This window comes from Microtus pennsylvanicus, chromosome 4 (genome assembly GCF_037038515.1).
Source record: "Microtus pennsylvanicus isolate mMicPen1 chromosome 4, mMicPen1.hap1, whole genome shotgun sequence".
NCBI lineage: Eukaryota > Metazoa > Chordata > Mammalia > Rodentia > Cricetidae > Microtus > Microtus pennsylvanicus.
In genome coordinates this window covers 106606274-106747884 of record NC_134582.1, presented here as the reverse complement: position 1 = coordinate 106747884, position 141611 = coordinate 106606274, and the positions used below count along the sequence as shown (strand labels likewise).

Below are 141611 nucleotides of genomic sequence, written 5' to 3'. Positions count from 1 at the left end.
GGAAATCATGAATAAGCCTCCCTGACCATTATTATTAGCTATTGCTGGTGGCCTGTAAGTTGTAAGGAAAAAAAAAGAATCTTAGAAACTTCGAAGGAGAATTTAGTAATGTCTGTTGGAGTTAAGTATGTATGTATGTGTCCTTCATACTCTGAAAAAAGAAGAAAATATGTAAATATGTAAATGTTTCTTTGGGGTGACTTTTTTGTTTTTGTTTTGCTTTTCTTTGTTTTTCCTTTTAGCAGCATAGTTTGTAATTCAAACGACCAAAAGCAATCAGATGCACAGCAAATTGCAATACAGCATTCTGTTTGGTGGGAAAACAGGTACCTTAGCACAAAATTAGGCTAGATCACGATTTTTTAAATCCTTTATATTCACCATGTCATTTCATTTTCTGTTTTTCAGGACAGGGTTTCTCTGTGTAATCGTGGCTGTCCTGGAACTTTCTTGCTCTGTAGACAGGCTGGCCTCAAACTAAAGACATGCACCTGCCTCTGCCTCCCGGTTGCTGGGATTCAAGGTGTGTGCCTATACTCTAGATCACAAGATACGTGTGCTCAGTGACATCAAGAAATTGCCCAAGTTTACACAACTAATAAATAGAAACTCCTTTAAAAAAACAGTCTCCAGATTCAGAATATACTGATTAAGTGATGGGTGTCTCCAAGATCCAAGACAGTATAAAGCAGGTAGTCGCACTGGGTGCCTGTGTATGTTTGTAGGGATGTAAACCGTTCTGGAAGTGATAGAGGGTGCTTCTGGCAAGAAAGGAAGGGGAAAGGCCCTTTGCAGCCACCTACCTCCCAGGCATCGGTTTGAGACTTGGGAATTATCACTGTGTCTGCTTCCCCTAAAACAAACAGCTTGGTTAAAAGTTGATAATACTCTTTAAGTAGATGTGGGCACTTCTTTTGCTAAGAATGGAGACCTCCAGTAAGGAGGCAATCCTGTTTTACAACCAAGACTGAAGCCAGGATAGAAGGAAGTGAGATTTAATGGAAGATGTGGTAAAAGGGGAGGAATAATATCCCCTTAAGGAGATAGGTACCACTGACAGCCCTCCCTCGAAAGGCTCACTGGATAAACCAGTCTGTCCATTGGAGTTCTAGCCTTCCCTTTCCTGGCAGGAATCAAAATCCCAGCTCTCCTTGCCCTGACACTGGGAGTATTCTGTCTCTTTAGTGAGATCCTCCACCTCACCCCTTCGGACTTGCACTGGTGAGCCTTTCCACTGTCTTTGCTTTGTCTCCCCTACCTCTACCTTCTCCTAGAGGTGCCTACTGTGGTGTTCACTGTCTCAAAAGTCAATAAAATTTCCTAGAGTTTCTTTCTGGGTCAACTTAAAAATTCTTTTATATGTGAGATCAAGAACCTGCACAGGGAACCCTAAGTTCCCTCCTGACATAACAACACTAAATAAATTGTTTTCTTCTCCTTCCCCACCCCCTCTTTTTGAGACAGTTTTTTGTAATGTAGCTTGCATTCTTGGGAGCAGAGCTGTCTATCACAGAAGCAAGGGCCTAAAACCCGACCTTATCATTTCGACTATCTGTCATAGTGATGTTTCCCTTCAGCATCCATTTTCACAAGCAATATGTAACAATCCAATATACCAAGCAGACTTAGGATGCTTATGTCTGAGAAATGCATCAGTGATACCAAAACCTACAAGAAATAATAGTGAAGAAGCTGGAGAGACTCAGCAGGTAAGAGCACCTGCTACTTTTCACAAGGGCCCGCCTTTGGTTTCCAGCACCCATGTCAGGGTGTCTGTAAGTCCAGCTCCGGGGTATCCATTCAGCACCCACTTCTTCTGACCTATGGCACACATTCACTCAGATACACACAAAATAAAATGGAAAATCCAATAATCATGTGTACCAAGGTGGCTTTATTAGGATGTTGTATCTGAGGAATATAAGGAAAATTCTAAAACCTAAAAGAAATTCTAGTGGAAAAGACTGATTACTAAGGAACATTGTCATAATTCTGTAATATGAGTATAACTTGACTCAGCCATAGTGAATACCTGAATACACTGTAGATTCTGTTTCTTTATAAAAAAAAATCTGAAGTTTGGGAGGTGGAGAGGTGGGTCAATGGTTAAGACCACTGACTGTTCTTCCAGAGGACCCACATTCAATTCCCAGCACCTACATGGCAGTTAGCAACTGTCTGTAACTCCAAAATATGATGCCCTTACACAGACCTACATGTGAGCAAAACACCAATGCGAACAAAATGAAAATAAGTTGCTAAATAAAATATGAGCCCATCTTAAAAAACAAAAATGAAAAAAAAACTTGGGATTTTAAGTGTGTTGACTACACGCATGCACATGTATCTAGTTAAACTTGTTAGAATTTCTACTTTATGTCATTTTACATTTGGAATCATGATTTTTTTTAAAATCTGAAAACCATCAAAGAGCCTAGAGAGAGTTGAAATAATGTGTATTTTATTTTCACAAATACTATAACCAAATTCTAACTCTTTGCCCTTCATATCTGAAGGAGGAAATAGGAAAAAAATTTAAATTTAAAAACAAAAATACATTTGAGGATATACAACATTGAATTCCTCTATAGTATTCCCTAAAATTCACTCAACAGAACTTGGAAATTTTAGCCCAGTTCAGAGTCTCAAGTGTATTGACCTGGCATCTCGGTGTTTGTATGGAAGAAATTATGGCCTTAAAATTTCAGGTGTGTAGAAACTGGCGCAGAAAAGAAGAGACAAGGAAACCTGCAGGTGTGGCTAAGCAGATGACTCTAACCCGAAATGAGGCAGAAGTTACAACTTTCAGACCCTTGGTGACAAAGGACAAATTCCTGAAGATTCAAGGCCACAGAGGGAGTCGCCCAGGTACACAGACAAAAGTCACTTTGACCACTATGCGGTCGTGGACAAATCAAATGGAACGTGTTGCTTTAGCTGCAGTGTCGGGGTAGAGAGCGACCCTGTTTTCAGGAAGCTTTATGATTCAAATAGACAACTTCTACAACAGGAAAATAAGTAGATAGTAGAGATTACGGTGAACTAAACATTTCAGGAAAAGAACTAAATTGGAACTACCCTACCGAGGGGTGACACCCCTCCCAGAAGCCATAGGTGTCTGAAAATAAAAACCCAAGCCATACATGGGGTACATCTACTTGAGTTGTCAGTCAGAGGTGTACCAGAGACTGTTCATCCACAAAATAATTAATTAATTAAATTTAAAAATTGCAGTTATTGCTTTTGATTGCCCACCGCAACTTCATGGTAACACACCTGACTTGTATCTTGTCACAAATATCATGGGGGAAAACCAACCATTTTCTGATTGGATTTAAGGCTGGCTCCACAAGAAGAAAAACATCACATGCCTCGTCCCTTAAATCGGGCCAAGAACCCATCATTAGGGAGCTCAGCGGCCCCAGGAGAGAACCTAAAATTATTAATTTTAACAATATTATTCGGTAATAACACAGGGTTAAGATGCCCTCTAAATTCTAACTTCCTAGATTAGTGCAGCTCTCAGACCTCATCAGAGAAGTTTCTTTGTGCGGTGGATGGGGTTAACACAGAAACTCAACGACTTGTCAAAACACGAAGACTACATGCCAGGGAAGTGCTCAGCCCCAGAAAGGACATCTCTCTTGCACACATAACTAGGACTCAAGGACCACCAGTGAGGAGGGGCAGGAAGTAACGGTTTGGCCATTTTAAAACAAACACACAAAAAGAATACTACAGGGTGTATATTGAGATATTTTCTTAGGCCAAATCATAATCCTATGCTTAATTAAAAAAAAACCTTCATTCCACTCTTGCAGACCCAGGGTCCACAATATTGAAACAGGCTTCAACTGGGGAGCTATGTAACAAATTATTAAATAATCCCATCAGGAGTCTATAGCTTCTGAAGTTCAATGATCCACGAAGGGGACGGGCAGGAGTGAGAGGGTGGTGGATCAGTGCTATCTGGCAACACAGAGTGAATATTTAGATATAATTACTGTGTGGGGCTTTCTTCTGGTTACTATTACATGTCAATCCAAAACTTGATGATTTAAATCCAGCATGTATCATAATCCTGGATTATCTTGTATCATAATCTGAGATTAGCATGTATCATAACCCTGGATTTTCTTGTATCATAATTCCGGACAACTTTGTATCATAATCCCGGATTCTGGGGTCAGTGATTAGGACAGAACACAGCTGGAATCTGGGAGATTTGCAGAAAGAGGCTTGAGATTTGCCCACGCACATCTGGCGACTGGTGTGGACAGTGTACTCCGATGCTCAGAAGGACAACCCACCGCTACAAAGACCTCCTACAGAGAGTCACATCTGCCATCTGATAGCTCACATTTGGAAAAATGAGTTCCCAAGACATCCAGTTTGCAGGTGTGAAGCTTCATGTCAGAATAAAATGTCATGTGTCCTGCCCTGCATGAGAGGATGCTTCAGTGGAAGGCACAGGCGACCAAGGATTTCACTGTCGAACAGGATTCCCCACAACACTTGACAAAACGTCCACCAATGATGGAAGGGCCTCGGGATCATTCTGCGTAGCAGAATTGTCCTTGACACTGCAGAACTTCAGCCTCTTTGACCTTCTTGCATAAAATGTCGATTTTATGCTCCCAAGACACAAAACACCTGCCTCCAGAGGGCAGTAGAGCTTCATTGAAAATGACCTTTAACATCTGCAGTCCGCGGTATCTCAGGGATGTATTGTCAACACCTGCCTCGAGAGGGCAGTAGAGCTTCATTGAAAATGACACTTAACCTCTGCAGTCAGAGGTAACTCAGGGATGAGTTGTTTCCCCAGGAAAATCTCTCAGTAGGACAAGGAAGCTGCTGGCCCCGGGGTGTAATGGTTAGTGGTCGAGCTTTGGATCCAGAGATCTGAGTTCATGTCTTGGTGGGATCATTTAGGTTTTCATTATTGAGTACTGTTATTTCTGGAAACTTACTTACCCCCTACACTCGCCCACCACACACTTTCACAAGCAGCGTTAGTTTTATCTGTTCATAGAAATGCGAGCTCACACGTCCAAGCAGGCCCACAGTCAGAGATAAACACTGCAGGGAGCCTCCTCGATTGCTGGAAACCTTGCCTTGGTGCTGAGTGAGGAAGGGCACATTCCCGGTGTCTCCTTGTTCCTGGAAAAGAATACTCATGTGCACTTTAAAGAAATGCCTATTTCCCCCCTGTTTTAGAAAGAATGTTCACATTATTTCCCCTGGGACTAGAGAACAGTATCTGAGTATTGATAACTATCTAATGAGAAAGCAACACACTCTGAGAAAAATACGCGCTCTCCTCCCAGACTCTACACTGTAAGGCGCAGACGGATCAGCAGTTGGTGGGCAGGCCACTGTGTCCAGCCACCGCTGCAGGTTTCTAGGGCTGTCTCCCGGATTTCAGTTAGGGAGAGCTCCGTGGTGACGATTGTTCGTCACTTTCAGAAACAAGCCACGCCCACTCCCTGAGGCCCCCTCCCTCCCTGCAGCTGAAGATCGCCATGAATGTGCCACAACCCAAAGTCTTATTTAAAACTTAATGAGATCTCTTTGTTTTTTATGAGCCTATTGCAGGACTGCGTGGTTCCGTAGTGGGAACCCTGTAGACTGCAGCATCCTGATACAATGTCAAAGACTGGACCCAGCTTACAGGTCTTTCCCCGAGTTTGTTTTAATCGTCGTTCTCATCGAGAACTCCTTCCATTCCCCAAATATTAACTCTGGCCTCCCAGTCTTTCTCAGTGGGATCTGTACCAGTTTCCCTTTATCTGGGCTTGGGACTTTGAGGCAGTGTGAGAAGGGGGAACAGATGGGATGTAGTATTGATATTTTGTATTTTTAGATATAATCCACATACTATAAAATTTGCCTTTAAAAACATAATTTAGTGGGGGGTTTTTTTTGAAAGTTGTGCTTAGGGACACAATTTGATTCTAGAATATTTTAATCACCTCTTATAGAGACCCTGAATCTTTTGGCAACCACTCCCCAATTATACTTATATCAAAGTCTAATTCTTGTCTCTTAGCTCGTCTTTCCCTGAGTGGCTCGCAGCAGGAGGCTAAGACCACCTCTGGATGTATATGATTTTGCCTGTCTGCTTTGATCACCCTAAGATTGCTGATGTCTGGTTGGTTGGAAGTCATTCTGCTTCTTTCTTCCCAGTTTCCTTTGCCCCTTGCCTTCGCCTCTCCGCAAGTGCAGGTCCACTCACAGAACACATGTTGGAAGATCTCCACAGATAGGAAGGTCTCCCTGGAGGTGAATTCCAACCACGACTGTGTCAAAGGTGGAACTGAGGCTCCATACTTTCCTAGTTTTGTTTCAAGACTCACCTGTGGGAAGAAAGGCTCCTCTCAGCCCCCACAACCCATCCCCCGCCCCCTCGCCCCCACTCCCATTCTTGGGCACCTTCCTGGAAGTCCACTTTTCGCTGTAGAAGGCTCTACCCTGGCAGGAGCCAAACCTCTGGAAGACACTAACCATCTATGATTAAAATGAAGTTTGTGGGGGTGTTTGAGGTTTTTAGCCATGCACCCAGTCAGCAAGGGCGGAGGACACCTGTTTCCTTCTTCGAGGTACAGGACAGGGCCTCTGAACTAGCTCTTCCCCTTCTGGTCAGTAAGTTTCCCTGTGTGCTTGCTCTCAGCAGGAGTTTGAGGGTGGTCCTGGAGACAGCAGCAGTTCAAACTCTGAGGACCCCAGGGAGGCTGCTGAGGTCCCAGACGCCAGATCCAACGGTGGTACACTTTTGATCACCTACCCCGCAGCATCAAGGATACTTACTGGCTTTGAACTGAATTAGTGTGTTCCCTCTGGCTGGTTACGTCCAAAGAAGGGTTCAGAGCTTTTCCCATGAGTCTGAATCCCACCCGTCTTTTCTTAAAGATCTTTTCCTTTGTCTCCAACAGGGCTTAGCAGTTGCCTTGAAGGAAAAACCAAAACGGAACCCAGCTGATCTCAGTTTCATTTGTTTGCTGAGGAGCGCGTTATCCACTAGAGGTGGCAAAATGCTGGGAGCTTGCCTCAGTGACCTGGGAGGCCAGGCCGTCCCTAAATCAGGGAAATTCAGAATCTGTTCAAGCCCTTGTCGCTAGATAGGCATCTACACCTCAGCTTCTCAGAGCAAAGCTGGTCAAATGCTGGGAGATATGCTGAAAGGCGGACTTCAGACAACGCAACTGGCCTCTCTAAATGCCTGCGTTAACTGAAGACCAGCCACATGCTTCATCTTTGCCCACCGCAACAAGCGCCGATTCAGAACCAGTATCCAACAGCCCCTAGAAAGCACGATTGTTTCTTCCACTATAAACAGTTACCCTAGTTAAAGGGATATAGGTCCCTCTGAGGAAGGATGGGAGAAAGGCTAACAGTAAAGCTGTCATTAGATATTTTAGCAAGAGCCCATCAGGGAGACCCAGCATTTTCTTCGTTTAGGGAATTCTGGGTCTGCAAACTGCGGAGAACCAGAGCTTATTTCTGTAAGAACAAAAGTACAAAGGTTCAGCTAGTCCTCTTAGAATGTTAAAAACTCAGGCAAGCCAATAATGGCGGCTAGGTATCCCTCGCTTTGGAAACCTGTGGGAGGACTGTGGTTGAAAATCACGCACAGGCGACTGCCTGTGGCAAAACGTGAAGATGGAGCCGCTATGTCGGATGCTTGAGAGCTGAACCAGAAGCGAGACCAGCCCGAGCTACGGGGGAGGGCTTGTTGCAAAATAAGTAAATAAACACAAAATAAATAACACTCTTATTTATGGGTTAGGTGTGCTTCAAAATTACTAGAGGGCACACGAACGCATAATAACTACACCTAGCCCTACTGGGAGTGGGGTTCGAACCCACGCAGGCATTCGCCCATTGGATCTTAAGTCCAACGCCTTAACCACTCGGCCATCCCAGTGCCAAGGTAGTTTTCAGCTAAACATATTTCTCTACTAAAATCGATACACCTGTGTTTAATTGTTTTTAATGTAGACTTTTGTTGGAACAGGATGACTGACGGCGAATTTTTTTACTGTGCCTTAAGAAATCGCTCTTCAGGGTTAGGGGAAGGGTTAGGGGAAGGGGAGGGAAATAGGAGGAGGCGAGGAGGTGGAAATTTTTAATAAAAATTTTAATAATAAAAAAAAAGAAATCGCTCTTCATGATCACCTCTAACATTCTAGAAAAATCTTTATTTTTCCTTAATTTCCAAAGAAAAGTCACTGGTGGCGGGGAAGAGTCAGGAAACCTCCTGCCCCACAGGCTTGGGGTTACGGGATTGTACACCAAGGTTGACCTCAGAGTCACAGAGATCTCCCTACCTTTGCCACTCTAATAATGCTGGCACAAGAATGCGCCAGCAGGCCTTAATCAAACCCAGGGCTTGAGCAAGCTAGGCAAGGCGTATGTTGGGTGGTCTAAAATTTGAGGTTTTACTGCCTCCAGATGCTAGGATTGTAGGTGTGTCACTATGACGACGGTGTCGGTCGTTGTTTGCTGGCTTGTTTGTTTGTTTGTTTTCGTGATGCATTTGCTTTGTGTTGGGGGGGCAGTCGCTTTCATCTTAAATAGCCGGAAATTCAAATTTGGAAGGATGTTCTTTGAAGATTCCTTACCCAAGGAACTGAACTCAAGAAATCTCATCTGTTGATGTTGTTTGGATCACGTCACCCTAGTACCAAGTCCCAGTAAAGGAGGCTGAGAGCATTTCCCATGTGACACTGAGAAAACTGTAGGGTCCGATGGGCAGAGATGAAACGGATAACATAAGGGCGATCCCCTCATGTTTCAGTAACTGAAAAAATAAAGTCTGAGTTTGGACAAGGAATTATGAGGGTCAAATTTGAACCAAACTAAGACCACCCCTCTCATGCCTTCTCCATAACCCCAAGTTCCCAAAACGAGTTGAACTTCACCCTGGGTATGACTAATGAGGGTAATGTCACATGATTAATGACAGCTACTAACCACACGCCTTAACCACGCTTGATGTATTTTTAACTACTTGAATCTTCAATTCTGTACTTCCCGTTCAATCAAACGTCAGCTACCGCAAGACCCTCTGACAAGGAAGGCTGTGCCCCATTTGTGGTTTTCCCTATATAAACCCTAACCTGTAAATGCTTAGGGCGGCTCTCCTCCACTCATTGCTGGACAGTGGACTAAGCCCAGACCTGCAATCAATAAACCCCTTTGTGTTTGCATCAGATAACGGCTCTGTGGTGGTCTTGTTTGGGGGGTCTCATGACACGAGCACAACAGAATTTTATAATATACTGTATTATCGTAGACCATAGCTTGTGGAGCCTATGTTATAGCTGGTTAAAGTACCTTTCTGGTAAATGGAAGAACCGGGGTTTGTGTGCCAATACCACATTTTCCTTTCTCTGCAGGTTTTAGGTTTTAGACAAATTCTTACCACCAGAGGTAACTGAGATTTGTGCCTAATGAAACAGCTTGGCCATCAGTTTTCATGGCTGAGACACTTAGAAGCGGTAATGATCAGGACTAGCTAGTAACCCTCGAGAGCGACTGGGGTATAGTACAGAGGGCGGAGGTGAATTTGCCTTTGGCTCACAAGAAATTATCAGCATTTATGCCGGAGACCTCCCACCTAGAGAATGAAAAATGATTAGTGAAGAAACACAGAACCAAGCAACCCAAACAAACAAAAGATAGACGGCAAAGAGAAAACTAAAACGTCTCAGATTGTCTCTTAGATAAGAAATTAAAAGGGTGGGGGAAAAGAGGTGAACCCTGTAATAAACTTTTAAAAATCCTATTTAGTGAATGTGTGCATGCGTGTGTTTGTATGTGTATGTGTGTGAAAGTGTACAATAGCACGCAGGCAGCAGTCAAAGCACAGTGGGGCTATTTGTTTTCATTTGAAGAGTGTCTTTTTTTTTTTGCATTTTGCAAACGCCTCCTCTCACTCATCCATAATATTGCTGCACTAGCTGCCAGGCAGATGGGAACACAGCCTCGCTTATCTTTGAACTTAAATCTTTCTTCTTTCCTTTGACAGGGTTTCATTCTGCAGTTCTGGTGGCCTAGAAATTACATGTGGACCAGAACTCAGAGCAATTAAAGTGTGTGCGACTTCCTTGTCGGATTTGTGAGACTGTGTCTCCTCGGCTGACACCACAACAGAAAACTAATGAGTGTTTTGTTTATCGAAACAGACAACAGAATGCAAAGATGGAAACATTGTGGTCAGCATTTGGGTTGCACAGGGTAGGTGGCTAAGGACCGTACAGAGTGGGCTGAGCACCTCTAGGACCTCCAACCATCTAGACCTTTCTGTCCTGGTTCCTCTGCTTCTGACAGGTCCCAACACTTCCTCTCACTACCTGGAAGTTGATCGATCATTTTATTCTATATTAATATAAATACACATTTTCTATGTGTCATAAAAAACACAACTTATATTATTGAGTATAGTACACATTTGGTTGTAGATCTTATCCTCATCCTAACATACAATGCAACACCAGCTATCCGTGTGCTGAAGGCCCATTTCCAGCGCACGTCTGAGTAGCAGACACGCAGCGCTAGTGGGAAACATGATTCCTTGCTCTACCAGACTTTCTGCTAAAGAGGGAGGGTCTCCACAGACGGAGTTTCTTTGGGGTTTTGTTTATTTGTTTTATCCTGTACACCAGAATGACCTTGAACTCAAAGAGATCTACCAGCCTCTGGGATTAAAGGCCTGTGCCACCACGGCCCAGCCTGGATTGTCTTTTCAAAGAGAAACTCATTCAAGAAAGAAAAATGAAAATTTAAATTAGGCTCATCCTCCTCTAGAAATTATAAAGCTATCCACACCCCTACAGCTTCACCCTAATGAACTGATCTTTGTCATCTGATTAGTGAGAAACAAAACCAATACGAAGTAAAAACGTGCATATCGATATAAGCTAGATAACTTACGGCAGTTGTGACCCAGCCCACAGAAGAAGCAAGAGGTGACTGCCTCGCTAAATAAGGTACCGAGCCACATGGCTAACATAGACAAGAATAATGGGCTAATATAAGTTATATGAATTAATAAAAAGTCTAAGCTACTAGGCCAATCAGTAGCAAAAAAAAAAAAAGATAGACAACTCACAAAACTTACAATTAGCCCATTGGAGTCAATGGCATATTTGCAATTTACAGACTAACAGCTCAATTCCTAGCAAGAGCTGACAACATTTCAATTCTAGTTTAATACCAACCAGACAATGTCTCAGCCCAAAAGCTGTCCGTCGTGGAAGGCAGGGCCTCTTCTGTATGTGTTGGGAAGATGGGGAGAGGGGGTTACTGCTTCTGTTCTATTCGACTCTGCAATTAATTGGATGAAACCCACTTCCATTCAGAAGGATCATCTCCTTTGCCCTGCGTAAATGTTAAATTTGTCTAAGGAGGAAAAGCCATGGTGATGTTTGGCCAACTATGTGGATATCTAGCTCATTGTCCTGCTAAGAAGACATATAATACTAACATACAAGAGTTTGCTGAAGAAAAAAAAAAAACACAAGATTTAAAAATAAGAAGAGGGCTGGAGAGATGCTTACTGATGCTCTTGGTCCCACATTTAATTCCCAGACCCCACATGGTGACACACACTGTTTGTCACTACAGTCTCTGGGGACATGATGCCCTCTTTTGACCATTTGAGCTCTTGCAGCACATGGTTCACATACGGACACCGAGGGACACAGACATACAGAAGTAAAACAGATATTGTAAAGAAGAAAAGCCAGTGGTGGCTCATGCCAGCAGCATTGGGGACACTGAGGCAGGACGTCAAGGCTACACAGCAAAACCCTGCTACCCCCTCCACAAAGGGGGAAAAATCTAGACGGAGGAGGAAGATATATATTTTCCTAACACAAGGCAAGAAAGCAATGGAATTTTGTTCATGTTTTCAATTAGTTTTGCACTCGAAATCCATTCCCGTGGTTCCACAGTGCAGCGTTTGCCCCTTCTTTTATCTCCTCAGTTTTGCTTACCACGCTTTCCACTTGTTTTGGTTCGGGATGGTGGTGCTTAGTTTTGTTTAGTTTTAAGTCAGGGTCTTGTTAGATACTCCAGGCTGGCCTCTAACTCTCAGCAATCCTCCTGCCTTGGCCTCTCCTGTGTTGGAATTCCGGGCATGCAGCAGCACATTTGGCTCGCCCTCAACCCTCTGTACCGGGTATTATGTGACTGGCCTCAGGAAAGCTAATCAAGAGCACACGCAGGCGGATCTCTGTGAATCTGAGGCTGATCTACAAGGGCTAGTTCCAGGACAAGCTCTAAAATAAAAAATAAATAAATAAATAAATAGCTAGAGAAACCCTGTCTCGAAAAACCAATTAAAAAAAAAAAAAGAAAACACACACACACACACACACACACACACATAGGATAATCTGCCAGCTGAGCTGCATCCTAAACCAAGAAGAAATTCGGGGGAAGAAAGAAATTTTGTCCTATTCTAACATAACAGTTCCAGGGCAGAACTCAAGAGCTCCTTACTTGGGATAGGCTCCTACTAACCCATAGCCCACAGTGTATTCATTTGGAGTCTGTATGTTTGGTGGTGAATCAGAAGTCCTCTGAAGATGGTCACCCCTGGTAAAAAAAAAAAAAAAAGTTGACCGTGTCTTTTGTTTCTGCTTTTCAGTTTTCTGTTTGAGACAAGGCCTCCGGTAGGTCAGGCAGCCTGACTTTCTAACTCTCTGCCTTCACCGACCTTGTGCTGGGATTGCAGGCATTCGCTCCAGGGCTGGGTTCTATGTGGTGCTAGGGATGGAGCTTCTTGCGAGTCTTCTACCAACTGAACTTGTAGCCCAGGCTGTCCATAAGCTCACAGTGGTCCTCCTATCTCAGCATCTCAAAAGCTTACATCACAGGCCTGAGCCACCATGCCTGGTTTATGTTATTGTCTTTGTTGAGCTCCCAGACTCCAAATTACTAGCCCTTCTTCCAATATCTGTATCAGGTACCTCCCTGCTGGGAAGTCCCCTAACATCTCTGGATTGACTCAAAAGGTAATCCTTAGAATATCTCCAAAGATGTTCCTCTTCCTGGTCTCCATCAGCCATTCTAATTTGTCTGTCCCTCCCCAAAGCCTAGCTATTTTTCTAGAAAGTTGATACCATGTTTCCAAAATCCTACCTAGGTAAAGTTTTCCCAGACTGCTCCATGTCAAAGTTTCTGTATCATCCAGCGTCCTTAACTCATTCAGCAGACAAATATCTTCAATACAGCCTATGTTGCTACAACGAATGCATTTTTCCAAGTATCTCATGCCTGTCATCATAGGAGTGTGTCTTCTAATGAGGTTACCCAGTGTCTGGAGCTGGTTCAGGCCTATCTGATAATCCATCATCCCAGGGAAATTTATCCTCTCAGACTCAAATATTTGGGTATTTTTTCCTATGATAAAACACCATGACTAAAAGCAACTTGGGGGAGGAAAGGGTTTGTTCCCATCATGGTTGAGAAAAGTCAGATCTGGAACTAAAAGAAAAACTCATAGAGGAATTCTGTTTTCTGGCTCACTTCAATTCTTCATACTCAGCCAACTTTCTTACAGACTAGGGCCACCTGGCCACCGGGACCTCAATATTTGGAGCTGTTAAGGAGGATAGAGTTTTAGAACCACGAAGAACAGACCTAGCAAGGTCGAGGTCCAATGGAAGTGAGGAAAGGCCAAGTGCCCATAATTAGGGCTGTGAAGGACTTAGAAGCTTAAATACATCAGGAGGAAATTGCAGCTAATGAAGGACCTCAGGGAGCAGGTTTACCAGTTGCTAGGATACCCAAGGGCCACTGATCAAAAGCACAAAATTGGTGTGGTGAAAACACACGTGATGTCTCCAAGACAAGTTTCAGACAAACTATTAGAAAGAAGTGCAGGAAGATTTCTGAACCAAATGCAGTAGTACAAAATCTACAGCTTATGCTGGCCCGTACGGGGATCGAACCCGCGACCTTGGCGTTATTAGCACCACGCTCTAACCAACTGAGCTAACCGGCCACGGCTGAGAGTGTTTTCTTCTTTCTTACCTACAAAGATCACAAACAGCATCTTTTTTTTTTTTTTTCCTTGATGTTTGGGAATCAAAATAAGTGATAGTACTGATTTGTTTGTTCCAGATTTGGCCTCAAGGAGTCCTGTATCATCCAAAGAAACGCTTAGGATCCTTTGTTTTTGCTTTCCCTTAAACCAGATAAACCGAGTCTCCTAACGGGTTTTCTTCCCTGTGCTTCTGCAGCGCCTACAGATGCGACTCACACCCGCAACCACACACCCTCATATGCGGTTCCGAGGCAGCGATGTTTGAAACGAGATTTCCTTTGACTTCAGCCTTTGTCAACGGGAGGTCGTTGCTTTAGTCCAGATTTTAGAGAAATCATTTAAGGGAAAGTTCTTTTTTGGTTGTGACTGGTGTTTCTGATCTTTTTCATTTCCAAGCCAATTTCCAGGGTTGTTGAACCTTACTAATGTATGACATTCTATTCAAATAATACATAACTACATGACTTCTCAGCTCTGGCTCCGTGGCTTAGCCGGTTAAAGCGCCTGTCTAGTAAACAGGAGATCCTGGGTTCAAATCCCAGCGGGGCCTTTTTCTTCCTTTTCCTTTGGACCTTTATTAATCCCACCGAATATTCTTGTTGATTGACTTGTGGTCAATCACATCCTATGAAGTGGAGCACAATCCAGCCTTTTAAACTCTTCTGAGAAACTGAACGCGCATTGGAAGTTGGAGATGTGAAATGAAGCAATTCAGGAAAAGCTTTCGAGTAATTCCTGAGGACAGGACAGAATTTTTTTCTGAGATCATGGGACTAGAGATGCATAGTCGGTCTAGACTAGCTGAAGCTTGTTCCTTTTCACTACACACTGAGAAGTAATGATAATTTATGAACTTTAAACACGTGGAGAGTGACGACGCACGCCTGCAATTCTAGTATTTCGGACTTTGAAAGTGAAAGGTCAGGTTTCTGATACATAACACGGCCTTACTTTTTCTTTCTTTCTTTTTTTAAATGATAATTAGTAACAAAACATAAGTATTTAACACCTGACAACTGATTATAGGTAATTGAAAAAAATCATTCTGAACTTGATGTCTTTAGATTTTTTCGTAGAATAGCTGAAAAAGACACCGAACCCTGAAAAATTAAGACAATCCATGTTTTATTTTCTGTTTCTTTTCCTACTTTTTATATTCTAAGGTATATTTTAAGATTATGTTAGATTCTGTAAAAGCCTAATCTCCCTTCCTTAATAAGGTTCATAGAATTCTATAAGCAGAGAATTGGATTTCATGAAGGTTCTTCCCCTGCCTGCCTGTAAAGAATGGTCTAATGAGTGACTAGTGGGGTTTTGTTTCTTTGCTTGCTTGCTTTTTTGAGCTGAACATGAAATACTATGCAGTGTGATAGATTGACAGTGTAAAGGACCCCTTAGGTTGGAAAAATACTTCAGAGACAGAAAGCTTGCGTGCTTGCCCAAAGCCCTATGTTAGACTGCCCTTACTACAAAACTAAATAAAGTAAACATGAAAATAACCACACTGCAGAAAGTGGTTTCCAAACACAGTGTTGTCCAGACCAGCTACAGTCCAGTGTTCTTTTGGTCAGCTATAGTGTTTTCTTTTATGTCTAACATGGAGGCCAAGTCTACAGTTCCACTTAAGGAACTCGGGCAGAGAGAATAAATACGAAGAATAAATCTGGGAAGAGAAGATCAAGGAATGAGAAAGAGGAGGAGAGGAAGACTTCAGGGGCCAGCCACCTAGGTACATGGCAAGCCACAGAGAAAGAAGTAAAGAAAGACATACAGAAATAGAGTAAAATAAAAGTTCAGAGACGAAAGGTTAATGGGATAATTTAAATTAAGGGAAGCTGGTCAAGAAACAAGCCAAGCTAAGGCTGGGCATTCGTAAGAAATAATAAGCCTCTGTGTGTATTTATTTGGGATCTGGGTGGCAACCACCCCAAAGAGTAAAGAGTAAAAAAATAACCAACTACATTACAATAATGCAATAACCAACCAACTGCCATTGTCACTTATAATCAATCACTCCTGACTTACAGCTGCAGTAACTAAGGAGTGATTGATTACACATTGATAATTACCCTGCCCAAGGTCAGAGAGATTGTAGAATTTGGAGCCCATGTTTGCATCAATGCGCGTAAGCCAGACGTTTTGGGTTCCTGGAGAACGAAGGGTCTATGATGGGACCTGGTAGTAAGAGGATGAAAGTGAATGAAGGTGACTACAAAGACACAGGCAGAGAAACCCAGAATCCAGAGACTCTAAGAAGGAAGCCAAGTCTAGTGTCAAGGGCCTGTAATATCAGATACTCAGGCGACTGAGGCAGAAGGATTCTAAATTCAAGGCTACCCAGAGGGCTGGGGAAATAGTATAGTGGTAAGTGCTTTCCTATCATACAGGATACCCTAGGCAAGAATATAGGGACCAGAGTAACTAAAGTGAGCTCACATAAACATTGTGCGCCCTTGAGGAAATAGGGAAGGCCTATTTCAAGATAAATTTCAAAATGTTTAGGCTATATAGTTATTGTGTGTTAATACTGCCTCTGGTTTACCACAGCAGTTACTTCCCAAAAATGTTACTTACAGATGGATTGAAAGAGTATTTGAGTCAGGGGTGGTGGTGCAGGTCTTTAATCCCAACACTCTGGAAGCAGAGGTGGTGACTGAGTTAGAGTCCAGGCTGGTCTACAGAGAAGATTCCAGGACACCCAGAGCTACACAGAGAAACCCTGTCTCAAAAAAACAAAAAGAAAAAAAATATTGGGAATGTGGCAGTGTGGTCTAGATATGTATACCACATTACAAGTCTATTGGAGATCCTAAGTGATTTCCTTTTGTGGCATTTGGAGCAAAAGCAGTATATACTACTGAGGGAGGTTGTGTCCTGACATAAACAAGCTTTCACCTAGCAAGAGTTAAATATTTTACAACTGGGACTGGAGCAATGGCAGTATATACTACTGAGGGAGGTTGTGTCCTGACATAAACAAGCTTTCACCTAGCAAGAGTTAAATATTTTACAACTGGGACTGGAGCAATGGCTCAGCCATAAAGAGTACCCAGGTTCAGTACCCAGGTTCAGTTCCCAGCATTCACATAGTGGCTCAAAACCACCCATAACTCCAGTTCCAGGGAAGCCAGCACCCTCTTCTGACATCTGTTGGCTCTGCATACATACGGTGCATCACTATACTCATGCACATAAAATAAATACTGTTTTATGAGTTCTAATTGGTCTTAATAATAAAAACCCAGAGCCAGATATCAGAGTAAACACTGAAAGATGAGAGAGACAAAGGAGCAAGCTACAGCCAACTCTTACCTTCATGACTCCTCAGCCGAAAAAAGCTGCACTCCTGTCTCCTGCCTTATATTCCTCTCTTTGCCTAGCCATATCACTTCCTGTCTGTCTGCACAGATCTCCAGACCTCTATGGTTAAGTAGTGGTAAGCTCTGCTCTCTGATCTTCAGGCAAGCTTTATTTGTTAGAACACAAACAAAATACCACCACAAAATACATCTAATAAAAATGAATTTTTAAAAATATTTTTTATTCTCATTTTAGCTTCTTTTCCTTTTTTGTTTTTAAATAATTTTTTTTCATTTCAGTTTCTTAACACTTCTCCAGAAGAGGCATTAAGAAAGTCTAGCAGGGCAAGTGTGGTGGTACCTACCTTTAGTCCCAAACACTAAGAGGCAGAGGCAGGTGGATCTCTGAGTTTGAGGCCAGCCTGGTCTACAGAGAAAGTTCCAATACAGCTAGCACAGAAAAAGCCAATCTTGAAAAGCCGAAAAGAAAAAGAGAAAAACCAGCCTAGCAGTGAAATATAAACTTATTTCAAGAGTAGCTGGTGAGTATTTTTTTAATATTGAAGTATTAAATTTCTTAGTTCAGTGAAACTGTAACAAATGCTAACATTATTACAGAAGAACAGAAAAAAAAATTAGGATGAAGAAAAAAAAATCAACGTCCAGGTGAAAGAGTTAAATATGGACATGAGCAACATAGACACCTACAAAAACTAAAAGTTCACGACTGCTCCTAGGACTCAAGAAACTGCTGTGGGGTATCTCTCTGTACACTGTGAATATGTGTTGTTCCATTGGCTGATAAATAAAGCTGCTTTGGCCTTGGGCAAGGCAGGGTAGAGTCAGGTGGGAAATCTAAGCTGAGACACAGGAGAAGAAGGGTAGAGTCTGGGCGATGGCAGCCACTGAGGAAGCAAGACATAAAGAAAATGAGATAATGCCGTGGTCACATGGCGGCACATAGATTAGTAGAAATTGGTTAGTTTATGTGTTAAGAGCTAGTTAGCAAAAGCCTGAGCTAGCAGCCGAACGTTTATAAGTAATTTTAAGCCTCTGAGTGATTATTTGGAAATGTTTGTGGGACAGAGCAGGACAGAGAAGAGCATCCATCTGCAAGAAACTCCTGAACTCCAAAAGCAACTGTCAAAGAAAAGGAAAGGATGGAAACGTCCCTGATGCCGGCATTCCAGGAAAGGGGAGAGAAGCAGCAGCGAGAATGCAGACTGCCTCCCTCCTGAAAACAAAGGGAAGGGCTCTGACGGATGGCACTAAAGACAAAGCATGAAAAATCTCCGAAGAAAGCAGAAGTAAACTGGGCATGGTGGTTTAGGCCTTTGATCCTAACACTCAGGAGTCAGAAGCACGCAGATCTCTGTAAGTTCCAGGACAGTCAAGGCTGCCTCAATAAAAAGCCAAGAGGTGTAGCATTAAGATTGGGATTAGACAACGCAAAAATGTTTTGACTATTTTACAACCACAGCTCTTTAAAGGAGATTTCTTATTTTTCTAGAAAGAGAATTCTTCTCCGTAGAAGAAAAGGATAAAATAAAAAGTAGCCATCTCTTAACAGCAAAAGGGAAGCATAAGAAAAAAACATTAAAGAGAGATATAAAGTGAGAGAAAGGTTACAGCATTGAGAATATTGTCCAAGTAAGTACCCTGTCATAAGCAAGCTTACAACATTCCAGGATTGCAGGACTTGAGGGACTGACCTCAAACTTATAGAATATTGAAGGCTGGCCTTTAACTCCTAATTGTTCTGCCCCACCTCCCCAGTGCTATAACTGCAGGCACATGCCTCCTACCTATTAAGAGACCCTGTTTCCACAGCCATTAACTTCCCTCTCTACTCTCCCATCCTCCCCCCAAAAGTATGATCATTAATATCATGACAAACGTTTAAAATATATGTGTATTAATCTTATAAATCTTATACCTTAAGAAAAGCTGTTAAAGAGCCAATATAAAACCAAAGGTTTAGGAGATTAGTAGCAATAAAATAGTCCTCACACTTTTGTTTTTCTTCTGTCCCATACTAGGTGGCTCTTCTGACATAAGAGATTGGGATTTCACTTTAATAAGCGTGCTTGGGTTTAGGGAAGGAGAGCCACACTCCAACTCCAAGCCAGCTTTAATCTTTGATTGAACTAGACCTACAAAAAGACCATTTGTATCATATGTCTGTAGAGAACAGCAGAAACAAACATTTGGGAAGATTTATAAAAGTCTATCCTGTTGGAAATGTGCTATACCAATAAGCCAATTTACTCTTCTTCTGAGACATTGTTTTCTGGATGATTTGTCCTTTTTCTTCAGATGTCTCATCTGTCCAGTGGTCTTCAGATTCCTTAGCTGGATGTCTTTGTTCTCCTGAAAAAGGAAACAAAACTCTTTCCCAACCCTAATTTTGGGGAGATTCTCTCTCTTTTGGCAAGTTATAGCTCCTCAAATTAAAAGCATTTTAGTTTTATAGCATTTGTTAGTTTTATAGGTTACTTTAGACTAAACAGCAATGCTATTTGATGAAATATCATCTCTTCTAAAAAAATCTCTTGTTCAAATAAAATCCTTCTCAATTTTGATAGTATCCATAGTTTTTCTTCTCCCATGAAAACAAAATCAAAACCTGTTCCCCAACATGTTATCCAGTGCTTCTCGACAGCTGTTGTTTCTTTCTCATTACCATTTAGAAAACTCAAAGTTAATAAAGCATTATGCAATCTAGTTCTGGGAGTATTTATCATTCCTTTCTGCTTATTTAACATATTCTTTAGACTTTGATTTGATCTTTCTATATCTGCCTGCCCTATAGGATTGTGTGGAATACCTATAATATGCTTTATATTATAATAAGCAAAAAACTGTTTCATTTTCTTTGAGACATATGCTGGAGAATCATCTGTCTTTATTTGTACAGATACACCCATGATGGCCATAACTTCTAGCAAATGTGTGATTACCGAATCAGCCTTTTCCAAACACAAAGCAGATGCCCATTAAAAATCTGAATAGGTATCAATGATGTGGTATACATATTTTAGTTTTCCAAATTCTACAATGGAACATATCCATCTTTCAGATTTTATTTCTTTGAGTACCCTTTGGTGTAGTAATAGGAGCGGCGGGGCTGCATCCCCAGCACCCCGGCTGCCTGGCTAGCTTATGCCCGAAATAACAACACACAAACTGTATTCATTTAATCACTGCTTGGCCCATTTCTATCTAGCCTCTTCTAGGCTAATTCTCACATATTAATTTAGCCCATTTCTAATCATCTGTGTAGCGCCCCTAGGTGCGCTTACCGGGAAGATTCTAGCCTATGTCCATCCTGGGTCGGAGCTTCATCGCGTGCGTCTGCCTGGGAGCTGGGAGCATGGCGTCTCTCTGAGGCCTCTGCCCCCGAGAGGAGAGCTGTGGAGTCTGAGATCACTCCCTCTTCCTCCCAGGGTTCTGTTCTGTTTACTCCTCCCACCTATCTTCTAACCAATGAGGGCCAAGCAGTTTCTTTTTATTTAACCAATGACCTTCCTCCATCATTTCCCCTTTTTTGGTTTAAACAACAACAACAAAAAAAGGCTTTAACTTTAACATAGCAAAATTACATATAACAAAACGGTTATCAAGTAAAAATTACAATAATCTTTATCATAACTAAGGAAAACTATAACTATAACTAACTATTCTTAACTCCATCAAAGACTCCAGAAAGATACAATATTACCTAAGCAAACAAAAAGTAAGCAACTTTTAAAACTCTAGAAATGACAGAGACATCTCACTGCCTGGACAGTCACCCAAATTTTCTCTGTACTGTTGGGGCATCCATCTTCGGCCTACAGGCCCATAGTTTCCAGCAGACATTTCCACAAAGCAGGAAATTTCAAAGTCAGTTCTGTTGCATCCTGCAGAATGTCTTGCAGACTCCTTCATGAATCAGGAACCCCGAAAGATCATCTCACCTTTAGGCAAGTTCAGTAGTCCTCTCTCTGCGGGTTCTCTGTTTCCAGTTTATGCAATAATCCAGGCAAGAGCAGTTTCTTGCCCAAATGGCTATCAAACTCCATAAGGATCCTCTTCGATGCCCATCTTCTTCTTGAAGTAGATTGGTGCTGCCAGGAGCAGAGTGTCTCATTGTCATGAAAAGTCCTAAGTTATTAAAACATTTAAAATGCCATATTCTATAATCTTTGAAAAATATGAAGAATGCCTATCTAAAATATATCTATGCAAATCTAGAAAATCTTAACTAACATAACTACAAGCTTGACTATTATGATTATCTATTAACAATCTATATTTCTAATTATACATTACATTTTTAAATGAACTACACAATCACAGTATCTTAATCAATAGCAGAAATATGCATATACATATAACAAAATTGACCTTAAATCTCTATCAATAAAGCAAAATCTATACTAATACAAATTATTCATATCTATATCATATCCCCCTTTAAATGTTAAAGAACTTTTATAAACCATATTTGGGAACATGGGCGCAGTTTTTTCTCTCCAAACTGCTTCCTGATGAATGGGGGCATTGTTAATTAGGTCTTTCATGGTATAACCTGTGTGCTAGTTTCATCTCAGTTGGCAGTTGAGCGAAGCAATTTTCTGAAGGTGTTCACACCAACCCTTCAGGAGGGCGTGGTCCATCATACCAAATCGAAATAGAAGAAATGAACAGGGTCTCATCCTCTATAAAAACAAAATAAGAAACTCCTTTCCAAAGCATCATGTCCTTAGATCCAAATTTCAAAGTCAAGGCATCAAAATATCTATGTTGGCTCTCTTTCTCTTCCGGTCGTAGGCGCTTCGGGAGCCGCCGATTACCGTCCAGCCATGGCCAAGTCCAAGAACCACACCACACACAACCAGTCCCGGAAATGGCACAGAAACGGCATCAAGAAAACCCGGTCACAAAGATACGAATCTCTCAAGGGGGTTGACCCCAAGTTCCTGAGGAACATGCGCTTTGCCAAGAAGCACAACAAGAAAGGCCTGAAGAAGATGCAGGCAAATAATGCAAAGGCCATGAGCGCACGTGCAGAGGCCATCAAGGCCCTGGTGAAGCCCCAGGTGGTGAAGCCCAAGGTGCCAAAGGGCCCCACCCGCAAACTCACCCGTCTGGCTTTAATTGCTCACCCCAAGCTTGGGAAGCAGATTCGAAGCTATGTGGCCAGGGGTCGTAGGCTCCAAAAAACAAAGCCCAAGGTTCAAGCCAAGGCAGAGGCCTCAGCTACAGCTCAGGCTCCCAAAGGTGCCCAGGCCCCTGTGAAGGCCCAATAAAAAAGGTCGCAGTCTGCCAGTGTGAAGACAAATGGACTGGTGTGAACACCTACACAGTATTTGCAGATGTTCAGGACCTTATGCTGTTTTTACAAATAAACTTGAGGCAAGTTCTGTTAAAAAAAATCTATGTTGGATTAGTTCAGCAGCATTTATAAATAAATATCTTTTAGCATCTGTTGCTCCTTCCTCAGCATTTAAATAATTTAAAGAGAGCATAATAGCATATAGTATCAAAATTCTCTGTGTATTTTCCATCTTTGTGCAGCTTTGTTTTAACCTCTATTTTGTTTATTTTTACTTTTAACTCTTTGCTTTTTGAGACAGGTTCTCTGTATCTTTGACCTGAAGTAACTCTGTAGACCAGGCTGTCCTTGAACTCTCAGAGATCTGCCTGTCTCTGCCTCCCAGGCATTGGGATTAAAGGTGTACACTACGACACCTTGAACTCACAGAGAACTGTTTGTCTCTGCCTTCTAGGCACTGGGATTAAAGGTGTGTGCTACCACACCTTGAAGTCACAAAGGTCAATCTCCCTCTGCCTTCCAAGTGTTGGGATTAAAGGTGTGTACTACCACACACAACAACTCTCTTCCTTTTTTTTTTGATTTTTACTTTAAGAATTTTAGCTTTTAGTCTGCTTATATTTTTAACACGCTGTAAATCATTTAAAAATTTTCTTTGTCTTTGACGCTCTCTTTACTGTATCTCTCTCTGTTTTTCTGACCACATGAGTCTTTAATTTACCAAGCAATCTCAGTAGGACTAAAGCCGTGGCTTTGATGGCTGGATCAAGCCCATTCCTTAGTTTTCCAGCCTCATGGCTGAGGTAATGGCTGTAGCCGTGTTTACTGCCACAACTCTATGGCATTTCAAGGTCTCTGCCAGCAAGTGAGCTTCAGCAGCCTGTGCTTGCAAACCGCACAAACCGCCTGCGTAAAAGAGTCAGAGTTTGCCCTGGCAGGACAGCCCAGAAAACCGGCATTTTTAAACGGCGCAGCTTTTTTCCTCCTACAGCTGAAAACTGAAAAGCATGCATTCAGCTTTTCGTCAACACCATTTAAGTGTTTCGTGGCAGGACCCCTTAATGAGCTGCAGAGTTTTGCAGCTAAAGCTGAGTCAGGAAGCTTCTCTTAGATGAGAGCGCTTGCTTGCCTTCAGCAAGCAGAGTGCCACAAATGCTTTAAAGCCAGAGTTCACGCTGGCAGCACAGCCCCAAGAAGCTGCGCTTTAAAATGACACAGCGTTTTTTCTGCTGCTATTGCCGAATCAGGTAATCTCTCTACAGCACACCACCAACAAATAGCAAAAATCTGTGTTAAACTCTCTCTTCCTTATTTTTAAGCCTTCTCAGGTTTTTTAAGTGGGTTTAGTCCATCACGTCGGGTGCCATTTGTAGTAATAGGAGCGGTGGAGCTGCGTCCCCAGCACCCCGGCTGCCTGGCTAGCTTATGCCCGAAATAACAACACACAAACTGTATTCATTTAATCACTGCTTGGCCCATTTCTATCTAGCCTCTTCTAGGCTAATTCTCACATATTAATTTAGCCCATTTCTAATCATCTGTGTAGCGCCCCTAGGTGCGCTTACCGGGAAGATTCTAGCCTATGTCCATCCTGGGTCGGAGCTTCATCGCGTGCGTCTGCCTGGGAGCTGGGAGCATGGCGTCTCTCTGAGGCCTCTGCCCCCGAGAGGAGAGCTGTGGAGTCTGAGATCACTCCCTCTTCCTCCCAGCGTTCTGTTCTGTTTACTCCTCCCACCTATCTTCTAACCAATGAGGGCCAAGCAGTTTCTTTTTATTTAACCAATGACCTTCCTCCATCACTTTGGGTTACTTCCTGCAGGCAGTGGTGTTTGGTTGTATAAAGAACAAGTAAGACATTTCCTTATAATTTTATTGGCTTATTGCCACATGATGGAGAAGTCTTTTTTAAAAAAAAAAAACCTTTGCTATTGATATGATGATTTTTATGAAATTCTGAGGCCTTCAGCACATTTCCAATCAATGATTGATTAATTTTTGTATTACTTTGTGCTAGAAGACCTGGCAGACCCATATGGGATCAGATCTATGTTATGTATATGGGATAATGCCTATTCCTGATTATATCATATAACTCAATTAAATAATAAAATCAATTCTGTATCATCTGGTATAAATTTAGTGGTTTCAATATGGAAGACAACTCTTTCTCCATATTGCAAATCAGCAACTATATTGAGAGTTTCTTTAAAATTCTTAGTACCATGAGAATAACATATAATTCTGATTTTTGGATAGAATCATAAGGGCTTTGATACACTTTACTTAAATTTTCTGATTTGTAACCTGCTTTCCTGATTTATTTGCATCAGTATCAAATGTAGGGGCTCCAGTTATTGGAGTGTCCCACACAATGTGAGGCAGTATTTAGTTAGTTCTCTTTATATGTTGAATTCTCTTGCTTTGGGGATAGTTGTTATTAATCTCTCCAAAAAAATTACTATAACATCTTTGTCAGGTTTCACTTTCTTCCCATAATTTGTCATTTTCATTATTATTAAAAGATACTATAATTTCTGCTGAGTCTATTCCTGCTAATTAAAAAGTCTCAATTTTCCTTTCAAAATTAACTCAGAGACTTTTTCCATATAAGTTTTTAATTTATTACTCAGTTTTTGTGGTAAAAAGATCCATTCTCCATTCTAAATTAGTATCTTCCCTGTGCATTAAATTTCCTGTAGGGAATAGTTGGAGGATAATATGACCAGAATTCAGTTAAGATTCGGATCCACATGATCCACATGTGCATTTTGTAATTTCTCTTAAAGTCAATTCTCTCTCAGCTTCAGCTGATACTTCCCTGGGACTATCTAAGTCCTTGTCACCATCTAAAGTTTTATTTAAATTAATTAGTTCATCAGTTTTTATCCCAATAGTGGGCCATAACTGAGAAATGTCTAGTAGCAATCTTTGGAAGACATTAATAGTCTGCAATTGATCGCTCCTAATTTGTACCTTTTGGGGTCTAATTTTTTGTTAAACTTATTTTATAGCCTAAATAATCAATAGAATCTCCTCGTTGTATTTTTTTCAGGAGCAATTTGTAATCAACAAGAAAAATTTTTCTTTACTTCTCTAAACCTTCTTTCTAAAGTATCTACATTTGAATCCAGTAGCACAGTGTTATCAATGTAATGGCAAACTATAGATTCAGGAAATTGTTTATATATTATTTCCAGTAGCTGACTTACAAAATATTGGCATATGATAAGACTATATAACGTTCCCCATGAGAGAATCTTCCTTTGATATCTCTTAGCAGACTGGTAATTATTATAAGTAGACACTGTAAAGGCAAATTTTTCTTTTTCTTGTAAAGGTATAGTGAAGAAACAATCTTTTAAATCAATAATTATAAGAGGTCATCCTTTAGACAATAGACAGGTCAAAGGAATGCCAGACTGTAGGGAGCCCATTAGCTGAATCACCTTGTTAACAGCTCTTAGATCTGTTACCATTCTCCATCTTCCAGATTTATTTTTAACAACAAATACAGGAGAATTCCAATGGCTGATTGATTCTTCAATATGCAGAACATCTAGTTGCTCCTGTACCCACTGTTCTAAAGCCTACAGTTTCTCTATTGTTAAAGGCCATTGCTTAACCCATATGGACTTGTCTGTCAACCATTTTAAAGGTGGGGTTGTTTGTAGTAATAAGGGGCGGCGAGGCTGCATCCCCAACACCCCAGCCGCCTGCCCGGCTAGTTTATGCCCCGAAATAATTACACGGACACTGTATTCTTTTAAACACTGCTTTGGCTCATTTCTACCTAGCATCTTCTAGGCTAACTCTCCCACCTGGACTAGCCCATTTCTTATCATCTGTATAGCACCGGTCTTACCAGGAAGATTCTAGCCTAAGTCCATCCTGGGTCGGAGCTTCATAGCGTGCGTCTTCCCTGGAGCAGGTAGCATGGCGTCTCTCTCTGAGGTGTCTGCTCCTGAGAGGAGAGCTGCGGAGTCTGACCTCACTTCCTCTTCCTCCCGGCATTCTGTTCTGTTTACTCCTCCCACCTATCTCCTAACCAATGAGAGCCAAGCAGCTTCTTTTATTTTAAAGAAAAAAAAAGGTGTCTTTGAAATATCAGCAGTTGTTTTGGCCTGTTCTTGTACAATCTGAATGGTCGGTGGCTGTCCTTTATAATATCTTGTAATATTTTTTCCAGAAATATATGTTAATTTATGGTTTGTTTCTAAGATTGAGAGAATGTTAATCTTAGTATTCCATTGCTGTAACAAATCATGTCTGTCCCCACAAATTCATTGCTATGTTAGCCACATATGGTTTTAATATTCCTCTCTGTCCTTCTAGCCTTATTCATTCAACCCATCTCATGCTCTGTTTTACCTAAAATAAAGTTCTGATTCCTAAAAACTGAACATTTACACCCTGAAGAGGCCAAATAGGATGGCCAGACTCTGGTGAAATTGTTACATCCACACCCGTGTCATTCAGAACTTCAATGATGATGTCAATTATTTGTATTTTTAATTTTAGTCTTTGTTCATTCATAGAAGTTTGCCAAAATACTTGCTTTATGGTTTCTCCTGCAATTTTTGTTCTCTCTTCTTCAGTTGTTCTACTACACAGAGCAGTAGGTTCCTTACAAAAGGCATTAGGTTCTTTAATTGCTTTGGGAAGGAGTTTCTTCTACGATGGCACAAAATAACTGAACCAGATTTGGCATAGGGACCTGCAAGAGGCCCCTCATAGAGTTTTCTGATGGCAAAGGATTACCATGAATAGCTCTCACTGACCTGCATTCATTAGTCCAATGCCTACCTTTGCCATACCTTTCACATAATCCAGAAAGAAGGGACATCCTGAATGAATTATTTAAAAAAAAAAAAACATTGTTTCTAGGAACATTGTGTCTATAATCCCTTTTCAGATGATCTTGTTTGGCACAATTATAACATTTGACATTTTGATATTTTCTCAAACCTCTGGAAATCACCTCTCCTATCCATGCATCATCATGGTCATGAGATTCAATATTAATTGTATCTCGGGTCCATTCCTCCAAAGGTTCTGATCTTGTCTTTAGCAGCCTAATAATCCTTCTGCATAGAGAACTGGCATTTTCAAAAGCCAAATATTCAATTATTATTTGTCTAGCTTCTGAATTTGGTATCATTCTATTTACTGCTGAAGTCGGTAAGAAATCTATAAAGGCTTTCCTTGGACTCTGAATAACTTTAGTAAATGACTCAGTTTTCTTTCCTATTTCTCCAATTTTGTCCCAAGCATTCAAAGCTGCTGTGCAGCATAAATCCAGGGTGTGGACATATACAGCTTGCCTTTCTATAGTAGCATATTCTCCTTCTCCAAGAATTTGATCTTGGGAGATTACCCTACCTCTAATTTCACTCCATTTTTAATAATCTTAGCTTCTTCTCTGAACCAGGGAGGTACACCATTGTAACTGTTGAAATTGGCTCTCCATTAAATTCTCCTGCTCTGGATTTGAATATCTCTGTGATCTGTTTTATTATATTCTTCTAAGGCCTGTATTTTAGCACTCAGATTAACCAACATTTTTAGTGATAAGACAAAAATGATAAAGCTAATACTGTTTACAATTGACATTACATAAATCCCATCTAAATTAGATATCCTCTAATTTAGTCATTCCATTTTCAAACTGTCTTGCATATTATCATACAAAGACTCAAAACCCTCCATTATAATCTTTTTTCCCCATTGTTTTAATGTGGAAAAAAAAACCTCTCTTTTAACTAATTCCTCCCTTTAAGAATTCCCAATTGTCTTGCCAAATCTACTGACGATATTGATGAAGATGTGAGGCGGATTGCTGCTGTGTAGAACAGTAAAAGCCTGACTGGATTTCAAGGCAGCTACCTAGTTTGGCAGCAGCCCAAGAAGGGGGTTCAGGGAGAGCCCACAACTGACAGGAGAGAGTATAGGGAGAGAGAGCTAGAGAGAGGATTGTTTGAAAAATACATGGGGGATTGTTTGGGAAAAGTACATGTGTTGGGGGGCTGCAGAATGCTACAACAGAAAAATTCCCAAGTTTCTCAGAGGCTTGGGGAAAAAAGAAAAGAAAGCCTAGCCACATGGGCTAGAGCTCCACGTGCAGCTCCAGCCTGTATCGGGGGCTTTTTGTGAGTTTTGTACCCCAAACGTTGGGCGCCAAATGTAGCACAAATGATAAAAACCCAGAGACAGATATTGGGGTTCAAGCTGAAGGTCAGAAAAGCAAAACAGCCAGTCACTAGAGAAGTCTTATCTCTACCAAGGCTAGGCGACTGCAGACTGAACCCTGTTTCCTCCTGTTTTATATTCCCCTTTATTGCTGGGATTAAAGGCATGTGACTCTCTAGTACTGGGATTAAAGGTACAAACCACCACCACCTGGATCTGTTTCTGCATTGACCTTGTGCATCCCATGGTGGCCTTGAACTCATAGAGATCCATCTGCCTCTGTCTCCCAAATCCTGGGATTAAAGTGTGTGATACTTCTGCATGACCTCTGGTGGCATCGTTTTACCCTCTGATCTTCAGGCAAGCTTTATCTGCTTTATCTGCTTGCTGTAGGAGAGAGTGTACTCTAAGGAGTGACTGTCAAGTGGAACTGAGTCTCATCTCTAGCTCACACTACAGAGCAAATGGTATATGTTCATTTTTAAATGAATAAGTCTTCCTACGTTAGGTTGGTAATGACTGGATGGTTAAGGCATAGGACTTTGAGTCCAAAGGGGCTCCCCATGCAGGTTCAGCTTCAAATTCTGTTTGCAGCTACATTTTCCTGTTTGATTTCTGCAAACTATTCAGTGGTCTGGTGGTGGGATGAGCACCCTACCCTGACAAACCCTCTACAACCTGAAATCATCCAGGGAGCACCCAGAAGTTGAATTCTATTTTATATTTAAGTGTCCTTAGTTATTTCTTTGCATTATAATACTACTTTACAATGCATTTATCCATGGTGATTAATTATACTTTTGACGTGTTTGGGCACAAGGGAAAGATTAGCTAAACTAAAGAAACAGCTCAAAACTGGGCACAGAAAAGAGGATAAGCCCAAATCTGAAGAAATGAATCTCTTTATAGCATAACTAACATCTCAGAGATAAAAGTGGTCTTTATGAAAATAGGAAGGGACTGCCCCCAGGGTGGAAGAAGTCTAAAAAGAAGGAAACACAAAATATGGCATATTTTATTTCATATGCAGAATCTATATGTAAATGTTCACATATGTGTGCATATTAGTGAATCAAAGCAGGAAGCCTCTCTGTGAGGAAGGACATCATTGAAGGAGAAAGAATAGCAATGGGCAAGGTACAATGATATGTGTTTTTAAAAAGTCATTACTTTATGAGTTAACAAATTAATTTTAAAAATTATAATTGCTTCCAATAGAGAATTTTGTGTGGAAATATGTAGGCAAATAAATCATGATCTCCTAATTGCATGTTGGGCTCCCACCCTGTAACCCTGATATGGCTCTGATTGTGTTAGTGCCTAGATATATAATCAATCATTTTTTCTAGTTGCTAAGTACAGCAAAGTCCTGGACTGACACTTAAAGGAACTTGGGGTGCAGGTCAGCTGCGCGATGAGTAGGATTTCTGACTCCGAATCGGGAGATTCCTGGCTGGGCTTCTAGCTGCTTCTGTTAGCTTGTTTGTTTCTTTTCTGTATGCTTTCGTTCAAATTCATGTAGAAACAGTTCTTAGCATTCAAGCGTCTAAACATCCATTATCTGTCAAGTTGTTTTCTGTGTCTGGAAGCTACTTCCGAAGCAGTTAAGCAAACTTATTCTGAGAACTTTTCTTTCTGATTTCTAGCTCTTCCTAATTCAAGGAGTCAGAAGAAATGCTTTACAACCAAAGAAAGGCTTGAAAGCAGAAAAAGACAAAGACAGGGGCGGGGGCGGGTTCGGGGAGTAAGACAGTAACAAAAGGTATAGAATCTGAAAAGAATTTGGAGGGAGGAAGAGAATCGGCAAGGGAGGGAACCCGTGAGAACAAGTGGGAGAATTATATCAAAGTATAATGATATCTGTATGAAAATGTCACAAGAAAACTTACTTCATTGCATACTAACTTAAAAAACAATACAAATTACGTTAAATAAACACCCTAAAGGAGCGGCCGGGTAGCGGGTCAGAAATGCCAGCGTTAGGGAGGAAGAGGCAGAGCGACCGCTAGTTTCAAGGCGCGATCTCAACAACCAAGTAACTAAGGGGACATCTCCCTGGGGATTGCTGATACAAGCCGGGCTGTGAGGTCGCGGGACACTGGCGGTTTGGCCTCAGTGGAGCCGGCTAAACTCGGTTTGGCCGCCGACCTAGTCGACCGAGCAGTTCCGCCTCCTTGACCCTCAGCTCCGCGATGCTTACATAGAGTTGGGCACAGGCTAAACACAAGAGCAACCCAGGGAGGGAGAGGGGTAGGCAAGGCGAAGAAGCGCGAAAAGCAAGCCTCAGAATGCGCACCTAAATAGAGACTTTTTTTCTGCTTCAGGCGGAATGGAGAAAGATGCTGGAGGCTGAGGTTACGGTCAAATGGGAGGAATTTTCTGAAGTTATACCAAGAGCATTTTAGATTGTGGACGGACTTCCCATCTTCCCTCTCACACAGAGCTTGGAGATTACTCATGTCCCAGAGATTACGCGAAGGAATCTAAGAGCTGCCTCCAGGTGACAGTGCCTGTGGCTCCGTGTTCCGGTCACTGCTCAGGTGCAGACTAGGGAACATAAAGATCTCTTAGTGGGCCCAGCGCTAAGAACCAACATAAAAGCGGCCATTCGCACCTCACAATGCAGTCGAGAGCAGATATTAATTAACTCTTGCAGGGTCTGGCTAGATGAGGCTGTGCAAGCGACACCTAACACCAGAGAAAGAGCCGGGCACAGGGGAGTCCTAGGCTGCTGCTGCAAGGAACCCTTGATTCTGCACCTCGGCTGGGTCTTTGTACAGCAAACGCATGGCTGAGTCTAAGGTTCAGCGGCCTCTGCTGTCCAGAGGACCCCACAGGACCCTGCAGACCACATCAACCCAACCTGCTATCTAGAGCTACCAAGATCCTTTCCGAAAGCTGCCTGGAAGCCTCACCTGGGCGGGTGAGTTACCCCAGCAAAAATGAAAAAGGTAAGTCCTGCTGAGAGGCTGAATCAGGAGGATCAAAGACAGACTTTGCTTTGGATACCCAGCCAGTTCAAGACCAGTCCCAGCTAAGTGAGACCCTGTCTTAAAAATTAAAAGTTTAAAATACATACGAGAGAGAATTTTGTACCTCCTCCTAATTCCCTCTAGGATTAACACCAGGATTTCGTACGTAGCTCAATCTAGGAAGGCTTCAAGCTACCTGTTGGTTTCCTTCGACAAATGTTAAACTTTGGATTATGAGCTGCGGGAATCCTGAAACTCAGATGTGAGAGGATTCAAAAGTTTCTCATACTGGCCCGTACGGGGATCGAACCCGCGACCTTGGCGTTATTAGCACCACGCTCTAACCAACTGAGCTAACCGGCCACGTATCTCTGTGGGAGGAAAATTACATGAGGAGGTTTTGCATTTGTGGATTTTTTAAAACAAAAAAACCCATCTTTTTAAAAGAAACTTTTAAAGTTATATTCTTCGTATATTTAAGCAAGAGAATCTGGGATACTTCAGCATCAAATTCAAACCAAAAGTTTTAACAGTTGATGCTCTGTTCCTGAAAAGGTGCTCAGGACCCGATGTTTCACTCCCGAAGTCTAGCAGTCACTGGCCTGCAAATTGAAAACCTCTCAATCATTTGTTACTAAGTTGACTCAAAGCAAATACTCAGTGCCCCGTGGGGTTGAGGAATGGATTCTCTAAAGAATCACACACATTAGCGTCTAGGTAGAAAACCGGGTGTGGCTTTCCATCTCGGTACGAGGAGGCCCAGGGAACCCTGGTGGTGCTAGAGACGGAACTCAGAACCTAACATATGGGGCCACTACACTCCCTTCCCTGAATCTTATACATCCATTTAATAGTACCTACTTTCACACAAATAGGGTACTGTATTTTTTCCTTCTTATTTTCCTTCGGGGAATTACTGGAAACTGGGGAAGAATTTAGCTTCGTGGACGTAAGAAGATTTTCAAAAGCCTTTATCCATTATAGCAGTAAAATTCACATAATGGGGTCAGTCGTTCAGTCTTACCAAAGTAACAATGTCAAACACAACTTGTTTGTGAAAAACAAGTACTTGCCGAAACCCGGGATTGAACCAGGGACCTTTAGATCTTCAGTCTAACGCTCTCCCAACTGAGCTATTTCGGCTTGTTTTATAAAGTCTGACCAGCCATATCATGGTTTCAGAGGGTTCCCCGAAGAAACATTATGGACAAAAAAGAAGGAAAGAAAGAGTTCGAGAAAGGAAAGAGTCAAAGCTGGAATCAGGAAGATTGCAAAGTCTGAAGACCTAAGCCAGCGAGTTTAGCAGGTAAGAAGGCAGTAAACAAGTCAAGAAAACGAGTAAAGGGCTCCAGACAACAGAATTGCAGGTGTGAAGGTCTGGATACCAAGCCCAAACTCAATGAGAACAAATGCCAGAAGGTAAAGTCTCAAGAGCTAGCTGATGGCCAGGTGGCACTTCTACTCGGGAAAGAAATGCGCGCCCCGTCTGCAGAAAACATCATCAGTCTTTTATACAAATGTTGTTGGACAAGTAAGAAGCAAGCAAGCGGATTACAGGGGCCAATGAAAAGCAGTTAGCTTGCGCTAAATCACAAAATTGTTTAAAGTTTTCAATAACAGACAGGTTCCAGGTGTGACCTAGTTTTAGCAACTTTCCTGAACAGATGTTATCACCTTGCTGTTACTGCGTCTTCCTTACAGCACACTGAACCTGTACGGTTTACCGATTTAAGTTTTTCTTTTGGAGATGTTTTTCTCCTAGGTCACATCACGAGGAGCTCAAGATACTTCAATTTCCCCCTTTAGCAAGGTACATTCTGGGATGGCAAACAAAGCATTTTGCATCTCAGTGTCTGGAGCATCTGACTACAGACATGCGGGGGGGGGGGGGGGTCGCGGGTAAGACCAAGTGCCAGTTCCCGGTCTACAGCCCCGCCGAAAGTCCCTTCAGTTCTTAACCAGTTTTGCCTGGCTTGATTCTGACTAGGCGAGGTGCAAGATGTCCGCATCCCAACACCTCTGGGCAGTCTCCAGTCTAGCCCCCAACATTTCTGGATCAAACTTTTGTTTCCCCTGTCTGTGTCTCTCCAGTCTAACCAGTTCTCTCTCCTTGTCCCTCTGTCTGTCTCCTCTCTTTGAAACAGAATTTTCCTGTTGTCTGTACTTCCTTTTACGCACGTTCCATTACAAAAATCGTGTTTGCTGAAAACATATCTTCTGCTCACTTAAAGAATAATTATGGAAAGAAGCTCGAAAAGGGGGACCAGCGGGAAACAGGTAACGGGAAGGGGGGGGAGTGAAAGACGGGGGAGGGGGTGTTAGTTGGGAAGGGCGTCGGGGCTCAGTTCAGAAGGAGATGGAAAGAAGGAAAAAATAATACTAAGATTGTTGAAAAAAACCACTGGGATCATATTATTTTATGTTTACCTAGAATTAAATTCAGTGCATGTGTGTGCGTGCGTGTGTGTGTGCGTGCGTGCGTGCGTGTGTGTGTGTGTGTGTTTTTAAATGAAGTTACAACAGACGAGTGATAAGAATTCTGCCAAGAGCCATAAATTATCGGTCAGGGAAATCCAGGAAGACTCCCCAAACGGGCGAGGCTAGGTTGCCTTCCGGAGGTTAAAGATTAGTGCCTGTTGCCGAAGCCATCCCACAGTTTAGGACTCAGGATTCTACCCTCTGACCGGAAAGCCTCCCCTTGACGACTAGCTTCACACTGCTGGGAGGTGCTATGTAAGCTGCCAAGGGAGGAGATGGATCGACAGTCCTTCCCAGCTGTGGGACCTATATTTTGGCTGTAACCAACGGTCGGGCTTAAGACCCACGCAACTCCTGGAAACTTTTGCCTAGTACTGTCAACACGGCTAGTGGGGTCATTGATTTCCTAAACCAGTGTGATTCCTTAGTGCGTTCTTAATGCTTACACCCACAGGTAAGTGTAACTCAGCCCCCCTCATCAAAGACAGACAGAAACCGTTACAGCAGCCACAGTCAAAATGCAAAGAACTGGCTACGACGTGCCCAACCCCAAGAAATGCATTTATAGCACATAACCCCTACGCCAAAGATACAGGGAAGTTGTGGAGAGGGAGCCGAAATATGACAAGAGTCAGAGGACCTGGAAGTTTGCTGAGGTCTAGACTGTGACAGGGAAACTACATCCATGGATTCTCAACAGTTGACTGCCTAGACAAGACCTGAACAATGACAACACCAGTTGACATGCTGACATGGATGGGGGAAATCCTCCTGGGCTCTCCTCCTCGATGAAAGACTGTAAGGAATTAAAGACGGATGAGAGAAATAGACTTCGTCTTCCCCACGGATGAACCCCTAATTGGTTATCTAATACCAAGTTGTCACTCCTAAAAACATAAAACATATTAGCAACAACACTAAATGAATTCCATAGGCTGCATTTATATATTTATTCGTGTGAGTGAGCATGTGCAAAACAATAATAATTAAAGAGAAAGAGGTCATGAATTCGAAAGGGAGCTGGGACAAAAGAGGATTCAGAAAAAAGAGGGGAAGGGGAAACTGATGTAATTATATCTTAATTTTTAAAATACATTTTAACATCAGGTGTTGGTGGCGCATACTTTTAATTGCAGCACTTGGGAGGCAAAGCCAGGCGAATCTCGGAGTTTGAGGACAGTCTACAGAGCGTGTCCTAGAGAAATCCTGTCTTCAAAAAACAACCAAATAAATAAATAAAAACTGTTTAAAAATAGATAGAAAAAAATACTTGAAAAGTTAGAAAAAGGAGTAACCTATCCGCTTTCAAAAGTGTGATAAAAGGAAGGGAGAGAGACAGTGGTAATCATGGTTCCCAAGGAAAAGATCCATGGTTGGCGATTCAAAGCTTCCTGATGCTCGGAGGAGAATCTTCCCAGATTTTAGGACATCGTCTAAGATCATCTAGTTGGGCACCCAAAGACCTCATTCCCATTTAATTTTCTTGTTCTACTGAGAATAAGTACAGAGCAAACCAGGTGGTGATGAATGCCTTTAATGCCAACACTTGGCAGGCAGAGGCAGGCAGATCTCTGAGTTTAAGGCCAGCCTGGTCTACAGAGTAAGTTCAAGCCAGAGCCACACAGAGAAACCCTGTCAAAAAAAAAAATTACAGAGTAAAAACCCTGAATAAATGTACCATTTAATGAATTTTACAAGTTTATATCCCCATATTGTTGTGAAATGTTAATTTAAGATGTGTGGTTTATCTGGGAGCTGGGTGGCAGGTCAGTCCCTCAAAAGAGGCAAAGAACACAGACTAAAACACTACCAACAACACTGTAGGACTGTCGGTGACTTCAATCTCTCAGTTCATACCCTCCACCAGGTGGCCACAGTCTGGAACCTTTTCACCATCTGTAGCGGCTGTTTTAATTTAATAACCAGATAGATAGATAGATAGATAGATAGATAGATAGATAGATAGATAGATGATAGATAGATAGAGAGATAGAGAGAGAGATAGAGAGAGAGATAGAGAGAGAGATAGAGAGATAGTCAAATATAATCTGCACTCTTTTGTGTCTGGCTATTTTCAACAGTAATATATCTGAGATCTGTGTTATTTAGTTTGTTGGTTTGTTTGTGTTGTTGTTCATTTTGTGGGTGTTTTTTCTTTGTTTGAGACGGGGCTTAAGGTTGCCTAAGTCTAGCCTTGTAAGTGGAAGAGAAGGACCCTGAACTCCCAATCCTCCTTCCTTTCCTAAAGCTCCAATTATAGGCTTGTCTATGTCTATGACTGTAAAAAGAGACTGTCTAAGTGAGGTGTGGTGGCTCAGGCCTGTGATGAACAACAGCAATCGTGTTCCTTCTCACCACCGTCACTTTCCAGGTCTGCAATGTAGCAAGCTTTGTTGTCAGCTGCAGGCTCACAAATAACGACAGAGACTTATTGTTATTCTTTCGGTCCCTGCCCTGGCCACGCCCACTCCTTTTAACCTCTGACCTAGCCCGCCATTGCTCTCTCTCCCTGTCTCCCTGTGTTCTCCCCCGTGTACACACGGGGCTCTGCCTCTCTCCTCCTCTTTCTCCCTTCTTCTCTTTCTTCTCTCTCTCTCTCTCTCTCTCTCTCTCTCTCTCTCTCTCTCTCTCTCCCTCCCTCCCTCCCTCCCCCTTTTTAATAAACATTTATGGCTATTTTCTGTGTTTATATGTCTGACCCGCCGCGTGCGTGCCCTCCCGCTGGTGAGAAGCGTGGCGGGGGGAACCCCCAGGGATATTTTTTAAGAATAAGACTTATCACTTATGAAAGCTCAGCCTTAGCTTAGGCTTGGCCCACTAGCTCTTATGACTGAAATTAACCCAGTTATATTAATCTAGGCTTTGTCTCATGGTGTTTCACCTTTTATTCATTCTGTACTCCCACCACATCTCATTGGGGGATTCCCTGTACCTCCTCCTACTTCCTCTCTCTGCACCAGGAAGTTCCACCTATACCTCCTGCCTATTGGTTGTTCAGCTCTTTATTACCCCAATCGCAGCAATACATTTTCTCACAGTGTACAAATAGCCCACAACACTGCTACAATGACCATCTCTACAATGGCTGTGATCTGGAGATGACCTAGCTTCGACACCATCTTAATCTTCCTGTTTCAACTACTAAACTACTAAAATATAGGCATGAGCCACTATTCCCAACTAACTTTTTAAAAATTATTTTTAAAGTTAGCATATAAACTGTTTATTTTTATACTTTGATACCATCCACCTACTTTCCCTACTCCCTCCCCAGTCTTCGCTGTGTTACCTCTCAAAGAAACCCGGGACAAGTTTCACTCAGTACTTCACAGTGCTTCTGACCCCTCCACCCTAAACCTCTCCCTCTCAGGGCTGGACTTCAGCTTCCCTTCCCCCAGCCTGATCCCTACATAGCTCAGCCATTTTGGCTACACAGGGTCTCTTGGCTACCTTCCTTGGCCAGGGGTTCCTCTCTTCCTCTCCCAACCCTGACCTTCTCCTCTGTTCAGGGACAGCTGGCTCCATTTTCTTTTTAGTTAAACAATGTTAAATTTTAATCACATACTTAGTTAGAGGTCAACTGGTCCTTCCTCAATAACCTTGTAAATTACACATTGTAAAGTGTTTCCTTTATTCTGAGAACTAACTGACCACAAGATGCCTCATGGTATATTAACTGTCCGATCATAAACCCACTATAACATAGTCCTTTTCCATGATCATAATAATACTGCAATGTTCCACTTTTAATCACTCGATCATTGGTACAAAGAGACGACCCTGCCTTTAATCTAGGCTGATTTCATCCTCCTACTATGGAGACTGAAAACATTGTCCTGCCGCTATTCAGTTTTCGCTTTTCAACATCTCAGTTGTTAATGCCTGGTTTTCAACACCATAACACTCTCATGGTCTGGTTCAGTCTGCCAGCCATGTTCAGCCTGGTCTCTCCCGCCTGCCTGCTTTCTCCCTTAGAAAAAAATAAAAATAAAATAAAATAAAAAAACCTCCATACTTTAAGAGTAGCCATGTCCTCCTTTTATTTCATCTTTTCATGTGATCACTCCCTTGCTGGACCCCCTACGCCCCTTTCTACATTGAGCTGACATATATTCCATTACTCTCTGCTTTCTCTCCCCTCAGAATAACTGTAGTTTCCCCACTGAAGCCATGAGGTGCCTTGCTACAAGCTTTTGGCCAAATCTGCGATACTGTAAGAATTGCCACAGCACAGTCGCAGCCTGGGTTCAGGTCCTGAGGCAGGGAAGGGGCATCAGCATGAAACAAATGAATTGTTCTACCACCAGATGAGCTTCACACAAGTGGCAAGCCCCAAATAGGTCCAGTCGTCTTTATTTATACATCAAAACCAAGCATGTTTTTCTACACGAACAAACATATTTTTCCCATCCTCCACTGTTAACCTCTGGCAAAAAGAAATATGTCAAATATGTTTTCTCCCAACTTTTACATCAAAACATCTTTAAACAAAAAAAAAACAATACTTATCATCTTGCTAGCTTGGCCACATATTGAGCCAGGTGTGACTGTCTTTATAAAACTAAAAGGCGATTGACATAGACACGCATTTTCAAGAGCAACAATCGCGTTCAAAACACATTTACGGAAATAGGGGTGATCTGCCTCCTATCCCATGAGCATGGAATCACAACAGCTCCCAGGGTCTGCAGTGACAGCTGGCACCCCAGAGAAGAAACCTGAGAAGCTTCAGCTCCCAAAGAGTTTTAGGGGAAGATATTCGAGAAAAAATGGGGTTTTCAGGAATGATCACATCTGACCAATGCATGATTGACAAAATGATACTGAAACCACCAAGAGAATCATCACTCGTTATAAGAGAGAAGAGAGTGTACAAGCCACGCTGGCCCCAAAGTCTACTGGTCCTTGCCGAGTGAGACTATTCCTGTGAGCCCTATCTGGAGACCCGGCAGACAGCACTCACATACTGGTCCGAAACTAGGTCGCACAACTCCCAAGAGAAGGCTTGTTTTTCTGGCCACTTTACTTCTACATGGCCTCTTTGCATACCATTTGATCAGTGCCTTTAACATATGTGTACTAGGCTTTTAAAACTTTTTTTGTTTTTGAGACAGGCTTCACAATATAGCCCAGGGTGGCCTAGAATGAGCGGTATACAACATTTTTTTTCTTTTTTGGTGTTTTGAGATAGGATTTCTCTGTTTAACAGTTTGGCTGTCCTGGAACTTGCTGTATGGACCAAGCTGGCTGTCCTGGATCTCGCTTTGTAGATCCTCCCAAGTGCTGGGATTAAAGGTGTGTACCAGTGCTGCCCAGCCCACACTAAACGTTTTAAAAGTATCTTTCTGCCCTACTTAGTTTCTTGTTGTTGTTTTGGTTTTGGCCATTGGCGGTGCCAGGGGAGCAGAGAGTGGCAACTAAAGCTCCAGGTGTCGGCCCACCAGAAGGAAACTCTGATGCACCAACCTCATTTTGGCAAAGACACAAGCTGCAGACCCTGGAATGTCTTTTGCTTCTGCTGTGTCTTTACATGTTTGCTGAAATTCTTTTTCTCTGGTATCTAGCACAGTGTGAGTGGATGTGGGGAGATCTCCACTGCCTGTAATATAGTGTGTTTATCTCTTGGGAATACAGAAGAATCTTGGGGTGACTCCCCAAGCAGCTAGATGTCTCGAATTTCATTTCTTAGTTTTGGAAGTGGCTTGCACTGTGCTTCCTGTTTGCTCAAGTAATATTATACTCTTCTGGTATAACCCTTTGATGGGGTTAGACTAGGTAGTTATAGTTGTAGATTTCCTTAGTTATGACAGAAGGTGAATTAGGTACAAAGCTTTAAATTCATCAATATAGGATAAATAATGGAGTATTTTCCCCAAATATGCCAAATACAAATGGACTAAATATTATAAATGTAACTCTTACCTGATAGTTGTTCTCATTATGTTAGAGTTAAAACCTTTCCTTTTTTTTTTAGACCAAAAGGGGGAAATGTTATGGAATAATATTTTTGAACACTGTGAAGATGTGTCACTCATTTTGGTTTATTAAAGACCTGAATGGCCAATAGCTAGGCAAGATTTCCAGGATGCTGGGAGGAAGAAGGGTAGGGTCATGAGGAGACACCAGGGACAAAGAACAGGCAGCATAGTGTCATCGAATAATGTAAAAGAATATAGATTAAACGATGTGGGTTAATTTAAGTTATAAGAATTAGTTAGAAACCAGCATGTTCTATCAGCCAAGCTATCCTAATAAATGAGAAGATTCCATGTGGTAATCTGAGATCTGGCTGTTGGGACAAAAAGATCCACCTACAATCCATTTCCATCACGTGGGGAAGATATGCTGATAGGAAGCGGCTGCTCGCATCATTTGCATATCAGAGAGCAACGAATGCTTGTGCTGGGCTGGCTTTTTTATGCAATCTGGGATCCCATTTCATACATTGGTTCTGCCCACATTTCGAGTGGGTCTACCCACTTCCGTTAATCTAATCCAGAAATTTCTTCACAGATATCCTCTAAAGACTTGTTTCCCAGGTGATCCTAGCTCCTGAAAGTTGATGATCAAGATTAACCATCTTGGCTTTCTATTGGGTCTTAGTGGAACCTGACCACTCAGCTGTGGGCTACCATGGTAACATGCAGCCTGAGCTCCTATATGGATGGGGCACCATCTGACTGATCAAGACACAAAGGCAGATGTGCACGGCCACACTCCATCATCCAACTGCAGTGTTCTGGGTGTTACCAGGTCCCAAATGCACTTGTGGTTCCCTTAAAGAAGAAAGCAAAGCACACACAGGGTCACTGATGCAGTGACCTTTCCTCTCATCACCTGCGCTTGTGACTTCACAGGAAGTGCTTCATAACCAGCTGATGGAGGAAGCGAAGTCTCAGGCTTGCACCTCCATCTATAATACACAGAATCCAGACTCTCTGGGAATTGCACTTGTCCACTTCAATCAAGGGAAAGGAAGTCTTCTGTCCTTACTGAAATAGATGTAAATGTATATACAAACTTTCCTTCAGTTGCCTGTAATTCTTCTGCCAATATTAGCATCTATGGACTTAGGGAGCATCTGTTTGCTGTCTTGTCATTCCAAACCTCCTGCTCTGCTCAGAGAATTGTCTTTTCACTGAAATAATTTGGCAGCTGGCCCACAGTTGTCAGTTTTCTGGGCTTAACCATTCCCCACCATCCTGAAGCAGATGACTGGACAGGGTGACACCAGCTAGGAGTCAGTTCTTTTCAGGGCTGGGACAAGACTTTCTAGGTGGCAATGTGTGCTCTGGGTCAGCATCTGGTATATGGTGCTATTTTACCCACAACTAGTGAAAGACCTGGATAAATCCAGACACCTCTAGCAGAAAAAGTAGAGCCAAAAATCTAAGCAGGAAGAGAAGAGCCAAAAATCTAGGTTAGCTGGTTCAGTGACTCTGTTTTAGGAACTAGCTGAAGATAAAGTTAGATTATAATCTTGAGAATAATCTTGAAAAACAGGGAGTTATACCTTTGTGATTATCACTGGTATTTTCGGAATTTTCCAAGGACGCCCTCCCCACCTCCTTTAAATTACTGGGTTGTGTTTTTTTTCCCTCAAATACCCTTTCTCCCAGCTACTGGGGTCAAACTTTCTACCCCTGCGTGGGAAATGAGTTTCGGCCCCAGTGCACTGGTCCCTGTCCTATCAATAAACCTCGTGTGATTGCAGCAAGGACGGTCTCTCGTGAGTTTTTGGGGAGTCGTGTTATCCCGAGACTTGAGTGAAAGTCTTCCCACTCCAGAGGTCTTTCACTAGGATTTTGAGTTCCAGAATGACAGATAAAAATAAAAGGGGCATCATTCACCATGACTCCTAATGACCCTCTTGCAGAGGTGGGGTTCCAGTTCCCACAACTGTATGTTCTTCTGGCTTGCAGTGTTAGCTTTAATGGAGAAAAGCTTTCCTTAAAAGATGTTATAATGATCCCATTCGCCTCTCCATTGAATCTCTAAGTCAACAGACCAAGAAGGCAGTTGGTCTGACTACACTGATTTCCCCACCACCAAAAGGAACTTGAACTATTATTACTCTACTGAAGGGTAAGGAGGACAAGAGATCCTTGGGGCTATCAACCTTAGTATTACTGTGCTTTGTGATTATGATTGATGAGCAGACTAATTAGGAAAATGAAATTAAAGAACTGTTATTATAAAAACTATTGGGTAAAAGCCCAAGGGTCACAGAGAGCAATAGAGGAAGACAGTTACAAAAAGTGGCTATGATCACATAGATGATGAGCTAGTAAAAATGGTTGTGGTTGGAGAGGTGGCTCAGCAGTTGGCTATACTCTTCCAGAGGACACGGTTTCAATTTCCAGTAACCATAAAGAGGCTTACAACCATCTATAACTGCGTTTCTAGGTGATCTGACACCTCTTCTAGCCTGGAAGGGTACCACGTAAGCATATGGTACACAGATATGAATGCAGATTAAACATCATACACATAAAAGATAATTTTTAAAAATTAAAGAATATTTAAAAAGAGAGACGGGGACATGATAGTACATACCTTTAATCCCAGCTCTTGGAAGCAGAGGCAGGCAGATTTCTGTGAGTTCAAGTCCAGTCTGGTATACATAGTGAGTTCTAGGACAGTCAGGGATATGTAGAGAAACCCTGTCTCCAACCTCCCCCCCAAAAGACTGTCATTTTCATAAACGTTTCCCCCTCTGTTTTGCTAGGAATACTCTTGTGTGTGTAAACATATATATTAAATATCTTTCCTTTCCTCTTTCCTAAGATGTTAATAACTTTCTCTCACTCTTAAAGTATTGTTCACTTTACTTCATAACTTTTAAGTTACATAATATCGGATGAACAATACATCATGTAGGTGCTTTACTTTCTTTTCTGGGGAAGAAGTAACCATGTTGGGAACAGAGTTGACCAGATGGTGATGCTTAAACTGTGAGGGAGTTCCCCAAGACAGAAGGTGTAAACAGAACTAATTAGACATACTGCAAAATAGGAAAGCAAGCGTCTGCACTGAGGACTGACAGCAGGCACCTCGGTGTTTCAAAGCCAAGGTGCCCTGGCTGTGGGTCTCATAGGGTGGGACACCTGTGTGGGTTTGTTTCTTTGGGGGCCTGGATATCTGTGCCAAGCAGGTATAGGTCACCAGGGAGTCAAACTTTTGAGACTCCAAGCATGCTCAATAAAGAATAGCTTTCTCTACAATGGTAGCATAATGACCTAAGGCCGATTGCAGTTAAGAGCTTGTTAAGGTTAACTCATTTTGGTCCTGAGTTCAGAGGCATCAGGGACCTTGATCTGAGGCAGAAGGGCAGAAGCATTTTTATCCTGAATAGCTGAGCAGGGCCGAAGGTCGCAGAAAGACATATACAAGAGTTAGCATGTTTTCATTGTGTGTATACTAGTCCTTTCACGTGAGCCTATTGTATCTAGTGGTCAGATAGTTGGAACTCACTTCCGTTCCTTCAAGGTTATTGTCTATTTTTACCTCAAACAAAGGTCCCACCTTGGTTTAGACCCGAGAGTTCTGCTCTCTTAAGGTTATTGTCAACAGGTGTGGTTAATATCCAGACCTTGTACTTCAGGTATTGAGAAGTAGATCTGTTCCTACCGCAAACAAAAGTCCAAGGATCCAACTAAATTCCTACTCCCTTAGGAAGATAGCAATGGATTCCATCCAGGAAGTGGTTTGCCAACAGACTGTTTTGGTCCAGGACATGAGGGTTACTTGTCTTGTTTCGGCAACAGAATGGTTAAATGCGGTCGGTTTCAGTATTCGCTGGATATGACCCTAAGTTTCCGTTTTGTTACTTTCACTCACGTCTTCGTTCTCTTTACTTATTTTTCTAACGCCCATGCCCCTACCCTGGTAAGTGCTATACTTGTCGAAGCTGGTCTCTCACACTTTCATGTTAGGAGGATTGCAACCTTATTATTGTCTTTATTGCAAAATAAATCCTGTTTTATGGAGATGTTTATATGAACCAAGCTGACAAGGATAAAACCGGGATGGTTACGTTTATCTCACTATATGCCAGGCGGGCCTGGAACTCGGTAATGTATCCCAGATTGGCCTTCACCTCCAGGCACTCTTCCTGCTTCAGCCTCTCCAGGGCACGGGTTACACAGAGCGCCTTTTCTAAACCAGGTGGTGAGGCAGGATTCGACACAATTGTAGATTTAGGCCTCACTTCAAGCCTTGTGGAAATAGCAGAACATGAGATCCGTATTAGCATTACCAGGTACTGACTCAGCCCTCAAAATCTAAAGAATCCTGTCCTGAGATGGGTCGGGAATGGGTAGTGTTTCTGCCTGTCTAGAAATTAGCGTTTAGTTAATTTAACCTCTTGACTCATGGTTTTCCATCCATGTTTGAGTAGGACCAGATGCTCTTTGTCATAGAAATTTACATGCTCGCACCACGGAAAATATTTACCATTTCTTGCTTTCTTGGAAGGAAAAATGCATTTTCGAACATGTTTGAGCCGGAAAGGGAAGAAAACATGCTCCAGGTGAGGCTCGAACTCACAACCTCGGCATCACCCGCACATATACTGCTGTATAAGTACCGCGCGCTAACCGATTGCGCCACTGGAGCATGCTTTCTCTGTGATGGCTGTGCACACTCTACAGAGGGATGCGCGGGAGCGTGCCTGGCGCGTGGAGCATTCTTTGCTTGGTCTGTGCTGCCCTCTCCCCGACCCATCTCAGGACAGGATCCTTCAAATTTTGGAAGTTCCATACCCACGTGAGCTTTCCCAGGTTCTCTAGGAATCAGCTTTACCAAAGGGTTTTCGTGGAAGGCACAGGTTAAGGGATGGGCACGCAGCATTCCTGCGTACCTGCAGGCGCTGGATGCTGCTTGCTAGATCTGGGAAAAGCCAAAGAGCCTGCCTGCCTCCGCAGTTTCTGGAAATTGCCGAGGTCGCTTTCTGATCCCTGAATTTCCTCCCTGTAAACCTCCATCCATCTTGCCGAAAAAGCCAGTTCTGTATTGCAGATTCCTCTGGTCTGGAGCTCTTCAAGGAAACCTGAGGATCACCATTCCTTTGTGCAGCGCGCACGGAGGACGGAGTTGTTTGCACACCAGCAGCTTTTCCTGCAAGACCTTCTTTAGAGGGTCAGTTCAGAGAGTGTGCCTCTGTGACACACGCCCGCTTTCTTTTATTTCTAGGGGCCCTAATTATAGATGCTAAATTTGCTAACTGGGTGTGGTAACTCGTGCTTGTAAATCCCAGCACTAAGAGTCTCAAGCAGGACTGTGACGAATTCGAGAACCAGCAGGGAAGCGAGGGCGAGTTTGCTTGTGCTATCCAGGCACTCCTGTACCCGCCACAGCAGCTCCTCTTGTTTCTAGCACGATTCTTGTCACACATAGGAATTGTTAGGGAAAGGAATGACCGGCCCACTCCTGACCCCTAACACCTGAAAAGCAGAACCAGGAGAAACAGAGATGTGACCAAACTTCTTCATGCAGACCCAAGGAAGAAAACAAAAGAGGAGTCGCCTCCCAGCTGACATTTATTGCATCGCTGTTTAGGCCATCTTGTGTGTGTTGTTCTTTAAATTTACATAATTTTTAATTATTGATGCTGTTAGGTTAGTTTTTGAAACAGAATTTTATGGAACCCAGGCTGGCCTCTAACTTACTGGCCTTGAACTGCTGATAACCCCTGTCTCTGATGGAGTGTGGGGAGATGGACAGAGGCCCTTTTGTATTGCATATTGTAGAAGGAGTCCACACCTGCATCTTATTAATAGCGTATGCGCACTGCCAATGGCTTGTTCTGAGTTCACTCTCCAGGGAGCACCTGGAGGAGGGAGGGTTGTTGACAACAGTCACTAACTAGATCCAACATTCTTTTTTTTTTATGTATACACATGCCAGAAGAGTACAAAAATTATAGTTTTTAAGGTAATATATAACATAACAATACATTTGTGTGTGTATGTGTTGTGGATTGAACCTAGGGTCCCACACACATGTTAACCAACCACTCTACCTCTGAGCTACATCTCCAGCTTTCTTCTAGCCTCTCTGCTTGCTTTTTGAGCCAGGATCTCACTATGGCCCTGGCTGGATGGCACCTTGATATGTAGATCAGATTGACCCTCTTGCCTCAGCCACTCCAGTGTTGAGATTAAAGGCGTGCACCTTCATGGCTAACTGCCCCTCCCCATCCTTTTTTCAGTTTTTATTTTGTTGTTTTTTGCTTGTTTGCTTATTTGAGATGATCTTACTGTGTAGCTCAAGAAGCCTGGAGTCTCTTTGTACACTGGTTGTCCTTGAACTCAGAGATCCCTCACTGTGCCTGGCAAAAATACGTAGCCCAGGCCGGTCTTAGGTCTTAAACTTGTGAGCCTCCTGCTTCCACCATTTTTTCTGCATATCCTATTGGTGTGTTGCACTCACTGTCCTAGATACTCTTCTATTGTCAGGACAGAACACCTTGACTGAGGCAGTTTATAAAGAAAAGCATTTAGTTTGGGGATCATCGTGTAGAGCATTAATCCATCACCATCATGGTAGGGACTGTTATGCCCAAATCCGTGAAGGCCCCCAAAAGCCAATAAGGAGACTGAGCCCCAATGTAAAAGCAAAGAGCCTTTATTTTATGCAAGTTTGCAAACTCGGTCTCTCTGCATGCCCAACATATTGGAATAAACGGAGAGCCCCGAGCTCAGTTAGAGTTGGGTTTTTATAGTAATTAACAGTGGGGAAGAGGGGCTTCTGAGGTTCAGGACCCCTGACTGGCTGACATTTGTCTAGGGGTGTCCTGGTGAGTGTGTGCTGGCAGGTGATCCTATCTACTGTGGTTGGAATGTTAGACATTTCCTTTTAAATGATCTGTTTTGGGGTGGGTAATCTCAGTTTGTGGTTCTTCCTGCAACTAGGTATTGCTTCAGGGCAATCTTACTGAGATTGGGGCCTCTATTAAATTTATCATTGGCTGAGTCCTACACTGGCAGGGGATAATGGTTGGAAGTAAAAAACTTCCTTTGGGTAATCTTATCATGGCTGGCTCCTACATTTCCCCCTTCACAAGCACAGATGATAGGACCCAATCTTGGGTCCTGCTTGCCCCTGGTTTTAAGGAGGCATGGAACTATTAAATTAATAAATTCATTAATTGACAACTCTGGACCTATTTTTTTAGTACATTAACAGGCACTATAGGTAGTTATCTTGTGCCCCATGCCAGGGAGTTCCCCCTTGTCTCAGCCTTTTAACCTATTTTGGGCAGGGGATATGGCATAACATGTTCCTTTCTGCAACTACTTTAAGCTGACATTGGGGCATTGTTATCCAGGCCCAAGCAGGTTGAAAGTCTAGCCAAAGGTGGGTGGTAGGAATTTTCCTAATGCAAGCTCTCTGCTGATGCAAAAATCCCAATCAAACCAAATCACAACAAGCCAAATTTAAAAATATCCAGGTTTAATGGAATTCCTGAACTCTCGAGTGGCCCGAAGGGGGAACCAGGAAGGGAAAATGTGACCACGGGGGGTGGGGTGGGGGTGGGGGGAGTTACCTGATTCTCCTTTGGGAGCTATCTTAAATACCCTGTGGGAGTGGTCCTGACCTGGCATTCTGGGATTTGGAATCCAGACCAATACAACTCTGGGGGCTGGGGGCTATGCTCCCAACTTAACATTCCAGACTCTTTGGATATAGAGATAGGAAACTGAAGTGATAATTGTGACCAACAAGTTGGGCTCTCTAGGAAAAAGGGGCGTTGACTCAAGTCTGGCTACTTCCTGCAGGTATAGGGCAATGTGGAGAAGGGGAGAGCTAGGTGTTGTGGGTCCACACTCAGCGAGAGACGTGGCTGGAAAGGCATTCCATGTACTGTCACCCTGGAGATATCAGGCATCTGTTTCTTGGGGGAGGTGAGAAGGCAGGTGTCTAGGAAGAAAATATTGCTATTACCAAAGATGAGTGTGCCAGGATGAGGAGCAAGTAGGCCCTTCATTGTGGCATCCTGGAAAACCGGAGGGTGGAAGTTCCTGTCTGCTGGACAGACCAAGTGTCCTGAGTAGGTGCCTGCTTGAGCCTGGAGAGATGGTACCAGCATGGGTGTCCCAAGAGCTTGGCAGCTGAGGGGGTGGTGAGGATTACCGTGTGAGGTCCTGTCCATCGAGGTTCGAGAGACCTAGGAGTTAACTGAGGAGTACTCTGTCCCCTGGGGAGAGCGGGGCAGGTTTAGGGGCATTAGGGTCCACTGGTGTGGTGGCAGGGAGACAACTGTCAGCTTGTGAATGGAGAAAGGACCTTAAAAGGGAGAGGTAGGGTAGGAACCCCACCAGTGGAGGAGTTTGAACTGGGAGGTGATAGTTAAGGAGAAAGGGCCTGCCATAAAGCAACTCAAAAGGGCTCAGGCCCCTAGGGGAATGTGGGGTGACCCTGAGGTGAGTCAGAGCAATGGGGAGAAGGGAGGACCAAGATAACCTGAGTTCAATGGAGAGCTTGGTTAGTTGTTGTTTGACGAGTCCAATGGCCCTCTCCACCTTTCCCAAGGATTGTGGATGACAGGGGGTGTGGAATTTCCAGGAGATGTTGAGAGCTTCTGACACGAGCTCCATGACCCTGGGACTGAAGGCTGGCCCATTGTCCTTCTGGATGGTTTGTGGGGCACCAAACCAAGGAATGATGTGGTCCAGAAGTACCTGAGCCACCACATCTGTTTCCCTGGGGACTGGAAACGCTTCTACCCATCCTGTAAAAGTGTCCACAAGTGTTAAGAGATAAATGGAGTCTTTTATGAGTAGGCATATGAGTGAAATCAACCTGCCAATCTTTGGCTGGTTGGTAGCCATGAAGCTGGTGTAGAGACTGACCTATATGGAGAGGCCCTTGTGGGTTGGCCTGGGCACACATCTGGCAAGAGGAGTGAACCTGTAAAATACAATCTTGTAGATGGGTGGGGGTCAAAAAGGGGCTCCAAGAAGCCGAACAAAGCTTTGGGGAAGCAGCTAAGGATGTCTCGACCCAGTAAAGGTGCTGGGCAAGCAGGTATCACTAAGAAAGAATGAGAGAAAAATTGTCCTGCAAAAATGCAGGGCAGAGCCGGGGCAATGGTGACACACGCCTTTAATTCCAGCACCCTGGGAGGCAGAGGCAGGCGGATCTCTGTGAGTTCGAGACCAGCCTGGTCTACAAGAGCTAGTTCCAGGACAGGCTCCAAAGCTACAGAGAAACCCTGTCTCAAAAAACAAAAAAGAAAGAAAGAAAGAGAAAAGAAAAGAATGCAGGGCAGTGGCAAAGTTTTAAGTGGGGAGGGATGGGTTCTGTCTACCCCCGTAACTGAAATTGGTGAGGGGAATGTAAGACCCAAGTGAGAATAGAATAGATTTACACACTGCCTGTAGTTTTTACCCTAGGCTCAGATAGGGTTACAGGATATACCAAGTCTGGGCAGTGTCAATCCTCTGCAAGGCTAAGAAGTTTGAAGGCTGGCACAATTTCACTTGCCCATGTTGGTGAGGCTGGACCTCCGTGGCGTGGCATAGAGGACAAGCCCACACGGGGACTTTGTGATTTCCAGTGTCCAGGTTGCTGGCAGATAGTGCATAACCTCGAAGGAGGCTTAGTGCCGTATCATGCCACGTGACCATTTAGGCCACACTTGAAATAGCTTGCCTGTGAGGTTGACTTAGGCTGGGCTCTATCAGGGTAGAGCCTTGTGGTTGGCCTCCCTTGTCCCCCTTTCTGCTACCTTAGGGCAGCTTCTAAGGTGTGGGCCTGTAGGTTAGCTGCCTGCTGTAGCCATGTAAAGGCCATTTTTACCAATTTCCATATAAGGGTTTGGGGACCCCCCCTCAACCTTTCTTAACTTTAAGCAGAAGGATTAGTAGCAACGGAACCTAGCTGCTTTTTTATCTGAGAGATCTGGAAGAGAAAAGGGAACGTGAACTTTTAAGTCATTGACTCTCTCCGCCTCCCATAGAAGACAGAGAAGGGCGGAGCTATGGTGGGATCTGGTAAGCGAGGAGGCTGGGGAGGATTGGGAGGGGCTAGCCCAGTTTGCAGGGAGGGCCAAGGGTGGGGAGGTGAGATAGGAGGAGGAGGAGGAGGAGGAGGAGGAGGAGGAGGAGGAGGAGGAGGAGGAGGAGGAGGAGGAGGAGGAGGAGGAGGAGGAGGAGGAGGAGGAGGAGGAGGAGGAGGAGGAGGAGGAGAAGGAGAAGGAGGAGGAGGAGGAGGGTAAGGAGGAAGTTGACCTTGAATCCGCTGGAAGGGGTTTTTGAAGGGAAGGAGAGGACCCTGGTTACTAAGAGAGGGACAAGAGCACAGAGCCCAAAAACCATGGACGTATGTAAGCTCTGTCTTTACGAAGACAAAAATTTTCAAGGTCCGGGAGGATGGTCGAGGCCAAATCTTAGTGCATAGGGAAATTAGCCATTTGGGACAGATTGTATCGGACAGGCTCAATTTATAGAGATCTTGTAAGAGGCATCCCAGGGGCGACAGCAGATCTGGCTTTAAACTGCGAGTGCCCATTTTAAAGTCTGTGCCCAACCAAGTGGCCTAAACCTATTACAGTGTGTCTGCTAAAATAGCTCTTAGGCCTAATGGGACCATGCAAATTGAATGCTAAGCGTCCCAAAGCAAACAAAGTCCACCTCAGCCAAGCCCAGTCTTGCCGGTCTGGCCACTGCTGAGATCAAACTCTTGGCGCGAGCACGCAGCTTCAAGAATCTGATAATCGACAAAAATAAGTATGAGTGGGTCCTCCCAAAACCCGATAGCATAGACAAGAAAAAGGGACTCACCAAGATGCAGCCACTGTAGCCCAGGTGCCGGTTTTAGCGTGGTGTGGAGAGCTCAGATTGTGGACTAGTGGGCTTTTGACGCCTGGCCTAGAGCCACGCGGAAAGGCCGCCTTACCCGGTGGAACCTCCAGATGTTAGGATTTTTCCTAACACAAGCTCTTTGCTGACACAAAAATCTCAATCAAGCCAAATAACAACAAGCCAAATTTAAAAATATCCAAGTTTGTAGCTTTGGTGCCTGTCCCTCAACTAGGAACTAGCTGGCCTTGAACTCCAAGAGATCCGCCTGTCTCCCGAGTGCGAGAAACCCTGTCTCAAAAAAACAAACAAAAAAAAAAATCCAGGTTTAATGGGATTCCTGCACTCTCACGGGGCCCCAAGGGGGAACCAGGAGGGCGAACACTACCACCAGGAGAAAGGAAAAGAGACCACGTGATTCTCTTTGGGCTCTATCTTAAATACCTTGTGGGAATGCCCCCCCCCCCCCCCCCCGAGGTCAGGCCCTGGCATGCTGGGATTTGGAGTCCAGACCAAAACAACTCTCAGGCCTAAGGGCTGGGGGCTATGCTCCCAGTTTAACAGTGTGGGGTGTATTTAGGCAATGGGGCAGTCATCAGACTTCATTGAAGGTACAGGAAGTGTTCATGTCAGCTGGACTGGTTCACACCAGCTTTCAGGAAGTTCAGGGCTCGCTACCATTCAGAGCAGCTTGTAGTCAGCAACTGATGCTTAGATAGTGTCTGCCAGCCAAGTAGAAGCCTATTGAGATAAGTTTAAACTAGGAACAGGAATTAAAATTTAGAAAAAGAGCAGGTAACAGGTATCTGTAAACAGAAGAAATGGATTCATACCTTTGAATCCTAACAAAAACTACAGATTTTGGTTAGCAGCATGCATATTTTTCTGCTGTCCAGAGAACCATGTATGGTAGCTTTAGAATGAGCTAACAAGTTGGCTATAGCTTTATGGAAGACTCTGGATACCTTTTTTTTTTTCTGGATACCTTTTGCTGTTAAACTGACATTATAACTGTCCTGGCCATTAATACTATCAGAGATCTCAGAAGGATAAATAAAGTTTATCTGAGTACAGACCAAATAGTTTTCAAATCTATTAAAAATGACAGGGACCAGAGTCCATACACAGTTAGTCATACCCAGGTCTCCGTAGCATTGGAGGCAGAAATATCCAGAACAGCAGTCTTACTGTACAAGCCAGGCTCATAAGGTGATTTTTTTTTCCCCTGTGGAAGAGGGACATGAAAAATACTGACCTTATTTTGTCTAGGCAAAAGTGGTGCAATCAATTCTCCAATGTCCTGCTGTTTGTCCACAGTCTGGATCGGGTCCTGGCAGCTGGTGTTGCACTGGGGAATCTTGCCCAGTAGTCAGCGTCGTCATAATCCAGGTAGAGACATCATGGTGTCTCATAGTCTTCTTTGGAGATCTTGGGTTACTGCTAGGATCTCAGATTCTCTATCTAATATATTAAGCTTTTAAAAATATCAAATGGAAAAAAGAAAGCATATTTAACAAGTGGTGCTGGCATAACTGGATATCAACATGTAGAAAAATGAAAATAGACCCATATCTATCACCATGCACAAAACTCAAGTACAAATGGATCAAAGACCTCAACATAAAGCCAGCTACACTGAACCTTACAGAAGAGAAAGTGGGAAGTACACTTGAACGCATTGGCACAGGGAACCACTTCCTAAATATAACCCCAGCAGCACAGACACTGAGAGAAACAATTAATAAATGGGACCTCCTGAAATTGAAAAGCTTCTGTAAAGCAAAGGACACGATCAACAAGACAAAACGACAGCCTACAGAATGGGAAAAGATCTTCACTAACCCCACATCAGACAGAGGTCTGATCTCCAAAATATACAAAGAACTCAAAAAATTGAACACCAAAAGATCACATAATCCATTAAAAAAAAGGAGTACATGAGAGACCCTCACCCCTCATTTTCAAAGGGACAAAAATTTGCTAGCAAAATGTTTTAAAATTAGAAACACAGATTAGCTTTCCTTTCTCCCTCCCACCTGGGAGATTCCAAGCACAAGGTCACTTAGCCAGCCAGCCACCTGGTGATAACAAGTAAAACAGGAGAAAGCTGATTTATCAGGATTGGAGGGGCAGAAGGCCTTGCACCCGTGCCAAAAGCCAATTCAAAAAGCCTCTTTGTAAATTGCATTTTTTAAAAACTAACCCTGCAAAGGAATTTTTAACTTCTCTCTCTACCTTGTTGTTTCAGGGTAGTAAAGAGTAAAAAGAAAGTTCCTGGCCAGCCTGTACTTGCAATAAAAGAGTTAACATTGCATTTTGCAGTCCCATCCACTTTGCTTTCTGGTGGTTTGGGGCGGGGGGGAATGTGCTCTGGGCACAATAGTACAGACCTAAGCAGCTAACTCTCAACAGAGGAATCTAAAATGGCTGAAAGACACTTAAGGAAATGTTCAACATCCTTAGTCATCAGAAAAATGCAAATCAAAACAACTCTGAGATTCCATCTTACATCTGTAAGAATGGCCCAGATCAAAAACACTGATGACAACTTTTGCTGGAGAGGTTGTGGGGTAAAGGGAACACTTCTGCATTGCTGGTGGGAGTGCAAACTGGTACAACCCCTTTGGATGTCAGTGTGGTGACTTCTCAGAAAAGTAGGAAACAACCTTCCTCAAGACCCAATAATACTACTTTTGGGTATATATCCAAAGGATGCTCAATCATGCCACAAGGACATGTGCTCAACTATGTTCATAGCAGCTTTATTTGTCATAGCCAGAACCTGAAAACAACCCAAATGCCTCTCGATCGAAGAATGGATAAGAAAAATGTAGTACATTTATACAATGGAGTACTACACAGTAGAAAAAAATAACGACAGCTTGAATTTTGCAGGAAAATGGATGGAGCTAGGAAACATTATTTTGAGTGAGGTAACTCAGACACAGAAAGACAATTATCACATGTACTCACTCATAGGTGGTTTTTAAACATAAAATAAAGAAAGCCAGCCTACAAACCACAATCCCAGAGAATTTAGACAACAATGCAGACACTAAGAGAGACTTACATAGATCTAATCTACATGGGAAGTAGAAAGTAGAAAACGACAAGATCTCTTGAGTAAATTGGGAGCATGGAGACTTTGGGAGAGGATTGAAGAGGGGATGAGAGAGGCAGGGAGGGGAGCAGAGAAAAATGTAGCGCTCAATAAATATCAATAAATTCTTTTTTAAAAGCTTTTAATCAATATTTTAAATGCCGTATTCTGTGGATCTCTGAAGTATGAGGGCTACCTAGGTATGTCTGATTAGATAAACTTTGTTTCTCATTATTTGTATTAAGTTTGACTTTGAAAACATACAGGGAACTAAATAAGGCTTATTCCTATAACTAATTATACCAGTACTTTAAAGATGATTGACTAACTTGTATTTTCTAACAGTCTATAGTAAGTTAGCAGCTTTCACAAGCCTAGAACTCCACACTCTGTAGTAATTTTGAATTAAAGTTAATAAAGAAACCGAACTAATCATTCCGAGGGTAAACACAGAACAAGTTTGTATCTAGCTGTTAATGCTGTCTCCTGCAAAGGCAAGGAACAGGTCCCAGGGTGAAATGGGAACAGGAGGGAGTCTAAGAGACAGCATTGCCCTAGGGCAAACTGAGACTCAGGTCTACCTTCCTGCTGATTTATAGAACTCAGCTTGGCAGGTGTGTACCAAGTTGCCCTGGGAAAGCTGTCCTGAGCCCTACATTTTTCCCCCTTCACAAGTACCATTGACAGGACTCAATCATGGGTCCTGTCTGTCCAGGGGCTCAAGGGGGTGATACTGGGACCTCAATACCATCAGTCAAACAGTGTTGACCCGTTCTTGAACAAAAGCCATCAGTTGGTTGATAAGAAGAAGCAAGATTATTAGGGCCTGTTAGAGCTAGAAGCAAGGTTGTTAACCAAGGAGACCAGCCGAGCAAGTTTTTATCCAGCTTCTCTGTGAGTGTTCTGTTCTCTGTCACTAACAAGGCCATTGAATCTCTCATTACCCCAGAGTGACTAACACAGAAACAACATTCTTTTCCAAGAAGAGGAGGTCCAAACCTCTTAGTAGCAAAACAAATATGACTCAGTTTATCCAAATAGCTTAAACCCAACAAAGTTAGCAAAGACAAGTAGACTAAACATATATTTTTAAGCCTGAATAGACCTTGAACAAGGAAATACATTTTTAAACCATTAGTTAATTAGACCATTTCTGTCTCAGCTCCATGTTTGTAAGAAACTCACCTTTTTTAACAAAACAAGCATGTTCAGTATTTGCATGTATGAGAAACCACAACAAACATAGTTTACGTCCTCTTTTGACCTTTTATAACTTTTTATATACCTTTAATCTATTTTTCCTCTCTTTATTTTTTTAGTCTCCTGCTTTCTCCCTCGCTTTCCACTCTCCAGATGACATACCAAAATCTCTCTTGCTTTTTAGACAACACACCGAAATCTCTCTCACTTTTCAGACAACATAAAAACTCTTACTAAAGTCTTTCTTGTGGTTTCCCTCAGTGGTGTATGACATTGCATGCCTACAATATTTTAAACAAGAACAGAAACATGCATATACTCTGCATATACTACAACAAAAAAAAGCTTTAAATTTACATCGCATAAAATACCAACAGTTGAGACCAACAGTAGTTCTTTTTATACACTAAGTAATAATAATTTGTCACCAGCCCCGATAAATAAAGACAGATGTTTTTAACACATTAGATCTGAATGATCAAAGCAGCTCTGGTGCAGGGAAGTCTGGCTATAGTGTCACAAAGTGGCCATTGCAACAACACCTACGGCCAGAGTCCTTGACCCTCGGAGCCAAACCTTAGTCAGGTTTGACCAGAAGTTGAGGCACACAGTCCCCAGGGCAGGTAGTGGGAACTCATCCACCAGCATGGGAAGAGGCAGGGTGGTATGCAGCATGCGGGGGGGAGGGGGGGTTGTTAACCTCTTTAAGCCTTAGCAATTAACCCCAGAATCTCTGTTCAGTGTTTGAAATCCTATTGCAGAACAACCGCCCCTACAACTGTGGCTGGCAGCCTTGCTACATTGCAACAGAAAGGCTGCACAGCCCAGCCACCCATCCATAAAAGCATGCTGCCCCACAGCCTTGTACTTGGGGCCAAGCCTGACTCCTTTTCGTGAAATGTTTAAGGCGGCAGATAGAGGTTATTTGTCTTATCCCTTTTAGGAAAATATACCCTTATGCTTATGGCCCTATATCTAAAGTGATCACAATATCAAAGTCATGAAGTCGTGATTTGAGTCTGTCCCATTTTGTCAGCGTCAGTTTAAGTCAGGACAAAAATGCAACAACACACAGACACGCGGGACAATGAACAGGACACTGGCGCCAAACCAAGCCAAAGACGACAGTTTCAAGGTGTTTTGAGGGTGTGACCCACCCCTCTATCTAACTGAGACCATTCCAGTATATATACAGTGTGTATACAGTGTGCATACAGAATTGAGACCACTACCCATGCGTTTTACCAGAGGGAAACACCCTCTGCAGAAGGTCCCTGGGGAGGTCTCCTCCAGGTGCCCAGCCTGTGATCTGTTTATACTTAGATTATCATAGCTGTCTCCTACAGAAGAAATAATGCTAAATCTCCAAGAGATTCCAGCCACAAATCATGTGCGGAAGCTCTATGTGAGGCTGAGTTGCCTGCACAGACATTTAATCCTCTGGGATTGCATCTAGGAAAACAGCCAAGAATGGACACAAGAAAAATAGTAAGATTGTCACAGGGAATAAAAAGCAAGTCATGGCAGATCTGTGGATTCGGAAGGCTCAGACACTAGACAGACCTCTCAGTGACCAACAAGTCCGCTTTCTTAGGTAAATCTAAGAAATTTCTGTAATAACGACACTTAGAAACCACCATTTGCTTGTAGGAGAGGAAAAATGGGCCAGTGTTGCAACTCCTACAGAAATCAGAAAGGAGAACCGGAAGAATCTGGGTGATGAGGACATTGCAATAACTGAGGAAAAAGAAATCAACGAAAAAAGTTTTCAGTTGAATAGTAGTTCAGGACACCAGCCTTTAGAAGTCAGTTTCTCAAATTCACTCAACCACCCAAAATAACAAAGCCATAACAAGTTCAAATTGTGAAGCTATAATGAAATCTTTAGTTCACATGTTTGCAGTTGTAAAACCATGCAGATGGAATGAAGAGAGAGAGGCGGTATAGTAACAAGTGACTTTTCACAGTTCAGTGATTGTGGTGACAGTGAAAATGAGCCCACAAATAGGTGTATGTAGTTCGAGAATGTGATTCTGGATTATGCAAGGCGGAAGTCAGCCTGTCTCGGGGCATAGGTATTTCTGCTTTATCCATTCTTAGCAGTGATCAAAGCCAATAGTCTGGAAACAGAATAAAGAGAACACTGCGTTTTGTCAAAATTAGTGGCCAAAGGAGTCATCAAGTGGAGACTTGGAAACTGCAGTGTGTGACGGTGCACTGCTTGTTAGTGTGTGACGGTGCTCTGTGTGACGGTGCTCTGTGTGACGGTGCTCTGTGTGACGGTGTGCTGTGTGACGGTGTGCTGTGTGACGGTGCAGTGTGTGACGGTGCTCTGTGTGACGGTGCTCTGTGTGACGGTGCTCTGTGTGACGGTGCTCTGTGTGACGGTGCAGTGTGTGACGGTGCTCTGTGTGACGGTGCGCTGCTTGCTAGTGTGTGACGGTGCAGTGTGTGACGGTGCGCTGTGTGACGGTGCTCTGTGTGACGGTGCGCTGTGTGACGGTGCAGTGTGTGACGGTGCTCTGTGTGACGGTGCTCTGTGTGACGGTGCTCTGTGTGACGGTGCTCTGTGTGACGGTGCTCTGTGTGACGGTGTGCTGTGTGACGGTGTGCTGTGTGACGGTGCAGTGTGTGACGGTGCTCTGTGTGACGGTGCTCTGTGTGACGGTGCTCTGTGTGACGGTGCTCTGTGTGACGGTGCAGTGTGTGACGGTGCTCTGTGTGACGGTGCGCTGCTTGCTAGTGTGTGACGGTGCAGTGTGTGACGGTGCGCTGTGTGACGGTGCAGTGTGTGACGGTGCAGTGTGTGACGGTGCAGTGTGTGACGGTGCGCTGTGTGACGGTGCGCTGTGTGACGGTGCGCTGTGTGACGGTGCGCTGTGTGACGGTGCAGTGTGTGACGGTGCAGTGTGTGACGGTGCAGTGTGTGACGGTGCAGTGTGTGACGGTGCAGTGTGTGACGGTGCGCTGTGTGACGGTGCAGTGTGTGACGGTGCGCTGTGTGACGGTGCGCTGTGTGACGGTGCTCTGTGTGACGGTGCAGTGTGTGACGGTGCAGTGTGTGACTGTGCGCTGTGTGACGGTGCAGTGTGTGACGGTGCAGTGTGTGACTGTGCGCTGTGTGACGGTGCGCTGTGTGACGGTGCTCTGTGTGACGGTGCTCTGTGTGACGGTGCAGTGTGTGACGGTGCTCCGTGTGACGGTGCAGTGTGTGACGGTGCTCTGTGTGACGGTGCGCTGTGTGACGGTGCAGTGTGTGACGGTGCTCTGTGTGACGGTGCGCTGTGTGACGGTGCAGTGTGTGACGGTGCAGTGTGTGACGGTGCTCTGTGTGACGGTGCGCTGTGTGACGGTGCAGTGTGTGACGGTGCTCTGTGTGACGGTGCAGTGTGTGACGGTGCAGTGTGTGACTGTGCGCTGTGTGACGGTGCAGTGTGTGACGGTGCAGTGTGTGACGGTGCAGTGTGTGACTGTGCGCTGTGTGACGGTGCAGTGTGTGACGGTGCTGTGTGTGACGGTGCAGTGTGTGACGGTGCAGTGTGTGACGGTGCTCTGTGTGACGGTGCAGTGTGTGACGGTGCGCTGTGTGACGGTGCAGTGTGTGACGGTGCAGTGTGTGACGGTGCAGTGTGTGACGGTGCAGTGTGTGACGGTGCAGTGTGTGACGGTGCAGTGTGTGACGGTGCTCTGTGTGACGGTGCGCTGTGTGACGGTGTGCTGTGTGACGGTGCAGTGTGTGACGGTGCAGTGTGTGACGGTGCGCTGTGTGACGGTGCAGTGTGTGACGGTGCAGTGTGTGACGGTGCAGTGTGTGACGGTGCAGTGTGTGACGGTGCGCTGTGTGACGGTGCTCTGTGTGACGGTGCAGTGTGTGACGGTGCAGTGTGTGACGGTGCTCTGTGTGACGGTGTGCTGTGTGACGGTGCGCTGTGTGACGGTGTGCTGTGTGACGGTGCAGTGTGTGACGGTGCAGTGTGTGACGGTGTGCTGTGTGACGGTGCAGTGTGTGACGGTGCGCTGTGTGACGGTGTGCTGTGTGACGGTGCAGTGTGTGACGGTGCAGTGTGTGACGGTGCGCTGTGTGACGGTGCGCTGTGTGACGGTGTGCTGTGTGACGGTGCGCTGTGTGACGGTGCAGTGTGTGACGGTGCGCTGCTTGCTAGTGTGTGACAGTACACTGCTTGTTAGTGTGTGACGGTGCGCTGCTTGCTAGTGTGTGACAGTACACTGCTTGTTAGTGTGTGACGGTGCACTGCTTGCTAGTGTGTGACGGTGCGCTGTTTGCTATTGACATTTTTCAAAGGATCTCAGGAAGAACTCCCAGGAACATTTCCTATTCCTATATCCCTATATCCCATCTGTATCCCTGAGACATTCCATTTGTATCCAACACTGAGGCAGATAACCACCAGGACTGTTTATTAGTTTCGTTTTTTGTTGTTTTGAGTCAGGGTTGCTCTGTGTGACAACTCTGGCTGTCCCTTGCACTCACAGAGATCCGCCTACCTGTCCCTCCTGAGTGCTGGGATTAAAAGCCTGCGCCGCCACCACCCAACTGTCTGGGGTTAGCTTTTAAAAAACCTGTTTTTCAAAAACTTGAGCCAATTTTAGATGGTCTACATCTGTAATTCCAGCAGTCAGGAGGCTAAAACAAGAGAATTGTCATGAGCTTTGGGGTCACCCAAACTACAGAAAAACTTTGAATTAACAACAACAACAAAGAGAGGGAGAAAGAGGGAGAGAGAGAGGGAGGAAAGAAGAGAGGAAAGAAGGAAGGAAGGAGAAGAAAAAGGAAAAGTTTCAGGAGAGAAGGAAAAGGAGTTGGGAGAGATTAAGTTTTCATTGAAAGTAATCACTTTTAGTTTGCCATGGTGGCAACACCTTTAATCCCAGTGCCAGGGAGGCAGAAGCAGGCAGATGTCTGAGTTTAAGCCTAACCTGGTCTACAGAGGGAGTTCTAGGACAGCTAGGGCTACACAGAGAAACCCTGTCTCAAAAAACAAAACAAGAAGAGAAAGAAGAAGAAATCCCTCTTAGAGAAAATAATGGATAATGTGTCGGGAGAGCAGAAGTGAGAGGGGCTCCTCAGGAGGAGGAAGGCAAGCGGGACAACGGGGACGAAACAAAACGTAGTGATACCTGTGTGTGAAAATACTGTAGGGAAACGCACTACTTTGTAGACTAAAATTTAATGGAAAAATCACTTCTCGCTTCAGTAAAGAATGAAGATGTCTCTGTTTCCCCAAACATCCACCAGGCCCCACACTCAATACTTCTTCCCTACATTTACTTCCTACAGACATTCTTCTTTGGTATCTTCTAAATGTTTATATTTTATTTCCCCTCTAGAAGGAAATTCACTTTAAGGTCATTCCAATATAGTCTTATGACCATGTACACAAAAACTACCAAGGCCTTAGTTTAAGTAGCACTGAGCATTGAGATGTCAAACTGAGGGCTCCAAATTCTTCCATGAACCCCTTAAGCACATCCTCTGAGAGCCCAGAGCCATGTGTGTTGAAGGGCAAGAGGGGAAAAAAGCAGGAAAGCCCAGGAAAGAGAACTAAAAAACATGAAATGTCTCAGCAGAGCAGCTGGGCGACTCCTAGCCCCAGAGAACAATGAAGTAGGCAAACCTTGTTCAAAAGTGTTGAAATGCTCTGTTGGAATTGTGGATGTAAATCCAGGCATGACGATGTAGACAGGTAACCCTTGCGCTGAAGTAAACATAAGGATACCTAGCCTGCCACTGCCAGGCAGAATACCTGCCAGGGACAAGGGGCAGAAGCCACTGTGCTCTCTGAGCACTCTGAGAAGTGCCGGCTCCGAACTCTAACCTCTAAGGCATAGACTCTCTAGGGGGCTTTGCTCTGCAGGCCGGCGGCGGAAACTGACTCCTGCCTCCCACCTCCCACAGAAGGGACTGAGGCTTTGACTAACCTGCCGTGCTGTGCTGTACTGTGCATTCGCCATTGTTTCAATTTAGCCTACAAGACACACGTTTAAAGATAAAACGAATGAACTGTATTGGGTCAAGTCTGTAGTCTTATCATTCAGTAGTAGGCTGAGGCGTACGGATTCCTGAAACTCCAAGCCTAGGCCACAGAGAGACCCTCAAAACAAACAAAGAGAACGAAACAAAAGATAACGCGATTAAGAATTAAAGTAGTTAAGAATGTCGGTCGAGGCTAGATATATATATATATCTATAATCCCAGAGGCAAGAGGAGCTCAAATTCAAGGCAGACCTGGGCAATTTTGGTAGGCATTTTGTTTTCTTAACTTTCTCAACTAGATTGCAAATCATTGTAGGGAATAAAACATAAGACTGACTCCAAATGAAAGATAGGAGAGTGTGAGAATGGAAAAAGACGAAGTATTTGTGAGTACTTATCAGATACAGCTTGCATAAACAGCAGAGTGGCGCAGCGGAAGCGTGCTGGGCCCATAACCCAGAGGTCGATGGATCGAAACCATCCTCTGCTAGTTGTAATTTTCTTCCCTTTCCATTACCTGCATATTCTTATCCAAAGAACCTGAAAGATAGGAAAGGTAATACGACCAAAAAAAAAAAAAAAAAACAAAAACAAAAAAACAGAAAACTGAGTGCTACCAAAATCTTCAACGCTTTAAGGTCAACATTTTGGGAATCAGTACACCACGATGCTTAGTTTTCGCTTTGCAGGGTCTATCACCGTCTCTGACCCAGAGCTGTGTGATCGGGCAAGGCTATGGCTCAGACTCATTCTCATAGCTTGCCCCAAGCCCTGGGCTCAGTCTCCAGAATGAAACCCAAAACCAAATCAAAAGTGTACAAGCACACCAAAGCTTGGTTAGCGATTTAGCGTTAAGCTTCAAGTCTGAAAGAACTAGGAAAGCACAGAAGACGATGAGACTGGAAGCACCTGCCCCCGCCACGACCTCGCCTTTCCTCACGTTTCTTAGCGCCTTCAAACTTCAGACTTGCGTCTCACCTCTACGCGCTCTGCAGAATTGAGAAAGGAGCTAGCGTGGGTTATAACCTAAGTGCTCCACTAAGGGGATGTCACCCTATCATTGGTCTTTCCTTCCTGCCATAAATACTACATGACTAGTTGATCGTGCAACGAATACACGTTTTGAACGCAGCGCCCGACAAAACAAAACTTAGTTATCATGACGAGAAAACTACACCTTTGGAATAAAACACTCTAATTGTGAATTCTGAAACCCCAGTTTAGTGACCAACAATATTACAAGATAAAAAAAAAAAGCCTCCCAAGAGCCTGGATAGCTCAGTCGGTAGAGCATCAGACTTTTAATCTGAGGGTCCAGGGTTCAAGTCCCTGTTCAGGCGGAAGACAGTTATTTTTGTCTCCTTTAAAGAAAGGATGGGGAAAAGGGCTTAGCTGGGCGTTGGAGGGGGAATGTCACCAGAAAGAAAATTCAGTTGTGCCTCAAAACTCGAAAGGCAAACCCTTAGGCACAACGTTCAAGTTTTTGGAGTGGAGAGTAAAGAGTTTTCTAGAATTCCACAGGCAGCTGGTTTCTTGAAGCCTTAACTCTGTTTTACGACCCTGGTGTTGGAATGAGGCATTACACTTAAGAGGAGATAAGGGAAGACTATGGGGAGTGAATATTGTACACACATGTAAACATCATAACAAAACCTATTATGTATAATTAACATAATCTAATACAGATAAAATAAAACTCCAGTTGAGTTCTCAGCCACCATGAGTTGTGTGGTAGGTAACATGTCTCCAAAAAAATCCCTTGAAAATGACCCATCCATTATCCCTGGGCTGGTGACTCTAATCTAAAACATCTGCAGAGCCTTTCTCTGTCCTTACCATTCAGAACAAGCTCTCCCGTGCTGAACATTTGTGTCTTCTTGAGACGAAGTGGGAAGAGGAAGAAGACTGGGAGCCCTGACTGAAAGACACCCAAGCATGTTTGGAAATTTCCTCCTGGTTTTTCCTGTTGTTTTGTTTTGCTTCTCTCAGGCAGGGCCGACCTGAGTCCAGACTGGCCTCTGTTCACTAGTCCTCTCCGTGTCTGCTACTTTTCTGTCCTCACTGGGAAATCTGCACGTTGGCTAGTGACTTATCTTGGCCCTTGAGCTTACGTTTCTCTTTGCAAAGTGCCAGGCCAAGTTACACAGAAACTAAGGTGCTAGGATTCAAAACCGTGTATCTCACCGCCTTGAATTTGTCACTGCTAGGCCAAAATACTCCATTCACAAATTCACTGTGTTCGTTTTCAGGCCCGTTCTCTTTCACTTGAAATAACTGGGTCCAGCCAGGTATAGTGGCCCAAACCTGAAAGCCCAGCACTGGGGACACTCAGGCAGTAAGAGTACCACAAACTGGAGGCCAGCTGGGGCCACAGAGATGAATGCCTTTAAAAAGAAAAATGTCCAGCACTCCGGAGGCAAAGGTGGGCAGATTTGGTCTTAAGAGTGTTCCAGGACAGCCAGGGCTGCATAAAATGAAATGAGAGAGAGGGAGAAACATAAAATCGGAATCATCTTAAATAACTATGGTAATTTGGGAAGAAATACTGTCTTTGAGATATTAATTTTTCCTATTCATAAGCATGATAATATCCTTTTCCCATTATTAGGCTGGGGGTGTCTTTTTTTAGAAGGAGGCTAATCTGTTACTCTAACTTTTTTAGCAAGTTGTGATTTCCGTGTGATCGTCGTCTGGATTAGCACCTCTTTACAGGAGAGCTGGTTCTTGTCCTTTACGTCCTTTCCTTCGACGGTCCCTTCTTTAATAGCTTACAGTGTCTGGGGTGTGAACCTAGATTTTAAGGGCTGAACCACCTCTCCAGCTCTTCGTTGCTCTCTTAACGGTGCACAAGCACACGTTCTCCCCTACTCCCTGCCTCCTCATTCACAGCCCATCTTTGGTTTGCTTTGTCTTTTGGAGCTAGGGTCTAAGTGCCCTCCCTGGCTGGCCTGGAATTTACTACGTAGACAAGATTGATTGTGATTACTGGCTTGTGCCACTATACCTGGTCCCACAACTTTTTTTAAAAAGTAGTTTTTAAAGCATTTAATATTTTTAATGCTGTTTATTAAACATATGCACACAGCACTTTAACTTTTTTTTCTTTATTTCTTGAGACAAAGGTTCATGTCTTAGCGATACCCGTCAGGTGTAAATCTTTGGATTTGCAGGGAGGGGGTGGGAGAGAAAAAGGGGTAGACAAAAAGAAAAAAAAAAGATAAAAAAAAAGGAAAAAGAAACGAGGGAAAGAAAATTAGCTTTTATTTGGACTTCACTTAACGTTGCCAGTCGCTAAGCTGTTCTCCTCGTTAGTATAGTGGTGAGTATCCCCGCCTGTCACGCGGGAGACCGGGGTTCGATTCCCCGACGGGGAGTCAACAGATAAGTCTGTTTTTTTGCCCCGTTTTGGGACACCACAGACGGTGACCTTGGTGCTTCTGATGGTCACCAAAGGAGCTGCATTTTCATGATTGTTCTGGATCAGATCACCACACGCTCTCTGATTAGGACAACCTGCGTGGCCTTCTTTCCGAGAGGGAGGTTCATCCAACGCCCTTGGATCTCAGCTGTGTCCATCTGTTTCGGAATTAGTCCGAGGATTCGCTAGCAGGTGAAGCCCCGCTGGATGATGGACGAACGCCCAGGGAGAGCTGCAGTGCGCGGAGCTGCGTGACTACTCGCCTTGTGTCTGAGACTTTAAGACAACAGTTTCCACCTCAGGGTTCCAAAGGAGGCGAGGGAAAGCAGACTACAATAAAGTGTATTGTCTTAGGTTATCTTTGTACTGGAAATTAGCTTTGTTTGATTTTGATTATTTTGCTCACCAAAACTACATTTACCACCTCCACCTCCCCACCCCCATCGCTTTTTTTCTTTTCTTTTCTTTCTTTCTTTTTTTCTTTTCTTTTCTTTCTTTTTTTTTTTTTTTTGAGATAGGATCTTATTTTACAGACAGCCCAGGCTGGCCTAGGACTGGCTAGTACCCTCCTCCATAGGCGTCAATCAAGGCCTAAGATTATAAACCTCTGTCCCTTCAAAATTTGACTCTGACTGTATTTCTATCAATTTTATCTTCATGCCCCCTTTACCTGTACAGAGATTTAGAATACGCAAACACCCTACCTGTTGTTGTTGTTTTCCAGACAGGGTTTCCCTGTGTGGCCTCAGCTGTCCTGGAACTCACTTTGTAGACCAGGCTGGCCTCGAACTCAAAGATCTTCCTGCTTCTGCCTCAAGTCCTGGGATTAAAGGTGTGGGCCACCACCGCTCAGCTCCATCTAAAGTTTGTGTTCAAGAAAACATGTGATTTCCAGAGCTGCCCGACTTGACTGAAGAAAAAGCCTGAATAAGATCTGAATATACATCCCATCCATCCATCAGGTAAAAACTTGACTTTTTGCCCAAACCCCATTTAAAGTCTCAAAGAAGTCCATATAGAACTGGACACACACACATAATAAATAAACAAACAAACACCGTTGGTTTTAACAATGTAAACACCGTTGTTTTACTCTTTTGGCTTTTGGGGGGCCCACCACCCAGTTCCCAAACACAAACACACACTTTATCTTACTTATGAATGCCCAGCCTTAGCTTGGCTTGTTTCTGGCCCACTTTTCTTATCTTAAAATACCCCATCTTTCTTTTAGCCTCTGGGCTTTTATCTTTATTTCTGTATACCTTTCTTTACTTCTCTGTGGCTTGCTGTGTAGCTGGGTGGCTGACTCCTGATGTCCTCCTCTCCTTGTTCTATCTTGCTCCTTCTTTTCTTTTCTCTTCCCTGATTTCCCCTTCTATTTATTCTCTCTGCCAGCCCCGCCTATCCATGCTTCTGGCCTCTCTATTGGCCATTCAGGTCTTTATTAGCCTATTAGGTGTTTTAGACAGGCAAAGTAACACAGCTTCACAGAGTTAAACAAATGCAGCATAAAAGAATGCAACACATCTTTGCATCATTAAACAAATATTCCACAGCATAAACAAATATAAAACATTTTAAGATAGTATTTTAAGATGCCCACACACAGACGATGTAAATTAATTTTGAAAGAACTTCTAAGGAAGTCTGCTTTCCTGTATCGGGGAGGAAATGCTACTTTAAAAAAAAATTCAAAAGTTGTTTCATGGGTGAGGCTTTCCACTTTGGTTTCAATTTTATTTTAATTGTTATTTATTTGTTTGTTTGTTTTGAGACAGGGTTTCTCTGTAGCTTTGGTGCCTATCCTGGAACTAACTCTTGTAGACCAGGCTGGCCTCAAACTCACCAAGATCCACCTGCCTCTGCCTCCCGAGTGCTGGGATTAAAGGCGTGCGCCGCCGCCACCACCACCCAGTGGCTTCATATTGCTAATCCATTTGTCTTGTGCTGTTGTGAACACATCAGGTGACAAACTGTGATCCAGTAGCGTATGATAGCCCTTCTCTGAAGTAGAACCACCTTAGCTGTATGCACTTGAACCCCATCTTTTGCTGGCGCCCCTTCCCCTTCTGTGTCCCTCATAGCCCCCCTCACAGCTCCTGCCTAGAATATGACAGTGTTATGAGGATGAAGTGTGAACCACATCCTACTGGCTCTGACTTTAATTCATTCTTTCTACTAATCGGGCTTTACACAGAAGGAAAGAGCAGCGTCTGACTCTCCTTTGACCTCTGTCCACCCACAGAGAAACCTGCAGCAAGTAGTGCGGTAGGTGATTTACCGTTGGTTTTAACAATGGTGCTGTGTGAGAAAGCAAGCGGGAGCAATTGGATCGAACGTCTCAGAAAGAAAAGGAAGTAGGTCGATTAGACAAAAGGGGTGAGGATAGGAAAAAGACTGGGGACAAGAGAGGAAAAGAGACTGTTCATTCAAATCATCTATCACAGGCCTTCACTTCACAGCCCCTTTAACAGATAATTTAAACAAACAAACAACAACAACAAAAAAGATGAACGGTATCAAAACCCGTAGAAGAAAATTGGAAGGAGTCATGAGGTCAGGGTGGAAAACTCCCGCAAGAAAGTGCAATAGTAAGACCAATTTTATTGCCAGAAAGAGAGCGCTACAAGAGTTAGACGAGGTCCCTACCAGCAGTACTTGGTCCTTTAGAACCCTAGCCTTGGATTCAAATAATCTGATTTACACCAGGATCGACTCTGAGGAGCGGCTAGCTGGTCGGTGGGGCAGGGTTTAGCGTCGGGCTAGGATGCCAGTGGCATCCTAACATTAAGTCACAGCCACCGCCTTCTGGGGCGGGGCTGTCCTGGTTCCTTTCTTTGCACTTAATCCTTTCAATAAAGCCAAAACTTTCATTGCTGAGCTCTAAACATAACCAGGAGCTGGCTGGTTTTCATAACAATTGATCATGCTAGCCTGTGGGACCATGTGTCAGGGTGGCCGAGTGGTCTAAGGCGCCAGACTCAAGTGTTCACTTCCTCTGTCGAGGTTTCTGGTCTCCGAATGGAGGCGTGGGTTCGAATCCCACTCCTGACACGGTTGGTTCTTTTTGTTCTCGCATCATTCATAACGCGTACTCTGTTGATTGAATCTGCCTGGAACGACTTTCTCCGATAAGTATCGCCTGGTTTTGCACCTTCTGTTTTCTTTTTCTTTTTAACCCTAGTATTTTGATCCATTCTTTTCTTGTTATTCTATTTTGTGCCCTTGAACCCAAACTGATCCTCCTGCCTCTGTCACTAAACCCCTAGGCAAATCCTAAATATGCTTAAGGGTTCTTAGAGTTTTCTCTGATTATTCCCATTGACAAGATGTTACAGTTTTGCTTGTGATCAATCTAATTACATAAAAAAGCATCGGCTCTTGTTTTGTTTTTGTTTGGGGAGTGTTATTCTTCCAGCTGACCTCCATTCCATTTTAGGCAGGGCTGGCTCATGTGTGGGACTGCTGCCCAGCTGTGCTGAGCTTTTGTTCTCTTGTTTGTAATTGTTCCACGTCTCCGTTCGTCCCTCTTAAGTCTCATTCATTTTCTGTTGTTGCTGTGCTGTCTTGGTGAAGATTGTTCTAAAGGTCTTTTAGATTATAATAAACCCTAGCTTTAGGCTATAACCCAGGGGCACAGCACTTGCCTAGCATAAAGGAGGCTCTGGGTTCTCTCCATCCCCAGCATCAAAAACCAGTCTTGACGGGATGGTGAATGATTTCACCATCCTTGTGCACTAATGGCTTTCTTTTGGATTACATGGATGTCTGCACACAGCGGACTCTGAGTATTTTACACCCGTATTTTGGACCAGTCCTAATCTCAGGAGCTTGCTCCTTGAGTACCTGGCAGAGATCTGAGGTAGCTGAGGGAGAAGAGTCTGCCACATAGAACAATTAGGGTGTCAAGCTTCTTCTGCCCTCATTGCACATCTGTATCTTCCCCAGCGCCAGCCTTGCTCTAGCTGACCTCTGCTGTGGTCTTTTGGAACACTGTGCTGCAGTGCTCTTTCTTAAGAGCAGGGGTGAGTGGGTGGGGGGAGAAGCACATCTGCAGAGTGTATAGGAGTCCAGCTGTTCTCAAGCATCAAGTTTATGTATTTTTTCGGCTCCCAGTACATTTTGATCTTGTACCTGTGCCTTTTTAGATTCTCCGGTATAAATCAGGTTGGTTCTACAAAGTCCATTTACCTAGTCCTTATTATTCACTTATTACCTGCAGAGCAATCCTTGGCTATATCTTACAATGGGTACCACACAATGGTTGATGCCCCCATCCTTGGTTTTGCCAGTGCCGAGGCACTTCTGGACAAACAGAACACATGAGGTGGAGCTGTTGATCACATATTCTGCTAGAATAAATGATTATAAAAATGTGAAGATTGCTGGGCCATGGTAGCACACACCTTTAATCGCAACACTCGGGGAGGCAGAGACAGGTGGATCTCTGTGAGTTTGAGGACAGGCTCCAAAGCTAAACAGAGGAAAGCCTGTCTCAAAAGACAAAAAACAAAGATAAAAAAGTGAAGACTTGGTGCATTATGAGGATTCCTTATGAGGAAGAGTGATGCTGGGGGAAATATGTAGGTAAGAAATGGGTCAGTTAAGAGAGCCTTAACAGTCACATCTCCAGAGTTAAGCTGAAAATGAATATGCCCTGGCATAGCCAAAATAATTGCTAATCATTGTGGTGTGCTTTTGAGATTTTATTCTTGTGTGTTTGGATGTTTTGCCTAAATGTGCTAAATGTGTATCTGCATACCACTTGAGTACCTGGTGCCCAAAGAGGCCCAGAGAGGGCATTGGTTGTGAGCAGCCATGTGGCTGCTGGAAACCAAACAAAGGTCCTCTGGGAAGGCAGCTCTTGATAGCTGAGCCATCTCTCCAACCCCACCCCACCCCTTTTTTAAGTAAGGAAAATTCTGATGGTGACTCCCACTTGTAATGCAGCGCTCAGGAGGCAGAGGCAGAGGCAGAAGAATCACCACAAGCTTGAAGCCAAACTTGTGTCTATATAATGAATTCTAGGTCAACTATGGCTACAGTGTAAGATTTTTTTACTCAAAAAACAAACAAACAAACAAACAAGACAAAAGTACGAAACAATGTTTAAAAAATAGACTTTGGGAAATGGGCAAATCAAGATTGTGGTTTTTCAGAGAAGGTGAACAGAAAAGGGTCACACTAATTTTGGGGGCACAGAAAAGGGCTACAATGTTTTTGGGGAGACACAGAAAGGAGTTACACTGATTTTATCAGCAGAGAAAAGTTTTGACAAAGGAAAAGACAAGTCATATACAGTACAAGTTGCTGTGACATTAGCAGTCTCAAAACATTAAGAGGTCATTGTTGGTGCAAAGATAGCAAACATTACAAAATTCAAAGCTTACAATTATCCACACATATGTGTAAATGTACGCATTATGATTTATTTACTATACCTTTGTAAATAATCCTCTAGCCCCAATTGTACAGAGAGCTGAAAAGTAAGTCTCCTTTCCCTCTTAAACACTATTTCCTTATTTCTCAAAACATGGTCAGCACCTGTGAAGCCATCGTGTTCCATTTCTGACTACACACGATTTTTATTAGGATGAGCAATAAGTATTCTCGGGGTCAGGATGTTGGAAGATATTCTTCGCTCAGCAAAGGGAGTTTTCTCTTCCTGCCACACAGTAGCACGGAAGCTTGCTAGAAACCCAATGAGAGTAGAGCCCAGAAAAAGACGGCTTTCCTGTTTCTCTCTCTTTCAAGGAGCCTTTAGCAAAGATGGGGCCATAGCCCTTGATGCCAGGCTATCCGTCCTTTAAATGCAATGTGTCAAAAATATATATATAGTTATCTTTACGACATTCTGATTCCACTTTCTTGAGACACGTCCCCCAAAGTAAGTGTGCTTTGTCCTTTTTCTGAGCACCTCTCTCTGTGAATGTGTGTGTTTAACTGTATATCAAAAATTTTTTATAAATACATTACAATTTTGCTTCATAAAGCAAAATGTGAGGTGTTTATAATAGAATAGTATAAGCAGTTTATGAAATATTATATGATTTATATAAATAATGAGATGTCACCACACGCTAAACCATATCACAACACAAAAGATGGACAATCTGCGTTTATGTATGGATCTATGTAATATCTATATGATACATATTCCTACACATATTATCTAACATATTCTATGTTACATATTTATCACAATGGAAACTTTCAGAAACGAGGCACAGAATACTTCAAACAAGGCACCAGCCAAGGGAATTAAGGAAGTAGTGTTTTAGAATGAAAAAAGATGTGTTATTCAGTTGGGGTGATGAGAGAATTTTCACATATACTTGTTTTAAATCACAGTATATTAAACAGTAAATTACAGTATATTAAATCAAAAATTGAATTTTGATTACGTTTTTTTAGATGAAATCTTTGTGCTGCCAAGGAACACTTACTACAGTTGAGAGGGTGGAGGTCTGGAATTTGAGGGAATAGAAAGCGGATATTGTAAAAAAAACAATAAAAGAAAATGAGAAGAAAAGGTTTAAGTATTATAATAAAATAAAATAAAGCGAAATGCACACACAGCTTCTCAAGGTGACACTTTTTAGAAGTGCTGGTGCTTCTAAAAGAGCAGTAGAAAGCGCTGTGGATCGTGCACTCACTACCACCGATAGACACCTCACAGGCAAAACTGACTCTGGCGGGACTCGAACCCGCAACCTTTGAATCTCTTAACTACGCTAGAAGTCCAATGCGCTATCCATTGCGCCACAGAGCCTACTGGTGCACCACTCCTTTCCTAAGACTTTTGAGGATTTACTTGATTATCCATGCACTATTTCTTATGAATACTATTGTTTCCATTTTTGTAGCACTTCACACGGAAAAGTGCAAGAAACAGAAGGACACGCGATCCTCTGCGTGACTTTTGGCCCTTTCCCATGCCTATTACAACGGAAAAGTTTGACCGAGGATCCACCTCGAGTTTCCGAGCTTGGTGGGCACACGCTTGTAACCTTGGCACTTGAGAGGCTGAGGCAGAAGGATTGCCTTAAATTCCAGGCCATCCTGGGCTATAACAGCTAGACCTTGACTCCAAGTTGAAAGGAAGAAAGAAAGAGAGAAAGAGAGAAAGAGGGAGAGAGGGAGGGAGGGAGGGAGGGAGGGAGGGAGGGAGGGAGGGAGGGAGGGAGGGAGGAAGGAAGGAAGGAAGGAAGGAAGGAAGGAAGGAAGGAAGGAAGGAAGGAAGGAAAAGAGAATCATCACAAAGACAAAACCCTTATCACATTTAATCTGGCATCTCTAGTTTCAAGTTCCGGATCATCAATTTTGCTAAAGAGAGAGCCACACTCGTCCAACTCGCGCGGGCTCCGGGCCAAGTCCTTTACTTGGAGCTTCGAGGTTTTCTCATGTTGCGTCTGAGTTCTTTCAGAGAAGGCCATTTCCTGCGTTTATTTCACGGGCTCAGGGAGCAGCTCTAGTGGGTACCTGGATGAGATGTTACACTGTGTTCTGGCAGCTCTGGGGTTTCTCCAGGCTTTCACCTGGGAGTTTTCTTTGGTGGCTGAGATGAGATGCTCCTACCCCTTTTCAGACACACATCCCTGCAGTATTCAGGTGCTCTTCCAACAAGTTAATTTAGAATCAAGATAGGTGGAGCGGGCGCCCGAATTTAAGTATGAAGACAGACGACGAGTGCTCAGCATTTTTCTACGATCTCGTCTTTCCCACTCTGGGGCCCCAAACGCAGGCGGAGTGAACTTTCCACACTGTGCTCGTTTCTTCCCGGCGCTCCTACAGCTTCGTCCACTCTTTTCTTCACTTGCTGCATCTCTTTCCTAGCTCCCGCTGACTTCCCCTCATTTTACAGCTGATGGAAGGAAAGAAATAGGAAGTAACTAGAAAGCGGACGGTAGTATACAGCATAGAATATGAAACACGCAAGAGTGAGAATCAGAAGGAAGCCAGATTGTGGTGTGTAGTCCCGAGGCAGTAACTGATACACTTCTGGCACTTTTTACTTCCCGGATCCAAAACATAGTAACTCGTAAGTACTTTCAAGCCTTTTGACTACAAACTCGGAAGACAAAGGCAGGTAAAAAAGGGCCAAAAAATACTAACTATACTAGGTTCAAGGCGGTATATGGTTTTGTTGTAAATATGGGTTTTTTTTATAAATTTATTTATTTATTAAAGATTTCTGTCTCTTCCCCGCCACCGCCTCCCATTTCCCTCCCCCTCTCCCAATTAAGTCCCCCCCCCCAGCCCAAAAAGCAATCAGGGTTCCCTGTCCTGTGGGAGGTCCAAGGAACCCCCACCTCCATCCAGGTCTAGTAAGTTGAGCATCCAAACTGCCTAGGCTCCCACAAAGCCAGTGCGTGCAGTAGGATCAGAAACCCATTGCCATTGTTCTTGAGTTCTCATTAGTCCTCATTGTCCGCTATGTTCAGAGAGTCCGGTTTTATCCCAGGCTTTTCCAGATCCAGGCCAGCTGGCCTTGGTGAGTTCCCAGTAGAACATCCCCATTGTCTCAGTGTGTGGGGTAAATATGGTTTTTAATCTTGCTTAAGAGTTTCTTGATTCTTGGTTGAGGACCCGTGTTCCCTTACTTTTTCTTGCTTTTCTATCCAACTTCAATTCTGCTTCGGGCTCAGTGCTAGCAAGTGTCTCGGACTTGTGAGCTAAGGCTTCGAATAAACTACGGAAGGATGACTTCCGCATTGTGTCTATTCTTAAGTAAAACCCAGTTAGGAAAAGAAACTGCCGGGTTGGCTGTTTCTGGGCTATTTCGATAGTCTCCGACAAGTGAAGTGCGTTCACGTTTGCAAACGCTTTTCCAAACACAGAAGAGGGCAGCGGTATATACTTGGGAACCGAGGACCCTGATGAGGGGGGGCCGTGGAAACCTTGGACACAGCAACGGGAAGCCTTTGCTTCCTAAAGACCACTATAAGCAATGTCGTTCAAACAAGAGGCTATGTTCCTGAAAGTTGTCGCAGAAGAATAATAATACCATCCAGGCTTCGAAACTACTCAACAACGCCCGAGTCTACGCTGCTGTTGAGACGAAACTGTTCTCAACTTCGAAATCTTGTCTCAAAGCCCCTGTTCCACTGGCACCAGACGACGAGCTCTGTTTACAAATAATGTCCTTTATTAATAGAAAACAAGACGGTAGGCAGCTGTAGTCGTGGCCGAGTGGTTAAGGCGATGGACTAGAAATCCATTGGGGTCTCCCCGCGCAGGTTCGAATCCTGCCGACTACGTACTGGTCAGTTTTGGCCACCAAACACCCCTAGCAGGGCTGCTATTTATGTACACACACAAAAAAAAAAAAAAAAGGAAAAAAAATCTTAGCTTCTTAAACTACAATACATCTTGCACGTTCCCAATGGCAAGTTTGTTTGTACATTGGTAGGAAGAGAAATCCAAATGCAAGGGATTACTGCTCCAGAAGAGCGCAGATATTTCTTGTGATCTCCCTGGATAAAATGAAATCTGAAATCTCTGCACGACACTAGCTTTCCAGAGCCTGTGGCAGGAAGACTGTCATTTCAAATACACACACTCAAAATAAAATGACTACTAAAAATGCCCACTTCAAGGTTTCTAGGTTTATTACATTGATGAAAAACTTAAAACATTCCGTCCAACTCTAGAATATTTAAAAAAAAAAACCAAAACACTGAAATGGACAAAATAAATTCCCGAGGATTTTCTTCTAGAAGATGTCACCAGTAACATAAACATATTAAGAATTTTGAATTTGAAAACAGGGTGTGGTAGCACAATCCCGTAATTCCAGCTCTTAGGAGGAGGAGCTATGAGGTTAGGGAGCTCAAAGACGGTGGTGACTACAGGGCCATGGAAGGTCAGCCTAGGCCTGAACCCGTCACAAACAGGAATTCAGACTAATAAACTCCTGTTCTTATTCATCATTAATGGTAGGAGAAAACAGCGCCCATCAGGTGGTTCCATGGTGTAATGGTTAGCACTCTGGACTCTGAATCCAGCGATCCGAGTTCAAATCTCGGTGGGACCTACTTGATTTTAAAAGCCGCTTTTGTCTTTCTCATGTCTATCTGTGAATTTACAATTAATTCTGTACCTTCTAAGTCTTCTGTACTCCTTACCCCAATGCATTGGTGATCAGGTAAAGAGAGAATCCCAATGAAATATAATAAACTAGTTGCAGATCAATGTAAGCCTCCCATGCCCAGCACTATAGTAAGTAAACAAATAAATATATAAATAAAATCACCAGTAACATAGGATAACACAGAATAAATAAAATCATCAATCAAATAAATAAGTAATGAAACCATACATTTGTAATAGAATTTATTACTTCCTACAAAGCACATATTAATGTGATTTTTATTTTCATGAATGATAATTTGTTATATATTTCATTCTCCTCCTGAAATTGTTATCTTCTTCCTTTTGTTCATATTTATCCATAGAATTAAATATAGATCCAGTCTTTTTAAATACTTCATAATACTTTGTTTGGCACAAAATGCATCCTAGTGGCATATAAAATCCTTGACTCTCATTTCATTAACTATCTCGTAGGTCTGTCTCCTCTCCCTCAGTGCTGAATGGCTTCCCCGGCACTCGGATGATCATGTGTTAACTTGCTCCCAAACTAGGTCTTTCATTATTAGAGGCAAATAATTTTATTCCAAATTTCTGGAAACCACAGGACTTTAAAGAGGCGAGAGAAGGATAAAAGGCCCATCTACTTTCAAGAATTCCAGGTCAGTCAGGGCTACACAGAAAGAGCTCCTCTCCAAAACTTAAAGACAAAACACCACAAAAGCAATCTTCTAATACTGACAGTTGCAATCCGTTATATTGAATAGATCTACAAAGCACAAAGCCTTTGACATGGTAGTCTACGGCTGTTGTGCTACACTATCCCAGGGGAGACGGAAAGAAAAGTCTCCCACAGCAGGGGTGACAGTTCACAAAAGCTGGGAGCCTGGAGCTGGTTGTAGGACTTGGAAGTCATCAAGTTAGAGGCCCTTGTAGGCCAGATTTCACGATTCCAAGGAGGACCCTCCCAAAGTATCTTGTTATTAGAAGATTCTGACTTAGATTTAACAGGTATAGCAAATAGCTAATACAGCAAACCTCATTTTTCAAGCTCTTGCCCTTGCTGTGTGGCAGTTTCCTCAGAGAGCATCTTAGAGGCAAAGCGCCAACAACACAGGCTTTTCCTGTGTTGTAAACACAGGTAGGGGGGCATTCTATCCTGTGGGGAACCTAGGCAGTTCAGGAAGTCCTCGGAATGGACCAGATGTGCTAGGCCCCACCCTCCTCAGTAAGGCCTGCCTCATAATCCTATCTAGAAACCCTCGTTTCTCATTTCGTTGTGTGTCATTGAGCAGCTTATCTAGAATGGAAAAAATAGGCAAGGTGGTACAGGCCTATAATCCTAGCTCCTGCGAGCTGAGGCAGAAGACGTTCAGTGAGTTTCAGGCCAGTCTGAGCTACAGTGTGAGCTCCAGGTGAGCCTCGCAGTTCAGCGGTATACCGCTTGCCTAGCGGGCTCAAGGCTCTAGGTTCCATCCTTAGTGTTGTTAAGGAATTAATATGCCTTCTTGGTGATCAATCACTCCAGCACTCAGAACTTAATACAGGAAATTAGTAACAATGTCCTGGCTAATCCAGAAAGGGAGCCAGCCTTGCACAGAAATCTGTTCGCTTATATTGTTTTATAGTCCCTCAAGTTCCACTCTGAACAATTAAACATGTTTCACAAAGACAGAAGAAATTCCAAGCTTCAGTTGTTTGGACAAGCAAGGAGGTTTACAGTATAGAGCATTGTCGTCGTTATCTAGAAACAGACCGGGGCTGCCTTTCCCAGGGAGCTGCTATCCAGGGTCATCCTGTGTGCCTGGTGGGACTGCGCAGATAAGAGAACTGGGAGTGCTCTTTTAGCTAAATTCCACTCTGTGTAATATAGTATTTTAAAAAGCAGTGTAATAGATCCTATTTTATAATATCAATTTATGTCCTCAGTTTTTCCTATATCAGTACTAGGAAAAGACAGCATGCAACTCGGATATTCAAACATTTTTAGCTCAAGGAAAGCAGGCTGCTTCAGCCTTCCAAAGACCGGAATCACGGATATGCGTCTTGACTCTTTGGAAGAGCTTACAGTGCAAGCCTTACATAGCAGGCCAGAGAGGAAAGGTTTGGTGCGGTGAGCCAAAGAATTTAACAGCATAATTTTCAATTATGGGGATTATAGCTGCTGCAACAGATGCTTGGTAAAACCGTAGTCGGCAGGATTCGAACCTGCGCGGGGAAACCCCAATGGATTTCAAGTCCATCGCCTTAACCACTCGGCCACGACTACCTGTTCCTTGCCACTTCTGAAGTGCTAATATAAACTAATGGATAGGTGAAATTTTCACGGAACTCTAGTGATAAAGAATTTCCTAGCTTATACAGAGAAACAAGAGAACCACAGACACGGTTGCAAGAAAGTAAAGGCTTTCTAGGGGCGATCCCTCGCTACTGATTCATTCTCTGGAATCCGTGGAGAGGGGTCTGCGGTTCAAAGTAAACTTAAACAAGAAGTGCCAACGCAAGGAGCAAGGAAAGTGAGAAAACTCCGGCCACTTTAGAGTTAAAATCTACAACCCCCGCTGCCCTTACACTGCAGAGGGACTGGGGTGCTGGGAAGACGGGGGGGGAGAGGGGGGGGCGAGAGAGAGAGTCTTGTGTTCTCAGATCTCACTGTAGCTAAAACTGCGCCCCCCAGACGCCTGAGTCCGGTAGAGGAAGGAACTCCGAATACAATTTCCAATACAATTTTGACTTAGTGAGAGTAGCTCTGTTGCCTAAGAAAAGGACAAGTGATTAAAGATACGCAATTTTCAACAAATCCAATAAAATTGACGTAACTGATTCCTTATGTCCGACACTTAGGAGGTTGTCTGAGTAGGATCAGGAAAGGAACTGGCATACTTTATTTTCCCTCTCTTCGCATATATGTCAGGAATTCTGAATCGTGTGCTTCATCTCGAAGCATATATATTCCAGAGAATTTATCCGAGATGTAGCTATTGATATAAATGCTATAGATATTTAGATAGATCTTGAATACGTGACCTCCGTGACCCACAGGGAGGTTCTCTCAACTTGTGTTTCCCTTTGGTTTTGTATGTTCCTGTGCTGTTTTTGAAACGGAGTCGCTATAACAGTCTGGCCTTGAATTTGCTCTGTAGCTGAGGACGCTCTACAACGGTACACCAGTGTCCTCGGAGGTCAGAAAAGGTTGTGGTATTAGTTGCGGCTGAGGGAATAGGTCAGTGGGAACCTCTTGCCTGAATGCTGGGAACCAATCTCAGATCCTCTGGAAGAGCAGACATCTCTTCGACCCCTTTAACTGGGATTATTTTAATAACTTGTTTAGTTTTTTTTTAAAAAAGGGGGGGAGATAGAGGACAGTTGTATGAGTTCTGTGTGTGTGTGTGTGTGTGTGTGTGTGTGCATTCCTGTGTGAGTGTGTGTGAGTGTGCATACCTGTGAGTGTGTTTCTTGTGTGCTACAAGGGATTGAACCCAGGACCATAGCAGGCAAATGCTCCACCGCTAAGCCCAAGGCTCACATTTTTTAGTTTTGGAGAGCTGTGTTTCTTGAGGTCAACTCAAAATTAGTCTTACATATGTATGCAGAAAAAGAACGTTTAAAAACATATGATGCATTCTTAAATCAAATGGCTGTCAGTTCTCTAGTTATAGAACAATAAAATACACACAGGAAATGTTCTAAACCTAGGTGCTGGGACTGTAGTTCACTGGCAGATCACACCTAGCATCTGTGAAGCCCTGAGTCGGGCCCCTGCCTTACACAGGCATGCACACACATATGTTGAATGTATTATTCAAACATCAAACAGTACATTTCTCTCTTGACGGTGTGATATTCCCAGCCATCAGAGGGTTGCACAGCTGATTTAGCTATGTACATGCAAAAACCAAAACTATTTTATCTTGAATTACACCCAATTTTCAGAAGAGACACAAGAATATCTTTGATTGTAATCTAATGAAAACTGAACACTACTTTAAAAGACACTTTTGGTAGTTCAAATTAATTTTTACAGAACAAACTTGGTAATTTTTTTCTGTTTTCTTAACTGCCTCCAATTCTACCTATAACTTAATAAGCGTGTGTTGTTCGCAGACTGCATCACTGCACATCTTTTGCAAGTGGGTAGGGGCCAAACCAGTTAAAGTCTTCACCTGCTATTTGATATTTTCCTAAGGCAGAGTCCATATTTGCAAATTACTCAAATTATAAAAAGCAAAAGTCTGGTACAAAGGGAAGTGGAGATCTGGCTTGTGAGTAGCATTGTATGATAAAGGTGTCTGTCCCCTTTAAAGACTTGCTTATCAGTTTAGTTCCATAAGTGCTTGAGGAAAATGTGCAGCTATCCATGCTTAACCACATAGCAAACCGCACTTCTGTAAGGCAACTGGAAACATTGCTGAAGGCATAGACAGCATCCAAGGGCAAAAAACCAGTACATATCACTGAAGAAAGCTAATTTCCAAGTACCATGTGAGCACGGATCCTTCTCCCTGCCTCTTTTTCCTCAATTGAGACACAAGGATTAAGTGATATCATGTTTATACATGAAGTTATTTTGCAAAATCCAAAGTAAATTTTAGTAGCTAGCATTATTTTGTTAAGGTGAACCCCGCTGTTTACCTTGTCTCAGTAATGTAGATTTACATTTCACTTGTCTTTATTAGCTTCAGAACTTTAATCTCAAGGAGTTCCAAAACTTACTTAGAAGGCTAAAAATGGGTAGCCACTCAGGTTTTGTGAATTGTTTCCATCATTCACAATCCCACAGAGGATTTAGATCGTGTCCCAGTTGTTGGCTGTACCTCGAGGATTGCTAGTACAGAAGATAGGAAAGCTAGTCTCTGGAAATATCTCTTTCCCTGGAAGGAACATCAGCTCTGAAGATGAAGAGCTGTATGTCAGTTTGTCACTAAATCATTATTTCTGTCGGAGAGGCCTCAAGTAGTTCAAATAAAATAAATTATATATTATATTGTATATATAAAGAAAATACAACACTACTAGAAAAGTTAGACTTTAGAAGACTAAAGTTAAGCCAGGTTCCTTACCCTTCCACCTCTGTTTACTCTCATGTAGTCGTGGCCGAGTGGTTAAGGCGATGGACTAGAAATCCATTGGGGTCTCCCCGCGCAGGTTCGAATCCTGCCGACTACGATGTCTTATTGAAGGTTCACGAATTGTGAGGCTATTGCTTTTCAGAAGATTTCTTCAATGACTTATAAGTTCTTTAGGTGACCCAATAAAAACACCTCTGCATGTTTTCACAGTACCGAGCTCAGTACTACTTGAAAGAATTATAAAAGCTTTAAAAGCAATCAGATCAATGACGGGGAAAAATTGTGGAAGCTTTTTAAACACAATTAGATCATAGACCTAGAGAGGTTTTCTTTTCTTCTACTATGAAGTTCACTATGTGGCCTTTAATGCTGAGCTTTCATTTCTGTGTTCCAAATGCTGGTGTTATTAGCAGTAACTACTGTTGTTATCGTTTTGTTGTTTCTATTTTTATCTTGTGCTAGTTGACTTCTTTCTTTACTTTTTCTTTTTCTTTTTTTTCTTTTTCTTTTTCTTTTTTTTTTTTTTTTTTTTATTTTTTGTGACACATCTCCATGTAGACCCAGCTGTTCTGGAACTCCCTCTGTAGACCAGGCTGGCCTCCGACTAAAAGATCCATCTGCTTGGCTGATTTCTAATTTCTCCTGTTGAATCATAGGACATTTGTATTCAGCTTTTTAAATTATTTACGTTCAAATTAGCAAATTCATTTTAATACAGCTATGTGTGGCTGAATAAAAAGTTTGGGAAGTACTAGCATTAATGTCATTTTTTTAAAAAATTCATTTATTTTTCTCCCCCCCACCCCATCACCCAAGACGGGGTTTCTCTGTGTAACAGCCTTGGCTGTTCTGAAACTGGTTTTGTAGATCTGGTTGGCTTTGAACTGACAAAGATACACTTGCCTCTGCCTCACAAGTGCTGGGATTAAAGGCATGGACCAACACACCTAACCAGTTTAAAATTTTTAATTTATATTAGAATCAATTGTATTACCATTAAGTATTAATATTACCTTTCATAACCATTAATGCAAATTTTCTGTATAATTAGCAAGGCAGAAGCTTGTTTTTGTTTGTTTTGTTTTGTTTGCTTTTTTGTTTTAAGAGGTTGTTTCTGCCTTCAGGGTATATTTTTAATGCCAGCACTTGAAAGGTAGAGGCTGAAGGATCAGAAGTTCAAGGTCCTCCAGTGCAGAGCAAGCTTGAGACCAGCCTTGGTTGCCTGAGACCTTGTCATATATATGCATGTGCGTATGTATGTATATAGGCTCCACTTACATAGAACTGATGACACACAGAAAGCGACAAGACAAGGAAATTCTGTTTCTATTTACACGCCTTCCTGTTGGCATTAATGATCAAAGAAAGCGGGTTACCCCAGAATGTAACCAAGACTGTGGCAGCTGGGAGGAGCAGTCTTGATGAACTAACTGATCTTCAAAGAGCCGAGCGGAAGCGCATTTACAGTTTGTTACACACACAAAAAAAATTGGCTTTTGAATAAAACAAAGTTCCTCATTCTAATCTAGGTGTTTTGTGAAGGAAAACATCACACCCGGGAAATTTTAGTCCTTATTGTGTACTGTTTGCAGTACCCAATAGTGCAAGATGCCCCAGGTATGCCCGGAACATCTTGTGACCAAAGTCGAGCAAAGGCTCTAAAGTTCCCTCAGAAAAACAACTCTGTAGATAACAGAAAATAATCGCTGTTCTATACAATGATTTCTTCAAGGTCAAAGTACTTCTAGAAAAGTACCTGTTTTGGAGTGAGGCAACCCAAACCCAGACAGACAAATATCACATGTACTCACTCATAAGTAGTTTTTAGACACAAAGCAAAGAAAAACCAGCTTACAATTCACAATCCCAGAGAACCCAGACAACAATGAGGATTCTAAGAGAGACATGCATGGATCTAATATACACGGGAAGTAGAGAAAGACAAGATCTTCTGAGTAAATTGGGAGCATGGGGACCATGGGAGAGGGTAAGAGGGAAGGAGAGAGGAAGGGAGGGGAGCAGAGGAAAAAGCTCAGTAAAAACAATAAAAAAGAAAACAACTGTTCTGGTGTTTGCCCTAGATACAGTGAAAACAGCGATTTCATTTCAGTGTTTACCCTAGATATAATGATTCTACTGGAATTCCGCTACATCCCCTCATGCTGCTCTCGATATGGGAAGATATCAGAAAGTGAGGGTGTGTTCAGAGTGGGGCTCTCACAATGTTTTGAAAATGAACTCGATAGCCCTCTACCCATGGGCAACAATGACCTTGAGTCTTTTCTACTAGATCCCAAAGTGTCTCAGGTGAGTGGTCTAAATGTGAGGAACAAAGCTGGGCAGTGGTGCTTCACACCTTTAATCCCAGCACTGAAGAAGCGGGCAATCTCTAGCTGGAGGCCAGCTTGGTCTACAGAAATAGTTCCAGGACAGCCAGGACTACACAGAGAAACCCTGTCTAGAAAAACCAAACAAATAAAAAAGAGAGGAACTATTCAGGAACCTTTTCTGAGGAAGTGAACTCACAGAACTGATTTGAGAAATCACGGATGTGGGCACGGGTGAACTTGTCACCTCCTAATTCACCACATTGTGTTTATGAATCAGTAGCAACTCGAAGCTTTTTACTTCAGCGGCTTTGTGCTTCAATTACACTTTGACACTTTTTAATCTCTTTAGTTACGTTATGCAATACGAAAGAAAATCTAAAACCCTCTTGTTACCCAGTGTTTTCTTTATCTTGTTATTTATTTTTCTTCTCAAAAATCTTTTCTTTGTTTTGTGAGAAAGGTTCATTTGTAGCCCTCAAACTTGATAGCTGGCAACAATGACCTGGAGCTCCTGGTCCTTCTTCACGGACGCATAGTCTTCCTCCCTCTGCTTCCCAAATGCTGACACGGACGTGTAGTCTTCCTCCCTCTGCTTCCCAAATGCTGTGACACGGACGTGTAGTCTTCCTCCCTCTGCTTCCCAAATGCTGTGATTACAGACACGGACAGCATGCAGAATTTCATGTTCCTGGTGGCATATAATGGAGACCTTTGCAGGAGGAACAAGGTGAGCATTTGCTTTCTCTCTGTCTGTCTAGAAACAACCGGACAGGGTGCAGTAGTTTAGGACTTACACAGGCGGGAGTCAGAGTCACAAGGTGACAGTCACACCATCCAGAATCAATAACTTTAACTGAGGGATGGGGATGGACAGTGGGAGGTGGGGAGGGACAACAGAGTGGCAGGAAACTGGATCGGAAGTTAAGGTCAGCCGCCACTGCAGAGCAAGCTTAAGGCCAGCTTCAACTATCTTTTTTTTTCTCCCAAGACAGGGATTTTCTGTACCCCGACTGTCCTGAAACTCACTTTATAGATTAGACTGGCCTCAACTCACAGAAATCCACCTGTCTCTGCCTTCCCAGCACTGGGATTAAAGGTGTGGGCCACCACTACCCCAAGAGACCTTGCCTTTAAAGAAAAAAAAATAGCCGGGCGGTGGTGGCGCACGCCTTTAATCCCAGCACTTGGGAGGCAGAGGCAGGCGGATCTTTGTGAGTTCGAGACCAGCCTGGTCTACAAGAGCTAGTTCCAGGACAGGCTCCAAAACCACAGAGAAACCCTGTCTCGAAAAAACAAAAACAAAAAAACAAAAAAAAAAAAAAAAAAAAGAAAAAAAATAGAGGTTTGTATTACATAGAATTGTGACATTAAGAGTCAGGAGAAAAGTAGTGGATTCCTGTGATATATATATTCATAGTATACACCCACATATATATTATAATGGTGTTACAGGTTTATAATTCCAGGTATTTGAGAGACTGAAAAGAAGATTTCAAATTCTAGGCTTGTCTGGACTACAGAGTGAGTTCAAGCTTACCATAGGCAACTTAGTGAGTTTTGTCTCAAGATAAAGCAAAACCAGGGCGGGAGATAAAGTTCAGTGGCAAAGCGTCTGCTCAACAAGCACCGTGCTTTAGGTTCTGTTTCCAAGACCACAAAACACAGACTAGAGCTGTTGACAAAGACTGAAGGTCATTAGAGGACCTGTACGTACATTTTCATGATGTCATTTCAAATGGGGAAGTCATTCTTGAGTCTTGAGTTCCCTCGTGGGAACAGGATTCAGAGTTTACTTTCACAGATTGTGTTCAGTGCATAAGAATCTGTTTTCCTTAACCTAATGTGGGCCATGAGCGTCCCTTACACCCCTCCTCCCTCCTCCTACAGTCCCATTCAGTTGTCCCTGCATCCCCACTTGGGTCTCTCTTCTGTGCGTCTTGTTTTCTCCCTTCTGTGCATCTACTCTGCACACGACCTCTCAACTCCCCTCTGCTTTCTGTCTTCCCTCTTCCTCCCTTTATAATGTCCTACGGAATCCCCTTCCTCTCTTCTTCTCTCCCTCTAAAAGGCAAGCCAGAATCTCATTACCAGGTCTATGCCCTGTACACACGACATGTATGATCCAGGTCTTCTAGAAGTTCTTTCTCTCCACGTGTTGTCTTACACTTATTCTATTAAAAAATTAGAACTAGGAGACTGCGGCAGGGTTGTCTTGAGGTCAAGGCTAGCCTTGACTACAACGCACGGCTTCCTCAAAACAAACACAAAATAGCTCGTCTGGAGGATCAGTTGACTCAGAATTTACCACGATAAAGAGCCATGACTAAAGATCTTCTGCTCCAAGAAAATAATCTCATAGCAGAGGATGGTTTCGATCCATCGACCTCTGGGTTATGGGCCCAGCACGCTTCCGCTGCGCCACTCTGCTCCTGTGGGGAAGCGTCCCTAAGATAAGATATAGTTTCATCCAGTCTAGGAATAATTTATTCTGTGCCCGTAGTGTTTTTTTCCCCCCACTGCCTCCTTTGCACTTAGTCTTTGTGATCCAGATCTGACCGAGATTGCCAAAGGGATTTTCCTGGGACGGAAATTAAGAGTTCAAAGACTGGATCAAGAACGACTTCCCCGGGTTTGGAGTTCTTCGGGGTCGTTACCAGCATGAATTTTTGCCGGCGGATGTCGACTTTCCAGAGGAAGAAACCTGCTAAGTCCTTCCAAATTTTTTAACAGTCGTGTCCTTAACCACCAAAGCTGCCTCGTCTGGTCTACCTCCACCTCTTCTTAAGGATCCCATGTCCCTCCGTCTTCCAGGCGCCTATTCCCACCAATTGGACAAATTTACTACATGTCCAAACTTCAGCCTGAGCTTGCAGCTTGGGACTGTATTCTAAGTACCAGCACTCAGAGGTTGAGGCAGGAGGATTGCCTTGAGTTCCAAATCAGAGTAGTTTACAAAGACTCTAATGCAAAAGGGAAACAAATATTTAAATAAATACATTTAAATAAATAATGAATAATGAGATTCATGTCACCATTAAATGTTTAAAACACTGCATTTTAAAAATTCCTGACATACAAAAGAAAATAAACGCTATACTAATGATTTGTTTGTTTATTTATTTATTTATTTTTGCCATTCTGAGAATTTAAATCTTTTAGTTTTTCAGTCAGATGGAAGCAAAAAGTGTTTCCTTGTAGAACTTCCATCTGGGACTTCCTTATATCTCAGACAGGTTAGGTAGTATTCTAGGTCTCTGTAAGAGGTTGGATGATTCCCTGAGTTTCTTGGAGGGAAGGACTCAATCCCAGCACCACAAACAGGTTAAATTTGGTAAAGAAGGGTGAGCCTTAGGGTGAGGTTTTTGTTTAGAATAGGTCACGTTTCTTTTTCTTTTTTATTTATCCCAGAATTTCTCCCCAAACTTCTGCATGTTTTGAATCTAGTTAGGTTTGATTTTGTAAAGTCAGAGGCCCAAATGGACTCCTAGTCCATCACTTTAATTCCTCAGTCACAACTACACAAATTACTGTTGTGTTTAAATAAAATAGCTGTCATTAAAGGTAGATCCCATTGCAAGATTTTTTTGTTTGTTTCTCTGTTTGTTGTCTTTCGACACAGGGTCTCTCTGTAACTTTGGGGCCTGTCCCTAAACTAGCTCTTGTAGTCCAGGCTGGCCTCGAGCTCACAGAGATCTGCCTCCCTCTGCCTCCTGAGTTGGGGGATTACTGGGATTAAAGGTGTGCACCACCACCAGTTTTTTGTTTGTTTGTTTTTGTTGTTTTTGTCCCTTTCAAGGTTTAACCAGAAGCTAAAACATTCAGAGCCAGTGTTTTCTACCTCTTGTTCTTTAGATGACTTTGAGGTTAGTTCAGGACCAGACTCCTTATCTTGTTGATCCGCGAAAATGAAACCAGCTAGCCAGCCGTGGCAGCCCAAGACTGCCATCTCAGACTGTCTCTTAGGATGGAGCCGCCAGATAATGTGTTCACCAGCAGGTGAACGCACAAAGAAAATGCGGTGCAGAAGCACTGTGAAATTTAATTTCTATAATAAATAAATATGAAGTCGTACCTATTGTAGGATGAAACTGCAGATATTTTAAGTGAAACAAACCAGACTCAGAACAACAAAATAAAACAATCTAGTTTTAAGTGTGCACACGTGTTTATATATATATATATACGTGTGTGTGTGTGTGTGTGTGTGTGTGTGTGTGTGTGTTATGTCATCAAAGCAGAAAGGGAGACCCTCAGAAAAAGAAATCTGTAACAGAATACATGACATGGAAGAAGCAGGATTTGGGGCGGGTGAGGTAAGCAAAGGGCAGGACGGATGAGGAAGAGGGATGAGTAAGAACAAAGTAGAATAACGTCTGTATAAAAATGATATAATGAATCTGATTATTTCTAATGCTGACTTTAAAAATTAATGAGACCCTCTAATTGTGTATGGGCGCGGGGGTGGGGGACGGGTAGAAGCAGTGGAGGACAACAGGTAGAAGCAGTCCGTTGTGAATATATAAGGATTAGAGTTTAGATTATTTGGAGGATTTAAAGAATCTGCTCTGCAAAAGTAGGTTCCACCGAGATTTGAACTCGGATCGCTGGATTCAGAGTCCAGAGTGCTAACCATTACACCATGGAACCACACACACAAAAGAGCTCTGGACTGCTCAATGATGAGGTATAATTCCATTGCCGAATTCGGATTGCTACAGTAAAAAGAATCTAATTTAATCTTCCATTTTAGGTTTTACTATCCGTCGCTGCAGCACACCTTCCTTCTCAGTTGTGCTCGGGTCTATTCCTGCAACGTGGAAGCCAAAGTCGCTCTGGACAGACGGTAAGGTTGATCTGGGTCCTCAATCTCCAACGTCCCAGCCTTCTTCCACAGCTCTGAGGACCCAGCAGGGAACGGATGGCGTCATCCTCGAACCTGCGGCTGCGCAGTCGCCTTTGAGGACTCGGGAGTCTTTGTACTGTCAAAGGAATGAGTGAAAGTTAATTTCCGTCGAGTTCGATTTGTGGCCGACTTCTTAGGGGGCGGGGAGGTTCCAGATCCTAGGAAGGCTCAGTCACCTCTCGACAAGCTAAGACACACGGAAAGTTAATATTCAGGGAGGGTGTGGTGGCGCACTCCGTAACCCTGCACGCAGGAGAATTGCGGCTAGAGCTAGAAAGATTCAGCAAGAACTAGAAAAAGTTTGAGTGCAAGTTTGTGTATCTATATCTCGCTGAGGAAGCTTTGACTTTCTCTTCTGGCATTTAACTGTTTTAATGTTAAGGGACTAGGGGAGCATCCCATTATGTTTGTTTGGTATTCTCTTTTGGAAAACCCAGTGAAATATTTTGCCTCTTTTCCTTTTTCATGGTCATTCTGTCTGTCCTCTTGTGCCCGCTTGTCTATCTCTGGTTCTATATTCGGGATGGACATTTTGTTCGGCATATGCAGTGTAACAATTCTCTGGCTCTGCTGCCCTCACTCATGGTGTCTAACAGTGAGAAAAACTACTAATGCTGATGAAGCGTTGGTATCGTATTTGCCTGGATGTAGTGACTGGTTTCTTTCTGCATTGGAAGTTGCATATACAGTCTCCATAGAGTAGTCTCTAGGTTGTTTTTCAGAGACTTTACTGTCCTCCTACCTTTCTTCATTCCGTGTGCATTTTACCTGGGTTTGTTTTTGATGTGATTAATCTATTTCCATGCCGATGGCCAGTTGAAACACTCATTTATGACTTCACTTATTGGAATTTCTAGTGCAAAGCAGAGTCACATTTGTTTTTAATCAAGTGATTGCTTGAGTAGTTCCACTTGGGATGTGTTTATCTCCCCCTAATCTGTGAATTTCCCTGAGCAGGAGCCATACATTGTTGGCTGTGGCTTTATGGTAGTTGTTTTCCACTCCGAAAGCTATTCTTTCTGCTAATTATGTTTTATGAGCATTTACAAACACTTTGCTGGCGACTTCAGGTGTTAAGAGAACTTGGTCAGGTCATCGAGCACACTTGCAGCTCAGTAGGCTACAAGGTTGCATTTAGGTTTCGGTGCCTAAAACGAACATGGGCAATTAATGCAACTTTATTTGTTGTTGGTTCTCTCCGTTTGTTCTTAGCTTGCAAAGCGCTTGCTAAGCTCTGCACTATATAAACCTAGATTCCTCTTACGTAGCTTTAAAATGACATTCCTGACTGCTTTGTTTTTAAAAATATCCCTTTGATCTCCTTGTCGGGGAATCGAACCCCGGTCTCCCGCGTGACAGGCGGGGATACTCACCACTATACTAACAAGGAAGACGACTGACGAGGTTTGTTTTTTGTGTACATTAGATACAATTGAGGAGGTCTTACTTTTGTTTATCAGTGTTGACCTATTTAGGAAAGAATACACCAAAGTATAATCATAGCCTGAGCGACATGCTGGATAAGTTTGGTGAAGAATTCGACGCGAATGATTTCGCTTACACTTTTTTCCCCTCTGTAACTCCAGATACTATAATTATCCTGAATTGGTAAAAAAAAAAAAAAGTGTACTGTACAGAATCAAACTAGGCGTTAGAAGACCCTAATGACCACCATCTTAACCACTTGGCCACAAACATAAATTTTTGAACCTTTTTATTGTTACATGATAGAGATGAAGGAGCAAAAATTACTTTCAACGATTGTCTAATACAAAATCAGATTCTCTAATGGCACACAGGTTTTTTTTTTTAGGATAAAAGATGATTTGATTAAAACACAACACTTTTAGGATAAAAATTCTTTTTAGGATTAAAAAAAACTTTTTAGAATAAAGGAATAAAACCCCTTTGTAGGATAAAAAAAGATCATTTTTTCAGGATAAAAGATGATTTGATTAAACCCCTCCCCCGTCCCAAGACTCAATGACCTCCACGCCACCTGAACAGTCAGAGACTGGCGTGGTGCTCATACCTTTAACCCCAGCACTCCAGAGACTGAGGCAGGAGGATTATCTGGAGGTCAAGGCCAGCCTGGGCTGCCTAGTGAGACTCTCAAAAAACTATAATAGAGTCTGGAGAAATGACTCAGTGATTAAAGGTCTTTTTTCGACCTCTTAAATGCTGGAGTTAAACTTGAAAATCTGCTTTTAAAGATTTTATTTTTAATTAAGTGTATGCGTGTGTGTGCCAGGGAGGAGGTGTGTACGAGTGCCCGTTGCCCACATTGTTCAGAATAGGACCTTGGATTCCCCTGGAACTGGAGTTACAGTTCCAAGGAACGTTCTGGAAACTGAATCCAGGTCCTCTCTCCAGCCCTGAATATTTGCTTTTTAAAAAGTGTTGCAGAGTATGGGGGGCACATATCTTCAACCCCAGCACTTGGAAGACAAAGGGAGGCGGGTCTCGATGTCCGTGAGCTCAAGCTATTTCGGCCATCTGTTTTTTTGTTTTCTGTTTGTTTTTGGTTTTTTGTTTTGTTTTGTTTGTTTGTTTTACTATTATATCTTCCCTTATAACTTAGAAAGAATAGTCCAATTCGCAGATGAGGTGTCGGATACAGTGACAGAAGCAGCATCGGCGGGGGAGGCATTTCTCTCAGCTCAGCCTGAGTCTTGACTGGCTGTCTTGGTTAGATAGCTTCCGCTTATTTGGTGCTTAGACCAGACTTAAAAGCAGGGCATCTTAGGGTGGAGTCATTGCAAGCATGGCACTGAGCAGAGCATCTCACGGGTCTTTAGTTTTCTGAACTATCCTTGTGTCCTCTCAAAGTAGGTAAAATGGCATCTTTTCCTCTTCCTTCTCTTTCCTTTTTTTCTGCTGAGGGGATTGAACCTAAGGACTCGCTTTCACTGGGTTACTGAAGAAGGGATTTCAATGGCTGGAAAGGAGACGTTTCTCTCAGAGAAAAAGATGGTCTTTATTTTTTTTTCCTCAAAATAAATCCAACAACAACAAATTGCACAAAACCCTCAAACTGGTAATCCAAGCTTAATTCTAAATTAGGCCTGTACCTTGAACCGTGGAAACACATAAGAAAACCAGTTTATCAACTTAAACCGCAAACAAAGGAGACAAAGAAACCCTTTAACCACAAAGAAGCCAAAGAAAGGACTCGTAGTCGGCAGGATTCGAACCTGCGCGGGGAGACCCCAATGGATTTCTAGTCCATCGCCTTAACCACTCGGCCACGACTACAATGATGTCAGGGAGTAGGCTGATACAGATTCGTGGCAAATTATTTGTTAAAACCTAGCGTCTATCTAGTAGGGGCAGGCTGCGGTGACATTGAGTTGGAGAGGAGGAGCCTCGCGGGTCACTATTAGAACACTCAGACAGAAAACCAGATCGTCGCAGAGTTTTCTGCTACCAGTCGGAGTACACGGCCTGTGCAGGCCCTGTGAAGAATTGCTTCTGTGGATTTGTGTTCCAGACTAAAGGCGAGAAAGGCATAGGAAGCCTCCTCATTTTCCCTGCTGTGTGGTTTAGGAGCACACCACAGTTTGACTTTTTAGTCAGATGCAGGTGTGTTTCCCCTTCTGGATCCCCCCAACCCCATCCCACCCTCCTAGTTTAACCACCTCTGCCAACGACCCTCTATTAAAGACAGACGCTATAGCCCAGGATGGCCTTGAACTCACGATGATCCTCCTGCTTCTGCCTCTTGGAGGAGTACTGGCATGGGGAACTAAAAGTGAGGTAACCGATGTCTCGGAAGCTGTGATAGGAGTTAGCTCCACGGCAAAATTGCAAGCTAATCATGTAAACATGAGAACCCAGAGCATAGCCTAACGGTCAGTAGGACAATGGTTCTCAACTGTGGGTCATGACCCTTAGGAAGAAGGTCGAATGACTCTTTCATAGGAGTAGGCTAAGACCATCAGAAAACAGATATTTACATTGCAATTAATAATTGGAGCAAAATTACAGCAATGAAGTAGCAAAGAAAATAATTTTATGGTAGGGGTCACTACAACATGAAGAAGTGTATTAAAGTGAGAAGCATTAAGAAGGTTGAGAAAAATGGGCTAAGCCAAACAACACCTACAAGGCCAGTAGGGCTGGCAGTGCTGGCCTGTGCATTGCCAACAGACAATCAAGGTTAACCGTTGACAAGTGAAAGATAAAACGTGACTTCTCTCCTAAATGAACAGCAGGTGAACATGTCTTGCCTCCCTGTTTGAGCCTTGGAGACATGCACAGGACATTTGGGCCCTGCATTGCCTCAATTTGTGATACGCTCAGAGAATTAACTAATCTTAATCGAAATGACCTCATTCTTTGCCCAGTTTCTGCCACAAGTCCTATAAAAAGTCCGTAGACAATTAGCTCAACTTTTTTCTCCCCCACTTTCTTCAGGGCTTGCCTTGCTTTCCAAAGCTTCTCTTGCTGCAAGGGGTCATTTGTTTTATTGTATTTGTTTTTAAGATGCTCTCATAAGGCAGCTCTGACTGGCCTCAAACTGCCTCCGCCTCCCAGGTTCTAAAATGAAAGGCATGTGCCACCATGCCTATCCCTGCAATAGGTCTTTAATCTTTGTCTTTTCAGTTTTCTTTCTATAATAAACACTGCTTTTTAAGCACTCCCTTCTGTGGTCTACTAATTTCACTCTTTTTTTTTTTCTAATTTCACTCTTTGAGACAGAAGAACCCTGGGTGCAGTTGCTGGTTAAGTCAAAGTTTTGTGTGACCCTGAGCTTCCAGCACTCTTGAAATGAAACCTTTGCTCTCAAGGACACTCTTTGTAGTTGCATCTGATTGTGACATTTAAGGCTAACTAAGTATGGATGCAGTAGCCATTAGTCACAGCATGCCTCACTTCTGTGACCTACAGTCTTGACAAGCACATAAGGTTTTAGTGAACGTCCTAAAGCAGCACAGGTCATAATAAACACCTCGGGACTGACAAGTTTGAGTAAAGTCAGCTGAACAGTTTGGGATGTAAGGACTGTCTCTTGCTCTTTACTCTCTTGTTGATTGAGAGAAATATTGGTTTGATGTGTATTGAAAGTAGAAAAACTTTGGACAGAGTTTGGTCCTGTGACTGATGGGTGCCCAGCAGATTCAGAAGAGAAGAAAACACAGAATGCTCCAACGGCAATTTACACTTCTTAGCAAGTTGCAGAACTTTTTGGGCTGCCATACCTTGAGAAGCAGCGTCCGACGACACACCACACCTTCTAGCTGTGAAATTAGCCAAACAGTCCTTGTCCCCCTCCATTCTGGGAAAATCCCACTGCGTCCATGGCAATGCTTGTGAACGCAATCACACAACCGCAATAACACCTTATTTCTGCGTTGGGAAACTCTAGGTATGTCACATCTAGAACCCTAACAGCAAGGGTGTTAGGAAAACATTTCTCATTGCTAGCCTCCGAAGTCCAGGAGGACTCGCTTGTAGGTGGAAATGGATGATTTATGCCAATCTATATGCTGTGCATATATGAGGCGAAAATGTTCTTCTAATGGAGGCTCTTCTCAAATATTTACAAATATCAGCGTTGCCCCAAGTGTAGGCTGGTCAACACCATTAATGAAGACTCTATTATGACACACGTTTATCAGTCTCTCTACCCAGGCTTCTTATTACGTGTAGTATAGTTGGTTTCTTTCTCACACTGTAGTCTTGGCTGCCTTGTAGTTTGTGCTATGTAGACTGGACTGATTTGGAACGTGCAGAGATACTCTTGTCTCTGCCCAGGATTGAAGGCATTAAAGGTGTACACTACCACCCTCAGCTTAAAGTTCTTAGGGGCTAGCAAGATAACTTGGAGAGCAAGGGAACCTGCCAACCAAGCCTAAAAGTCTGAGTTCGATCCCCAGAGGACAACATACCCTTGCAAGTTGTCCCTCTAGCTTCCACATGCATACTGTAGCATGGAGTGAACTTTAAAAATTAATAATAAAGGTTTGTTTTAACTCATTTGTAAAAATTCAGACAGTAATGTTTCAGTGAAGAGAACTCCTGAATATCCTTCACAACATTCCCCGTTAACATACTTAGCACATTACTAATTTTTCTCTCTCATGCTCTGAGAGGCATGTATATATTTTTCTGAACTATTTGTGGTAGTTTGAAGATACTTAACCTTTAATACATATGCATTTTATATGTATGCATTGCCTTATAACATTGTCATATCGCCACTGAACAAGGAACACAAGTAGGAATTAACAATGACAGAATAATCAATAGACTATTCAGATTTCACCAGTTGTCCCCCCAATGATCAACATATCGAGAGAAAAAGGTCCGGATCATGTGTGGCGCATGCACCACCATCGCCTAGCTGACCCAGCTATTTTGTAGATTGTTTCATAGTTTGTTTAATATTTCCTCTAATTAGGCTACACATTTTTTTGACAGGAATATCAAAATTGTGGGCATTGGCTCTGTTAGTTAGTACATAAACTCAGGAGGGGCAAGGAATTTCCTAGTTCAATACTGATTTCTTGGTTACTGTATTTGTCTATCTTCTTGGTAGAGTTGGTGTTTATAAGTATGGTGAATGCATAGTAGCAAAATCCTTGTGATTTCTACAGTTTATTCTTAGGTGGTATTTCTTTAGTTTGGAAGAATTCTAATAAAGAGAGAAGGAATGTAATTAACTGAGAATTGAATTTTTCAAAAGTAGACGTATTTTATAAAAAGCTGACAATGCTCTCCCCGTCGGGGAATCGAACCCCGGTCTCCCGCGTGACAGGCGGGGATACTCACCACTATACTAACGAGGAAGAGATAAGCATGTCTGCTCAGGGACTGTACAGGAAGTTTCTGAGGTTCCAGAGTCCCACGTGTGCATTTGTATTTTAGGTATTTACCACGCACCACGCAACTCGGCGCATGTGCCTAGTATACTTTTGTTCGCTACTCACGCTAAGGGAGCCGCGCCTGAGTGATGGGATGGCTGGCGCTGAGAGCCTTAACTAGAAAAAGGAGAAAGACAGTTCCTGCATTAATTCTTGTGGAATCACAGTCAAGTCCCTGAAGCTTCAAACTAGGTGTGTTGTGAGACTGGAAATGGGAACTGGACCGGGATGAGAAAAAAAAAGTCTCCGGTGAATGTGCCCGCCTAACAGAGACCGAGTAAGGGGAACCAGTCGCTGAATACATGGAAGTGATAGAGATGGGCTCTCTGTGGAGGTCAATGGAGAAACCTGGCTGAAATTAAATCTGGATTTAAAATAGCCCGTAGTCGGCAGGATTCGAACCTGCGCGGGGAGACCCCAATGGATTTCTAGTCCATCGCCTTAACCACTCGGCCACGACTACGTGACTTTATACGCGTCCTTGAAATCCATAAAGGTAAATTCTGGTACCTGCTGTGACTCAAGATTCAAAGAAAAAGCAACAGGTTGTCAAATTTGTAAGGAACTACAGGTCACTAAAGAAAGAGAATATCCTCCAACGTGTACGGGAGATACTAAAGGCTACAATCTCTTTACAGTCTCGGAACGGAGAGCGTGACAAGAGGAGTCCAGACAGCGTCTTCAGACTACTGGAGGTTTCTCTTTCCTCACCAGATCCCAACTGACCTCACAAAGAAGTACTGTCAGGCCAAGTGTGGTGGCTCATTCCTGTGTCCCCGCACTGCTATTGAAACGAGACTATTGTCAGTTTGGGGTCAACCTGGCTATATGGTGTACATACATAATTTTGTCTAAATAAAAATAAAGTGTAATCAGACTTCATTATCACAAGTACTGCTCTTGTTCTGAGCCCTTAATCAAACATCCGATTTTAATAATTTACAGAAAGCTTTAAAAGGCTGTTTACCAAAAAAGACTTAAGCCCAATACAAAAATAATACTCTCAATTGCATTAAAGAATGATAGACAGATGGGTGGTGGGGGTGCACACCTTTAATCTCAGCACTTCGGAGGCAGAAACTGGAGGATATCCGAGTTCAAAGGCCAACCGAGTGCACAGAGTGAGTTCCAGGACAGAAGAAAACCTACCTCAAACAAACAAAGTTAAGCAGTGCCCAGGGGGAGGGATGGTCCCTCGACTACTTCACTTGGAATTCTCAACTAAATATTTAAATTCTGTCTTCCACCCACCAGTATAACACAGTCAACTAAATGACTGCTACTTAATCAAAAGGATCACCAGACCCTCAGCTTCTAATTTCCGGTCCTGGGTTTCTGACCTTACGGGAAGCACCTTTAACATTTCTATATTTCTACATTAACAGCCTTTGGGAGACAAGGACAATTTTAGATTTATAGAAAAAAATTGGAGGGCAAATATAATTTCAATATGCTCCATCTCGCCTTCTCTTCCCCCAGTTTCCCTATTGTTGACATCTTGTTTTCCTATGGCACATTTGTCATTGATAAGCCAGTAATAGTGAATTATTATTAATACCACAGTTTACATTAGGGCTTGCTCAATGTTGTACAGTCTTTGGGATTGGTATGTGTCATAAACATAAACTACTATATGTTTCACACACACCCTTTGCTAAACCTAACCCCCAAATCCCCAACAGACAGTGAGTTTTACTTAATCTTTGTGGGGTTTTTTTGTTTTTGTTTTTGTTTTTTTGCTATATAGATGGAATTATACTGTATGCAACCTTTTCCAGAGTGACTAATTTTACCTCCCCCACCCCCTTTTTGTAGCTTGGTAACTTATTTCTGTTATTTGCTGACTAATATTCCACTAACCTATGTCCAACAGTCTGCTCAGTCTTGTACTCTTACTACAAACATATACACAAATACTCTTTGGATGTCAGTTTGTTATTCCTTTGCAGAAACACTAAGGGGCAGAAGAATTATTGAATAGAAGTTAAGAGTATGAATAGTCTTATAAGAAACTGTCCTCCAGATGGGACGCATCGGTTGGCACTGCTGCTGTCAGTGAGGGAGAGCTCCTTTTGTTCCGCTTTCTTGTCAGTGTCCTAGATCTTGAGCATTCTGGGCAGGAGTACCGTGGTGTGCCCTCGTTTCAATCCACATTTCCTAGAACTAAGCTGTGGAGTCCTTTTCATAGCTCTGTCTTCTGTAAACATCATCTTTGATTATTGGTAAAAACCCTTTTATTCAAATGCCACCTCCCAGTCTGTGGACTTTTCATTCTAGGAAGCATACACGCCTCGACTATAACTCTACTAGTGGCGATGTATGGAATGTCTTAGGTGGCTGCAGCTCTCTCTCATGCTCCCCACTTGCATCTGCGCCGTCACATGAACTTAATGGATATTGCATCCATCTTTTCAAAACAATTTAGTTTAAACTATATAACCCAATAGTCCTTCTAGCCTCTATTCATTATCAAATTCCAAAGTCACTTTTGTATTTCCAGGCATTTAAATCAGCAGAACCTCATTTCTACGACTGAAACCTGTGTAGTGTTCGTAACCAGCAAACAAAGAAGCTAATGTTAGATGTCTGTGCCCAAGCATCCTTAACCCATAACAGTAGTCTCCCTTATAGAATTGAAGTATATCCTGAATTTAAAAAAGAACAGTGGCTATGTGTGTGACTCGCTGGTAGAGCGCCTCCCTGGCTTCCTTGAGGCACTAGGTTCCCTTCCTAGGACAAGCAGAACAAAACCTGACCTTCATATAAGAGCACTTCAGAGACAACTAGATTATTGCTGTTGAAAAAGTTCAAGGGGAGGAGAGGAAAGGTCCAACAACCCCAAGCTGCTAGTGGCTTTTTTATCTCTGTTATGTTACACCAGAGAAACAAAGAAAACAGAAAGAAATTTAGTGAAAATTTGTTACCCAAGAACTTTATGCTACCCAAGTTTCTCCCATATTTAAAGCCTCAGAAATAAAATTACTTATTCCTGAAAAGGCCTTAGGTAAACTCCTAATTCCTTCCCTTGTCTACCAACTATCTATAGTAACCCAGCTTTCCTGTTTGCTGTCTATGCAACCTAAAGCAAATTACTAAAGCTGTTACTTAATGTCCATTGTGCACAATAGGAACAATAGAGAAAAGTATCTCCACTTAATTGCTTTAAGAATTGACTTACTACATGCAAGACACTTGTTACTTGGGCTGCCACACAGGAAATGTTGACAGCTGCTATTTATCCGATCCCTCCTTCCTGACTATTATGCATGCTTTGGCTTTCTGTCTTCGTGTCTATTCCTTCTTTTATTCAGTTTCATTTTTCTTTGAAATCATAGAGACACTTCCAGTTTCCTGTACTGTTCCTTGCCAGCAGTTCTGTTTTCTCCAATATGCCTCCAAGAGTTGCCACATATAAAACATGCTGGGGGCCGGAGAGACGGTTCAGGGGTTTCTAGTAGCCATGTCCCATGGATCACAATCTCCTGTAACTCCAGTTCCAAGGGCTCCCACATCATTCTCTGAACACTGAATTATTCCCCATTCACAAACCTGCACAAACACAGGCACATAACAAATCTTAAAAAAAAAACACACGCTTGCTATGTTTGCATTTTGTTTTTATCTAATGTCTTGTTGCAATCATTTCTCTAAATATTCTTCCCTTTCCTTAACTTCTTCATGGGTAGCATACCACTTCTAGGTCTGGTGCTGTCATCCAAGGTGGGGAGACATTTTAGCCCTTCTGTCAAATAACTGGGAACATAAAAGGCCTTTAGTTGTGTGCGCCACACCTGTGAAGAAAAAAAATCTATTTGTTGGAGTCTTTTGTGTACGTCAAGGGCACACCAGCAGATTCTCCTTAGGTGCTAGGCAAAGAAACAAGCAGAGAGCATTAAAATACTGTACCACCATCTCCTTCTGTTTTATTTAGCATTAAAAATAAAAGTGGGTCGTTTTTCGAAGACATGAAAACAATTCAGTGGGTAACGACAGATATTTTTCAAAAAGACAAAAATCCTAAAAAGAAGAATGCAGGCCAGGTAATAAACGTGGGGCAGAATGGTGAAATGTGTGCTTGATTTTGAAATTTTCAGAGTGGGAGGTCCTGACCTTTGGGAGGTGGAGAAGGCGGACCCTGAATTCAAGGCCAGTCATATCTACTTAACAAGTTCGCGGTCTTTCTGAGGAGCGTGATGCCGTGCGCCAACATCCTGAACCCAAAACCTTGCAGGTGTGTGTATCTGTCTTCGTTTTTTTTTTTTTTTTTTTTTTTTTTTTCTTTTTCGAGACAGGGTTTCTCTGTGGCTTTGGAGCCTGTCCTGGAACTAGCTCTATAGACCAGGCTGGTCTCGAACTCACAGAGATCCACCTGCCTCTGCTTCCCGAGTGCTGGGATTGAAGGCGTGCGCCACCATCGTCTTCGTTTTAAAGACCAGTATGACTACCTCTGCTCACAATCCCAGCAATCAGACAAATATATTAGCTAGGCGCAACCTCCCGACTCACCAGGTGAGGCTGCAAGGTTAGTGGAAGCCTGGGAAAAGTAATTGAGAAACGCCGCGCGTTGCATTCTAGGAATTGTGGTCCTCTGTGCTCCCCGGTGAGGCGCGCGTCTGTGCTAGAGGGAGGGGGGAAAGAAGGGGAAGGGTCTGCCCGACCGGAAGTGACCGCTAAGCCGACTGTGGGCGTGGAAAGAGGTGGGTATTTGGCCAGTTCTACGGCTTTGGCTCCCGTCCTGAGTCCAAAGTGACCACCCCATGCTTCTGGATCCAGGAGCCTAAGGAATGCATCACTAGATTGGAGTCCAGGTATCACCATGGCAACCGCCAGTGCCCTAGGAGTGTGACGTCACGGCGTAATGAGGCCTGCCAGGGAGGAAGCTGGGAAGTCAGGGAAGGGGGCGCGCCTCCCCTCGGCGATGCCGGGGCCCGCCTGTTCCCCAAGGCTTTGTTCCTTTGTTCTGGGCCGGGCACGCTGAGTTGCGGGGCCGCCCGCCTTCTGGCGTTCCCCGCAACAGGTGTCTGATTGCCGCCTGGGAAGTAGGAGGTCGCGGACCCGGTGGAGGGAGCCTAGCCAGACTGTGTGGAGTCTCTGCTACAGGGCAGAGCTGCTTCTTCCCGTTCTACTGTGTGTTTCTCTGTAGTAATTCAGTCCTCCCCTGTGCTCTCCGCTCTTGGGCAGGATCTCCTGGCTACCCTGTAAGGGTCTGAGGTGCGACAGTAAGACGCTTGCTGCAGACTGAATCCTGTGCCTTGTAGGCCAACCACGGAGGGCATAAGGCAACCTACCCTGGGAGGGGAGCGGGACATTCAAGCCCCAGACTGAAGCTGCGTGGGTACCCCACGTGTCCAAGTTCTAGCGGAACACGTAGAGCTCCTGAGATGGCAGGTAATGGGGACCAACACGGCAGAGCCGGCTGGAGGGGGCCCGAACTGAGAGGTGGGAGGAGGAAGCAATGTGGTTAGGGGTAAAGAAACTGATTACATCATCGGAAGAGCCTTGGAAGAATTAATTCTGTCTCCCGGACATAACAACAGTTCAAAATATCTGATCCTCTTGATATTTTTCTTTATTACATTTTAGAATAATAAATTGTAGTCAGAAAAAAAAGGGTTTTATTTCTCCAATGCAAAGATAAGTTTTGAAATACCTTGCAGATAGCAATTTTTCAAGCTTGTGCAACTGTGGCCCTAAACTCGCCATTTTGGGTGCAAACAACACGTTTGGTTTTTAGTTCCTTTTACCAAAAATGCCTGTTCTTGTGATCTAAAAACCACTAAAGGCTGTCCATTCTTCCACGATGCTGCCCTTACCTGCGAATTCAGCTCCTAGAGCTCCTCCCAAGTTCTCCTTCAAGAAACCTGGCCTCATTTCTTTAGATAGGTCCATGTAAGCTCTCTAGACTTCCTAGTTAACATATTTCTTACATTGTGGTGCCTAAAAATACAGTTCTTTAAATGTTCCTTTAAAAATACCTGAGAGTATAATATGTTACTATTTGTTAAAATTTTTTAGATTTATTTTTATCTTATGTGTATTAGTACTCGCCTGCACGTCTTTTCTTTCATTAGGTGTGTGTGGTTGCACAACTGTGTACATTGTGTGTGTCGCTAAACTCACAGAGATCCACAAGTTTTTGCTTCCTTAGTGCTGGGATTAAAGGCATTCACCTTCATTTCCTGCTGTTTATTGACATTTTCTGTGTAGCAGAGAAAAGGGAGCAGGAATGTCTTGCCTTACTTAAGGAGGACTTCAGATTTAGCTGTATGAACCATGTGAGTAGTTAAACATCAAGAGAGAAAGCTGAATCTTTAGGCAGTGTGTTTTTCCTTCTGAGCCTACTCAGGACAGAACAGAGGCCTCAGCTGACTCTTTTGGCATAGGGGGATTCAGACATAAAGGATGGAGAGACATGGTTGTTATTTCTAGGAAGAAAGGTGAGGGTATTTTTTTTTTCTGGATTGCTTGCAGCAACGGACTAGTCATCTTCACCATGGCCTCTTTCTCATTTAGGTCTGTCCTTTGCAGAATCCACCGGTCTCCACGAGGGACACCCTCTACTCCCATCAACTAGTTTTCGGGTAAGTTGAGATTTTCTTAAGTGCCATGTAACTTCTTAGAATAATGTATCTTTTATTGTGAGGTGTGTTTACCCCCAAATCATCACTGGTGAGTCTTTCTGGGCTCTCATCTGCCTGGATCCCTCTCTGCCTCTCCACTTTCAATGATGTAGTCACCATTTACCTCTTACTTAGTATCTTGGAACACTACAGGTATGGAGGGAGAAGTACATTTAATTCTTTACTTGACTAGAGTAAAATAGTCAATAAAAATCTAAATATGTGAATTTATGGAAGGTGAAATGAGGGCTGCGGATCTGAAGGAATGGAGAGGTGTGTGCGGTTTGTAAGGGACAGAGCGTTGGGGGACAGATGGTGGGGAATTGTACTCTGAAGGACAAGTGACATGTGAAAATTGGAGTGAGAAACCGAGTCTAGGTATGGAGAGGTTTTTATAAGTAGAGGTGTACAGGTACGTACTGCTAATAGTCATAGATTGAGAAAGATTTGGAGGAGATGACTTTTTTGTTTTGTTTTTTCGAGACAGGGTTTCTCTGTAGCTTGGCTGTCCTGGAAGTAGCTTTTGTAGACCAGGCTGGCCTCTAACTCACAAAGATCCTCCTGCCTCTGCCTCCTGAGTGCTGGGATTAAAGGCATGCACCACCACTGCCCAGCTGAGATGACTTCTTTTGAAAAATTAAAAAAATAATTGAATTGGTCAGAATATGAAAGATGTTGAATATTTAATAAGAAGTGTGAAGGCTTTATTCTCTAGGGCATCTGTGATTCATAATAGTTTTCAGCGTAGGAAATAGGATCTCATAAAGTTCTTAGAAAAATGTATCTTCTTGAGAACTTGGAAGGAAGGAAGGAAGAGAGAGAGAGAATTTTCCCACAGGCCTTAATCAACCCCCTCACCTTCATCAAGTTCCCTATTCTTATTGAGCCCGCCCACCCCAGTTCTTCCCAATTTCAACTTGAGTACTTCTGGCATCACTTTTTTTGAGAAATACTGTGACAATAAACTGCATGTATTTAAAGTATACTGTCATTCTTCTGTATCCTGGAGGAATTGGTTCTAAGACACCTAACAGATTCCAAAACATGTAGATCCTCAAGCCCTTCTCTTAGGGCACAATATCTGCATATGACCTGTCCCCAGCCTGCTGTGTACACTAGTCATCCTAGACACTTAGCTAATACACTGTAAAGACAGCATAAACATTATGTAGTTGTCCTGCTGTGTTGTTTAGGGGATAATGACAAGAACAATATCTGCACGTTCTTTGAACATATTTAATCCACAGTTTCTTGAATCCACAGATGTAGAGGCCACCTGTAACTGGATAAGTTTTAACATACATGGAAATTCATAAAACCATTATCATGTTCTAAGTGGTGAGTGAACAGATCCATGGTCAAAAAACACACTTTTGTATCTTAAATTTGAATCTTTTCAAATTTACTAAGATTTGTTTTGACTTTTCTTTTTCTTAGAATATTAGCCATCATATGAATAATCAAAGAGTACTATAAAGGAAGGTGAATTTGTTCATATTGGTTGACATGTCCAATACATACGTTAATTTCCTATCGTTACTATAATCACAGAAGCTTAGTTTGCTCAAAGCTGGAGAGATCGAAAATCCAAAATGAAGCTGGTAATAGTGGCACAGACTTTTAATTTCCTAACACTTGGGAGGCAGTGGCCAGCCAGGATAATATAGCAGGACCGTCTCTCAAACGAACTACCCCATAACATAATCTTTAAGCCCACAGGAATATTTAGGTATGTTGTGAACATGTAAAGATCTTACTTTCATTTTTTTTTGGCCAAGTTAATTGTAATGATATGATTTAGTGATTAATTGATGGTATCTTAATTAATTTGAGAAATGCTTAAACACAGGGGCCTATTCTGAGCTGTTGTCTTCGTACTGAATTTTATTCTATAACATGGCACTGTTTCAGTTACTTTATACTTTGGTGTCCTTTGAATGTAATAGAGCAGCTGGGTACGGTGGCACATGCGTTTAGTCGCAGCACTGGGGAGGCAGTGGCAGTCTAATCTCTGAGTTTTAGGCCAGCCAGGGCCAGCCAGGGTTGTCACACAGAGAAACCCTGTCTCAAAACTCACCCACTCACACCCCCCCCCCCCACAAATGCAATGAGGGCAAGTCTCATCCATCCCATTCTGTAATAAAGTTGTTGGATATTCCTGCACATTATATATAGTAAAAGTGTTATTGATGATAGCAGCTATAATATTAATATTTGCTATGTCTTAGTACTCGGAGGTATAGAGAAAGAACAAGTGCAGCATTGGCCAGTAACACCTGAGCACCTACTTAGATACCTAAATAAAGTACTTCTCAGGGAAAAAAGGTTTTGGTTTTGGTGCTGAGGATTGAACCTAAGGCCATGTCCATGCTTTGCCAGTGAGCTACATTACCACCCTCCACATGGGCGCATTTATTTCAGTCTTGACACCAATCCTATGAGCAAGGTACTATATAGATGAAATTATTTTTGACTGCCAGCTCACAAATAATGACATAGAGATTCCTTATTAATTATGAAAGCTCAGCCTTAGCTTAAGCTCATCCTACTAGTTTTTTTTATATTTATTTATTTATTTATTCATTATGGTTACAATATTCTGTCTGTGTGTATGTCTGCAGGCCAGAAGAGGGCACCAGACCTCATTACAGATGGTTGTGAGCCACCATGTGGTTGCCGGGAATTGAACTCACTGAGCCATCTCTACAGCCCTCCTACTAGCTCTTATAACTTAAATTAACCCATTTATTTTAATCTACATTCTGTCATGTGGCTTGTTACCTCAGCTCCCTTCTATGTCTGGCTGGCCACTTTGCCTTCTTCCCAGAGTTCTCTGCGTGGAAGTCCCACCTATGCCTCCTGCCTAGCTGTTGGCCATTCAGCTTTTATTACACCAATTACAGCAATACGTTTTCATGCAGTGCGCAAACATCACACAACAGCTCTATTTTAAGTTCTTCTGAAAGTGAACATCCTAGTGACCTACTAGTCTCACTTACATCACCGGCTTTGCTTTTATGGGTATTATAATTTTTCTTATTTCCTGAATCTAAGCAGTAGAACATTTGATGTTCTAGGAATCAGTGACCTTTAAGGATGTTGTCGTGAACTTCACCCAGGAGGAATGGAGACACCTGGATCCCACCCAGAGAGATTTGTTCAGAGATGTGACACTGGAAAATTATACACACCTCGTCTCTATAGGTGAGGGGAATGCCCCAAGTAAAGATTAGGATGTGGGGAGAGGGTATGGACCTGGTCTCTGTAGGTACCAGAAACGGTGGGAGGCAAACATACACCTTGTCTCTGTGGGTAGGGTAGCCCCAAGTTTTGATGGGTTATGTGGAGGAGGGAACACACCTGGTTTCTGCAGATGGGGGTGGCCCCAAAGTTAGACGGGATATGAGAGACACTTTAGGTGCTTAGATGTGACTGATATCTAAGTTTAGGAACCAACAATTCTAAATTTTGGAAGTTTCTCCTCATTATTAAGTGGAACAGCTTCAGATCAGCTTCTCGGCTGCCCCATTGTTCATGACAGTCATATGCTGTCAATCCCACCAGATTTTTCCCAAGTGGAATATCTTCCAGAGTGGTGAGATTGCGTTCTGATGTGGTGCTTTTTCCTTATTGCAGACAGATTCCTTTTTTTCCTCCCTCTGAGCAGGACTCCAGGTTTCCAAACCTGATATGATTTCCCAGCTAGAACAAGGGACAGAGCCATGGACTGAGGAGTCGTGCGTTCCTGTTGGTTCCATGGAAGGTGAGCAGTGTGTGACAACAGAGGACTGCTCTCCAGCTGCCAGCCTGGTGAGAGGTGACGGTGTAGACGTCACTCAGAGGAGATTCTGTTCTACATTCTCTTTTAGGAGGCATCCTTCCTGATTGCTCTAAAGCATTGGTTGTAGTTGATATCACTTTGCCTTCCTTCATGTGTTTCATACTTGTGATTGGTTATCAAACACTTTTCTCTCTCCTTTTTGTTTTTTGAGACAGTTTCTCTGTATAGCTTTGGAGCCTGTCCTGGCACTTGCTCTGTGGTCCAGGCTGGCCTCACACTCACAGAGTTCCACCTGCCTCTGCCTCCCAAGTGTTAGGATTAAAGGCGTGCGCCACCACCATTCAGCTCACTTGCTTTTCTCTTTCTTAACAGCCCAAGGCTTTATGGCCTTCATGTGCCACACAGTGCCTACAGTATATCCAGAAGATTCTTTATTGAATTTATTTTATTTGTGTGTTGCCCAAGAGTGCAGGTTTATGTGGAGGCCAGAGGACAACTTGCAACAGTCTCCTTCTGTATGGGGCACGGTGATTGGACTCATTATCAGGCCCAGCAGCAAGAGTTACCCTCAGCGTCAGAAGATACTCTTTATGATTATTTGCTATACAAACATATTTCCCCGGGTATCATTCCTCTTGGTGAAAACATGTCTGAAACACATTGCTAAAGCTGTGTGCAGTGACCATGTTTTTGCTGAAGAAGTTCTGCTACTGTTAATCTAACTACACTTGTGCACACTATCCCATTGTCTGTGGAGATATGGGGAGGAGACAGTGGGCAGCATGGGGTCTGCATTCTGTTCCTGCTTGCAGTGGTTGTGACTGTACTTCCAATACAGTGTCTTTTCTTACCGTCCTGTTACCAGTGAAACTAGAGAAGTGGGATTTTTTTTGTTTTGTTTTGTTTTTTGTTTTTGTTTGTTTGTTTGTTTTGAGACAGGGTTTCTCTGTGGCTTTGGAACCTGTCCTGGAACTCACAGAAATCTGCCTGCCTCTGTCTCCCAAGTGCTGGGATTAAGGGCATGCACCGCCACCACCCAGTAAAGAAGTGTTTTATTTTACTCTATCACCCTTGAGGGTTTTCCTCACCTCTGTCCTGTTCTCATAAACATTCCTGTGGCTTCAACTATTTTCTTTCCTCTTAAACTGGAATTCTGTATCTTACACATGAGCATCCTAGTGTAATGCTGATTTTGGCATCTTCCACTCCTACACCATATAGTCCTCCATTTCTTACTTCCAAATTCCAAAATGGTAGATTTGAATTTGTTATTTATTATTATTATTATTTCCTTCTAAATTTTTAGCAAAGATGAATACTTCTGGTTTCCAGGCTAACAATCATAAGTCTTAGTTAAGTCTCTCCTATTTGTCTGGAGTTTATCTCAGCATCCTTAAAATTTTGCTTTGTTGCTCATTAACAAGGAATTTCAGTTCATACTGCATCTTTCAGAGTCAGTCATTTTCTTTGTACCCTCAATGGTCTCTGGTTACCTTTTTTTTTCTAAATTCATGGAACAATTAGCTATTTCACCTAGCAGGCCACTTCTCGTGAGCAGACATGTCTACTGTACTCTGCTTGGACCCAGCTTGTGTCCACAGGAAGGGGCACTGATCAGGGCAGCCCTAAGCTCAAGAACCTGATCATCTCCATCTGAAATTCTGTTCTCCTTTGTCATGGCAAGTGTTTCAGTGATGGGGACAGTGGCAGTAGCTTTGTTGTCATCCTCTCTCTTACAGCATGGGCTGCCACAAGCGTAGATTGAGCTTCAGCTCTTCCTCTGGCATGGCACATTCCTTCCCCAGAGAGAAGATAACACCATTCCCCAATTCAGAAAGAACACAATAGGCATACAATGAGACACAGAGGGTTTGTGGTGGCTGTCCTCCTCCTTGCCAAGGATGTAAGCATAGGCCTCCACCCTTTGGTGACTTCGGGCTGAGCCTGGCTTAACTATGACCGAATCATACTCAAATTTTTCCGCCTCTACCTTGTACCAGAGCATCCCTAGATTAACCCCTGCCTCAGTCCTCTCCAAGCTCTTATGGGATGTTTCAGTGCCTATCACCACAGTGTAAATGCCCGTGTTATCCCAGCTACTCATACACATCTCCCGTCTTCAAAATGCCAGGCTCTAATGTACCGGTCACCACTGTGTCCCAGCCAAGAACAGAGTAAACTGACTCTGCAGGTAGCAGACAGGGCTTCTCCAAGTCTCAGGTGGGCGCCAGGATGTAAGTGTCCACAGCATCCAGCAGCTTTTGCAGCGATTTCCACCTAGCTCAGAATCACAGTGCTCAAGGGCACAGACCTGTAATGACTGGAGTCTCCATCAAAGCCAAACTAGGTGAGCAGCTCCTGGATTTCCAGCTGTGCTGACCCCACCATCTCTGAGGCCTGCATAGTGTCTCCCTTGTTCACACACCACAGCATGCTTGGCCCCAATCTGTTTAGTCGTTGTGCTTTTGCGTCTGGGGTACGGTGCCCCCATCAGAGTGCAGTCACCCAGAGGGAGAGTGCCCTGACCATATGCTTTAAGTGATCCACCATCCTTGGGAAGTCTGTGGGCATGGTGGCAGGCAGGAATGCTGTACCCCGTCTGGGCTGCACTGATAGTGATACCCCAAACCCTCTCTTTTGAGAATTGTCTGTGTCCTTATACTTCTTGAACTTAGCCCCACATTGCTCAACTAGAAGTTTTGTGATGGCTGTGGTCAGGGGAGTCTTGCCTGGGATTCCATGTGGCCAGTGCTACTCACATTCACATGAGGTTTGTCATGCACAAAGGTCTTCAAGGCCCTCGGTGACCACAGCCAACCTTGTAGCAGTGAGGTCAGGTTGGCACTTAGACTACTGAAGCAGGGTGTCATTTGCAAAAATGTGAGGGCTGTCTTTGTGGTAGTAGAACCTCAGTCTTCCAGGTGCTGAGATTATAGGTGTGTAAGACCACACCCTGCTCACCTCTTAGATTTACCTATCCCTTTAACTGTCACCCTTACTTGACTTAGAGGTCGTCTGTGGGATTGAAGTGAGCATTCTCTTCGCACTTTCAGTTTGTTTCCCTTAGCTCTTTCCACTCTCTTCCCAGGTAGTAACCCTCAAAGAATTTGATAATCTCCAACAAGTTTTCTTTCACTCTGTCCAGAAAATACTGGCATCTTTTTTTTTTTTCTTTCAGACTGGAAGATAAGACCTGAAAATAGTGTGTCACCCTTAGAGCGTGACATTTCTGAAGGACATCTGTCTTCTGAGGCCCTAACAAACAGCTGCAAAAGGGCTGGTTCTTACAGCTCCGGTGTCTTAGAAACGTGGAAGGCTGGCGGGAGTTTAGAGTCGCTCCAGGCAAACCAGCAGACTCTGCCAATAACCGCAAAAACAGTACCCTCGTGTGAGAGCAGTCTCGGCGTGAGTTCAAGCCTTGTATCACAAACGGAAGGAGTTCTCGAACAAACTTCCACCAAAACAAGAGTCAAGCAGAACTCACAGCCCGCCCTGAAAGAGAAGCTGTGTAAGTGCGGCGAATGTGGCAAAGCCTTTACCTACTGCTCCGCTCTCGCTCGCCATCGGAGAACGCACACTGGAGAAAAGCCCTACAAGTGTAACGAATGTAACAAGGCTTTCAGCCGAAGTGAAAACCTTATCAATCATCAGAGAATCCATACAGGAGATAAGCCATACAAATGTGAGCAGTGTGGAAAGGGCTTCATTGAGGGCCCGTCTCTCACTCAGCATCAAAGGATTCACACTGGAGAAAAGCCCTACAAATGTGACGAATGTGGAAAAGCCTTTAGTCAGAGGACCCATCTTGTTCAGCATCAGAGAATCCACACCGGAGAGAAGCCATACACTTGTAATGAATGTGGAAAGTCCTTCAGCCAGAGAGGTCACTTTATGGAACACCAGAAAATTCATACGGGAGAAAAACCCTTCAAATGTGAAGAATGTGAAAAGACCTTCACCAGGAGCACACACCTTACTCAGCATCAAAAGATTCACACTGGAGAGAAAACCTATAAGTGTAACGAGTGTGGGAAGGCCTTCAACGGGCCTTCAACATTTATCCGTCACCATATGATTCACACTGGAGAGAAGCCTTACGAATGCAATGAGTGTGGCAAAGCCTTCAGTCAGCACTCAAACCTGACTCAGCATCAGAAGACACACACTGGTGAGAAGCCCTATGACTGTGCAGAATGTGGAAAAGCCTTCAGTTACTGGTCATCCCTTGCCCAGCATCTGAAAATCCATACAGGAGAGAAACCCTACAAGTGCAGTGACTGTGGAAAGGCCTTCAGTTACTGCTCATCCCTCACTCAGCACCGAAGAATTCATACTCGAGAAAAACCCTTTGAGTGCGGTGAGTGTGGGAAGGCTTTCAGTTACCTGTCCAACCTGCATCAGCACCAGAAAACCCACTCCCAGGAGAAAGCCTATGCATGTAAGGAATGTGGGAAAGCCTTTATTCGGAGCTCATCTCTCGCTAAGCATGAGAGAATTCATACCGGAGAGAAGCCTTATCAGTGTCCTGAATGTGGGAAAACCTTCAGCTACGGCTCATCACTTATTCAGCATAAGAAAATCCATACTGGTGAGAGACCTTACAAGTGTAATGAATGTGGCAGAGCTTTTAACCAGAAAATACACCTTACACAACACAAGAGAATTCATACAGGAGCAAAGCCGTACGCGTGTTCCAAGTGTGGTAAGACCTTCCGACACTGTTCATCTCTTGCGCAACATCAAAAAACTCACACAGAAGAAAAACCCTACCAGTGTAACAAATCTGAAAAAACCTTTAGCCAGAACTCCCACCTGACTCAGCATCAGCGGACTCATGCCGGAGAGAAGCCCTATGAGTGCAATGAACGTGAATCGTTTCCCCAGAGTGTGCTCTTACCCGAGCAGCAGAGTGCTCACACTGGAGAGAAACTGGACAGCTGTAACAGATGCCCAAGGACTTTGAGCCGGAACACTTACTCTACTCAGCATCAGAAGATTCAGTCAGGAGAGGTTTTTGGGTGTGGTGACTGTGGAAAAGCCTTCAGGTATCGCTCCTCTCTCACCAAACACCAGAGACTGCATCCTGGCATAGCTGCACTAGGAACATCATAAATGGCTGCTTTACTTGCTTTGGTTTATAGTGAATCAGAGTGGGGTGAGGAACTCCTTAAAGTATTTTAAGTTTTCCCTGTCTCATGATGAGATAGGCTATTGGGCTGAACTAATCCAGATATGTTATTAAACAACATTGGAACAAGCGTCTTGTGTGGATGAGGTGAAATAAAAGATTGAGAGATGATTTGAAAGGTATCTGGAGTTTTATACTCAGTTTTGTATATTTACAATCTATTCCTAAATAGTTGCATTATGCATCCACATTTTGTCTTGGATCTACATGTTTATGCATGTTTTTCTAGGAGAAGAAATCTGTGCTTCAGTAACTAGGATTTTGTTTTGCTCCTGTTCTAATGCACTAAACATTATTCAGGAAATTGGCCCCTTAAATAAAAATAATTATAAAATACAACCAAACTCAATTAACTGTGACTATTAAAATTTGGCAGCAGGTTCATTGTACCTGTATTTCCATCTTCTTAGGCTGAAATGAGATGGTTACAAGCCCTGGAGTCTAAAGTAGACTGGACAGTACAGTGAACTCTTATCTCAAAAATCAGTTATTTCCTCTTGTAGCTTTAAATATTTTTTTCTAGGAGTTACAATCAGAGAGATCCACTTCTACAGTATGTACTGGTGTTTGACCCTGTTTGCACGTGGTGTCTTTGTTGGGTTGCAATAACAAATAGACAGGTATAGTTTAGACAACAGAGTTTTATTTCTCACAGTTCTGGAAACTAGAGTCTGGAAAGGGTCCACTGTCTGTCTATGGTCAGCTATGCTCTTATGCTCTTACATGCAGAAAACAGAGAGAAAAAGGTTTTTACAAAATCCTGTTCTTGAATGTTCTAGGATTGAACCTTCTAGACACTCATTCCTAATAACATTGTATGGGGGAGTTTTCAGCTTATGAGTTTGGAGATAATTCAGTCCTAACAACTGAGAACAAGATTTAGTGCCGAGGCTGCACTTAAGACTCATTTCAGTTGGCCCAAGCTTCAGAAAATCCTGCCAGCTCCTAGTCCTCACTTTTTGGGATGTTATCTCTGTTATGTAGCCCTGGTTGTCCTAGAACTCATTGTGTAGACCAGGCTGGCCTAGAACTCACAGACATCTTCCTGTCTTTGCCTCTTTTGAGTGCTGGGATTAACAGCATATGCCACCATTCCTGGCTATTTAACTTCTAATTTGTTCCCTGGAAAGAATAATTGACCTAGACTTCAGTACCCAATCCTTTAGTTAGTTTTTCTTCCCTAGGCTGTTCACAGTTTATTCAGCCCACACTATGCAGCTTTTGAGTGTCGCCCTGTTTATACAGAGTCTCCCAAGCTCTGGGAGGCAGGTTAATTTGCTTCTTTACCAAAGTACAGAAACTAGGCCACAGTGTAAAGTTACTTCTTGTATGCTTGGTTTCCTTGTATCAGAATCAGATAACAGCATTTTAAACATCCCAGAGAATGACCTACATTAGCCATGTTTTCAGTTTTGAATGAGTGAATTCAGTAAGTATATAGCAAGCAAAAGATATACAAGGAGCCACGACAACCTGTGTATTGTTCCAAATTTAGTCTATTTGTCGCCAAAGTGGAAAGTTTTTTTTTAAGATTTATTTTTACTTACGTGTGTATCTCTGAGTGAATGGTGTGTGTGGGTGTCCCTGAAGGTAAGAAAAGGGCCTGGGACAGGCAGCTGTGAGCTGCCCACAGTGGGTGCTGGGTGCCGAATTCCTGCCCTCTTTAGAAGCAGTGAGCACTCCTACCTAACCACTGAACCATCTCTCCAGCCCTGGAAAGCATGCACTTCCACCTCACCAATTAAAATGTAGTCCAGAAGCTGGTGGTGTTTTGGATTCAGCAAAGTTGGGGAAAATTGCCTTTCATTTATAAATGTTATGGTTTCTCACACTCTTTTTTTTTCTTTTTCTTTTTCTTTTTTTTTTGAAGACAGGGTTTCTCTGTAGCTTTGGAGCCTGTCCTGGAACTCCCTTTGTAGACCAGGCTGGCCTTGAACTCACAGAGATCCGCCTGCCTCTGCCTCCTGAGTGCTGGGATTAAAGGCGTGCGCCACCACCGCCCGGCCGGTTTCTCACACTTACAGGAGTTTTAGAGAGATAAGAGGCAGGTGTTATCCACAGAAGCTAGAATCTTGGCTTCCCAGAACTTACATCCATTCCCAGGCCAACCCCACCTTGTGAAACTGGTATTTTAATTCTCTGTGACTAGAGAGTAACTTGGCATTTGTTTCTTCACGTAACTTTTCAGGCAGGATGGTTTGGGGAAAGTTCTGCTAACCAATGCCACGTGAGTCCAATCAAGCGGGAAAAAGAATCAGCACATGTGGCTTGTTTCCTGGGCTGACATTTATTCACGGGAACCAGGTACTATGCTCTTGGTCCATCTCTAATTCGTAGAAGGTAAATCTTGATCTTTGCAGCATAGGAAGGCAACCTTTGGAAAATAGGATAGTAATTTATTTGGTTAATTTGCATAGAAATCTTAGCAGCGTCAGTCTAGGACATGTTTTCTACAGCCCTTATCCTTTTCCAGAAGACCATGCATAGGTGGCAATCCCTCATCTCAAAAGTGAGATGACTTCCTGCTAGGCTGTACATGTATAATGAAAAGTGTCACCATCAAATGTTTCCTACAGAGATGCGAAGAGCAGGAAACACCAAAAGCCACATTATGACTTTGCTCATGTGTTGGAAGCTCATATGTGAACTAAGTCAGTGACGGTCACAAAGGACAGAAGGACATTTCAGAAGTGGGACCAGCAGTGCTTGATAGCCCTCTGTGTGGTAAGGAAATGAGTTCCTGCAGACACCATCAGATCCCACTAGGATAATGGTGTGTGCGCTGAGCTCCTTGTACCCTTGGCATTTGGGCAGGCAGATTTCTGCTATGGCTTGTACATCTTGCTTTCTCTACATCTGCTCAGAGACTCCTGACTCTGCCCTTCTTCTTCCCATCATCCTTAGTTTGGTCACCCTACCTATACTTCCTACCTGGCTACTGACCAATCAGTGTCCTATTAAACCAATTCCAGTGACAGATCTTTACAGTGTACAAGAGGATTATTCCACAGCATTTCCTCTTTTTGTCTATAAGATCAAGGGCAGAGTCTAGGAGATGTCAGTCAGCCACCGAGGAAGCAAGATGTAAAAAATGAGGCAACTAGCCATGAACCACAAGCTAAGTGGCATGGCAGATTTCTGCAGTCTCACACCGGCCTTGGTACAGAGGAGCTAATCAGCCACAACCTAGGTGGCAGATTTAGCTTTTGCTCATAAAGACAAAGGGTTAAAGATACACAATAGAAACAGATTTAGTCTATGGCCATACCATCCTGAATGTGCCTGATCTTGTCTGATCTCGGAAGCTAAGCAGGGTTGGATGGGAGAAACAGATTTAGACAAAAGGGCTCTAAATAGGTCACCACACGTTTGAAAACTGTTTGTAGGCTTAAGAAAAGAAAAAGAGTATAGTCATAAAAAAGAATAGTGATGTGGGAGTGATTTCTTATTAATAAAGAAACTGCCTAGACCCATTTGATAGGCCAACCCTTAGGTAGGCGGAGTAAACAGAATGGAATGCTGGGAGAAAGAAGCTGAGTCAAGGAGTCGCCATGGTTCTCCCACTCCAGACAGACACAGGTTAAGATCATTCCTGGTAAGCCAGCTTGTGGGCTACACAGATTAATAGAAATGGGTTAGATCAATATGTAAAAGCTAGCCAATAAGAAACTGAAACTAATGGGTCAGGCAGTGTTTAAAAGAATACAGTTTCCGTGTAATTATTTCGGGTAAAGCTAGCCGTTCAGGCAGCTGGGTGCGGGAACTCAGCCCGCTGCTCATACTACTACAGAGTGGCACCCAACGTGCTAATGAACTCCACGTAAAACCTGAGAGGGCTTTAAAAAGGTGTGAGAGAGAGTTTAACACAGTTCTTTTGTGGCTTGTGGGTGGCATGCTACAGAGAGAATTTCCTGACTCAGCATCTGCAACAGGAAAAAAGCTGCAGTTTTAAACTGCCGCTTTCTGGGCTGTGCCGCCATTGCGATCTCTGTCTGGCCCCTGTGGGAGACAGAGCTTTTGAATGGAGCATTTGGAGTAAAGCTCTATGGCTTGGTTGATGGCAATGTGGACTGCTGTGTGCCTGGAACTGTGTGTGGCTCAGGGGCACCAAATGACTCTGAGGCAGGAGCTGCTCAGCTCCGCCATGCTGAACTGTGCTGGTCTCAGGTAGGAACTACCGTAATTACCATAAAAACAGCGCAATTAAGGTTTAGATTGGGCAGGAAACAGGCTGTACCTTATTACCGTATTATCTGTACATGGTGCAACTTAAGTTTTTAAGAACTGCTTAACATTTTAAGAAATGCTCCTGGATAGTAAAAAAATGTTACAGATTCACAATAAAACAGATTCAGACACAAAAGACCATACTGTTGGATGAATGTACATAGGCTTGAGAGAGAGAAGAAAAAGAATATAGAGAATAAAGTTAATGGTTTAAAAAAAATAAGGTAAAGTCTTTAAAGAGACAGAATACAGATAGTTAAGAGATTAAAAGAAATAAAGAAAAATAAGCCACATAAAAATGGAAAATTCACAGAGAGTCTGGATTATGTACATTGTGCTTTCTTTAAAATTTTTTACTCTAAAGGAGCTAAGTACAGAGAGACATTTCATTACATGGGCTGCCAAGCTAAACCAGAATGGATATAAGGGTATTACGATTTCAAAATTTGGGTCTAAGAATATGATGCTTTGGAGAGGGTCTTCTTTTGTTTTCACAGAGGACCAGACCCTATGGATTTCTTCTATTACAATTTGGTATGATAGACCACGCCCTCCTGAAAGGTTGTTGTGAACATCTTCAAAAAATTGCTTCACTCAACTGCCAACTGAAATGAAACTAGCACACAGGTTATACCATGAAAGACCTAATTAACGACGCCCCCATTCAGCAGGAAGCAGTTTGGAGAGAAAAAACTGCGCCCATATTCCCAAAAATTGTTTATAAATGTTCTTTTACATTTAAAGGGGGGTATGATATAGGTATGAATAATTTGCATTGGTATGGATTTTAAGGTCAGTTTTGTTATATGTATATGTATTTTTGATCTTGAATAAGGTGTGATTGTGTAGTTCATTTTTAAAATGTAATGTATAATTAAGAAATATAGGTTAATGGATAATCATCAATAATAGTCAAGCTTGTAGTCATGTTAGTTAGATTTTCTAGATATATAGAGATATATTTCAGATAGGCATTCTTCATATCTCTCAAAGGCTACAGAATATGGCATTTAAAATATTTTAATAACTTAGGACTTTTCATGACAATGAGACATGTCTGCTCCTGGCGGCACCAATCTACTTCAAGAGGAAGATGGGCATCGAAGAGGATCCTTATGGAGTTTGATAGCCATTTGGGCAAGAAACTGCTCTTGCCTGGACTGTTGCATAAAATGGACACAGAGAACCCGCAGAGAGAGGACTGCTGAACTTGCCTAAAGGTAAGACGGTCTTTTGGGGTTCATGACTCATGAAAGAGTCTGCGAGACATTCTGCAGGACACAGCAGATAGTGACTGAACTGTCTTTGAAATTGCCTGCTTCATGGAAATGTCTCCTGGATACTATGGGCCTAAAGGCTGAAGATGGATGCCCCAATGGTACAGAGGAACTTTGGGTGACTGTACAGGCAGCGAGATGTCTCTGTCATTTTCTTGTTTACTTAGGTAATATTATATCCTTCTGGAGTCTTTGATGGAGTTGAAGAATGGATAGGTAGTTATAGTTTTCCATTGTTATGATAAAAGATAAAATAGATATAAATATTGTAACTGTGATTCTTGCTTAATAACTGTTTTGCTATATGTAATTTTATTATGTTAAAGTTAAAGCCTTTCTTTTTTGTTTAAACAGAAAAAGGGGAAATGATGTGGGAGTGATTTCTTATTAATAAAGAAACTGCCTAGACCCATTTGATAGGCCAACCCTTAGGTAGGCGGAGTAAACAGAATGGAATGCTGGGAGAAAGAAGCTGAGTCAAGGAGTCGCCATGGTTCTCCCACTCCAGACAGACACAGGTTAAGATCATTCCTGGTAAGCCAGCTTGTGGGCTACACAGATTAATAGAAATGGGTTAGATCAATATGTAAAAGCTAGCCAATAAGAAACTGAAACTAATGGGTCAGGCAGTGTTTAAAAGAATACAGTTTCCGTGTAATTATTTCGGGTAAAGCTAGCCGTTCAGGCAGCTGGGTGCGGGAACTCAGCCCGCTGCTCATACTACTACAGAATAGTTTAAAAATAAAATAGTTAAAGACAGAAATAAAGTAAAAAATTAGTCACATAGAAATGGGAAATACACAGGGCATCTGGACCCTACACAGTACTGTGCTGATTTTGAATGTTGACAAGCAAACAGCTGCCGAGAGACATGGGATTGAGAGAATGATGAAATACACCAACCTAAGTATTTAAAAATGCCTTAGCTTTAAAACAGAAGCCAAAAATATATTTGTCAAATGGAATGAAAAGATGATTGCTATGGAGAAGCAGGAAACAAGAGGTTATGGGTTCGTTCCAGGTTAAGATGGACCAGGTTTGATGAAGGGAGACCTCCTGAACCTTGACAGGCGATATTAACAGGTTATAACTGGTTTCCCAGGATTTAATCATTATCTCAATTTTTCTCAGTCCCTCAAGATCACCAGTACCCAACAATCAGCAGGATATTGCCTAGAGAACTACACCAAAATTCCCAAAATATTATTCATGAATGTTTATTTTCATTTAAGAGGGGTTGGTTATAAATTGTTTTTGGTCATATCCAATCTTTTTCTAAAGTAGGAAGGGGCATATAATATAGAAATGATGGGAAAAAGTGTAGATTATTATGATTTTAAAAAGGGGGTAGATTACTGAATCTACTTTAATCCAAAAAACAACTATTAATCTCAAAATACTTTGCATTGGTAATGATTTTGATTTGTTGATATAAACTTAAGGTCAATTTTATTATGCTATATGTATATTTCTACTCTTATTATTATGTTTATGCAGCTCATTTTAAAATGTAATATATAATTAAAATTCAGATTAATATCTAGACATCTATAATAGTCAAACTTTAGTCATATTAGTTAGGTTTTCTAAATATAAAAAGATATATTTATTTTTCTTTTTTGTTTTTTTGAGACAGGGTTTTTCTGTGTAACAGTCCTGGCTCTTCTGAAACTTGCTTTGTAGACTAGACTGGCCTTAAACTCACAGAGATCCCCACCTGCCTCTGCCTCCCAAGTACTGGGTTAAAGGTATGTGCTACTACCGCCTGGCCCAAAGATATATTTCAATTATGTTGGTAATCTTCAAACACTTCAAAGACCTACAGAATATGACATTTAAAATGTTTTAGGAACTTAGACATTTCTTGACTGTGAGACATGTCTGCTCCTGGCTGCATCAATTACTTAAAAGAGGATGATAGGGCATTGAAAAAAACACCTTATGGAATTTGCTTTTAATGTGGCAAGGCTAACAATTTGGACAAGAAACTGCCTGTGCCTGGACTGCTTGACAGTATGCTGTATAAACTGGACATTCAGGACCCACCGGAAAATGCCTGCTAAACTTTGCAAAAACAAAGTGGGTTGGCCCTTCAGGTTTCTGCATCACAGGAGAAACTGCCAGACATTCTGTGGCTACAGAGGAAAGTGACTGATGAACTTTTATAATACAGGCAGGACAGTCCTTCAGATTTTCTGTTTTATTGAAATGTCTGCCAGATACTCTAGGCCTGTAGACTGAAGATGGATGCCCCAATGTTACAGAAGAACTTTGGATGACTGTCTAGGCAGTCAGGTGTCTCTGCCACTTCTAGAGTTTTGGATTTTGCTTACAATGCATTTCCTGCTTACTAGGGTAATATTATATTTTTCTGGGGTCTTTGATGGAGTTGAAGACTAGATAGTTACAATTATAGTTTTCCTTAGTTGTGATAAAAGATAAATTATATATGAAACTTTGGACTTACAAAAATTGGATAAGTGATATAGTATGTTCTTTAATTTTGCCAGATACAAATAGACTGTATATTGTAACTGATTCTTGATAAATATTTTGTTATATGTAATTTTACTATGTTAAAATGAAAACATTTTTTGATTAGACAGAAAGGGGGAAATTCTGTGGGATGGTCTTTCTGTATGCTGAGAGTATATGTTGTTCTCATTGGTTAATAAATAAAGTTGCTTTGGCCTGTGACAAGGAAGAATAAAACCAGGCATGAAATCCAACAGAGATACAGGAGAAGAAGGGCAGAGTCTGTGAGATACTAGCCAGCTGTCGAAGAAGCAAGACATGTAAAAAATGAGATAACAAGCCACAAACCACATGGTTAAAGCATAGTTGAAAACTATGGGTTAATTTAAATGTAAGAGCTAGCCAATAGTGAGCCAGAGCCACTGGTCAAGCATTTATTAGTAATGTTAAGCCTCTGAGTGGTTATTTGGGAATTGGCAGGTGGGAAAGAAACTGTCAATTACATAGGAGAGTGAAAATCTGTCCTGTATTTTGAAGTATCTTTTATATCCCTGTTTTCTCCAGCCTCTTCTGCCTCTGCCTTTGGGAAAGTTCAGGTCACCTTTTTTTATAGATCAAATAATTGAGACCAAGCTCTGAATCTCTCTATGCCTCCAGCACCATCATCCCTATGTTATATCTGATAGGAATTCTGGCAAGTGATTTGAATTCAAAGACCCAGCTGGATGGAGAACTTCTGTAGATGTGTCTTCAGGAAGCTCAACAAGAACATGCCTGAATATACTTGCTAGATGAGTAGTTTTGGGAAAATGGATTATATGGATTTCTGGGGCATCAACCACAGGGTCACATGTTCTAGGTTAGCATCTACCATTGCACTACAACTGCAGCTGTTCGCTCTCTTGAAAGGATGCTGGGAAGCATTTCCATGGCCTTTAGAGTCCTGTGATGTAGTCCAGTGGTCTCCTTCCAAATTCAGCGTTCTGAGAAAAGGTGGCAGGTGCCCAGTGAACACAATGAATCTGTCCAAGTTCAAGGAGAGGAGCGCCCAGCTGTGGAAAGGGCAGGCAGGGCCACACGCACTCACTGTAACGTTCTTGTCCAAAAGAATCTTTATTCAGCTTTTCAGATACCATTGTCGTCCTCTGGTTGCTTCTTGCTTCTCTTAGTGTTTTCTTTGCTTCTCTTTATGTCATTCTGTTTGTTTTCTGGTATCCAGTAATCATCAGGCTGTTGGTGGCAGATTTAACTACAGATATTTAGCAGAAGCAGTCCATTGTTTTCTTCTGTTTATGTCCCTCTTCCACAACTGTTTGCAATTAAGGGCTTGTTTTTTTCATGTCACTCATGTTCCTGCTCCATAGGCCAACCCACAGAACTTGTAACCGAATGCTGATGGAACCACCCTTCACAGTTACAGATCAACTCCATCACTTTTCCAGTACAAGAACTGGTCTATACTATCAGTGAAATTGGTAGTTATTGATTGCTACATGCGAACAAACCTGCCATATGAGGGCCTGGATAGCTCAATTGGTAGAGCATCAGACTTTTAATCTGAGGGTTCAGGGTTCAAGTCCCTGTTCAGGCATTCATAACTCTTCCCTTCTGAAACTAAGGCAATCAGTAGTGTTGTGCTTTTATTCTCTTCCAAGAAGATATACTGGAGAAACTATACTCCAAAGAATCAGCGAAACAAAACATACCCCTAAAACAAACAAACAAAGATATAATAGCAGGAAAAGAAAGCTTACAGATCATGGCAGAACTTTGCTTCTTGAATACCGTTTCTAAAACAAATATATACTCTGCTAAAATGCAAAACTTGGATTTTTCTATCCTCCCTCTCACAGCCAAAATCCTTGGAAGATGGAAAGGTCTCTGTCAAATTGTGGTCATATCATATTGCAATGATAAGCCCAAGCATCAAGAGGTTACTAACAAGTTCTGTGGGGTGACGAAATATTCAGCCTACGAGAAATAGTGCGCCTCTTTACTCTTCACCTTCACAGTTTAGGTCAACTGAGTGTTCACAGTGTGGTTGACAGAAGAGTAGATTGTGGGTTTTTGTTTGCTTTTGTTTTAAAGATAATATGTGTTTTCCCTACCTACGAGAGGATTATAATTTGCAGATAATAAAATCTCCATGGACAATTCTAAGGAGCAAATAAAACAAAACAACCTCCTAGATGACTATGTTCAGCCAAATCAAAGATCAAGAATGAATTTTGTTTTTTAAATTTTTAAAATTTATTTTATATGCATAAGTCTTTGTCTACATGTATGTATGTGTACCACATGTGTGTCTGGTACCTACAGAGGTCAGAAGAGGATGTTGGTTCCCCTAGAGTTATGAGTGGTTGTGAGTCACCTTATGGGTACAGGGGAACGAAGTTTCAGTTCTCTGTAGGAGTCATTAGTACTCTTAACCACTGAACCGTTTCTCCAGCCCCTTGTCTGCTTGTTTAAATGATGCTGGACAAGAGTGGTTCGGGGAGGATTCAAAGGTAGTGTGTGGGGGATGGGGTGAGGAGTGAGTTAGAAGAAATACAATGACACATGTTGTGCTGGGTGGAATAATAATGGTCTGCACGGGTTCATTTATTTGAATGCTTGGTCACTAGTTGATGTAGCTATTTTGGGAAGGATTAGAAAATGTGGCCCTTGTTTGGATGAGGTGTGTCACTAGGGGTGGATTTTGAGGTTTCAGAAAGGCCACACCAGGCCCTGTCTCTGTTTGCCTCTAACTTGAGGATCAGGATGTAAGCTGTTAGTGTGCCACTGCCATGCCTGCCTGCCTGCTGCCTTGCTCTCTGCCCTGACGGTCATCGACTCTCCCTCTGAAACTGCAAGCAAGCCCCTAATTAAATGCTTTCTTTATAAGTTGCCTTAATCATGGTGTCTCTTCACAGTGGATAGGACAGTATACACACACACACACTCAAACACACACACACACATACACACACACATACACTCACACACACACACACGAGAAAATGTCATAATGGAACATATTACTTTGTGTAACAACTTAAGAAAGTAATGATGCTGAAGAAAATATTTACCTAAATTTTAGACTGTTTTTTTTTTTTTGGTTTGGATTTGTGTGTGTGTTTTGAGACAGAACTCACTTTACACAAAGATATGCCTGCTTCTGCCTCCCAAGTGCTGGAATTTAAGACATGCACCACCATGGACCAGCTAGACTGTTGTTTTAAAAACTCAAAATGGATCATAGGTTTAAAGCAAAGTACAAAATTATAAAAATTTTAGGAGAAAAAGCAAAAACAAGAGTGTTTTTACAATGTAAAAGATTCTTAGGCTTGACATCAAAATCACAACCCATAAATAAATGAAAAATAATTAATTGTGGTTCATCGAAATTAAAAATTTGTTCTAGAAAGACTTTGTTAGGCAGATCAAAAGACAGGCCACAGATCTGGAGAAAGAATGGCAAACTACATGTGTGACAATGGACTCAGTGAGAACCCACAGGAACTCTCGCTGTTGAAACAATATTGAAACAATGATCCAGCTGGCAAAAGACTCGTTGATGAGGATATACAAGGGAAATCAGAAGAGGCCAAACGTCATTAACAGTTTGGGAAATGTCCATAAGATCATGTTTTGTCTTTATACACTAATCAAGTAAGAATAAAATAATAAATGCTAGGCTGGCAAAAGTGCAGAGACTCACATCTCTTATATATTACTGGTAAAAATGTAAAATGGTTTAGGCATTTTGGAAAATATTTGATAATTTCTTTTTTAAAAAAATATTTGAATTTTGTGTCTAAGAGTGTTTGCTTGCATACTACATGTGTGCCTGGTGTCACAGAGGTCTTAAAAGGATGTCAATTCCCAAAGAACTTGAGCTACCTATACCATAGCTCATAGGAAACTCCGGTTTTAGGAGATCTGGCGCCATCTTCTGAGCTCTGAGGACACCAGGCCAGATGAGACAACAAAACCTTACCATCTTTGGATTCAGAACAACTCCAGAGACACTGCCTGCCTGCCTGTATGCCTGATTCCCTGTCTCTGGTCTCTTCCTCCCAAGTTTGACAGACATGTCAGAATTCAAGCATGTGCTGTTTAGTGTTGGCTTGAGGAAATCTTCGCAGAGAGAAAGAAGCGCTGTCCTAACCGCAGAAGGCCGGGAGGCTCCAGGAGATTGTGCCCACGAAAGCAGAGCCTCGAGTGGGCTACAAAAAGACCAGTGCGTTTGAGTCCTCTAGGGGGCGCGCGTTCCCGGAACTGGGGCGGCCTCGCGGGGCGGAGTCCTAGGATTTCTCGCTGTTTTCTTCGACCGGCAGAGAAGCTGATTTTCTTGTGAACCCGGAGAAGCACCGCAGAATAAAATAAAATAATAAAAAAATAAAATGAAATGAAAAAGTAGCTTAATGGCATCAGGCTGTCTTCCACCGCTAGAGACTAAGGTTTGTTCGGTTTTGGAAACGCGAGGCTGGATTCACGCAAGGACTTTTGTCCACAGCCTTCCTGAAAGCCCCGGCCCCCGACAGAAGCCAAAGCAAGAGGAAGGGCCTATTTTAGCTTGTTACCTTTTATCTTTTTATCTTTATTGAAACTATCCCACACGGAATTCGATCGAAATTGCCGTAGCCACGTACCCATTTGGATCGAGAATCCGTGGTTTTTGGAAACCCTGTGAACCCTGTGCCCGTGAAACCAAATGAAAACTTTTTTTTTTTAAACCACAACGATCGCTTATAAGACTTGTGCGGAAACCAGTGAGAAGGCCGCGTGAGTCCAAGAAGAGGCCTGGGTTTGGGTTAATGTGGTGGTGAAAGTCAGAAAAACAATCAGAAATAAAAACCGAACGTGAGAATAGCGATATTCACCATTAGAGAGTGAAATAGAAGCCCTTAAGACGTGGAAGCAGAGTGGCGCAGCGGAAGCGTGCTGGGCCCATAACCCAGAGGTCGATGGATCGAAACCATCCTCTGCTATCCCGTTTTGCACAAAGTCCCTACACCGGGGACAGCGAAAAGTCAGACTGTAGTTTGTTGTTCCCCCCAACCTTTTAACGACAGCAACAGTCTCCTACAGCCTTCTGAGCTGCTCCCGCGTACTGTGTATATGTGGGTTTTGGTTAGTTAGTTCGTTTTTGTTTGTTTTGTTTTTGGTGAAATGTAAGATTCCAGCTCACACCTGGCCTGGCAGAGTTCTTTGATGCCAAGTCGATACCATCAGCCAGTACAGGAAGGTAGAGCGAAACTTTCTGTATTTTTTTTTTCCTTGTTCAACACACGAATTCTGAAAGTGAATAAAGGTTTGATAGTGAAGAGGAGCACCAAGTGTTTTCGAAGTAGTCTTTCCCGCCAGGGTTCAGTTTAACATCAAGGTTACAAACCTTGGCCGCTTCCACTTCAAGTAGGAGCCTGGGTTTGGCCACCAGGAGGCACTGATGGAACCCAGAGATCTCACCTCGGTCACAAAGGTCGGCTGTTGCCTTTCCCATAACAGCTCACAACGTCCTGTGCCCTGCCTGGTCATTTCCATCAGTGTCATTGTGTCGCGTGCACTCTCGATCCCCCCCTCCCCCCCCCACTCCCGTCCTCCCCAAATACTCTGTAGGATTCAAATCACCCAGAATTTCTCCCAGCTCAGAGTTTGGAGAACTGGCACGCGGACCGCAGATCCCCGGGTGGGCTGACACTGTTACCGAGGTCCGCGTGTCGCCAGCTCCCTGGCACCCTCGCGCTTTTCTTACACGCGTAGCCCAACCGTCACTCGGGCAGCGGATGCTTGGGTTCGGCCACCTCCGCCGACGTCCAAAACATCAGAAGCTAAACCGGGCTGGAACTGACCCCCCACCAGCCCGGTTCTCCGCATGGGCGGCTACCTGGGCAAAGCGGGGTCCTCTCCGCGGTCCTCAGCACAGGGGCGCGCAGACGCACGAGAGAAGCCTGCGACCCGCCGACCGGCTAGGCCCCTCTACCAGGTCTACCGGGTGCAGCATGTCCACCGCGCCCAGCCCGCCCGGCGACACAGGCCGGCCCGGAGGCCGCCCAACTGGGATCCCGCCAATCCCGCCGCCTTCGTCAGTGAGGCCTGGAGGCGCTTTCCCATGAAGAGGCCGCAGAACCCCATCATGGGGTCTCTTCCTTCAGACTGGTGGGAAAGTTACCTCAAACGTAACATTTGGTCCCTTCGTCACCCGAGGGCCACATGGAGTCCGGTGACAGTCAAGATCTCACCGCCTGAGCGGAGACCACGGCCCTTGTTATCGGTCTCAAAAGTGATCAACTCCGCGGGACCCTCAGAGTCGTCACCGGGAGAGTGTGGAAAAAGCCCGGTGCTGAAGGCTCTCTTCAAGTGCGGGAAGGGGAGAGCCAGGAGGGAAGAGCCACTGTTCCCGGACAGCTCGGACAGTAAAAGGAATTCTGCCACCCCTGGGTCCGCCTTTAAGCCCCTGTTGAAAAGCGGAGCCACAGTTTCATTTGTGGCCAGGCCTGGATCTCTGAAAAGGGGCCTTTCCGCCCAGAGCTCAGATCATAAACGTAAGAAGTCCAGTTGCTCCTCCGTGGCGCTCTTGGCCAGCGTACGCACACGCGGGCCCCCCAGCACTAAAAGAAATGCTATTACCAGCTCATACAGTTCTTCCAGCTATCTCTCAGAGTCTTGGAAACGACATTTTTCCAGGACATCAATCCAAACTCCAGAATGGCCACTGAAAAAGACAGGGAGAAATCCTAATCCTCACCCGTTAGTTACACCCGGCAGCTCTGGGCAGCCCAACAGCGAGATTCCTTGCCTGCAATCTGGTCCTAGGGATCCGCTGACCACGCCTTGTCAGCAAGGCTGTGTTGTCACTGAAGAGGACCCGACCTCAGAAAGGCAAGCTGGGCCAAACAAACCAACCACAGAAGCGACAACTGGGATCGTCACAGACTCCATTTCTGAGACCAGTACTGAGCCTCCCGTGTCTCTTAGTCGGCCTTCTTCTGAGACAGTCCTCGGTACCCACAGGAGTCCTCAGCGGGAAAGCTCGAAGAGCTTGCCTGTCCCAGCCCGGTGCTCACAGTTAGAGCACCTTCAAGGCATCTCCTCAGACTCAAAACCCTCAGCTGCTTCCATCCAGGTGTCTCCAAGCTCTCCCATAGCACCAGTCCCCGATTCCACCAGGCCATCTTCAACCCCTCCCAGGTCTGCAGCGCCCCCTCCCCCATCTGTCATGATCCCCACTGCACCTACCACACAAAACACTCTGCTTGGGGTGGTGAGTAGCCCAATTCTCCATCTTCCTGAATCTGTACTTCCTGCGGAGACTTCTGCTCACTCAGCATTAGGACCTGTTTGGGGGTCTGTGTACAGTAGTGACTCCTCATATTCCAGAATTTCTGTCATGGCTCGGGGGGCATCATCCAGCTCTTCTTTTTCTACAGCTCCAAGCATCTTAACGTCCACCTTCAAGCCAATCTTTGGCAGTGTAGGACCACTTACAACCATGCTGATGACAGCCCCTGTGTCCGCTAAGCAGGCCTCTCCTTTGCTGACTTCTGCTTCGACCCATTTCTTCCATGGCCTAGCGACAGCCTCCTCTCTGGTTACATCTGCCATCCCAGTCAGCACATCCAAAGACCCTGGTGTGGACTTGAATCTAGTAACTAGCACCACGAGCAATTCTTATTCTGTCCCTTCTTGCCAAGCTTTCCTGCTTGGGGCTTCCCAGGGCTTTTCCCCGGCCACCGATTTCATTTTCCCATGCCAGCACCCTGCAATTTCCACTGTACACACGGTCACCATCTTTAGCCAGGTCCTTACTAGTGCCATCCAGATATCCCCCCTTAGAAGCACCACTAAACCACAGGGGGTGAGTGGACCTCTGCCAACTTTAGGCTTATCATCCATAACCCAGCCTACAGTGACCTCAAGCATCTCCAATGTGACTTCAGCACTCACAACATCCTTGAGATCAAGCCCAACATCATCTTTCCCACCATCCCAGAAAAGTACTTCTCAGTCTTCACCTGGGGCCACAGACAGCCAGAAGCAATGTTCTCTCCAATTAGCTCCTGTTCCAAGCTTTAGTACCTCTTTCCTTTCAGGGAACTCAATTGTGTCCCCAACCCAGATGCCACCTCCTGCTCAAATGGTTCTCAGCAAGACTATACCACCAGTTTCTGGGGGGTTGGCATCTTCAGCTTCTATTATCCACACTTCTGCCAGCATCCAGTCAAGTTTTGGCAGCATGCTAGCTGGTTTTCCATTCAGTGAAGCTAGCTCAGCTACCCTTGGGGTTGTTAGACAGAACCACCAGAGTGGAGCCTACAGCTCAGCATTTGGCAGCACAGCCCCTAAACCTTTTGCATTTGGAGGATTAGTGACCCCTATGGACTGTGGGGAGCCTGAGGTCATTGTGGCTGCTCCACAAAGAAGCATGTCTGGTGCAAGACAGGGTGAGACCCCAAGCACCCTAGCACCCTTTGTGCAATGCTGGAACCCGAGCATGCAGGGCCTCCCAAGCCAGATTACACCTGTGGCTAGTATCACTGCAAGAAAGACCACGTCTGAGGCCCCCTCTCTGGTCCCTTTTGCTCAGAGTACACCTCCACCCGGAGCAATTAAGGCAGGTAGCAGTCTAGACTTTGGGATGTCCTCTCCAGCTGTGCAGGGTTCTGTGGGGAAAGATTCTATCAGATCATGGACGCCTTCATTCTGTATTGGTACAAACTCAAAAACCGCAAGGAATCGGGAGCCAGGGCGCTCCCGGAGACATCACACTTACAAGAAGTAGCCCAGTCACCCTGGCACACGGCCACAAAGAGCTTCCGTCTCTCCAATTCTCTAGAGAAAACATATTTCAGATCAGTGAAGGCTGCAGGTGTTTCCTCTGTGTCCTAATCTAAGTCCTCCAAGAAGGTGGACTGCCAATGTGTCCTCTCGCGCTGGTAGGAAACGGGGCCGCATGGGACTAAGGTTCCTGGAGCAGAAGCTCCAACTCCCTTTCCCACCCTCTCCTCCTTGTACAGCTGTGAGCTCCACCAGGGCACAGCCTCCCACTTGGGGAATGACCATGGCAGGAAGATAGCAAGCATCTTTGGGAGGAGATAGGTTGATCCTATACCTTAGCCTTCCTTGATTTGAGCTCTAAGGGGACCTTGGCTGTCTTAATGTCATAGAGACACCAAGTTCTCACTTCTTATTGCTTGTCTCTCAGTGGTTTCTTGGGAGTGTTTGGGTGAGATCTGATCTGTGTTCAGTCTACTCTTGGGGACCAAGGTCATCTCTGAGGACTCTTTGTACCACTTTTTCTTGAAAGTCGTCCCAGTAGCTCCCCAAACTGGCAATGGCTTAGCCCCATCCTTCTTTCTTTTGGTCAATTTAACATACAAAACTAGTGAAGATCCAGCCTGCCAGACCTCAGTCTGGTAAAGGGAGGTTCTTTCCTATCTATCAGCATCTCCACTTGCTGCCCTCCACTTGGTGTTCATGGAGACTTGCTCTTACTCTGTTGGTTTCTGGCGGGTATGCTTTTGGTTGGGTTCGGAGGAAGAATGATCTGTATGCATGGTGGGAATTTGGCAAGGCCAAATTTCAACTGCGTAAATCCATCTGCAGCTTGGCAGATTGGATCAGTCAAACAGCACTGCTTCAGGGCTGCAAGGACTGGCTCACCCTAAATGTTCAGCAGCAGTTTGACCTTGAAGGATGGTTTCTCAGGAAGTGGGGAGGCAGAGGAGGTGGCTGAAGCCTTCTTTCTTATCTCTACACCATAGACCACAATAGGAACTGCAAATACCCAAGTAGGGAGACCAAGGCTTACATTTCATTTTTATGTGTGCCTCATCAAATTAACCCTTTGTGTATTCACATCTTTCTCAGAGAGGGTCATCAGGGCATGAAGCCCTAGGCCGGATAACAAGCATAAGAACGAGAGAACAGCAGGTACCTAACTGACTGCAGCTGTCAAACCAGGGGGAAGTGAATAGGTAAACTGGGGAATCTTCCTTAGTGCTTCCTAGAGCAAAACTGAGGCATACCCAGACACGAGTCTTTGGGCACATTTAGTACATATTTCTTATTTTTACAGATACTTTGGAGAAAGTCTAATTGGAAAAATAATTTTAAATTGATAAAATAAAAAAAATTGTTGAAAAAAAAGTCTATGATACAGGAATTACTGACAAGCTCATCTAGATAACGGGGCAGGAAAATGTTAACAAATTTGCCTGAAGTCATTCAAGCAGAGACTAGATTTAAGCCCTAGTGACTGTAGAGTGTGCTCATTGTTTTTCACCCCCTAATCACCCAAGTTAGAAATGGTTGGCATTTATTTGTGTGCTTATTAATTGTGTATATGTGAGATAGTGGGGCTTGGATCCAGGATGTCACAAATACTAGGCTGGCGCTCTCCTCCTTACTCACATCCTCAGCCCCGTTGCAACTTTAAACAGGTTTTTTATAGCCTTACTAAATGGTGTGTTCCTGGGCATGTGTGCCATGGCACATTCGTGCTGAGGTCAGGGAATGACCTTGGTGAGCTTCTCCCCCGCCCCCTGTACCACATGGGTTCCAAGTTTTAGGGACTGAGCTCTCATCACCAGGTTTGTGCCACAGCCGCTTTCACTCATTGAATCATCTCAAGGGTCCATTTCCACGTTGGTGTCTTAAAGACATTCCCAAGATTGGTATGTTATTGAACGATGACAGAAGGAAAACATTAGATACTGTTCTTTACCATGTCTAGGGATAATTGTACGCCTTGCACAGTCCTTTCTTCTGGTCATTCAGTGGTCAGGAACAATTCTGATTTAGGAGAATTTAGTGTGGAACTGTTAACTAGCCAATGATCATAACACCAGGGACAAGAGCCTAGAAATGAGCTTGGACAGAGATTATCTCGACCAGGGCTGACGCGAGACTTGAATTCTGCCTGACAGTGCACTAGCCGTCAGCCAATGGGTAATCTTATTGCAGGCCAATCTCAAACTGTGAGTTCAGACAGGAAAGGAAGGTCCCCAAGATGTATTGACGTCGCTTCCAAACAGTCAGGTATGGCTATGGTGAGCAGAAGCAGGTGGTGGCCATGACTGCAAACCGTGCAGCACAAGGTGGGCAGCATCTTGAACACACCAGGTAGCGGTGAATACACGGAGAAGCACAGAAACAGCTGCACACTGTTTTAGATGACTCTGGCTGCCATAGGGAGAGGGAATAAAATAGGAAAAGACTGAGGACTTGGGGTTGTTTAAGAGACGTTTCAGGTAGCAGAGACATATTAAGAACATGAGATGGAGGACTGGAGATGTAACAGTCGAGTGTTTTCCTGGCATGTATGAAGCACTGGGTCTTAATCCCCAGCACTGTCAAACTACATGCAGTAGCTAACACCAGTAACCCCAGCTCTGCAGAGGCGGAGCCAGGAGGCTGAGAAATCCAAGGTCATCTGTCTGGGCCTGGGATATTTGAAACCCTAGCTCAAGAGGGAGAAAATGTCCACAGTGAGGAAAGGTTATAGAGCATAATTTTAGAAAAGGCTCTAATTGGGTATTCCTCGGGGGAGGGGGCGGGGAGAAGGTATTCCCTTAGAGTTCTGATTGTTTCCTGTCTATTGCTTGGACTTCTTAGTTGTCCCCTTTTCCAAATATTATTTCTTCATTTTTTTTTCACTCAGCTGAGGTATCCCTGGTTTCCTCGAGAAAACATAGAATAAGGTAAAAAGAACTGGCTCAGCTGTCTGTGGTGGCAGACATCTGTAGTCCCAGCACTTGGGGTGCGGGGCAGGTGGATCTCTGAGTTCAAGGTCAGCCTGAACAAGAAGAGTTCCCTCCAGAACAGCCAGAGCTCTTGTTACACAGAGAAATCCTGTCTCAAGGAAAAAGAAAAAAAGGAAGAATTGGCTCTTGAATTTGATTTCCCAAGGCTTAAACTGGGTTTCAGAAAGGCGTAGAGTTTGGCGACAATGAGATATCCAGGGAACTGGAGAGATTCTTCTGGAGGAAGAGAACAATGAAAGGTGGTCAGGGGCTGGCAAGATGTCTCAGTGGGTAAAGGCACTTGCTGCCAGGCCCAACAACTTGAATTCAATTCCCAAGACCCACATGTCAAAAGTAAACTACTGAGTGTAGTGTCGCATGCCTTTAATCCCAGCACACAGAGAGGCAGGCTGATCTCTATGAGTTTGAGGCCAGCCTGATCTACATAGGTGAGTTCCAGGACAGCCAAAGCTCGGAAAGAAGACCCTGTCTCAAAACAAAACACATTCCTCCCAATAATTGTCCTCCGTGTGCCCGCATTAACAAAATAAATTATTTATTAACAAAACAAATGTAATGAAATTTTAAAAATATTTTTTAAGAAGAAGAAAGAAAAGGAGATGGACCCGAGGAGTCAGCCAGCCCCAAGGCAGAAATCAGGGTGTGAGGGACCTGAACCAGCCCCTGAGAAATCCCAATAGTCAGCGCAGTGTCTTACGAGATGTATTAAGTAAGCACTGCTTGCAGTTCTAAAGGGTAAAGTTCAGTTTCTTGACCACTAACATCAATTGCCCTTGAAGACTATGTAATTTTACTTTCCTAATTTCTAAAAGTAGAAAGTAAATTGAGCTTCAGAAAACTAAGAAATGTTCTTGTTTAACTGAGGTCTTAATCCATTTGATATTTAGGAAAAAGTGTCTTTTTGGAAGATGGATCTGGACTTCAGAGACCAAGAAAGATATCTTGAGTGGACACAAGTCTCTTCTGTGACTCTCTGCAATGACTCCAAGAAGAATACATGTCTTTCTATTATCTATCTATTCAACTTCCCTTTATGTATTATCTTGAGCAGGTGGACAAGCCGGGTACTAACAGAGTAGAGGAGTGGAGCAGAGACAACATCCTGGAGTCCCTGGATGATGAATAAAAAGAGTCAGGCATTTCTGGGGCATTAATGGCGTAGGGAGGTGGTTAAGACTTTTTAACATATACAGGGTAAATGATGTCCATTTACAAATAAACATGAAGAGACATAAACAGGAATCAAACAACCTCTCTCTCCCTTCCTCCCTCTCTGTCATGTATGTATTGTTAAGAATTGAACTCAAAACTTAAGAATGATAAGCAAGTGTTTTATAGTTATTTTATTCTTTGACTTCATTAAGTTAGGTATTTTTTGAGCTTGGCATGGTGGTACACACCTTTAATCCTAGAACTGCGTAAACAAAGACAAGTAGAGGTGTCAGTGAGTTCAAGGCCAACCTGGATCTTCGCAGAGAGTTCCAGGACATTCAGGATTACATAAAAAGGCCCTGTTTCAAAAATAAAAAAGTTGTATATTTTTGCTCTTTTCTTTCTTTTGGAAGATCTAGTCACAAACTGAAAGGCTCATTTACTGTAAAGAGAAAAATTCAAAGGAAATTATTTTGTTCTTTTATAATGTATATTAGAAGAATACCTCTAACACAGTTGCTGCACAGATATTTTTTTTGGAGACGGAACCTGGTGTTCAATGAAGGGAGCCAACTATGAACTTTACTGTTTTAGGGTGTGCGCATGCAGCAGCCGGAAGTAATGCCAGGACATTGTATCCATTAATTGTAGTGATGGTTGAGCCCAGGAAATATGACTAGTTAATTAATGTTGAAATGCTAATATTTTGGATATGTTGGATTAAAAAATTAATATTATTGAAAACCAGTTTCTGTTGTTTTTTTCTCCTTAATATGTCTCTAACCATTTGGCATTATGTATATAGCTCATGGTACATATTTGTGGCTTATGGAACATTTTGTTGAAATATGCACGCTTGTGTCGAATCATGTCTTGTTTAGTGTACACTTTTATCAGTGAGTTCATTCCTAATGCCACTAAGGAACATGGCACTAATTTTACTTTTGAAAATCCGGTTCTGGGGTGTGGCCCAGTTTACAAAGCACCCACTATCGGTGAGAAAAGGAGAGCTGGAGTAGCTTCCACCCCTGGAGTGTGAATTGCCCATTAAAATAGTGGGCTCCTGTTCTGTGCAGAGCCAGGAATGATCCATGGAAGCAGCATTTTTGGTTGAGAATGAGTGAGCTTATTAAACATGCAGCAAAAGGTGAAAGCCTAGGCCATGCTCAAGTGAGACAGAATATTACAATAGGTTCTTTTCCTAGCAACCACTTGTGTACAGGAGGCGGGGCTAGTCAAATCAAGCTCCAGATGATACCTCTTCCCTTTCTTGTGTTGAAACCATGGAATTCCAGCATATTTCTTTACTCTTCTGGGCCTGCAAGCTAACAACTCAGGTATCTTTTCAAAAGAAAGGGGATGACATTTAATCTGTGAGATTCATGAATCCCATAGGGATATATCATGGAGATGGGCTCATTTTATCCTGTAACTGAGCTCACCATAAGCATAAAGGAACCATGTGATTTGTGGTTGTTTTAGCTAGCTACCTTATCAAGATGGAGGCAACCATGTGACTGGGCCATCATCTTGGTTTGAGATGCCATCAATATTGAGACAGCCATATGACATGGTGCCATCTTGGATAGTGACATCATGAAGATGGTGAAGGCTGTGAGATTTCATTGACATGTTGGTTAATGCAACCTCATGACAGGAACCAAAACAGCAGCACCCGTAAGACTTTTCAGTGCAATCGATTCCCAGGCAATCACCATACTCCTTTCTGTATCAGGCCTAGAGGTAATAGGTAATACCAGACCTCCCTGGTAGTTTTTATTTTTTTCTCAATTTTTATTTTGTTTTTTTTTTTTTTTGGGGGGGTGGTTGAGACAGAGTTTCTCCTTGTAGCCCTGGCTGTCCTGGAATTTGCTCTGTAGACCAGGCTGGCCTAGAATTCACAGCCGCCTGCCTGTGCTTCCTGAGTGCTGGGATTAAAGGCATATGCCACCACCGCCAGGCTTGTTTTGTTTCAATTTTGACTCATTATTTTACATGGTATATTTACTGGTTTGAAGAATGGACATAGAGTTTTTCCCAGCCATGTGCCTTCAACACTAGACAAGCATCAAATGAACCGGTGGGTAATGGTTGGCTCCCTGGAAAACTCCTCTAAATTTGCGGTAGCCCAGGGAAAACTCAGGAAGACACATCACAAATAGGACCTAAAAAATAGATTGACAGGCACTAGATGCACTGCTGCCAGCTTGCCTGGGTGGGAAGCTAGAGGAGGTGCAGGCTATGCTGGATCTTGCCAAGGCCCGCTTTTTCTGCCTGTCATCTCCACAGCTATTGTTCTCCAGATAGAGTATTCTTTCTCCTCAAGACTCCTTTGTTCCACGTTTGTTGTTTATTTTGGTTTCTGCCGCCACCAAGACCTGCTTGTCTTACTTTCCAGTCACAATGACATAGACAGGCTAAGGAGAAGAACAGGTTAAAGCCATCCCTTTTCAGCTCCATTAAAAGGTCATATAAATAAAAATACCTCAGAAACAATGAGCCCACCTGGATATTGGGTATTGGCTTTTAATAGTACAGGTCATTTAAGGGTCCTTTCTGAGAAATAAGTGACTTCAAGACTTAGACAGGGTAGTTTCAACTGAGCCTAGAAGCACTTGCTATGCCAAAAATTGAGATCACCATAGAATTATATAATGACAACATCACAAGGACTCATTTGTCAGCCTGAAGAGGCTCTCATTGTCCAGATCAGTTCCTCTGGGTACCAAAATCATTAAAGGAAATGGTGAACGGTAAATCACTGAAAAAAAGATAGGATCTTCTGAGCTTATTCTGAAAATGCACAACTACATAAGTGAAGAGAGGTGTCTCTGCTTCTAAGGCAGTGCCAAGCGCAGACTGAAGAATGCTGGAATCGAGGAACTGCCACTTGGCAACCACCACAGTAAATATAGCTCAGGGGGAATTATCAATAGATGTCGAATCTGAATGGAAGATCTCACGGAAACCATTTTGGTGTCCTCCCTAGGTGTCTTCTTCCCCTAGGCTGCTTGTTAGCTGCAGGGGAGAAACTCTGCTCAGGTATTAACTGGCTGAACGACAGTGATCATCAGTTGCCATGGTTACAAGGGGAGCTGGACATGGAGTGTCTTCAGATTCTGTATTCCTGATGATGATTTCCTTTCTATTCTTCATAAATCTAAAGTGTGCTCTATCGAGCCATCTGTTTTGTTGATGTATGGTATTAATGAAGTTTTGCCGAAGAAGAGCATATATGTTTTATGCGTTGTTCTTCGGGAGATGCAGAATATGAACGTAATTTTGACGTGGGGGGAAAAGTGATACAAAGCCCAAATTAGTAGTGGTCCGTTTCCTTTTTTTTTAAATGTGCTTCATTTGTGGCGATGTGACTGCCAGCCCTAAGCTGATGGCGCTGTGTTTGGTGCCTGCCCTGAAATGAATTGCTCTGCCCCAGTCATCAGAGTGCTCAGACCCAAGTGATCATTTCCACAGGTCCCCTGTGATGACTAAAGAAACGTAATTTGGAGCCAGGCATCCCTTAAGGGCCTTTGACATTTTGCTCTGGAATGCTTGGGTGTTCCTAGTTGACTGCAGGTGAGATAAGAACAAGTTAAGGGGCAGCGAAGTATTTACAGCTGCCTTTGCTTCTGTAAAACCTGCTATTGCTGTGGGAAAGGGATGAAATGGTCTTTTTATTACTATATAGCAGGAAAGTAAGAAACAACTGAAGGAAGTAAAAATAGTTTTCCTGCCCAACTGTGGGCTCCATGGATGGTTGTAATACACATCTTTCTGACGCTGGCTTTAAAGCCACACCTTAATGCCCCTTCCGCAAGGCATGCTGTTTGACTCTAAGGATGCTGTCCTGCTAGCAGTAAGAATAAATTGATTTAATCTAAATTTCTCCCAGTGGATTCAAATGCCCCAACACATTTTGTTGTTATGTATGAACATTTTGCCTTCACGTATGTGCACCATGTGTGTGACCACGTGGATGGCATCGGATCCCTGGAACTGGAGGTACAGATGCCCAATGCTGGCTTCTTGAAGAACGGCCAGTGCTCTGAACCACGGAGCCAAATTCCCAGACCTTCCCTTCAAGCCTATATCCTGCATCCCGGTGTGAAGATAGAAATGTAAATGCCACAACTGACAACTGTCAGCTCAACTGACAAACTTGAGCCCAAGGGAAAAGTTAAAACAGACAATCCCATCATTTAAAAAATATATTTGAAACCTCTAATTATACCATGGTTATAAACAAAATGTCTTTGCTTTTAGAAAATACGTGCTTAAAAAAAAAAAAAGAAAAGAAAATACGTCCTTACTGGGCAGTGATGACACACGCCTTTATCGCAGCACTCAGGAGGCAGAGGTAGGGGGGACCCTGTGAGTTCTTGGACAATCTAGTCTACATAGCGAGTTCCGGCGCAGCCAGGGCTGTTATATAGGGAAACCCTGAAACCCTGTCTTGAAAAACAAACGGGGGGGGGGGGGGGGAGGGCTGTCCTTAAGAGCAAAGGGCCATGATATACATTGCTTTTTGGCTGAGGGAGGGGCTTCAAAGAGAGACAGAGAGCGTAAGAAAGGCAGAGCAACCAGAAAGGGTTTGTGGAGGAACAGGGAAATCGGAATAGGTAAATTCTAGTAAAAATATGTGTGGCTTTCTTACCATTCTTATTTTTACACATCTTCCATAAATTTGAAATTACTTCCAAGCATTAAGTTTAAAATGAAACTTTTAATGGGACTTTGAAAATAAGGAGTATTCCGGTTCGAGTCCCAGGTGAGTAAGCACTGTGTGTGCATGTGTCTGTTTGTCTGTCTGTCTCTGTGCTTGTGCTGTACTGTAGTGTCTGAGTGCCCTGTGTGAGTGACGTGTGCCTGCATAATTAATCGGAAAAAAAAAAGAAAATAAGGAGTATTGTTAAGTACTTACAGAAGCATTGCGAAGAAAGCAAGGACAGGTGATTCCAAAACGCCTTACTGTGACATGGAGGCCTTAGAGAGAGGTACTGGGAACAGGAATACTTACTCAGAGGACGTTATCTGAACGATCTGAACGATCAGAACCTTTGAATTTGGAAAAGCATAATATATAGGCCTACTTGGGGACCAACGACGAGGATGGGATTCGAACCCACGCGTGCAGAGCACAATGGATTAGCAGTCCATCGCCTTAACCACTCGGCCACCTCGTCCCATGTGGTGCATCATTTCTTCGCCTTCATCTTTAAATCTTATTTTGATGAGCGTCTCAAACTTTGATTTTGTGATCTCTATATAGTAGTACGTCGTCAATCTAGAAGACTCCTTAAGGAATATTTATGTGTAATCATTTCCGTCCTCCAAAAGGACCCTTTCTCATTTTGATGACTCCTTAGTAGTGCCTACACATCTCCATCGTCAACCGTCTTCGTTTCTTGGTACCACACTTGCTTTCCACCCTATAGTGAAAACCGTCCTGGCATCCTCAAACTCCGTAATCTCTTTCCTGGACCCGGAATATATGTACTAACCTTCCCATATGGCTCTACTTAATGCCTACGTTCTCGACTGATTACTGGAATCTCCGTAGAACTCATAGCTATTTTTTGCTGGGGATAAACATTTATTTTTTTTCACGACCCCATTTTTTTTTCTTGCACATCGTAGTCTACACCTGCCGAAAAGTTTTATGCCAAACTCTGTATTTTTACGCTCAAAGACCCTGCCATGACATATTGCATTAGAAGATACTTCTGTAAACTGTTCTTATTTTTAAAGCTATTTCCGATAATTATAGATCCGTGTTTTAGACCAACTTCTTCTAGTTTGAATTGTCTTTATATTTTAAGGAGAGTGGAGACTAAAAGAAACGACTAGAGAATTTTGATAAGTAATTTATAATGTATGAAAAGGGAACTTGCATTCAAAACACATCTTTTACTAGAAGAATTGAGGATAATTTTTTTCATCACCAGTTCATGTGTATGCTATAAAAATGTATTGCAAACTCAGTGGGAACTAACGTCAAACAGTGTGGTCATACATGGTTATGAGTAAATTCAGATTTTACAAGAGGCGAATTTATTGCGAAGGTTCCCTAAATTTAGTAAATGATGTCAGGCAGACTTGCGGTTATATAAAACAAGATAGGGATAACCAATATTTTAAACAAAAATTAAACTTCTTACAAATCTAAGTAAGTGAAAAATTAAGACGCTAAATTACTTGAGAGAGAGAGAGAGAGAGAGAGAGAGAGAGAGAGAGAGAGAGAGATACTGAATTCCTACTATACATGTGCGCTCCCTGTCGTTGAATGCGGGATGTTATTTACTGAAGATAAATCAGCCTCCGTCCTCCACGGTGAAATCTTGTAAGACAGCCTCTGACACTGGAGACTGCAGACGCGCTATTTCCCGCCTTTATTTTCTGTCTCAAAAAAAGTGTGACCTGTGCGCTGTGAAACTGAATGTGAAGTGACCTTGCAATCACGAGCCTGTGTGTGGCTCCCTGAATGAGACCTACTTGTGAGTTCACACACAGGGGTGGGCGTGTTGTGAAGGAGGTGAGCGGGAGTAGAAGAGAAGAAAAGGGTAATGGGGAGGGAATACGGTCACAGCACACTGTGTACAAGAATGAAATTGGAAAATCAAAACCCTTTAAAGAAAGAAGTTGCGGGAAAAGCGAGCGTGACTTTGGGGACCGCTGGTTCCCTCGCCAGGCTCCAGCCTTTCTTGCCCTTGCCAAACTCGTGGGCGCTTGCCGGCACCACTTTCACCGAGTTGACGGTTCCAGAAGATGCACCAGTGCCCCATCCACCTCCGCTCACGTGACGTCAACAGTTTGGTGTGGAGTCATTCCCAGTCTCTGCTCACGTGACGTTTACTAGTGCAAACTGGTCAAGCTTGGATCTCTCTCTACTCACTGAAGACTGTGACCAACCGCGTCCTCCTGCGTTATCTATAATTCCAGCACTCAAGAGGCGGGGAGAGGAGGATTAAAAATTCCAGGCCATTCTAGGCTACATGAGACCCTGTCTCAAAGAAATTTTAAAAAAGGAAAAGTAAAACATACAAGAAACCCAAACCAAACAAAAAAAGTTGAAGTCCTAACTTTCAGTAGACAGAAGCATGAGGATTGGAGCGAGTTTGGGATCACACAGGGTAGAGTAAGAATTTGTCTCATGAAACAACAACAACAACAAAAAAAGCAAAGGACCCCCCCCCCCAACAAAATAGCTACTATTGCTTTCCAGACTAGATAAATTCTATTTCCAGTTGCCAGCTTGGGACTGTTTCCTCTAAGTCTTCACTACTAATTACTGCCTCCCGCCTCCCCAGTTGTGAGCGGATTTCTCTGGAAGGAGTTCTAGCTTCCTCCTGCAATGCCTTCTTAAGAGGTTTTTGCTTTTCCTTCCTCTAAAAAGAAACTGTAAGCAAAAATAAAGCCACTCAGTTGGTGAATAAAGGTATTTAACTCTATTAAGATGTAATTACCAGGAATTATTTTTTGTATCAATTTAAAGTGAAAGCTAATTGAAGGAAAAAAAGTGTAGGTCCCACCGAGATTTGAACTCGGATCGCTGGATTCAGAGTCCAGAGTGCTAACCATTACACCATGGAACCACGTGAAGAGCTATGGAGTCTCCAGTTCTCTCCAGGGGTTCTACTTGAACAGAAAATAAATTTGTTTTTTAAAATTTATTTATTTACTTATTTATCTTTCTGTTTACTTACTTATTTATTATCTATCTATCTACCCACCTACCTATCATCTTTCTATCTAATCTCCTTATTCAGACAAGATCTAGGTAGCAATCCTCTTACCTCAGTCGCCGTGGGGATTCTCATGTCTGCATCCAACGTCTCCTACTTTAACAGCAAACACTGAATTCAAAGACCAGGAACTCTCCCCTACACCCAAGTCCAAAGCTTTCTACCAAGTGGTTCAGGAATCAAAGCATCAGGAAAAGAGGTGAAGTTATTGAACAAGATAGAGCTCCCCTGGCGTGTGGAGTTTTGTGATTTTTTTTTTCGGTGGTTGACTCACCCAAGACTCAGCCACCGGGTGAAAAATTGTTTTTTAAATTTCACTACTGCACCAGGCATGAAGGTACAAGTGGGTGATTCACAGCATTGAGAAGTTCGAGGTCAGTTTAGGGTCACAGAGCCAGCTTCAAAGTAAATAAACAAACAAATAATAGAAAAACAATAAAGAGAGTTAGTCATATTAATTTTAAGAAAGGGAAACCGCATGAGGGTTTTAGAGCACTTCCACTGGACCAGGGCTCTCAGCACCCAGGGCCCTCTGCTACGAAAGTACCAGAGAGCAACCTGGGGTGTAGTAGGCAGCTGGCCTCCTTGCTGCAAAAAAAGGAAATGTCAAGTTATTTAAAAAAGTTTAGAGTCATCAATGTTGTCGTTTCCCTTGTGCAGAGACTTGAAATGAGACAAAGTATTTTGATTTTTCTTTTTAAAGGTTCATGAAGCACCATTCTTATGCTCAGATTAAAACCTCCCAGAAGGGAGATAGTTGTGGAAAAAAATGCCATTTTCTGCCTGCTTTTGAATCGAGGCATTGTTGAGTCAGGGGAACATGATAACTGCTATAGAAACAGTACACACTCCCTCTTCCTTCTTTGTTCACAAAAAAAAAAAAAATTTGTCTGCCCGGGGTTCTCCGGCACTTTTTGTTTTTTAAACTAGATCATGATCAAAGTGATTGAGCCTTTTTTATGCACTAAAATCAGCAACAGGGAAGTCTGTGACACTAGAGACTCATCTAGGAGAAAATTGTCTTTCCCAAAAGCTGTCCAGAAATTTAAGTCTGCTTTTCAGGAGGTGTTAAAGATTTACGCCATCTTTTCTTGTTCAGGTTATCTGACTGTCAGACATTCTGGGATCTCCATCTTGTAGGAAGGATAAGCAGGAGGATCATACTAGTCTGGGTCATATATATGTTACACAGTCTTTAGAAATGACAGCACATATAATACATGTTATATTGTTAACTTATGACAAATCTTAGAACAAAGACAACAATCATTTATCTCCAGCATGATCCAGAAAGCCTCATTCCTCTCTCTCTCTCTCTCTCTCTCTCTCTCTCTCTCTCTCTCTCTCTCTCTCTCTCTCTCAACCCCATCCTCTTGGGACAACAGGTGCCAAAAAGCCCAGTTCTACATTCTTGGAGACCCTTGCAACTTCTTCCCCTTTTGCCATCAGCAGCCCAAGTTCCTGCCTAAGCACTCAGCTTTTGACTATACTTGGCACAAACCCAGCTTGTGCTGGACACATCATCAGCCCTCAACTACAATCTATAGAACACAGGCTTGTGGCTTCTCCTGCCTATATCTATGGGATCTGGAGAACTCGTTTGGGAGTTGCTTTGCTCAAATAAACCTGTTGCTATAACATTTCAGTTTGGCTTGATCTGGCTTACTGCGTTGGTGGAGAAACTTACTATTTGGGGACAGAAAACCTGTTAGGATCCATGTGGTCAAAGGACAGAGCCAGCTTCCACAAACTGTCCACTGATCACCACACATAGCCTGTGGTCCATGCACATACACATTGACAAATGAATGTAATAAAAATTATTTTTCTTAAAACAAGACTATTTGATTCTTCATATTTCTTCTTACTTTTACCTTTATTATTATTATTATTCATTTTTTAGTTTAGCATTCCACGGTGGTGGGGATTTTTTTTCAAAAAATTATTTTGTTTAAAGAGGCTACCTTTTAATACATTTTCATCTGTCAAAGCCTGCAATAAATTTCCCAAAGAAAAAGGCATGTAAGAAACTCCTATAACACATAGCGGGAATCATTAAAAACTGGAAGTAAAAGGGTGCTGGAGAACTGTGGCATAAAACGTTGAAATGCTGGCTCTTGGTCGAGGAGCAATGGTCGCCATGTGGTCCACGCCACATATCCCTTCCCCGCAACTCTACCATGTTCTTTCTGTAGTGCTGGCGATGGACCCAGGATCTCCCAAAGGCTAAGCTGGCATGGTGGCAAGGTTCTTCATCCTCAGCCTCACACCAGCTTTTCAGCAGGAGTGCTTTGATGATTAAGCTATGGCTTGGACATCTACATTTTGTTCTTGGTTAGACAAGCTGGCAACATTCGCAGATACACTTACCTGTTAGGATGACAGTTTTGTCGTTCTGTGCAGTGTCTCCCAAGCTACAGAAAGTGCACACCAGGATACCATGAACAAATGACATCCTCCCAAATTTCTCTAGGTAGACCCAAAAAGTAGTGTTTGAGGCTTGATGGTTTGTCCATAGTGTTTTCTATTACATCTGTAGTATTCACAATCCCCACAACGTGTGCCCCCTTTCCTCCATACCCTCACCAACGGGTGCCTTCTCTTGTTCTCTTGGTAACAGTGACCATTCCAGCAGGTATGCCTGCTGCCTCCTCTGGTTTTGCTTTGCTTCCTCAGGGATTAATGACAGCAAGAATGGCTACATATACGTGTTGGCCACTCTGATGCTTTCTTTGGAAAATGTTTAGTTGGGTTTCTATGATTGCAAATTATTTTTTGAGAATAACAAAGGGAAAATTAAGAAATTTTGAGAATAATAACAACTTCCTCCTTTCAAACCAGCTGGCTACCAATGGAGACCAGCAGTGTACAGCCCACTCTGATGGTCAACTCACTCTTCTTCTGCCCTGGCTTACTGAGTGCACCACCACACCCAGCTCTGCCTGTTTTACTGTTATTTTTGTTATTGAGTGTGAGTTCCCGATATTTTTATATTAGCCCCTTATCTGACACATGGCTAGTATTTGCTCTCCCTCAAGCCCTGGGAGCGTTTTCATTTTGTTTTTGCTGACATCTTTTTTTTTAGTTGATGTGGTTTCATTTAATTTTTATCTTTTCCAGGTCTGGGAGAATGACAGCCTTTAAGGAGCAGGTCGGGAAAGGAGGGGGTGCCATGGTTGAGAATTTTATTTCTTTTTTTCTTTCAGTGATATCCACAATATCACTGCTAAAAGACTGCTCCTTTAACGCCCTCCAGAATCTCCAAGAATGCTTGAAGGGAGAGGACAGATCAACACCAAACTCATCCAGATG

The 141611-nt window shown here is 43.2% G+C and overlaps 2 protein-coding genes and 25 non-coding genes across 29 annotated transcripts; 12 read left to right on the top strand and 15 right to left on the bottom strand.

Annotated features, from left to right (window-relative positions):
- Positions 1-7841: 7841 nt before the first annotated feature.
- Positions 7842-7924, bottom strand: Trnal-uaa (transfer RNA leucine (anticodon UAA)). Its single transcript has one exon. It is a non-coding gene; the product is annotated as a tRNA-Leu (tRNA).
- A 6016-nt stretch (positions 7925-13940) lies between these two features.
- On the bottom strand, positions 13941-14014 carry Trnai-aau (transfer RNA isoleucine (anticodon AAU)). The gene has a single exon. It is a non-coding gene; the product is annotated as a tRNA-Ile (tRNA).
- Positions 14015-14532: 518 nt separating this feature from the next.
- On the top strand, positions 14533-14606 carry Trnat-agu (transfer RNA threonine (anticodon AGU)). Its single transcript has one exon. It is a non-coding gene; the product is annotated as a tRNA-Thr (tRNA).
- Positions 14607-32122: 17516 nt separating this feature from the next.
- Positions 32123-32196, bottom strand: Trnai-aau (transfer RNA isoleucine (anticodon AAU)). The gene has a single exon. It is a non-coding gene; the product is annotated as a tRNA-Ile (tRNA).
- A 707-nt stretch (positions 32197-32903) lies between these two features.
- Positions 32904-32976, bottom strand: Trnaf-gaa (transfer RNA phenylalanine (anticodon GAA)). Its single transcript has one exon. It is a non-coding gene; the product is annotated as a tRNA-Phe (tRNA).
- Positions 32977-44834: 11858 nt separating this feature from the next.
- On the bottom strand, positions 44835-44928 carry Trnai-uau (transfer RNA isoleucine (anticodon UAU)). The gene is made up of 2 exons: positions 44891-44928; positions 44835-44870 (listed from the first exon to the last, which is right to left on the bottom strand). It is a non-coding gene; the product is annotated as a tRNA-Ile (tRNA).
- A 16902-nt stretch (positions 44929-61830) lies between these two features.
- Trnam-cau (transfer RNA methionine (anticodon CAU)) lies at positions 61831-61902 on the top strand. The gene has a single exon. It is a non-coding gene; the product is annotated as a tRNA-Met (tRNA).
- A 777-nt stretch (positions 61903-62679) lies between these two features.
- On the top strand, positions 62680-62752 carry Trnak-uuu (transfer RNA lysine (anticodon UUU)). Its single transcript has one exon. It is a non-coding gene; the product is annotated as a tRNA-Lys (tRNA).
- Positions 62753-64714: 1962 nt separating this feature from the next.
- On the top strand, positions 64715-64786 carry Trnad-guc (transfer RNA aspartic acid (anticodon GUC)). The gene has a single exon. It is a non-coding gene; the product is annotated as a tRNA-Asp (tRNA).
- Positions 64787-67778: 2992 nt separating this feature from the next.
- On the top strand, positions 67779-67884 carry Trnal-caa (transfer RNA leucine (anticodon CAA)). The gene is made up of 2 exons: positions 67779-67816; positions 67839-67884. It is a non-coding gene; the product is annotated as a tRNA-Leu (tRNA).
- Positions 67885-71516: 3632 nt separating this feature from the next.
- On the bottom strand, positions 71517-71602 carry Trnar-ucu (transfer RNA arginine (anticodon UCU)). The gene is given in 2 exon segments: positions 71517-71552; positions 71566-71602. It is a non-coding gene; the product is annotated as a tRNA-Arg (tRNA).
- Positions 71603-74008: 2406 nt separating this feature from the next.
- Trnas-aga (transfer RNA serine (anticodon AGA)) lies at positions 74009-74090 on the top strand. Its single transcript has one exon. It is a non-coding gene; the product is annotated as a tRNA-Ser (tRNA).
- Positions 74091-74794: 704 nt separating this feature from the next.
- Trnaq-cug (transfer RNA glutamine (anticodon CUG)) lies at positions 74795-74866 on the top strand. The gene has a single exon. It is a non-coding gene; the product is annotated as a tRNA-Gln (tRNA).
- A 2243-nt stretch (positions 74867-77109) lies between these two features.
- Trnas-uga (transfer RNA serine (anticodon UGA)) lies at positions 77110-77191 on the bottom strand. The gene has a single exon. It is a non-coding gene; the product is annotated as a tRNA-Ser (tRNA).
- Positions 77192-80006: 2815 nt separating this feature from the next.
- On the top strand, positions 80007-80088 carry Trnas-aga (transfer RNA serine (anticodon AGA)). Its single transcript has one exon. It is a non-coding gene; the product is annotated as a tRNA-Ser (tRNA).
- A 4589-nt stretch (positions 80089-84677) lies between these two features.
- Positions 84678-84749, bottom strand: Trnam-cau (transfer RNA methionine (anticodon CAU)). The gene has a single exon. It is a non-coding gene; the product is annotated as a tRNA-Met (tRNA).
- A 2147-nt stretch (positions 84750-86896) lies between these two features.
- On the bottom strand, positions 86897-86968 carry Trnaq-cug (transfer RNA glutamine (anticodon CUG)). Its single transcript has one exon. It is a non-coding gene; the product is annotated as a tRNA-Gln (tRNA).
- Positions 86969-88542: 1574 nt separating this feature from the next.
- Trnad-guc (transfer RNA aspartic acid (anticodon GUC)) lies at positions 88543-88614 on the bottom strand. Its single transcript has one exon. It is a non-coding gene; the product is annotated as a tRNA-Asp (tRNA).
- A 1783-nt stretch (positions 88615-90397) lies between these two features.
- Positions 90398-90479, bottom strand: Trnas-aga (transfer RNA serine (anticodon AGA)). The gene has a single exon. It is a non-coding gene; the product is annotated as a tRNA-Ser (tRNA).
- Positions 90480-93943: 3464 nt separating this feature from the next.
- Positions 93944-94015, bottom strand: Trnad-guc (transfer RNA aspartic acid (anticodon GUC)). The gene has a single exon. It is a non-coding gene; the product is annotated as a tRNA-Asp (tRNA).
- A 456-nt stretch (positions 94016-94471) lies between these two features.
- Trnas-aga (transfer RNA serine (anticodon AGA)) lies at positions 94472-94553 on the bottom strand. Its single transcript has one exon. It is a non-coding gene; the product is annotated as a tRNA-Ser (tRNA).
- A 4167-nt stretch (positions 94554-98720) lies between these two features.
- Znf184 (zinc finger protein 184) lies at positions 98721-109993 on the top strand. Of its 3 annotated transcripts, none has more exons than XM_075970065.1 (6): positions 98721-98787; positions 99272-99478; positions 100604-100671; positions 103788-103914; positions 104378-104473; positions 107670-109993. In XM_075970065.1, exons 2-6 carry the CDS (start codon positions 99472-99474, stop codon positions 109601-109603), a joined length of 2232 nt encoding a protein of 743 aa, XP_075826180.1. In that variant the 5' UTR covers positions 98721-98787; positions 99272-99471; the 3' UTR covers positions 109604-109993. The 3 variants fall into 3 exon arrangements, with proteins under 3 accessions (XP_075826180.1, XP_075826179.1, XP_075826181.1); XM_075970064.1 differs by having other exon boundaries at positions 98780-98898; positions 107670-109912; XM_075970066.1 differs by lacking the exon at positions 98721-98787 and having other exon boundaries at positions 98951-99478; positions 104347-104473; positions 107670-109912.
- A 9183-nt stretch (positions 109994-119176) lies between these two features.
- Trnak-uuu (transfer RNA lysine (anticodon UUU)) lies at positions 119177-119249 on the top strand. The gene has a single exon. It is a non-coding gene; the product is annotated as a tRNA-Lys (tRNA).
- A 3310-nt stretch (positions 119250-122559) lies between these two features.
- Positions 122560-122631, top strand: Trnam-cau (transfer RNA methionine (anticodon CAU)). The gene has a single exon. It is a non-coding gene; the product is annotated as a tRNA-Met (tRNA).
- An 884-nt stretch (positions 122632-123515) lies between these two features.
- On the top strand, positions 123516-126422 carry Pom121l2 (POM121 transmembrane nucleoporin like 2). Its single transcript, XM_075971062.1, has one exon. It carries the CDS (start codon positions 123516-123518, stop codon positions 126420-126422), a length of 2907 nt encoding a protein of 968 aa, XP_075827177.1.
- A 9236-nt stretch (positions 126423-135658) lies between these two features.
- On the bottom strand, positions 135659-135740 carry Trnas-gcu (transfer RNA serine (anticodon GCU)). The gene has a single exon. It is a non-coding gene; the product is annotated as a tRNA-Ser (tRNA).
- Positions 135741-138077: 2337 nt separating this feature from the next.
- On the bottom strand, positions 138078-138149 carry Trnaq-cug (transfer RNA glutamine (anticodon CUG)). Its single transcript has one exon. It is a non-coding gene; the product is annotated as a tRNA-Gln (tRNA).
- Positions 138150-141611: the final 3462 nt, after the last annotated feature.

What these genes read in the sequence shown, in the direction of transcription:
- Znf184 (XM_075970065.1), top strand. An exon ending in TCCCATCAACTAGTTTTCGG is followed by an intron (nt 100,672 to 103,787) that starts GTAAGTTGAGAT and finishes TTGATGTTCTAG; the next exon opens with GAATCAGTGACCTTTAAGGA. An exon ending in TCCTGTTGGTTCCATGGAAG is followed by an intron (nt 104,474 to 107,669) that starts GTGAGCAGTGTG and finishes TTTTTCTTTCAG; the next exon opens with ACTGGAAGATAAGACCTGAA.
- Pom121l2 (XM_075971062.1), top strand. Translation starts at nt 123,516, where the DNA reads ATGGGCGGCTACCTGGGCAAAGCGGGGTCCTCTCCGCGGTCCTCAGCA.